The following is a 135,248-nucleotide window of genomic DNA, read 5'->3' as shown; positions in this document are numbered from 1 at the left end:
CTGCTGCTCCTTTCTTCAGAGACTGCCCTTTATTCATTCGACTAATTCCGCTTCGTTTAACAATGCCATGTCCAGCACATGAAATAGTGTAACTTTTTCGCACCATGATGTATCACATGCGTATTGAACCAGGTCTACAATTTGAATAGAAAATACAGAAAGAGTTAGTAGTTATCCTACGTCGTTTTCCCCAATATTCTAGCAATATCACGGACTCGACAAATGGGCTTGACAAATTCAAGAACCCATGTGGAATCGAACCCTGATATCTGGCGTGATAAGCGGACATTTTAATCACTAGACTACCCCCATCGCCCCAAACATATATGTTTATGACATAGACAGAATTTAATCCAGGTAATCGTGCATTTGACACTTGTATTGTGCATCATGGCTAATAAGGTACGACATTAGAACAGCTTTGTTGAAAACAAGAACAGCGGAGATAATGGTGTTCGCGACAATGGTTTCATGTATCCAATGACGGTTTTTCAATCAGGAAGCGATGTCATTTTCGTGCAGTAAATTGATAACAGAAAACAAGTTCTCATATCGACTGCCGCCGTGTCTTATTGATGTAAGACTTTGTGGCTTTTAATAAATCTCTATCAGACATACTTCAATAACTTTAACATTTTAAGAAACAAGTCTGAAGCGTCTATATATGTGTGTGTTGAAACCTATCTTTAGCTTTGATGGAGACATAACATATCAGTTACCCATTGCGCGACGACTGCATCAGTTCTAACAGGCCATGTATTTGTGATTGAGTCTGAAAGAATCTGGCGAAGATTTTGATGGCATGATAACCGCTGGCTGACCTTGAATCGGAAAAGTTCGCAACCAAATTGAGAGTAAACGATTGACAGCTTAAAAAAAGATCACCTTATGGTAACATGTAAATATCTGCCCTTGAAAATCGACTTTCACTCTCTCGTTGTCTTGAGTTTGAAATGGAGTTATTCAGAATACACATGTATTTATGCAGATATGTCCCTTCTCAAGGCAAACCTGTTGGTTTTCAGCAATAATGGCGTTTAAACGAGAAGGAAACACGATCAATAATGCGAATATTTGATCAAATGATCGGGATCATGTGAACGCACCTGATGGAATAAAAAGTCAGTGTAGCGGATGATCAGCCACATCAGAAAATAACAACACAGTCACAGATCAGAAGATTATTTACGTATTTGGATTTACGATTACAATTATGTATTGATCGACAGTACGTGAGTTCCATTTAGTTGTTTCTATCAATGGTTCTTTTTCCAGTGAAATTTCAGGCATTAAATCTACGTTCGGCAAAAGCTCAATAGAAACAACCTGATTTATTTCAAATTATATTTTGTAACGCTTTCTAAGCAGCCACGTTTAACTGTGATTACTGATGTGGAGGACCTGGTGTGAAGAAACTGACTTGTGTCAAAACAAATCTATACATTTAGGAAAATAGGTAGTGCCATGAGTATATATATGCACTAGTGAAGTAATTGGTCTATTATATAGTTCGTAATCTATCTTAGCTGACATCACACCGCGTGGGATATTGTACCGTGATTGAACTATGTCCTAATCCATAGCGTTCGTAGGTTCGATTAAAGTCTGACCAGACAAAAGAGTCTGACCAGACACCACAGTGAGCAACACCATGAGCATCGATCTACGCAATTGGGATACTATGACAGGTCAACCAAGTCAGCGAGCTCTCAACACAAGATCCCGTACATCGCCTCTACAGGACACCATAGTGATTAGCCGCCAGCACAAATTCCAGGCCAGCGTAAAGCCAGTTTGATTTTTGCGCTAGATACAGTAAGGCAATTCCTCGGCATACCAGCGCAAATTGATTTGAAAATACTTTTAAGCACACCGTATATCGTACGCGAAGTTTAAAGCGAAGTCATTGCTCTCGCTCTGTTTACTGAACAGCGTACCGGAAAGTGCAGTTCATCAGGTAAAAACATGGTTTCGAAACCGTGGTTATGAAATATTTGCTCCGGCGAAGCGTCCGTGTCGTTCCACGCAAAAATAGTCAGTTTTAAGTAATGGAATACCATCATATAATGCAAGTCTCTTTGAGCCGAAGCGAAGTTCCGGAGTCCTCGAAATGGCTGCGAATAAAGACGGAATAAATCAGTAAAACAGGTTATCCGAAAATAGATGGTCGAAATGCAGAAAGTATAACGGATCAGTTGAACTGTGGAAGATGCCAAGACCCCAAAGAGGATGCATCCGCAGCGCCTGGATCCGGTGATGAAATGGTTCAGTGATGAGGATTGGCGATCAATCCCTGCAATGGAAATGGAGAAGAAAACTGAGAACAAACGGATGAGTCGGTATATTGAACGGCCCAGCAATTTCGATATTTCGGGTTCTGGTATCGTTGCTCCTCCTGTTACCCTGAAAGTTTTGCTTCAGTCGATCGATAGCGATGTGCCTGTTTCAACAACGCATGCAAAGCATGGAATGAGTTTCAAATTATTCCGGTTCACTGGAATCGCTATAACCAGTGCCGCAGCGCAGCTGATTCACGTTGCGTAATAAAAACAGGTTAGAGTCATGGTGAAGATGCTGTCTTAAAGTTGGCGATATCATTACGACATACCTCTTTGTTAGCGGCGCAGCATACGGGGAAACCAAAATGAAATGCGCAGGTTAAATGCCTTCATTATACGCACCAAACCGTTGCCATGCGATTCAAAACAACCCAGCGTAAAATGAAGTTCCAGAATAAACGCATAATTCATTTCATGTCCAGTCGGGTAGCGAGGTCGTCACGGCGGCGCGAAGTTAGCGCGAAAAGTAATGTTCTACGCGTCGAAAAAGAATCCCGACGGTGGAGTGCCGAACGCATCTTAACACCCACCCCGTTTCCGTAGCCGCGCTGTTTCCTAAACCCAGTTTTGCATGGCTTTAGCTGAAATGGCGAAAGCATATAGCATGACTGGAAGTTCCTATCGCCAGTCCAATGCGAATTGCATAATGGTAGGTACGGTCCGTTTCCATTGAGTGACCACCGTAAAAATTTACCGAGGAAGTACGCTGGCAGCGTTATGAAATGAAGCCCGCTTCCAGCCGGATTCCAAAACGGAAGCCGCGAAAGCAAAGCAATAGCTTCCGAGCAATTTCAGTCCCGAATACCCATGAAATGTCGCATCGTCTCACGAAAATCTCGAAAGCAGTATGCATTTTGACCAAAATGAAGGAAAGCAAAGAAGGAAAGTAAAACAAAAGAGAGGATAAAGCCGTGGACTGCACCCATCAGGATCATTAATGATAACAAATATCACGCTACAAAAGTGGTACAGGTACATACATGTATTCATGAAAGCTTGCAACATAAGTGCTAACACGTTTGTAGGCAGATCCCGAAGGCACTGAGAATTGCATCTGAATGCCACCTGCTCTGTCGACCAGAGTGGTGTCCCTTACCCTTTACAAATGACACACCATGTGTATCCATGTATGCTGTCGTTAAGGCACCAGGAACAATACGTAGTCGGACAACTTGGTAATTGGGATGCAAGCGTAAGTGAAGTCCGCATATTTTCCCGAATCCTTTCAATCATTATATTTTTAAAAAGGGCAGAAAAACTAATGATAATTTCACTAGTTTTATTGAGAGAAAAAAACAAAAGAAACAAGGTCAGGTTTGGTGGCTTAGATATGCCTAAGGCTGTGTGTGGTGGATTTTTATAGTTGTTTATATTATGGAATTTCATGCATGGTTAAGTAATAAAACCAAATTACGAGGTGAACGTTGTCGATTCGTTGTCGATGATGTTGCTAATTGAGGGGTATAATCCCCTGCAGGAGGACATGTCACCAATTGATTACGCAATACGTGTTGAGATTACAAGCTGCATAAAATCACTCTTTCTTGACACGTTTTGATCGTGGACGCCGATCTCGAATATAACATGTTGGCACTAGGCAGATTGTTCAGCCAAAATTAATTCCTGGTTGTGGGACCACGAACCGAGGAGGGCTAACATTTATAGCCGATGTGTCCAGATAATCAGCCACACTGTTTTGTAGTCTGTGAGACGAGATAGGACCAGTGGTTAATTTTCTTTGAGCAAGTACACGGTAATATTAGTGGTTGCTGAGTGTTTATTTTACAACACAATTTTAACGTAATTCGTCAACACCTACTGCTAAATTACCATTTATATTAACAGGGTTGGCAGAAGTAAATGAGAGGAATCGATGCATGGTTTGCAGCAATATAGGAAGGCAAAGGGTGATAAAACGATACGTGTATTCCACATGTGGTGTTGAAACGGCAACCACTTCATCTGCGACATAATTATCCTGATTACTTACACCTCTTACATTTGGATCAATTTGGGTTCGTATTTTATATTTTCGCCGGCGATAATTAAATCATTGATGTTTACCTCATCAATTCTCGAGAACGCTTGGTGTGTATCTGTTATTTTATATATAAATGTGCTAATCATCATTATCGTCTATAAAGGCACGGACATTGGGTCAGTTTGATACTACAGCCTCGATTTGTTCAAGATTATATTTGTTTCACAGGAGTTCCCTAATAAAAATCTACAGGTCCATAGAATATCAAAAGAAATATCAAAGAACGGTTTTCACAAAAGCTTATCAAACTTCACACTATACAAACTTGAAATGAGATCAGAAATCATTGTTCCGTATGCCCCCAAAATGGAAATTGAAGTCATGATTATGATTCATATGGAATTAACAATCTACCAAGAATAGGAAATCTCTCCAAAAAGAACACCTTATGCATATCCCGATCATGTCAGTTTAGACGTTTGTGAAGGTAACGTAATTAATGTTAAAATGAATTCCTAATCATAACTTCTTTTGACATTAAGTTAGGCTACCATCAAGAAGCATATGTGACATCAGCTTCAGGGAGCTTTGGTGCTTTTAAAGTTAGCTGTACTTTCAACGTTTGAGGTATTAAGAAACCTCTTTCAAAGAGCATCAAACGCTCCATTGCTCAAAAGTTGTTTGGTCTGGGTTACTACATTCAGTATCTCACTGAAGGTTTCAAAAGCTTTTATGGTGGACATGTACGTGTGTTGAGGACATATCCAAATTCAACGCAACGTCCATATGGATCAGGGATTTTACCCGGGTTAAAATTGGTCTTCAGCAACAACTGCTTCTCGTAAGAGGCGACTAACAGGATCGGGTGTTGCGGCGTTAAAACATAAACAATCAAAATGCATCATTTGTTGCCAGCAGTTAACGGGATTACAGACAATTTGACCAAACACAACATCCTAGAACAATGTTTCACAAATGCTTGTATTATCTCAAGGTTTTGCATATAGTCTAGCAAAGTTTTGTGGCATGACAACGGATTTATGATTCCAAAGACTTCCCTTTTACTTAAACTCAAGTTAGAAGTTTCATGGAATAGTTAGACAAGCATTAAGTATTCCCATCAGTGCTATTTCTTCCCCTCCCCAAGCTGATCTGTTTCGCTTGTTATATCAAGTGGATGATCGACCACAGAAGTTAAATAAAACCTTGCCAAACTGTCCAACTTCAGACACTCAGATGACTTCATTCCTTTAAAAACTATCAAGATTAAAGGATACCATCACCTATTATACCTCCCTGAGAAACCATATTCAGTTTCCTATCTCTATCTATGCACATAAATTCACAATGATGGCTGCCTTTGTGCCAAGTTGAACGACAAGAGGGGTGATTTGGAATTTCTTATTCAGTAATTGCTTCTTCAGGTTTCGTATAATACCATCTGCTTCACCTTATGGCTCCAAAATGTCTCACTTACAGATCCATTTTACTCAAATTTCATAGACAAACACACACTTTACCTTGAAGTAAACCTTTCAACCAAGGTGTCACAATCCAAAGCCTCGTTAAGTCATTTCAGAAACTGAATATATTCAGAGAAGCTGACTTAATGTTACCGCTTGTCCACATAATGGGCATTGTTGTCCTTTGACCTTTAAATGGAGGGAGTTTTCACAACTCCTTTTCAAAGTTAACTTTTAGTGAAAAATGATGAGTGTCTGGTTCTACTAAATATGAAACGTCACTTGTCTACATGAAGTGTGATGCTATCCTGTGACCTTTAAGTTTCCGCATCTCCGTCTCCACAGCCACTTACTTTATAAGTTGAATAGTGCCGGTAACAAAAGATAGGAAAATGGAAGGACATTCTAAGTCTTTTCGCATAAGTCTGGTGTCACCCCCTTATCAGTGTTCCGTTATATTTTCCTCTACGATATATTGATTTATTCTTAAACGACCTGTGAAATCTGTTTTCGCAGATATACGAAATTAATGTTACACTCACGTTGACGTCTTGAATTCTATTGACCTTGTAGGTACAATGATATGAAAATCATTCGCCACGAGCTTTCAGAAATATTTCTTTGAATAATTTTAAAATCAGCATACGGTTATGATGAGTCGGTGATAAACTGCACATGTTGTTGACAAGTTGAAACATATACTTCACTTGAGTTTTGAATGACGTGTTTTCTGCTTAGTCTATACATAAATCGTCGTGTTTTTGTGATTATTTTGTCGTGGAAAACAATGAAACGTTATGTGTCATGAGAAATGTTATGATTGTAAGTGTATGGAACAATATGTATGTATGTATGTATGTATGTATGTATGTATGTATGTATGTATGTATGTATGTATGTATGTATGTATGTATGTATGTATGTATGTATGTATGTATGTATGTATGTATGTATGTATGTATGTATGTAAGTGTATGGAACAACATGTATGTATGTATGTATGTATGTATGTATGTATGTATGTATGTATGTATGTATGTATGCATGCATGCATGCGTGTGTGTATATGTATGTATGTGTGTGTGTGTGTACGTACGTACGTACATACGGATGGATGGATGGATGCATGTATGTATGTGGGGGAGAGAGATTTATGTGGTGATAAAAGTTCGTTAAGCCGGTTATCTTCAGACACAGCAAAAATACAAACACTTGTATTATTCATAATGTGGTATACTGCATAGCTAGGTTTTACGACCTGACAAGTGATGTATAATTGCCATGACTGCACTATTGTCCAAGGTTTAAGGGATGCAGGAGCGCGGACCTCAGAGGAAACACAGCCACAGTGACGCCATTGTCGACTGGTTTAATGACACTGCTTAGTAAATCCTTGGACGCGATTGTATAATGCTTCTATCTTCCGAAATATGACCAGTGCATTTGAAGCTTGCAACCAGTTTCGTAGCTCAAGTCTTTACTGAAATGTTATGGGCAAACTCTCCTCTTGGAGACAAAGAAATAAGTCTACTAGCTTTTTGTGTCATCATCAATGAACAATTATGATTCTCCTGTGAAATGCCGGAGAGGAACATTGTTTCTAGAACACCAGGAATCCAGATTATCACGTCATCTGTGAAGGGGTTTCTGCACTTCTGAAGGTTTTGCAAAAAGGCTGCTCCTTACAGAGGTGCCACTTATTCGTATTCGACAAACTCTGCCCTTTGTACAATGCCATGTCCAGCACATGAAATAGTGACATATCGTAACTTTTTCGCACCATGATGTTTCATGCATATTGAAATCAGGTCTACAATTTGAATTGAAAAAATACAGAAAGAGTTAGTAAGTATGATCCTACGTCGTTTTCCCCAATATTCTAGCAATATCACGGAGTCGACAAATGGGCTTGACAAATTGAACCCATGTGTGCAATCGAACCCTGATATTCGGCGTGATGGGCGGACATTTTAATCACTAGACTACTCCCATCGCCCCCAAACATTTATGTATATGACATAGACAGAATTTAACCCAGGTAATCGTGCCTTTGACACTTGTATTGTGCATCATGGCTAATAAGGTACAACATTAGAACAGCTTTGTTGAAAATAGGAACAGCGGAGATAATGGTGCTCAAGTGACAATGGTTTGGCGGATCCAATGACGGTTTTCAATCAGCGAAAAGGATGTCATTTTCGTGCAGTAAATTGATAACAGAAAATGTCTCTCACATCGTCTGCCGTGTCTTATTGATGTAAGACTTTGTGGCTTTTTGCCATATTTACATCAGACATATCAATAACTTTGTATTTTAAGAAACAAGTCTGAGGCGTCTATATATGTGTGTGTTGGAAACCTATCTTTAGCTTTGATGGAGACATAAATATATCAGTTACCCATTGTGCGACGACTGCATCGTTCTAACAGGCCATGTATCTGTGATTGAGTCTGAAAGAATCTATGAAGATTTTGATGGCATGATAACTTCTGGCTGACCTGGAATCGAAACGGTAACCAAATTGAGAGTAAACGATTGACAGCTTAAAAAAGATCACCTTATGGTAACATGTAAATATCTGCCCTTTGAAAATCGACTTTCACTCTCTCAAGCTGTCTTGAGTTTGAAATGGAGTTATTTAGAATACATGTATTTATACAGATATGTCCCTTCACAAACCTGTTGGTTTTCAGCGTATTTATGTTTAAACGAGAAGGAAACACGATCAATAATGCGAATATTTGATCAAATGATTGATCATGTGAACGCACTCTGATGGAATAAAAGTCAGTGTAGCGGATGATCAGCCACATCAGAAAAATAACAAACACAGTCACAGATCAGAAGATTATTTACGTATTTGGGATTTTCGATTACGATTATTTGTTAATCGACAGTACGTGAGTTCCATTTGGGTTGTTTACCAAAGGGTTCTTTTTCCAGTGAAATTTCAGGCATTAAATCTACGTTCGAAAGCTCAAAAAATAGAAACAAACTTGATTTATTTCTAAATTATATTTGGGAAGTCGCTTTCTAAGCAGCTACATGTTTAACTGTGATTACTGATGTGGAGGACCTGGTGTGAAGAAACTGACTTCGAGTCAAAACAAATCTATACATTTGGGAAAACGAGGTAGCGCCATGAGTATATCCACTAGTGAAGTAATTGGTCTACATATAGTTCCTGTAATCTATCTAACTACTTCACACCGGCGTGGATATTGTACCGTGATTGAACTATGTCCAAATCCACATAGCGTTCGTAGGCCTGTAATAAAGTCTGGACCAGACAATTCAGTGAGCAACACCATGAGCATCGATCTACGCAATTGGGATACTATGACATGTGTCAACCAAGTCAGCGAGCCTCAACACCAGATCCCGTTACTCGCCTCTACCGGACACCATAGTGATTATTGGCTATACAAATTCCAGATAATGAAGTGTGAAGCTAATGATTTTGACAAATAATTTTGTGATATTATATATGACTCCCGGGCGAACACATAAATGATTTTAGGTGTTGATTTTTAAGTTAACACCAGATATTCGCACGTAAAAGAATTAGGTGTGAATACTAATTTCTGTAAATTAATTACAATGACAACATGCACTAGAGTAGTAGTGCAAATTCACTGGTAGTAAAAACAAGAGAGCACTGGAAATACAATATGATATTCACCTAGAAGCAACCGTGCAACACCAACAGTGCAACACTGTTCTACAATGAATAACACTGACATATAACACAATAGTCAAATAGTTCCTAATTTGAAGTGAGAGTATTTGGAGAATTTAGGCCTCCTGAAACAAACAATAACGTTGACGTGTGAATGTAAATCTAAAAAAAGAAGCTATCCAAAATGTATATTTTATTCAAAATGCAGAAAGTATAACTGGATCGCTTTAATCCCGGGGGATGATGCCATCCTGCAAAGAGGGAGCGTTGTGATCCTAGAGTGCCTTGATCCCAGGATGAAATTGCTCAAGAGTGATTTGGTTTTGGGTAGTGACCTGATCCTGCTACAGCCGCAATGGAAACGGAGACAAAACTGAGAACAAACGATTGAGAGCTCAGTACACGATCACTTACTGGTTAAATGTGAATCTCTGACATTTGAATTCGACATTCACACTCTCAAGCTGTCTTGAGTTTTAAGTCGAATTGATCGGATACATGTAAACATTTTCAACGTTACAACACGTTAAATAATGGAGACTATTGGGCCGAATGATTCCATCACTTGAATTCACGTTTATGGAATCAAAGTCAGTGAAGCAGATGACCTACCACATTAGAACAAAACAGAACAGAGCCACAGAACAGACGTTAATTTCCTTAGTTATGGACATTACGATTACAATTTCTGGTGTACATATTGCTTGAATATACACATATTAAATATATGTTAGAAACCTTAAAATTGGTAACAAAGTAGGTTGTCGTCTTAATTTCTCGTTGAGGACACCTACTTCATGCAGCCACACATGATCAGTAAACATTAGAACCTAAGGTAAAGAATTGACGTCGAAACATAATCTATTTACGAATCAGAAAAACAGGAAGAGGTCTCATAGTGCGAGGAGTAAAGACAGTAAGTAATTGGTCTCATTACAGTTCGTGACCTGATTGGTGTGAGGTGTTTAATCATCAATACTCCACCTGTCACAGTAGCCAGTACATAGCTCTCGGTCCAGCCAGGGAGTTAGCTTGTTGTATGTTTTACAGAAAGAAAGGACATACATTGACTTGAATTGACACAGAACGCTGAAGGACATTCACATGTTGGGTTGTTATAGTCAACGGACCAGCTTCCATTTGATTCCACTGTAATACATTGGACATGTTAGGTTGTTATAGTCAGGTGTACGGACCAGCTTCCATTATGGATTCCACCAAGTACTGGCCGAGGCGAAGTACAGGATTGAGGCGAATGACCCAGAATGCGTGACACACACTCACAAAAAGTGGGAAAGGCTCATCAACTTTCATAGAACACTAGGGGTCCTTGAAGATATAAGCATATATTTAGCTGTGTGCTGGAGGATAAGTTTAATGCCTGCCAAGACATAATAGAAATGTATGAGAGAGATAAGTTGGATCAGCTTCTGACTAGGACTAATGATAACAAATATCACGCTACAAAAATGGTACAGGTACATACATGTATTCATCAAAGCTTGCAACATAAATGCCAACACGTTTGTAGGCAGATCCCGGAGGAACTGAGAATTGCAACTGAATGCCAACTGATCTGTCGACCAGAGTAGTGTCCCGTGTGTGGGCCCTTACCCTTTACAAGTGACACACCATGTGTATCCATGTATGCTGTCGTTAAGGCACCAGGAACAATAGGCAGTCGGAGAACTTGGTAATTGGGATGCAAGCGTAACATGTCGTCAGTGAAGTCCGCATGTTTTCCAGAATCCTTTCAATCACATTATTGTTAAAAAGGCAGAAAATTGTATGATAATTTCACTAGTTTTATTGAGAGAAAAAACAAAAAGAAACAAGGTCAGGTTTGGTGGCTTAGATATGCCTAAGGCTGTGTGTGGTGGATTTTTATAGTTGTTTATATTATGGAATTTCATGCATGGTTAAGTTATAAAACCAAATTACGAGGTGAACGTTGTCGATTCGTTGTCGATGATGTTGCTAATTGAGGGGTATAATCCCCTGCCGGAGGACATGTCACCAATTGATTACGCAATACGTGTTGAGATTACAAGCTGCATAAAACCACTCTTTCCTGACACGTATTGATCGAGGACGCCGATCTCGAATATAACATGTTGGCACTAGGCAGATTGTTCAGCCAAAATTAATTCCTGGTTGTGGGACCACGAACCGAGGAGGGCTAACATTTATAGCCGATGTGTCCAGATAATGTTGGCTATCAGCCACACTGTTGTGTACAGTCTGTGAGACGTGATACGACCACTGTTTAGTTTTCTTTCGAGCAAGTACACGGTAATATTAGTGGTTGCTGAGTGTTTATTTTACAACACATTTTTAACGCAATTCGTCAACACCTACTGCTAATTACCATTTATATTAACAGGGTTGGCAGAAGTAAATGAGAGGAATCGATGCATGGTTTGCAGCAATATAGGAAGGCAAAGGGCGATGAAAAAGATGCGTGTATTCCACATGTGGTGTTGAAACGGCAACCACTTCATCTGCGACATAATTATCCCGATTACTTACACCTCTTACATTTGGATCAGTTTGGGTTCGTATTTTAGATTTTCGCCGGCCATAATTAAATGATTGATGTTTACCTCATCAATTCTCAAGAACGCTGGGTGTGTATCTGTTATTTTATATATAAAGTTGCTAATCATCATTATCGTCTATAAAGGCACGGAAATGGGGTCAGTTTGATATTACAGCCTCTATTTGTTCAAGATTATATTTGTTTCACAGGAGTTCCCTAATAAAAATCATCTACAGGTCCGTAGAATATCAAAAGAAATATCAAAGAACGGTTTTCACAAAATCTGATCAAGCTTCACACAAATTTTGCACTTGGCAACGCTGAAACCAAATACCATTCATTTGAAGAAAAATGCTTATTCAATAACAAAGAGAGTTTTTTCTTTCCTTGCAACAGGCCTGCTACAAAAATATAAAACTTGAAATGAGATCAGAAATCATTGTTCCGTATGCCTCCAAAATGGAAAATGAAGTCATGAATATGATTCATATGGAATTAACAATCTACCAAGAATATGAAATCTCTTCACCAAAAAGAACACCTTATGCATATCCCGATCATGTCAGTTTAGACGTTTTTGAAGGCAATGTAATTAATGTTATAATGAATTCCTAATCATGACTTCTTTTGACATTACGTTAGGCTACCATCAAGAAGCATATGTTACATCAGCTTCAGGGAGCTTTGGTGCTTTTAAAGTTAGCTGTACTTTCAACTTTTGAGGTATTAAAAACCTCTTTCAAAGAGCATCAAACGTCTATTGCTCAAAAGTTGTTTGGTCTGGGTTACTACATTCAGTATCTCACTGAAGGTTTCAAAAGCTTTTATGGTGGACATGTACGTGTGTTGAGGACATATCCAAATTCAACGCAACATCCATATGGATCAGGGATTTTACCCGGGTTAAAATTGGTCTTCAGCAACAACTGCTTCTCGTAAGAGGCGACTAACAGGATCGGGTGTTGCGGCGTTAAAACATAAACAATCAAAATGCATCATTTGTTGGCAGCAGTTAACGGGATTACAGACAATTTGACCAAACACAACATCCTAGAACAATGTTTCACAAATGCTTGTATTATCTCAAGGTTTTGCATATAGTCTAGCAAAGTTTTGTGGCATGACAACGGATTTATGATTCCAAAGACTTCCCTTTTACTTAAACTCCAGTTAGAAGTTTCATGGAATAGTTAGACAAGCATTAAGTATTCCCATCAGTGCTATTTCTTCCCCTCCCCAAGCTGATCTGTTTCGCTTGTTATATCAATTGGATGATCGACCACAGAAGTTAAATAACACAAAGGGAACCTTGCCAAACTGTCCAACTTCAGACACTCAGATGACTTCATTCCTTTAAAAACTATCAAGATTAAAGCATACCATCACCTATTATACCTCCCTGAGAAACCATATTCAGTTTCCTATCTCTGTCTGTGCACATAAATTCACAATGATGGCTGCCTTTGTGCCAAGTTGAACGACAAGAGGGGTGATTTGGAATTTCTTATTCAGTAATTGCTTCTTCAGGTTTCGTATAATACCATCTGCTTCACCTTATGGCTCCAAAATGTCTCACTTACAGATACATTTTACTCAAATTTCATAGACAAACACACACTTTACCTTGAAGTAAACCTTTCAACCAAGGTGTCACAATCCAAAGCCTCGTTAAGTCATTTCAGAAACTGAATATATTCAGAGAAGCTGACTTAATGTTACCGCTTGTCCACATAATGGGCATTGTTGTCCTTTGACCTTTAAATGGAGGGAGTTTTCACAACTCCTTTGCAAAGTTAACTTTTAGTGAAAAATGATGAGTGTCTGGTTCTACTAAATATGAAACGTCACTTGTCTACATGAAGTGTGATGCTATCCTGTGACCTTTAAGTTTCCACATCTCCATCTCCACAGCCACTTACTTTATAAATTTAAATAGTGCCGGTAACAAAAGATAGGAAAACGGAAGGACATTTTAAGTCTTTTCGCATAAGTCTGGTGTCACCCCCTGTTTTCAGTGTTCCGTTATATATTCCTCTACGATATATTGATATATTCTTAAACGACCTGTGAAATCTGTTTTCGCAGATATACGAAATTAATGTTACACTCACGTTGACGTCTTGAATTCTATTGACCTTGTAGGTACAATGATATGAAAATCATTCGCCACGAGCTTTCAGAAATATGTCTTGGAATAATTTTAAAATCAGCATACGTTTATGATGAGTCGGTGATAAACTGCACATGTTGTTGACAAGTTGAAACATATACTTCACTTGAGTTTTGAATGACGTGTTTTCTGCTTAGTCTATACATAAATCGTCGTGTTTTTGTGAGTATTCATTTGATTATTTTGTCGTGGAAAACAATGAAACGTTACGTGTAATGATAAATGTTATGATTGTATGTGTATGGAACATGCGTGTGTGTAAGGGTGTAAGTGTGTGTTTTGGATTGTGATTGTGTGCGTAATGTGTGTTTGGATTTCTGGTCAAGAAGTGATCTTTAGAATTCCATGCTGAATCAAAAGCTGACTATATACTTCCTTCCTTGTTGAATGAACGTTGTTTCCAAACAGTATATAAAGTTTTATGTGGTGATGAAAGTTCGTTAAGCCGGTTATCTTCACTTGTATTATTCATAATGTGGCAATTTGCATAGCTAGGTTTTACGACATCACAAGGGATGTATAATTGCCATGACTTCACTATTGTCCAAGGTTTAAGGGACGACATTGATGCAGGAGCGCAGACCTCAGAGGAAACACAGCCACAGTGACGCCATTGTCGGCTGGTTTAATGACACTGCTTAGTAAATCCTTGAACGCTATTGTATAATGCTTCTATCTTCCGAAATATGACCAGTGCATTTGAAGCTTGCAACCAGTTTCGTAGCTCAAGTCTTTACTGAAAAGTTATGGGCAAACTCTCCTCTTGGAGACAAAGAAATAAGTCTACTAGCTTTTTTTGTGTCATCAATGTTATGAACAACTGGGAACTGAAATCTGCCTGGAACTGAAATCTTTGCGGGTTGATACAGAAAGCATGACGTTGCCGGAGAGGAACATTGTTTCTAGAACACCATGAATCCAGATTATCACGTCATCTGTGAAGGGGTTTCTGCACTTCTGAAGGTTTTGCAAAAAAGACTGCTCCTTACAGAGGTGCCACCTATTCGTATTCGACTAATTCCGCCGTTTGCACAATGCCATGTCCAGCACATGAAATAATGATATATATACTTTTTTGCACTTTTTCGCACCATGATGTTTCATGCATATTGAAATCAGGTCTACAATTTGAATTGAAAAAATACAGAAAGAGTTAGCAAGTATGGTCCTACGTCGTTTTCCCCAATATTCTAGCAATATCACGGAGTCGACAAATGGGCTTGACAAATTGAACCCATGTGTGCAATCGAACCCTGATATTCGGCGTGATGGGCGGACATTTTAATCACTAGACTACTCCCATCGCCCCCAAACATTTTTGTATATGACATAGACAGAATTTAACCCAGGTAATCGTGCATTTGACACTTGTATTGTGCATCATGGCTAATAAGGTACAACATTAGAACAGCTTTGTTGAAAATAGGAACAGCGGAGACAGTGGTGCTCAAGTGACAATGGTTTGGCGGATCCAATGACGGTTTTCAATCAGGGAAAAGGATGTCATTTTCGTGCAGTAAATTGATAACAGAATATGTCTCACACATCGACTGCCGTGTCTTATTGGTGTAAGACTTTGTGGCTTTTTGCCAAATTTACATCAGACATATCAATAACTTTGTATTTTTAGCTTTGATGGAGACATAAATATATCAGTTACCCATTGTGCGACGACTGCATCGTTCTAACAAGCCATGTATCTGTGATTGAGTCTGATAGAATCTATGAAGAGTTTGATGGCATGATAACAACTGGCTGACCTGGAATCGAAACGGTAACCAAATTTAGAGTAAACGATTGACAGCTTAGAAAAGATCACCTTATGGTAACATGTAAATGTCTGCCCTTTGAAAATCGATTCACTCTCTCAAGCTGTCTTGAGTTTGAAATGGAGTTATTTAGAATACATGTATTTATACAGATATGTCCCTTCACAAACCTGTTGGTTTTCAGCGTATTTATGTTTAAACGAGAAGGAAACACGATCAATAATGCGAATATTTGATCAAATGATTGGATCATGTGAACGCACTCTGATGGAATAAAAGTCAGTGTAGCGGATGATCAGCCACATCAGAAAAATAACAGAACACAGTCACAGATCAGAAGATTATTTACGTATTTGGGATTTACGATTACAATTATGTGTTAATCGACAGTACGTGAGTTCCATTTGGGTTGTTTACCAAAGGGTTCTTTTTCCAGTGAAATTCTTGATTTATTTCTAAATTATATTTGGGAAGTCGCTTTCTAAGCAGCTACATGTTTAACTGTGATTACTGATGTGGAGGACCTGGTGTGAAGAAACTGACTTTGAGTCAAAACAAATCTATACATTTGGGAAAACAGGTAGCGCCATGAGTATATACACTAGTGAAGTAATTGGTCTACATATAGTTCCTGTAATCTATCTAACTGACATCACACCGGCGTGGATATTGTACCGTGATTGAACTATGTCCTAATCCACATAGCGTTCGTAGGCCTGTAATAAAGTCTGGACCAGACAATTCAGTGATCAACACCATGAGCATCGATCTACGCAATTGGGATACGATGACATGTGTCAACCAAGTCAGCGAGCCTCAACACCAGATCCCGTTACTCGCCTCTTACGATAAGCATGGGTTACTGTACATCAATTCTAACCCGGATCTGCACGGGTCATTTAACATCAGTGAAACGAGTAGTATATGTTCATTGACGCTACATTCATACCGGAGCCAGTAGATACCTGAAACCATAACGAGGAGGGAAAGTGTTTACTAGTATATTTTCCGGAAATGAAGGAATTGAATTAAGGGGACACAGAAACACACTGAGCATTGAAATAGGTTGACAGCTGCGGCCACGTTGGGTAGCGTCGTTATAGATTCCATTGTTGGTTCCCACCAGTGATGGCCGAAGTGAAGTACAACAACCAGGCGAGCCGAATGTGTGACACACTCGTTATTAACGTGGCATTCCGGGTTCTTTGCTTTGAGATACTATTTAGTGTACATATTACTATTTTGTTTTGTATAATCGTACAAGAGAACACACGATTTGCAGAAATACATGAGGGAAGTAGCTCCACAGAATGGTGCCTGGCAACTCGACCTTTAAATATATGGTATACTCCCCATGGAACTTAGAATGACAGTTGAATCCAATGTGGCGTAGAACGTTACCCTTTACAAGTGACTCACCCACATTTATTATCATAATTTTTACAAGCAGTAATAGTAGCAGCAGAAGCAGAAGCAGTAGTAGTAGTAGTAGCAGTAGCAGTAGTAGTAGTAGTAGTAGTAGTAGCAGCAGTAGTAGTAGTAGCAGCAGCAGTAGTAGTATAATTGTTCTTACTAAATGAATCCATATTTAAGACCCTAGTATAAAAACATTGGAACTACATGCATGATTAAGTTTTAAACCAAAATTACCATCTGAACGCTGGCGATTCCTTGTCGATGATGTTGCTAACTGATGAGAATAATCTCCCTGCCCAAGGACATGTCACCAACCGATTACTCAATACATGTCGAGATTCCAAGCTGCATAGTAGCACTCTTTCCTGACATGTATTGATTGAGAATGCCGATAACGAATATAACATGCTGTTCAGCCAAACATAATGCCTGGTTGTGGGAGTACGAACCAAGGAGGGCTAACATTAATAGCCGGGATGTCCAGATAATGTTGGCTATCAGCCACACTGTTTTGTAGTCTGTGAGACCAGATAGGACCAGTGGTGAATTTGCTTTCGAGTAAGAATTTTTCTGTTGGACATGGTAACATTAGTGGTTGCTGGGTGTTTATTTTATAACACAATTTAAGGTAATTGATCAATGTCTATTGCTCAATTACCATTTATAATAAAAGGGTTAACAATGATAAATGGGAGAAATCGATGCATGATAAGAGGCAAAATAGGTTTGATTGTTACAAAGGGCAATGAAATGAATGTTTATTTCTGCTGAGGTACAGAAATGAAACCACTTCATAATTAACAATTTGCATATATAAATACGATTCAGGTACCCAATATTCATAGACAAACGAACAAGCCTCTTGAATATAAATCGAGAAGGTTTTAACTGTTTCATTCAGAATAGTCCAAGAATCCAGAGAGTGTGAAATAGTTACTGAAAGCATGGGAAAAGAGCTTGATCAGTCAACTCCTGTGTAATCTGGGTCTCGCGTTAGGAAACCGAGGGGGACAAATAGGTTCCCTAAACCTACATGGTGACTCCGAAAGGGTGGGTTATTGCTCATAAAATCAGCCTCTGGTTTGTCTGTATCCAGACTCCATTATTAAAAGAACTATGTAGTGCTGTAGTGTGGAGCTGGATGACACAACACTACTGAGTATGAATGTAATTACTTCCACTTCCACCACATGGATAGTTTTCCTTTACTTTTCACACATTTCTTACTGCAAACTGAATTGTGTGAAAGTATTTTTTTAATGATCAATTGTTTTTAGCAAGAAAATATCGCATTGCTTCGATTATTTTCTAAAATTTTCGACTTTTTTCGTCACTTAAAGTTTCTTTCACGTTTTTTAAAAAACCTAATCGAAGTAAAATGAAACCTCACGAAATTCTGAGAAACTAATCGAAGCAATGATAAAATAATCGAAAACTCAAGTATTTTAAGGAAACGTGAAGTAAGGAGAAAATACTTGAAATTTCGAGAAACTATTTGAAATAACGAGAAAATAATTGAAGCAACGAGAAAATAGTCAAAGCAATTAGAGAAATTTCGAATATTTTATGATACAAAAGTGGCAGCATTGAGCTTTTGAAGAAATGCGCTTATTGGGTAGAAGTGAATAACGTGTAAAGCATCAGTCAACAATATTCCAGCTTGATTAAGTCGTATGTATAAAATACCAGAGGCTGAAAGCACCAGCAACGATCTGCACCATTCAGTACAATGACATGCTGTAGGCCCGGTCAACCATCCCGACCACAGATGCTATTGATCAGTTTTTACCACATGGATAGCATACTTGTCTCCCATGCTGCACAGGGATTTGCATAGGCTCTTTTATATATTAAATGCACTTGTAACTTCAATACAGCCATACATGAGCCATGTATTTATTTAGAATTCCCAGTTATTCGTCCAGCTAACTAAACTATCAGAATGACATTCTTTATAAAGTCATTCGGTGGAGAATATGGTGTGTTTTTGTTACTTTTGTTACAAAGTTGATAATTACCAAAAGCTGTAAATTTAACACTGACTGACTGAGTTTGGTTTTACGCCGCTTTTAGCAATATTCCAGCAACATCACGGCGGGGGACACCAGAAATGGGCTTCACACATTGTACCCATGTGGGGATTCGAACCCGGGTTTTCGGTGTGACGAGCCAACGCTTTAACCACTAGGCTACCCCACCGTCCCTGTAAATTTAACAAGGCGTTGAAAACGTAATGACCTTATATTACTGGCTCTGTTGTTTTAATAGTTCATAGTTTCTTAAAGCATCTGAAGAAGACATCATCAACATGATCGATGCAATATCCAAAGAAATGTCAAAGACTGCTTTTCACAGAATCTGTAGATGCATCACGCAAAGTTTAGATAAAAAAAATGTACTTTGAAAAAGTTCTTATTCAATGATTTTCAAAATATATTCTTCATTGCTGTTGATCAAAACACTGGAAATTTAACATGAAAGAGATTTTTTCTTATGTTGCAACAGGCCTGCCACTAAAAATGTAGAACTTTAAATGAGATCAGAATTCAGTGTTCCGTATGCCTCCAAAATGGAAAATGGAAATACAATTTTATGTTGAATCTTGGATCAGACTGTCAAGAATGTGGAGACAAAATAAATACACCTTATGCAGGTCCTTATCATGTTAGTTTAGACATTTGTGAAACCAGCATTAATAAAGTGGTAATGAAGTGCTAATCACAACTCTTGACATTATATCATGCTGTCATCCTACAATGTCACATCATCTTCAGGGAGCATTGCTGCTGTAAAAAGTGGCAGAACATTTCCTTTCAGTCGAGCAATACTCCAGCAGTTCCAGCCTTTGATGTGTACATTTCCCAACTTTGGGGGTGTAATCAAGCATGGTCTTCCTACAAAGATTTCAAAGAGAGTCATGCTACTTTTGCTCAAAAGTTGTTTGATCTGCATTATAACATTCCTAGCTTCAGTGAAGGTTGTAAAAAAAATCTGGTCGACATGTGGAGGACATTTCCAAATTTGACAGTAATGTCGGATGCAATTCCGTTTTGATGTGTACCATGTTCTGATCAAGTGAGATTAAAACATAACACAGACATGAAATCATCATGAACCCTCACAGTAGCCAGACAACAACATATTCATACAGATCTCATCAACACCCTCACAGTAGCCAGACAACAACATTCATACAGATCTCATCAAGACCCTCACAGTAGCCAGACAACAACATTCATACAGATCTCATCAACACCCTCACAGTAGCCAGACAACATTCATACAGACCTCATCAACACCCTCACAGTAGCCAGACAACAACATTCATACAGATCTCATCAACACCCTCACAGTAGCCAGACAACAACATTCATACAGATCTCATCAACACCCTCACAGTAGCCAGACAACAACATTCATACAGATCTCATCAACACCCTCACAGTAGCCAGACAACAACATTCATACAGATCTCATCAACACCCTCACAGTAGCCAGACAACAACATTCATACAGATCTCATCAACACCCTCACAGTAGCCAGACAACAACATTCATACAGATCTCATCAACACCCTCACAGTAGTAGACCAGACAACATCAACACCTCACATAGCCATACAGATCTCATCAACACCCTCACAGTAGCCAGACACAACATTCATACAGATCTCATCAACACCCTCACAGACAACAACATTCATACAGATCTCATCAACACCCTCACAGTAGCCAGACAACAACATTCATACAGATCTCATCAACACCCTCACAGTAGCCAGACAACAACATTCATACAGATCTCATCAACACCCTCACAGTAGCCAGACAACAACATTCATACAGATCTCATCAAGACCCTCACTCACAGTAGCCAGCCAGACAACAACATTCATACAGATCAACATCAACACCCTCACAGTAGCCAGACAACAACATTCATACAGATCTCATCAACACCCTCACAGTAGCCAGACAACAACATTCATACAGATCTCATCAACACCCTCACAGTAGCCAGACAAGACAACAACATTCATACAGATCTCATCAACACCCTCACAGTAGCCAGACAATTCAACATTCAGTAGCCAGATCTCATCAACACCCTCACAGTAGCCAGACAACAACATTCATACAGATCTCATCAACACCCTCACAGTAGCCAGACAACAACATTCATACAGAGCCTCATCAACACCCTCACAGTAGCCAGACAGCAACATTCATACAGACCCTCACAGTAGCCAGACAACAACATTCATACAGATCTCATCAACACCCTCACAGTAGCCAGACAACAACATTCATACAGATCTCATCAACACCCTCACAGTAGCCAGACAACAACATTCATACAGATCTCATCATCAAACACCCTCACAGTAGTAGCCAGACAACAACATTCATACAGATCTCATCAACACCCTCACAGTAGCCAGACATGTAGCAACATCTCATACAGATCTCATCAACATCTACCTCACAGTAGGTCAGATGCCATGGGAACAACATTTAATATGTATTTAATCATTCATACAGATGCAGACTCATTCATGCTGTTTCTGTGAACAATAAATACATTGACAGCCATTACATCATTAAATATTCTCATTTTCAAAAACTCGAAAACTTACCAAACCAAATGGTTTTGATGTGACCAGGGTTAAAAAACTGTATTTAAAATAAAACACATGACAATTATCACTGTTGACAAGTCAGCTCGAAACAGGTTTCTATTTACTTCAATACTGACAAAAAATACAGGAACTGATGAAGTGATAGTGAAATGTCATTAATGAGAATGTATGTTGACATTTGCAAAATGTCAAATATCCCAAATATTAGCTTAGATTGTTTAGAAAATCTGGACACAGCTTGGGGTAGCTTTGCAGGGAGAACAGTGCACAATACCACAGACAACCATACATAAGTTAAAAAACAGTATTACATCAAAGTGGACTGAGTGAGTGAGTTTAGTTTTACGCCGCACTCAGCAATATTCCAGCTATATGGGTGCAGTCTGTAAATAATCAAGTCTGGACCAGGCAATCCAGTGATCAACAGCATGAACAGAGATCTGCGCAATTGGGAACCGATGACATGAGTCAACCAAGTCAGCGAGCCTGACCACCCGATCCTGTTTGTCGCAGCGCCCACAAGCAAGCACAGTAGGCAAGCATGGGTTGCTGAAGACCTATTCTACCCCGGATCTTCACGGGTCCCAAGCATGGTGGACACACCAGACATTGATCTTCAGAAATACATTATTTGAAATTCAAAAATTTCCAGGGCACGTTAAATAGAAATAATTCATCTTAACTTTGAAGTGGTGACTTGTAATTCAATGAGCCATTCCAGCAAAATAATAAATCCCCCCTCAGACTATCCTCACCTGTTCATGTGATTGTGGAAGTCCTAGGCGTTTCTGCTGCTCATTGAACATCATCTCACCGATCTTGGCCTGGGCTTCATCATCAAGATCAGTCATAGGACGACTGCAGTCAATGTTACGAACGTTAATCTTAGGCTCGTCCTCTAAAGCTGATTCCCACCATCTTTCTTCTCGTTTTTCTAAACTGACCTGAAAAACATCCAGAGAAAATAAATACTTAGTTAGAAAGTTAAAGAAAGCTATTGAAAGATAAAAAGACCTGCAAAAGTGTTTTTAACTGAAGTCACTTCAATTGAAAAATTGGACATCATTTGTTGGTTGCTTCGTTTGATTGTTTACTGCCGCGCAGCTTTTTGTAAATAATCAAGTCTGGACCAGACATTCCAGTGATTAACATCATGAGCTTTGCTCTATGCAATTGGGATATGATGGCGTGTCAACCAAATCAGCGGGTCTGACCATGTGACCCCGTTTGTTGCCTCTTATAACAAGCATGGGCAGCTGGAGACCAATTCTAACCCTGAGTTTCATATCGACCTGCCATCTGATATTTTTATCTTGAAAATGAACCACTATTGTGGATATTGTATACACACTGTAATTTCAGAGCACTCATCCTATGGATTTGTCCTCAGATTTTCAAACAGATGGATTGAATTAAAAGATGTACTTTAAATAGTGCACCCTCTTATCATCTGTGCAATCTGACTTACATGTACATGTTCTGCAGGGACCAAACTCCACATACATTCCTCCTTGTTGACATCCCAGGTTAGATTACCATCTACGACTGTCTGAGACACACCCTTGTCGTCACGGTAACACACTCGCAGGTGTCGTTTCTCAACGGTTACTTCAACCTGCTTTCCTTTCTTAATGTATGGCGGCACCTTTAGCAATGAAGATTGATGGTTATGAAAATAACTAGTTTACAAATAGGCAGGTACCTTACTCTAATGTACCATCATACAAAACTAGAGACACATAACTTATAGCATTTCAAAGACCTTTTCATGGTAATTATTACACTCTTAATGCTTTAATATCTTGCCCACAAATCAGCCTTTAAAAGTTTAAGTATTATTCATCAATTGATCAAGAGACTAATATTCCTCTACATGACCTCATCAGGCAATAGTAATGAAAAAACAAGTTAAGAATTGTCGCCAAATGCCAACCATTTACACTCTGCTTGTTTTGTTTGTTTGTTGTTTACAGCAGTCTGTAAATTCAAGTCTGGACCAGACAATCATGCAGTCAACAGCATGAGCATCTATCTATGCAATGGGGATACAATGACATTTTGCCGTCAACAAAGTCAGTGAGCCTGACGATACGGCCCTGTTAACCATGGTAATTGCCTCTTACAACAAGCAGGGATTGCTGAAGGCCAATTCTAACCCGCATCTGCATGGGTAGACAACCATTTACAGGCTACACCATAGGTGGAACATTGCTAAGTGTAGTTTTAGAAAAAAAAAAAACGAAATATGAGTACTGTTTCCACTTACAAAGATTCGAATGTCAACATCTGATATTGACTGTGACCAGACATACTTTTCCCTCACAGCCCCATTGTAGCTCAGCGGGTCATTCTGGAATGCCTGCTGCTGCCTGTAATTGACCATCAAGGGAACATTATGCTCAAATGTACAGGCCAATCTCTCAAGATGACGTATATAACAATACATTTGTGAAAGAAATATTATAATGTGTTTACTTGAACACACTGTGCATTCTCTCTCCCACAGAGGCTCTCTCTTCCTTTTGAAAACCTTTTGAGTATACTAGACCAACCATTTCCATCCATACTCACCTTAGGCAAGTGAGTTTGTTCAAAATTGTCTCTGTTCACCAAGCAGAAAAATGGGTACCCGGAGTGATAAGTCATGTGACTATAACCTGCTAGTGCCTAACAGGCAGCTTGGGTTATTCGGCGTAATAATGTTGTGCTGTTTGAACATGCCCCTTTATGGTGTGGAGTATTGCGTGGTATAAGTACCCTCATTATTATTATTATTATTATCAATATAGAACATCATGCGCCGTACATATATGCTGCCATAAGTCAGGCTTATCATGCTTAGATCACAAGACATTTTACTAGCCTCAGGCTCCTGACTAGTGGTCAAAGACACAAATTGTGCTTGGGTTGCACAATCCACAGGGTAGTGAAAAACGAACAAGAATGAACACTTTAGCTGATCATGTTTGTTAAACAGGGAATAAATCATGAACTTCTAGCACAGGCCTATCTAGTATGGAATTGCTAATTATTTTCATTAAAGAGTATCAACCTACTTGGATGCCCTTGTGTCTTCATCTGCATCCTTGTTCTGACTTGGTGGAGCCTTCACATCACCAGCACCACCTGTGGAGGGGACGGTGGTTGTGCTGGCAGTAGTTGCTGTTGTTGTTTGTGGTGTGGAGGTGGCAGCAGGAGTGTTAGTCTTGGATGTGGTTGTTGATGACACCTGCTGCTGTTCTGAAGTCTTCATCTCACTGATCCCTGGTGGATGTGTTGGTGCTTCTTTTGAAGAATAAAATATACACACAATTGAAGATACACAGTGAACTGGAAGTAAATACAGTTTTAGCCGGTAGCACTGACATGAAGTGACCTGAAAGTTGGCTGAAAAGTTGTGATCAACAGGTAAACCATAAAGCTTGAAGATAGATGAATATATTGCAACTGACTCTGTGGCATTTGATAGGCAAATCAATGTAACCAATCACAGTTTCATTTAATATATGTTTCCATAAACAGAAATATATATTAGCCCCCACCTACTTAAAGACTACTGTTTCCTGAGAATAAAACATGTAGGGCTTGGGTAGAATTATTGTGGTGATCAAATTGACAATGTCACAGATTTAATATTGCTGTCAACAGTTCTTTGTGTGTTGATGATTTTGCAAGCTGTCTGTGAAGTTATTGTGTTTACATATTTATCTAGATAAGAATTGGTCTCATTACTTTAATGGGACAGGTGTAAGCAACAAGTGCCTACGGTCAAAGGGAGATAACTCTAACCTCTGGAAGTGGATAATGGATATGGCCACATGAGTCTGGATCTTGAATAGACAAGATGTGTTGTATGAGCTGTATTAAACTATTGTCTTACACAGTGAGATTAAAAAAAGACCCTGGGGTTGGTGTGGGTGTGTACCACACCTCTGGATTCACCAGTGTAAATTGCATTGGATCAAAGGTGTGAGTTTAAGTGATACCACATGGTAAGTATGGGAACTGGGAAGACAGACCAAAAACCACATTAGATGTTGAACCTCCGTTAGAATCCTCAATCTGCAGATCCAGGCACATTTTGAAATGCAAAACTGCACAAGGAATTGTGACTCCTTGGACCACTGGGCAACCTAGGGCAGGGCAATAGTTACCTTTCGCCAACCCCTTATCTGCCCTTTTTCTTCTCTCTTTCCATCTCGTCCCTCTGGGCGAATGCTTCATACTTCTTGAATTCCTGACAAACATTGACATGGAACAAACAGCTGGATTAAAAGCACTTCACATGATCATGATTACTGTGAACAGAAACAAATTCATTTAAACACTAGCTTATATTAAGATGGGAAAAGGGTGTCAAATTCAATTTCAAATGAAATACATTTCTGCTTTGACAAATTTCGTCATGTTTACATTGCTTTTAAACGCTTTGTTATGTCAATTAACATTGTTATTGGTCAACTTAAACACTTTTTACAAACATGAAATACTGCTTTCCAGTTTAGTTGTGTAAAGGGGAAAAGAATGAATGAAGATTGTTATTATGATTGCAGGAGAACAACTACACCATGTACACAGGATGTTAATCATATTATCCAATATACATCCACATAGATACAGAATGCATAGAGCTGTGTTTAACACCACAATGACATTTAGGGTAACATGGCATGTCAGTGTAATTAAGTGCATTATCTGATTATATGCTGACCTTCAATAACAGTTTAGCAGCAGTTCCTGGTGGAAATCCAAGCTTGTCATTTTTGCTCTTCATGATGCGGAAAAAGTCTGTCCTGTAAGAAGAGATGATGAATGTTGTATCGTCATTAATCTGAATATTATTAATGAATGAATGCACTTTAACATACACCAATAAAAGATAATATTTATCAAGACTAAAATGTTACACTACAAAAAACAATCCCTGCCCCATTTTGTGGAAAAATGAGAGGCGAACAGATTCTATGGTTACACCTTATTTGAATAAAAAAGGTTGAGGATAGTTTGGTCTCGGTGTGCTTGAATATGAACCCGTCTGACAAACTGGCTCTGATGTACACGCTGAACAGCCTCAACATGCTCAATGCTTGCATAATCATGATAATGTCTGGCATTCAATCAACAGAAATTGACATATTTATACTGGTGAAATTGCATCAAACAGGCTTATCACATGAAACTATGTAACTATACAACATATTCTCTACAACTATAGAAGAATAAATGTCATACGTAAGTAGGTTCTGTCATCACAAATGATCACCAAACGAGCCTTGGTTAAGTCTTTGAGAGGTCTGAGTTTGACAGACTGAGACTCGTTACAGCTGATTTATGCCAGACAGTTGTACATCACGAGGTGATAAAGCAGCTAAGCAAAGTTCTAACCTTCTGTATAGGAATCCTATAACGACATCTAGGAAATTGGTAATTTCGCCTTCATTCGACAATATTCCAAGAAGCGTTGAATCGTATGTGTCGCGTACGCTTGCCATGATCGTATTTGTCCGTTTGTTTACAGCGTTCTCGTGGCGGAAGTCGTGTTGCAGTCTCGCGAGGAAACGATAACTTGCGAGAGTATTGACATGGGAATAGTGATATGAAACAGACAATTAAAGGCATTTGAATGAAAGATTACAAGCCATATATTAGTTTAGGATATATATATAGACCGGCATTTACACCGGTAAACGTGAAATTACTGGTCATAATCCGGTAACCAGGATGCACCATTCTACATGGCCGCGCCCATTGGAGTCAATCATGGCGCTTCCTATTCGGTATATCTTTGCTATCGCATCATTGGGATTGCTGTCCGCTGGCATATACGACTACCTAAAGAACTTTGAAGAAAATGGATGTGAAATGACATGGATGTTTGAATATCCTAAATATATTGTGCGTGTTTAGTATCTTTAGTTTTCTGAAATAAAAGACGAGCCAGTTCGCTCCGAAATTCAAATGATATTTAGACCCATTGCTTACTGGTCGACCCTGTGACATTATCACCTTATTCACCCCAAACATAAATGAACGAGATATAACAGAACTACCGAGTGATTATCGGATTAAGATCGAGTGCACCTTGCACTGTCAAAAGAGGTCTACCGGAAAAGATCCGGATAAGAATTAACTGATCTTCAGCGTAAGCCATGCTTGTCGTAAGAGGCGACTAACGGGATCGGATGGTCAGGCTCGCTGATATGATTGACACATGTCATCTTATCTCAACTGCATAGATCAATGCTCATGCTGTTGATCACTGAATTGTCTGGTCCAGACTCAATTATTTACGGACCAACGACATACGATATGTAGCTGGAATATTGCTGAGTGCAGCGTTAAGTGAAAAAACCCAAATCAATTAATTATTCAATCAAAATAGGCGTGACATCTCCATATGAGCAAGTTTTTTAGGGTCTATACAATAGCCTAGATATAGACGTTGTACTAAGTGCTTGGTAAACAATTATGGCAATGTCTCCTCTGATTGTAATTAGCATGCAAATAAATTGCTAGACTGACATATAAGTTTCAGTTTGCAGACCTGTAAACTTTTTAAAATGGGATTGTCATGGACTTGTTAGAAACATTCCTTAAGGATCCTTGTGGGTGGGCACCCCTTTCCAATCAAACACCTCATTTCCTCCAGGGCTGTGGTAATTTTGTAACCCAAACAAGTTTGTAACTGTCAAAGTGACATTATCCCATGTCAGCTTTTCATAGCACCAGCAAGTGCCAACAGGCTGTACATCATACTGCATGGCACTACCTGATGCAGATTTATGTTTTTAGTGTGAAATGATTTCTAAAGACTAGAAATAAAGTCTAGTTCTAGTAGATGGATACAAGTGCAACCTGTGTGTTATAATGCAACATGACTAAAAATTCCAAAATAAATGTTTCTTCAGCTTCTAGGTAGTTTGTAGAATAAATCATATAGTGAATGAATGGTTGATTTTATGAATGTGAATGGACTGATTTTGTCATGATAAAGAATAAAATATGCAATTTCAACATCATCTGTTGTGTCTTGTCATCCCTACATGCTGAATGGACTGGTCCACTCTCATCAACTTCTTGATTGGCATTTTCATAATGTTGTTACATGAACTGTTAGAAATATAGAAACAGGTTTCAAAGTTATCTATTTGGTAAGTTACAAAAATATCAGGTTTTCAAAACTTCGGGTTTATTTTGGGTTACAAAATTACATACACTACTTTCCTTATAGTTAGGTACCATGTTACAATCTGGAGGGTTAGTTGTATGTGTTAGCTGTCACCTCTTTTAATGAATTAATCAAGGATAATTTGAGGAAAGTCAGTACAATATATATTTAATGTCATGGTTACAGCACATGTGCACCAAGGTTACAATTGTGTGCTCAACTTATGGTAAATGAGAGCTGTAATTACTTGTAATGGCACCTGTTGTCCTGTGGTAAAATTAATCAGATTAAATTATTAAAAGGGAGCGGGAAGGGGTTTGGATTATAGATGTTAACCTCTGTATTATGAGGAACATGAAATTTTAGAGTATTTATCAGGTGAATAATGAAGGTGTAAGAGTATACTCTGAACCATTGTATTCCTCATAATATAGAAGTTGTCATCCATTATTTGTTCCCTCTTATGATTTTAGTTCTGAGTGCCATTCAAAGATATTAACTGGTTGTATCCCATTACCCCTACATCCCATTGCCCATTACTCATTAGAGAATACCTTAGCTTGAAGCTGGCAGCATGATTTAAATATTCTGTGCAGCCAATCTGAAATTAAAAAATCTGGTCCAGGTGGAAGGCACTATGGCACAAACAATGCTGTGATATGTAAATGGTGGACACAAAGAGTAGGACACAACATTCTCAGACTTCTCAGTATTATCAGAATGTCACCAAATTAGCTCTTCATTATGCAATGAACATCATTTCAAAATCTAAGATGGCAGTGATGAAACACCTCCAAACATGTTTTATGAGGAATATTATGAAATGTTTTCATGGTAACATTCACACAGAGTATTAATTCCGTTAAACCCGTTTTCTTAACATCATCATCATTGTTGCATAAACACCTGAAATGACAAGTCTTGGTGCTGTCTTGCCTTGTTAGCCTAGCCATCAAGTGCACATTCCAAGTGGTGCTGAATCCCAAAACAGGTTTAGTTTACTGAATACCTCGAGAATGACAACACTCAAAGTCAGCAACCACAACGTTAGTATACTCCTACACCAAAAACATATATAAATTAAAACTTTCATGGATTATCCACTTCTTTATTCAGGCGATGCACCATTTTCAGTACAGATTCTTGTATTGCTGTCAAGCAGGAGTCTATAGAAACTGTCGCATCACCTGAACAATGAAGTTCTTCCATCCATAAAGTTTGTCCCTATCTATACCCTTTTAATTCAGGTCAATGGATCAGTGGTCTAGTGATTAAAGCGTTAGCTCATCACGCCAAAGACCCAAGTTTGATTCCCCTCGTGGGTACAATGTGTGAAGCCCATTTCTTGAGTCCCCTGCCATGATATTGCTGGAATATTGCTAAAAGTGGTGTAAAATTAAACTCTCACTCACATACACTAACTGAAACTGACTAAAATATTTGTTGAATAGCAATATAAATATTACCTTTAAAACACAAAATGTTTTCATTTCAGTCAGTGCCAGAAGTGTTTGAATCTGTCAGCTGAATTTGTCCAGTGCAATCATTTCAGACGATTATGATGTTTATAACGTATGATATATCAGATGTTATTAGCAATTTGACTTGACTTTCACATCAAACTAGTCAGTATATAAATTTAATCACTGGAGATTTCAACACCTTGGCTGGTCAGGTAGATGTGATGACTCCAGAATCATGGTCACTGGTCAGAATTAGGGCTGTAACGATGAATCAAACTATCGATCCATTGCAATTGTTGAGTCTCCGATAGCAATTAATCGATGGTAGAAACGAAAAACTATCGATGCATCGATAGTATGTGTGACTATCGATAGTTTAGTAATTGACTTCCGATAATAAACGTGCAGTGCAATACAGGAAGTACCAAATTCGTTCACTTTGATTTAGAGTGCAGACTTGCAGCTTCACTGAGTTTATGTTTTAACTGTTTACCTGATCTGGGTTTCAAGTTTCTTGTCAGCTATTAAATTGACTGAAACTACTTTAACCTGTTTTTATTTCATATACACATTTGGGAAATGACTTCAAATGAGACAATTCAAGGAGAAAAACTATTGCAATAGTATTGCAATAGTTGGTCACAATAGTATGTTGCAATAGACTATCGCTATCGCAATAGTTGTTTCCCCCTCAATAGTCACCCCAAGTCAAAATTGCATAAGTGTCGGACTGTCATCAATTGTTTTACCATTTCTCTAGAAAACAAGTTATAAAAATGAAAAATATGGTTAAGAAAATCTTTGCAACTACAGTGTAAAGAATTAGACTAATGTTTTGTAACTGGGTGATTTCAATCAAACATTCACAAAAAATCCCCTTCCCCCAAACACCCTAAAAGAAAATATAAAGAATAAACTAACCAATTAAAACAAATAAATAATGCTTTGTTTCAGTTTGACATTGTGCGATAGTTTAACATTGTGCTTCCATATGAAAGTTAGATTTACCGTTAACATACTTAAATTATTTTCACAGAAAATTCATATGGACGATAGAGTAGCACGCAGATTTCCTCAGTATGGGCTTCACATATATGGAGAGGGGTAAGGCACTGAAGTTTACCTGTGCAGGATACCCAATTGTGAATGAAATAATCTGAACTCAAAACATTTAAGTGACAATTTTCACATATCTGTATAAAGTTATGTGACTCTTTGTGTTATATGTTGATCTATTAAATCGCTATACATGTAGTTTTATAGTACTGTGTAATGGAAGGTATTGCTGTGCCTTCTTTTTCTATTGAAACTTCTGTTAAGTAAAATGCAGATTTTACTGAGAGACATGCTGGAAATTATTTACTAGATCCTTTGCCATGGAAGTTATTGCAGTTGCTTGAATTTGGTTTTCTGTTAAATGAAATATGTCACTTAGCATCCACAGAAGGAAGGATGTCACAGCATATCATGAAATGGATCCTATTCAGTCTTCTTTAATTTCTTGTTGAATTATGTTTCAGAGAATATGCAAGAAAAGTTAGGTAAGTGTTAAGATTAGTGATGGCTTCCATGCTTGAGACAAAATCTAAATTGTTAATGCATTAATTTCTATAATGTTGTTTTATTGATGAACAAAATATTGTAGCATTTGAAGGATTTAAATTAACACAATGATGAAAATAACATGTTTCCTTAAACACTGTAATTAGTTGTCCTATTGCATGTATTGCAGCGTCTTGCATGAAAGAAGTCAACAACTGACTGTTGTGATCACCATTGCTTCCATTGTATTCCTTACCATTCTTCCTTTTCTCAGTTCCTTGAAGCTAACTGGCATTCCTGTTCTCTTCATTCCTGGAAATGCTGGTAGTTATCGCCAAGGTAATATCTTAAGTTCAACTTAGAACAATTTTGTTTACATTATTTCTTCAGCATATCAGCCAGATATCAGCCAAAAAGCCCAAACCATTGTTTGCGGGACATTCTGCTTGTCTTGAAAATAAAATGTGTCGTGCAACAAGGAAACTGTTCAGTTGTTCTTTGTGTGATTGTATGGTTTCAAGGAGTAACCCAAACATAACAACCCATCAATGATCCATGTCTTCTGCATGCTTCTAGTGCGATCCTTGGCGTCAGTGGCACTCAGGAAGGCCGAGTCATCTCGCACAAAGTTTGAATTCAACTACTTCTCAGTAAATCTTAATGAGGTAAGCTTAACATATGATCACCAGCTTATCAAGCTATTTATCATCCAATATCTCAGAATAATTATAGAGCAATGCTTTAGCAGCTTTATGTGTATCTAAACATTTTCAAAACCAGTTAGTTACCTTGAACAGTGTTTTGTAGTTTGTCTTGAATGTGCATGGAACACTCTACTCTGTTACAAGAATACTCTACAAGCATAACTTTATGTCTGTCTCAGTGATAGCATAGGATTTCCATAGTAAGGTTACAAAGTTATATCAGAAAATGCCTCTTTAATAGAGCATTGGTTGACAATATTTGTACAAGAAAAGGCAGATACTCTATACTAATGTGTTTTCACAGAGGATGGAACTGTCCATCTTCATTAGCCTTAGATGGAGATGGACCGCCTCCGTGGTGTAGTGGTTAGAGCGTCCGCCCAGAGAGCGGAAGGTCGCGGGTTCAATCCCCGACCGCGTCATACCAAAAAGACGTTAAAATATGGTACTTGTTGGTCCCTGCCTGGCGCTTGGCATTAATGGGTACAACAAGGACTGGTCGGCTCGGAGTCAGTATAATGTGTCTGAGTGGGGTATTCATGCTTCACTGCGGCATGGTATCTCATTCGGCTAGCACTATAAAACCAGCTTAAGTCTGGGCTAGTACAAGCAGCCGCACATACACATACACATGCATGCACGTCGTCATATGAGTGAAATATTCTCAAGCACGGCGTAAAACCCAATTTCACCTCACCTCAACTAGATGGAGATGAGAATTCCAGTTAGAATAGGTCTGATAGGCCTCATGTTTCAAGAGGCAATTATTTGCTTGAGGCATGTCATCATAAGCTGCATTCATAGTATCAATCACTTGGTTTTAAGGATCGAACTCGGTTATTTTCAGGCCAGCATTATCAAACAGGACAACAAATAGTAAAATAGTGTACTAGCCAAGTTTAGTCCAGCTGAGGTGATATTTTTTCCATGGTAACTGCATGCACTAAAATGTCCTCATTTATGTCAGAGTTGTACAGATATGTTTCATCATGATGGGTAGACTCAAAATGCACCTGTTCAGTGTAGAATACACTGTTGGATACATTGATGTGAGGCCTACTTGTCAGAAGGCATGATGATGTTGTTATTGATTCTGACCATGGTTCTATATGCTGCATGTTGTGTAATGTGTGTTACCCACAGGAGCTGGTTGGACTATTTGGGGGGCTGATTCAAGATCAAACAGGTAAAAAACCCTTCACTGCTTTCATAATATACATCTGTGGGCGATTAATTTATCGATGGCGCATTAACATGATAATTAAAGGCATATTTACCATGATAATCAGTGGCATATTTACCATGATAATCAACGGAAGATTTACCAGTGTTTGGAATATAGGTATAGTTTCAGTATGAATGAAACACTAACATTCACCTTCATTTTGGTCTGATACACAGTTTGGAACAATTAAAGCAAAGTTCATTTTGGATCAAAACAAACTGAAATCCAAATAATTAAAAGCTTTTTTGTTATTTTTTCAAGTCTGTCAACTCCATCACCCTTAAAGTGTGACTGTTGTTATTTCAACTTGTCATTGATGCATTGTTATGGGGCCATGGACAATTGTGATTCATCACTGGTTTTGTCATTACACCATTTGTCATTGTTGAATCTGTGTCATTCAGTTCTCAAATGAGACACTTAATGTTTAAAGTTTCAAGTACATGAACACTGATTGATAAGCTGGAAAACTGATCTGTTTTCAGCCACTGGTCTTCGAGACACACATCCTGCAAAAGGGTTTTGTTACACAGGATTACATTTTCAATCAATCACCATATTTTCCCCTCTCTGTTGTTAGAATGAGGGTCAGCTGCCCTGTTCTGCAGGTAACTGAATGTTCTGAGCAGGTGTTGTTATTTTCAGAGTTTGTCCATGAGTGCATCAAGCTGATCCTGAGTTTCTATGCTGGAGCACCCAAACCCCCAACGTCTGTCATCCTGGTGGGACATTCCATGGTAAGAGGAGTCATTCTTTTGCTATATTTACTTCAATGTGAATGTCAAATATATTTATGAAGCTTGAATTTAGCTTTTGGGGAAAGAAGGGTTGCATTTTCTGATAACAAGTAAATGTGTAATTTGTGAAGCAGTTGGCTTTTGGTAGTGTTAAAAAAATGGGTAAGTTATGTGTTATGTGTTAACACCTACCATATCTGATCACATGTAAAATATCCAGTGCACTCTTCTGTCCATTCATGATATTATGTAAACCATCTTTCAGTAACCAATTGCAATATTCACATCCATCACGCCATCCATCAGTCATTCCTCAGTTTTTCCCAAACATTCATCATGTCCACTGATTGAACTATCCATCCTTACCACTATCAATACACCCACTCACCCACCCATCCATCCATCCATCCACCCACACACCCACTCATCTGTCCGTCCGTCCATCCATCCATCCATCCATCCATCCATCCATCCATCCATCCATCCATCCACCAATCCTTACAACACTTTTTCAATCTATTCTGCTTTACAGGGAGGACTAGTAGCTAGAGCCTTGTTCACCCTGCCTACATTTGACCCGAGACTGGTGACCACCATCATCACACAGGCCACCCCCCACCAGGCCCCAGGTGTGTGACCCCATGTGATGGGATATGTAGGATGTCAACTGACTTGCTAGTTACAGTATATATGGGAGGTTGGTTCTTAATGACAGGAGACGTCAAAAGGGCACAGGTGGTTAAATGGTCCAAGGTACAGCATTTGCGGTCCTTTACCAGATTGGAATATCTTGTCCTTGGTTTATCAGCTGGAATATGCTATGGAAACACAACTTCCATTTTATCTCTATGTATATGAGGTGAGGTGAGGTGAAATTGGGCTTAACGTCGTGCTTGACAATATTTCGCTCACATGACGACGTGCATGCATGCGTGTGTATGTGTATGTGTGGCTGCTTGTACTAGCCCAGACTTAAGCTGGTTTTATAGTGCTAGCCCACTAAGATACCATGCTGCAGTGAAGCATGAATACCCCACTCAGAAACATTATACTGACTCCGAGTCGACCAGTCCTTGTTGTACCCAGTAATGCCGAGCGCCAGGCAGGGACCAACAAGTACCATATTTTAACGTCTTTTTGGTATGACGCGGTCGGGGATTGAACCTACGACCTTCCACTCTCCGGGCGGACGCTCTAACCACTACACCACGGAGGCAGTCTCTATGTTTATAAAGTATTCCTAGTTTGATTATTAGAAATATATGAATTGTTTACAATATTAATGGACTTTTGTCTATCAGTTCAAGAGTTGTCAATTTGTCTTGCATTTTTCTATGACTAGTACTATATTCTACAAATGTGAACATCTGACCGTAAGTTTGTGGAACATTTCTGAATTTTCAGCTATTGCCATTGATAGTCTGCTGAGCAGTTTCTATGATGAGATCAACACATACTGGCGTCTCCATGCCAACAGTACGTCTCCGTGACGTCACAGTCGTCAGTACAGGTGGCGGGTACAGAGACATCCTTGTCAGGAATGGCCTCACAACTCTCAAAGGGGTAGGATGCACATTTATTATGAACTGGAGTGTCAGCCAGAATGACTTTTAGTTTGATCACTGAATAGTTTTGTATTGCTGTGCTGAGTTGTGTCCCTTTAATATGATGAGATCTGCTGCTCATTGGTTTCAACCCAAAATGCACCCTTGTCATGAAGAACACTGGTGCAAGCAACTTTCAAGTTTTAACTTTTTCAATGCATTTATGAATTTGAACATATCCACTCACAATATACACCCACATACCAACCATCCATGCTTCAAGTAATCACACCTGTTTGTTGTTAATGTGCACTGACAGTTTCAACAGATTATAAACAAATCTATGCAAAGTGAATCTAATATGGCTGATGTCAATAATTCAAAGAAAATAAATGAAAAAAATAGTGATAAGTTTATTTTGGTGCATTAACTCTTTCAAACCCCTCTAACACTTGATTGCTTTATTTCCTGAAACTTGAATTAAATTTTTAAACATCCATCATATTGTAGTGTTGTCATATTTCCTAGTGGTCTTCCCAAGTTCTGTCCATTGGAGTTATCTTTCTCCCCTTGTCTCTCTTTAAGAATATGTAAGACTGTTCTGAACTTTTTACTTCTACCTCAAGATGGCCATGAGATCATCTTACTAGCTATCTGTGTCAGTGAATATCCAAATGGTTTAATGTTTGCATTTGCAGGTTGTGAGTCAGCACAGAGGAGTCAGTACATCAGTGAGTATATTCTGTTCCAGTTGATTCTGTTTATGTCCTCAAACCAAATTGTTTATCTACCGGTATTTTGTGTATAATCTGTAAAAACATCTGTCATGTTTGGCAAACTGTATGCAATGAGATTGCAATTGCTTGAGCTGAATAACAGCGAATTCCTATTCAATGCCCAATTCCTAACTGAAGTTCCAGTATTCTGTTGGAAGGTGAATAAGCCAACTTTCTGTAGGAAGTTGTGTCCCTTTGCTGGGAGGGTTTACAGAGAGGAGGTTTTAGCATGAAAAAGATGTACAATTATTGAGGATACTATATTTATTATCTTTTTGAATAATGGACTGGAATGCAATGCACTACACCTCCACAAAAGTTTGCTCTTGCATCTAGTAAGTTACAGATGGCACATTTAATGTAACTCAGACAGTCGGGATATATTTTCTTATGTCTGTGTCAGGATTGTATGTGATTAGGACACTGGTACATGTAAGGAGGGTACGAGGATCCTTGTCATTTAATGTCAGTCACTGAATTGTCTGGTCCAGTACTGATTGTTTATAGGCTGACATCATATAGCTCGAGTGGCATTAAACAGACATTGAAGACAACACAAGTGTCTGTCATGTGACTAGTAGGCTTGGTGGAATCCAATGATTAACAGTTTGAATGCTGTCTGGTTGGATTCTGGATCTGAATTGTCTTTGATTTAGATTCTTGAGGGATTTTGCCCTGGTTGTAAATGCCTGAGACCTCCATCAGTTGGAGCTATTCTCTCACACTGCGATGCACTGTTATATAGCATGATGCACTGTGATACACTGTAATATAGCTTCAGCCCAACTCCCTAACTGTTAATGAGTAAGGTAGTTTGCTAGTTGTATAGTGTTCCTTATGGTAATAATGCTGTTTCTTCATTTAGACAATGTCGGTGCCCAAAGCCTGGGTTTCAACAGATCATCTGTGTGCTGTATGGTAAGGATGATATTACATGGGCACCGTCCATTCGTCAAGTTTTGTTTCCTGTTCATATTAATCAAAGACGATCTCTTGATCAAAAGTTTACAAACCAAATGCTAATATTGTTTACTAATTAGGTTTGAACTTTGAATTCAGTATTATTGTCTCAGAACAAGAATCCATGAAGATCTCGGTTGGAATTGATCTTAAGCTACCGGTAACCAAGGGCAACTGATGGTATCTGGTTGTCAGGCTTTGCTGATGTGGTTGACATGTGTCGTTGTATCCCAACTGCATAAATCATTGCTCATGATACCAATCACTGGATTGTTTGTTCCAGACTCAATTATTTACAGAAAACCATCATTATAACATTGCTGAAAGTGACGTCAAACAACAAACATTAGAACAAACATTAGAACAAGTTCCAGAAAACTTTTGAGGTTAGGCTTTTGAGTCATGTACCGAGAACATACCTCTGACAAGGGATATGGATATTTGAGCTACAGTTTGACTAGAAAGGAAATATAAATGGTTCGATCCCCAACTGCTTGATACCCAAAAATACCAAAATGATGTTGCCCTGCATGACAGTTGGCACTATGGACCGGTTGACTTCATGTCAGTACATTGTGTCTGAGTGTGCTGTCGTACGCACACGCACACACACATGCACACAGACTCACATACATGCCTCTAGTTTAGTGCAATAATCTTGAACAGTCTTTAGTTTTGCATTATAGATGTGAAAAGCAGTGCAAAAGTGGATTTGTATGATCATATCTTCTTGTTGAAAAGTTTGTGATTCTTCTGCATGATGTTTTCCAGGTGTAGACAAATGGTTCTGGTGACTAAGAGAGCCATGTTTGATATCATCGATCCTAATACACACCAGGTAGGACACTGAATATGTCTTTATAATTGTCAAGCTGATAAATAACAGCAGTATTGATCATACTTTCTCCTGAAAGGCTTTAATCACACTTGCTGAGGTCACATTTGAGTAGTCTTGTCATGCTGATTGAATTAATGTCAAGCACTTCTGAGTACTGCAGGCTGCACCCATCTAGCGTACAAGAGATGGTAGCCTGTCCCGAAAAGATTTCTGTGACTAACTAAAACACCAAATTTAATCATAAAATGTTGAATTCTTTACTCATGATGGAATTTGATTATGGTTGGTTTGTTGGTTTGTATTCAAGAGTTGACCTGATTGTGACCTTTGCCTGCACCATACCTGTGCTTGTGGGTTTCACTACAGTGAGTGAGTGTGTGAGTGAGTGAGTGAGTGCATGAGTGAGTGATTTTATGCTGCTTTTAGCAATATTCCAACAATATCACAGCAGTGGAAATGGGCTACACACATTGTACCTATGTGGAGAATCAAACCCCTTTAGCATGACAAGTTGATGGTTTTTACCACTGGGATACCCTACTTTGACCATTACACTGACATACATGCTGTGCTGGAGCTAAAAAAGTGCAACAGAGGTCACTCCACCTTTACGGTAGTTTTTAGGTTACTAATTCGCGTCGCTAGATCTGCATAAATCATTGCTCATGATACCAATCACTGGATTATCTGGTCCAAACTCAATTATTTACAGACAACCGTCATATGGCTGGAACATTGCTGAGAGTGGCATCAAATAACAAACAAACATTAGAATAAGTCCCAGACAGCTTTTGAGGCTAGGCACTTGGGTCCTCATCATCTTCTGGTTGAAAAGTTTAGTGAAGTTGATCATTCTTCTGCTTGATGTTTTCCAGGTGTAGACAAATGGTTCTGGTGACTAAGAGAGCCATGTTTGATATAATCGATCCTAATACACACCAGGTATGACACTGAATATGTCTATATAATTGTCAAGCTGATAAATAACATCAGTATTGGTCATACTTTCCTCCTATAAAGGCTTTAATCACACTTGCTGAGGTCACATTTGAGTAGTCTTGTCATGGTGATTGAATTAATGTCAAGCACTTCTGAGAACTGCAGGCTGCACCAATCTAGCGTACAAGAGATGGTAGCCTGTCTCGCAAAGATTTCTGTGACTAACTAAAACACCAAATTTTATCATAAAATGTTGAATTCTTTACTCACGATGGAATTTTATTATGATTGGTTTGTTGGTTTGTATTCAAGAGTTGACCTGATTGTGACCTTTGCCTGCACCATACCTGTGCTTGTGGGTTTCACTACAGTGAGTGAGTGTGTGAGTGAGTGAGTGAGTGCATGAGAGTGATTTTATGCTGCTTTTAGCAATATTCCAACAATATCACAGCAGTGGAAATGGGCTACACACACTGTACCTATGTGGAGAATCAAACCCCTTTAGCATGACAAGTTGATGGTTTTTACCACTGGGATACCCCACTTTGACCATTACACTGACATACATGCTGTGCTGGAGCTAAAAACTGCACAGAGGTCACTCACCTTTTTATGGGTAGTTTTTAAGTTACTAATATGTTTTTCTGTTCAGTTTAAGCACTAATCAAATTGTGACTGCCTCTGTTGCAGGTGACTACAGATGCTGACAGAAGGATGAGAGTGTTCCGACACCACTTCCTGACAAACTCGGGCAGTCAGAAACACCGGGAAAACATTCCAGGGGAGCTAACTCTTGATCCAAAGATTCCTTGGGAAGTCAAACAGAACAAATTGTTCAGATTCAGTGCTGAAAAAGTGAGAATATTTTATTATGAATCGCAGTAGGGACAGTATGTTATTGTGAAATGTTTGAAGTAGTAAAACATTGTGTCTTTGTTAAGATTGGGTGCTTTCAACACGTGCAACATTTGTCTTATTCCATGGTAAAACTCAGTTAAAAGAGTGTTCTTAGGGACACAAACTACTAAAATCATGTCACTAGATAAGTTTCTAATAGCTTTTGATAAGGGCTGCAAATGCTATGAAATTTGTCAACTGAGGATAATGAGTGGAACATTTAAAGGAAACAGTGCAATCTAAGAACTTTCGAGGTGATGCTATTTTCTCAGTTTTCTAGGTATGAAGAATGAAACATTTTTGTTGATCAGATGTCATCCACCAAGTATTTCGCTGTTCCTGTGATTCGGGAGACGGAAGAATCCGCAGTGGAGATAGACTCTGTCATCATCATGAGCAACATTGTAAGTCGTGTCAGCTGATTTATTGGTTTGCTTGTTTAACGCTGTATTCAGCAATATTCCAGCTATGTGGTGGTAGTCTGTAAACAATCAAGCATACGATGATATGTGTCAACAAAGTCAGCGAGCTTGAACACCAGATCCTGTTAGTCGCAGTTGTTGCTGAAGACCGATTCTAACCCAAATCTTCATGGGTAATGATGCAGTCAACACATTATGAGACACAGTCCAGTGATAAACAGCATCAACATTGATCTACCAAAGTGGGATGACATTTGATAACCAAGTCTGCGAATCTGACCACACGATCCTGTTAGTCAACTTTTGCGATGTGTCAGCTAATTCCATAGATGGAGAAAATCCAGTTTGTTTCAAACTTTCTTTTGTCATATTCATTGGCAGACATGATGACCGCTTGAAAATGTGGCATTTCCAACAACAAATGTTTGTATTGTTATTACTAATGTTATTCGTATTGTTTACATGGTTCTAAACATAATAAAACAAGTATGTTTTCCTTCCCAGACTAGACAAGATTGGGTGTGTGCATGTACCTTGAAGGAGAAACAAGACAGATGGTATGTTTTTGAAACATTTTTGATTATTTGTTAGATTAATTGGGAGGGAAGCGGAGGGGTAGCCTAGCGGTTAAACCTTTTGTCACACAGACGGCCCGGTTTCCATTACCCACATTGGTACAATGTGTGAAGTTAATGTCTTGGTCCCTCGAGATTTGTCACACAGAAGATGGGTACAATGTGTGAAGCTAATGTCTTGTGTCCCTCAACGTGAGGGGTAGCCTAGTGGTTAAACCATTTGTCACACAGAAGATCCAGGTTCAGTTACCCACATGGGTACAATGTGTGAAGCTAATGACTTGTGTCCCTCAACGTGAGGGGTAGCCTAGCGGTTAAACCATTTGTCACACAGAAGACCCGGACCCGTGGGTACAACAATGTGAAGCTAATGTCTTGTGAGGTAGCCTAGTGGTTAAACCATTTGTCACACAGAAGACCGTGAGGGGTAGGTTTCCATTACCCACATGGGTACAATGTGTGAAGCTAATGTCTTGTGTCCCTCAACGTGAGCTATTGTTAAAATATTGCTAAAAGTGGCATAAAATCATACTCACTGATATGTCTGGGGCGATTTATTCTGGCAATATTCAACGCTTGTCCCAAGAGCATGGGTAGCTGGTGGTGGGTGGGGGTGGAGGGACTTTGAATAGTTACCTAGTTGATAGCTTCTTTTACTGTTGCAAGCCCTCCTACCACCCCCTACCCCCCGGTCTGCCATTGTGTTTTTCATGTTGAGATAATATTTGATTTTGTCAATGTTTTCATGTCATATAAATTCATTCTGATTTCAGCACGAGCTGCATCAATCTTTCAGCCAAAGCCCAGTCTCTGCCTCCCAACTACTCCAATAAAAAGGTATGCCTGGACTATATCATGAACACTATCAAACAGTTTGGTCCTCTACACCTGTATTCAAGGGCATGAAGTGGCCCAGCCTAGTGGTGTTTATGGTTTTGTTATGTTTTGTGCAGCGTTCTCTTCCCTTAGCGGAGAGTGGAAGGTCGCAGGTTCGATCCCCGACCGTGTCATACCAAAAGACGTTAAAATATGGTACTTGTTGGTCCCTGCCTGGCGTTCGGCATTAATGGGTACAACAAAGACTGGTCGGCTCGGAGTCAGTATAATGTGTCTGAATGGGGTATTCATGCTTCACTGCGGCATGGTATCTCAGTGGGCTAGCACTATAAAACCAGCTTCAGTCTGGACTAGTACAAGCAGCCGCACACACACATACACACGCATGCATGCACGTCGTCATATGAGCGAAATATTGTCAAGCACGACGTTAAGCCCAATTTCACCTCACCTCACCTCTTCCCTTAGCATGATTCTTGGTTTGTTGTCAGTATACATATGTTGTAGTGAGACTTCACATTATCACACACTTTCACTTTGTTCCTGGATGTCAATGTAATTACTGTTAGAAGAGGGGCTAATTCCACATGACTGTCTGGTTTATTCATTTCTGGTTATTTAAGGAGAGACATAATTAGATAATGTGTTTCAGATCTACAAGTAACATAGATCTAGATGGAATTGTTTATCTGCTAATTCACTATACTTTGTATTCTTTATCGAAATTTTGAAAAAGATTATGCAGATTTGATGTTGTGGCAAAACATTGTGGCACAATCTGTACAGAACTTAAGTGCCTTCATCTTTTGATGTGGTTGTCATGTTTATTTATTATTATTATTATTATATATAAAAGACTTTTTATTTGTATGTCTCTTAAGTTTGTGTCATTGCCATACTGGATATGTTGATCATTTCAGGTTATAAGAATGTACCTAAAGGAACTAGGGGAGGCAACTCATATTGTTGTCATTGCAGCTCACTCAAAGCAGAAGGTAGGTCGTTTTATGGAGAATTGAATTGTCACATTCGTTATGTTTATTTTTTTTACAAATTCATATTTGTTAGCAAATCATATTGTAAGCAGAAGATTTGTTGGAGATGCGACATTACTATCTGATGTTTAAACCTCTGAAATAGACCGAGTGAGTAATTAAGGTTTATGTCGCGTTTTACAATATTTCAGTAAAAGTATGGTGGGAGACACCCAAAATGAGCTTCACACACTGTACCCATGTGGGGCATGTAACTTGGGTCTTTGGTGTGACGAGAGAATGCTTTAACCACCAGGCCTCCCCATTGCCCCTTGAATGAGTGAGTGAGTTTAGTTTTATGCCGCACTCAGCAATAGTCCAGCTATATGGCGGTGGTCTGTAAATAATCGAGTATGGACCAGACAATCCAGTGATCAACAGCATGAGCATCGATCTGTGCAATTGGGATACGATGACATGTGTCAACCAAGTCAGCTAGTCTGACCACCTGATCACATTAGTCGCCTCTTACGACAAGCATTGCCCCTTGAAGTAGAAGCAAGATGCTTGTATATATGTATGTGTCATACTCTAAAGAACAGCACTCCCACTAGGACCATTCCATCTTAATGTCATTCCCCATGTATTCAATAGTTTTCGGTGGGCTTGAGTTGCCCAGGGGCTGCAATTCTCTGTGGGGAATTGGGATCCTAAGGCATAGCAGAAAGGAGTCTATGTGGGTTTGAATCCAAGATTTTCTCCTTGATTGTGTTTCTTGGTTTGTCTGCACTATATCCATCTCACCCATGTACTACACACTAAATTAACCTACCTTTGTGAAAATTCACCCTACCCCTGTGAAAATTCACCCTACCTCTGTGAAAATTCACCCTACCTCTGTGAAAATTCACCCTACCTTTGTGAAAATCACCTACCGTTGTGCAAATTCACCCTACCTCAAAATGAAAGATACATGGATCCCAGTGCCTGAAGTTGGTCTGACTGCATCAGCTAGTATCAGTCATGACTAAAATACTATTTCAGTTTCTATTCACTCACAAAGATCTGGGTTAGAATTGGTCTTCAGCAACCCATTCTTGTTGTAAGAGGCGACTAATGAGATCGGGTGGTCAGGCTTGCTGACACTGTCATTGTATCCCAATTGTGTAAATCGATGTTCATGCTGTTGATCACTGGATTGCCTTGTCCACACTTGATTATTAAGAGACCGCCGCCATACAGCTGGAATATAAAGCTGCAGTGTAAAGCAACAAACTAACGAAAACAGAGATATTTTTGTATTCTATTTCAAGATGTTCGATTGAAAAGTGGAGGCATTCTAATAATGAAATAAAGTAAGAATGTCTTAAGCAATCTGTTAAAAAACACAGTTGGGTCAAATCTTCTACCTTGAAAAGTGTTAAATTCCTTCAGAAGACTGACTGACTGAGTTTAGTTTTACGCCGCTTTTAGCAATATTCCAGCAATATCACGGTGGGGGACACCAGAAATGGGCTTCACACATTGTGCCCATGTGGGGAATCGAACCCGGGTCTTTGGCGTGACAAGCCAACGCTTTAACCACTAGGCTACCCCACCGCCCCACCTTGAGAAGAGCATGAACAGGCTAATTTTTCGCTGGTCGCGCTAGGCAGCCGCAATCAGTAGCTCCTTCTATTCTGTTGATACTTTTGTGGATATATACCTGCTACACTGACCAAATTTGTCAGAGATGTCCCTAACATTACCATGATCATTTGTGTGAAATTTCAGACTTCAAAACTGTCAATATGTGGAGTTATTTGATGTTTTTCACATTACTGTGTATGGGAATATTCACATTCTGGCCTTGGCTATCAATCTCTCCCCAAGCCCAAAGCACCCAGATCACAATGACTGTTAATCAACCTCACCTATATGGTGTCTACAGCAGGGAAGATCTTTTGTCTCTCAATCAACCAGCCAGCCCAGGTTGCTCACCCTGTGCCCCGGGTGGGAGTGGAGTCTTACATCATCATATCGACGCCTCACTCCTGACAACATTACGCAATGCTGGGATCTCAGTCAGCAAGAGAACCAAGAGAGGAAACAGAGCAGGAAAGGAAAATTAAAAGGAAAATTGCTGTGTGTCACAATGTTTTCCCAAATGTTTCAACAACTGTGTCCTGTCGTGGTGCTAACCACAACAATCTCATCCAAGTACACCCTCATGCTCCCCAATATGTCTTAGAATGTGCCTTTGAATGCCCAGTCATCTCGTGAATAAACCTGTAGATATCTTTGATATGATCATTGATGATGATATTGATGTGCTAATTCTCACAGAGACCTGGCTGAGGAATGTTGGTGATGAGACTACGATAGCTGAAATGACGCCAATGTCTCATTCCTTCGTGCATCATCCACGACTCGACTCTAAAGGTGGTGGTCTTGCGATTCTCTACAGGAAAACACTCACAATTGTCTTACAGATTTAAACAGTAGTCTTAAATCTTTGAAAAGATGGAGGTAATGTTGACATCTGGACAGACTACTGTGAGACTGGTCTGTATTTATCGCCCCCACCCTCCGTCCAAAACAAACTGTCAAACAAAGACTTTCATCAAGAGTTATCTGCCCTGTTTGCATCACACTCCAGAAGCTGTACAATTTACCTTGGTGATTTTAACATACATTTCAATTCTCAGGAAAACCAGAGGTAAAGAAGTTTGTCAAGCTCATGAACTCTCACTCGTTGACTCAGCATGTCATCATGCCAACTCATAAGTCCGAAATATTCTGGACTGGGTTATCACACACAGTGATCTCAAACTTGTTGGTGACGCTCAGGTCAAGGACCAGCAGATTTCGACCACTTCAGTGTCTTCTTCAACTTAAAGCTGGCAAAGCCAGAGAATGAGCGCATTGGTTTTACCTTGTCGAAACATCAGTAAAATTCCATCTGAGACTTTCAGGCTTGATTTACTGACCTCTAAATTACTGAGTGATCCTCCTTCTGACGTTGATGAACTTGTTCAACTCTTCTGTGATACTCTTACATCACTTCTGGATAAGCACGCCCTACAGTTGAGAAGAAGGTTATCCTTCGCCCTCATGCCCCATGGTATGACGAGGCTGTACGCCACCGGCGTCTACGGCGCAGAGCAGAGAGAAAATGGCGCAGTACTCGCTAGAAATACATCGGCAAATATATCGGCAGTGTTGCAAATGATACCAGACGACTGATTATTTCGCTAAAAGGAACTATTGTCTCAAGAGCATAACCGACAGCATGGGTAAGCCAGCATCCCTTTATCGGCTCATGGGCAAACTGCTTGGAAAGGGACGAGAACAAGATACTCAGTCTCCAGCAGAGGAACAGAAGGAACTGGCAAACTCGCTCAATTCCTTCTTTATCGCAAAAATTGAGAAAATTCGCCATGGTCTTGCCTGTGATGGCGATTACAGTGAACCAATGTTTGCAGGTGACCCCTGTCACATTTCAGAACATTTAGTCCCAAGGAAATAGAACAACTCATTCGCTCATCAAAACCCACTTCTTGTGACTCTGACCCCATTCCAACCAAACTTCTAATAAAGCATCTGGACCTACTGATTTCACCCATCACTAAGATTGTCAATATAAGTCTTCAGAACGGTCTGTTCCCAAACAGTTTCAAGGGGCGGTGGTCAGACCACTATTGAAAAGTCTGGCTTGATCCTCAAGATCTGAGAAACTTTCGCCTGTCTCAAACTTGTCTTTCATATCCAAAATCATTGAGAAAGCAGTTCACTCCTGTCTCAAAGAACATCTGTTAAGTCATGATCTCCTTGATTCATTCCAGTCTGCCTACCGCAGTACTACAGTACAGAGACAGCACTGCTTCATGTAACTGACAAACTTCAACGTGCCACTGACGAGGGTAAGATTTCAGCTCTGGTCATGTTGGACTTATCCGCTGCTTTCGACATCGCTGACCACCCTAAACTCCTGACTAGATTGCAGCATCATTATGGACTGAGTGACCTTGTCCTTCAGTGGGTTTCCTCTTACCTGACAGGTCGGCATCAATCGGTCCTTGTGGGCAGAGAGCGCCTCCAACCGCGGGCGGCTGTCTCCTGTGGAGTGCCCCAAGGATCGGTTCTTGGCCCGGTTCTGTTTGTGTTGTACACAGGGCATGTTGGATACATTGTCAGTGATCATGATATGTCTCACCATGTTTATGCTGATGACACCCAGCTTCTGGAATCGTTTCACCCATCAGAGTTGAATGAGTCTCTTCAACGACGCTGACTGTACACTAGACATAAAGTCATGGATGACTACAAACAAGCTCAAGCTGAATGACACGAAAACCGAAGCACTCCTTGTGGGCACAAGACAACAACTAAGCAAGGTGGATGCTGTCACCCTCAAAGTTGCAGATGCGGATATCCGGCCCATCAGATGTTGTGAGGAATCTTGGCGCTCACATTGATTCTTCTTTGACGCTCAATGCCCATGTTAACCAAGTGAGCAAAACATGCTTCTTCCATCTCAGGTCGATCAGCAACATTCGCCAGTACTTGACTTCTGCAGCAACTCAAGCCCTTGTTCGAGCTCTAGTAACATCCAGGCTCGACTATTGTAACAGTGTTCTTTCTGGCATCAACTCCAATCTGATTGATAAACTGCAGAGGATTCAAAACACCTCTGCCCGCATTATCAGTAGAACTTCTAAACGCGGTCCACATCACTCCTGTCCTTAAAGAACTCCACTGGCTTCCAGTCAAGGCAAGAATCGATTTCAAAATTCTCTCCTGACGCATAAATGTCTCCATGGCTTGCCCCCCCTTCCTACCTCTCTGACCTGCTTCACCCATATGTACCTGCCCGCAGTCTCCGCTCCAACTCTCAGAATCTTCTTGTGATACCCTCCTACAAACTGAAATCTTCGACACCGCAGCTTCTCCTACACAGCACCGCCCTCTGGAATGTTCTTCCATATGACATCAAAGACTCTGACAGTTTTGATAGTTTTAAAGCAAAACTGAAAACCCACCTTTTCTCAGTATACTTCTCATAACTTCACCCATCTTCATCTTTGTAGCTTTGAGCATACCAAAGGCGTGGAAAAGGCGATTATAAATGTGCATTATTATTATTATTATTATGCAGGTGAGGAGTTGGCTACTTGGGCATCTAATCTGAAACCCAAATCTTGTCAGATGTACTTAGTGTAATGACATCATGTACATTTCAGATGCTTAAAGGCACAATGTTGCGCTTTTTCGACAATATTTTGGTCTATGATATATATATTGGGGCATATGCACTCACTGTAGCTTCCTATTGATACAATAAAAGACTTATTATCCCTTACGACTTGCCTGAAATCGATAATTGAAACTTCAAGGCGAACAGCTTCTAAACAGATAACACTTGCCATGTAATGTAAATGATTGCTCCGTACATTGAAAACTGTTGCATGCAGTGTTGTTGGTGTATGCCGAACTGGCCTCAATCACAAGGTGGATATAGGATATTCCTAAAGAGCATTCCAAGGGACATAACTCAATGGGGTTTGCTTGAAATACAGTTCGGTCAGTAGAAGGCGTGAATGTCGATTTAATGCAATGTTGCATTAAATCATTCGAACTTTTTAATTTCATACTGTAATCATTATACGTAATTTTTTTCAGAATAAATTATATGGTCTCTTCGCTGGAGGCTGAGAGTTAGTATTAATGAGAGAAATGCAATATTGATTTTTAGATAAGTGTGACGTGATAGTGTGCCTTTAAGAACATCTGTTGTTTTCTCGCTAATGCCATGAACAACTGTAAAACATGTCACTAAGTTATACAACACAACTTACTCTGCCATTATCCGAGTTGTTACAATATCTGTGTGATGCAACACACCTCATTTTAGCTTGAGCAAACACGTACAACAGCTGAAAAAACATATAATCCTCATTCTGTGTGATTAAAATATGATTCTTACAGTTTATATTAGGCTCATTGTTTTTGTTGCTCTGGGATTGACAATGGTTATGATAAGTACAATCAATTGTTGTGTGTATTTCAGCTGAGTATGAAGGGATTGTGTACACTCTGAATGTACCCTGGAGTAATGAAAGCACATATGGATTCAGCAAGTAAGTTGTTTGTAATAAGGAGGATATCTCTTAAAGTGGTAATGTTTCCAGTCAAACCACGATCATTGGTTTTCATTGGTCATAAAATGGGTGCAAATATTCCCTTTTAGACTTGGCATGGAGTGAGTGAGTGAGATTTCAGTTTTACCCGCACTCAGCAATATTCCAGCTATATGGCGGCGGTCTGTAAATAATCGAGTCTGGACCAGATAATCCAGTGATCAACAGCATGAGCATCGATCTGCGCAATTGGGAACCGATGACAAGTCGGCGAGCCTGACCACCCGATCCCGTTAGTCGCCTCTTATGACAAGCATGGGTTACTGAGGTTCATTCTAACTGAGACCTTCACAGTTAGAGTTGGCATGGATGGTTCTGTTGGTTTTGTGCAGAAAATAAACAGGATGCTAACAGGATTTTAACAGTATTTATCGCTGCAGTACTGTCATTGAATTTCTTTACATGATGTTTGCTGAGGTCATATACTATGTAGATAGCTTCAATTATGTTTTTGAATTTATGGGGTTTTATGTTGGCTTTTTTGTGGTTGTATAGTTGTATGTGCTGAATATGTCAACAAGTGTTTAATAAATATAAATTTATAAATGCTGTTATTTCATATTTAATAAATATCAGAAAATACAAAGTGTGGCCATAGAATGAAAACAATATTTATCACCATACTTTATATGGGTCTTATATATTTTATGGGGTTATATGTCATATTAGGGATGCAGAGATACCCTCAGTCAATAATCTCTTACACACCCGCTGGTGAGAAACTTGCGAATTAAGTTAGTTGTGCTTTGGTTGAACTTGTTTATGTATTGTGGAAACTTTATGGCTTTAGATTGTAAATAAATGTCCTCATGTCTTTTCTAGTTTTCATTAATATCTTTGCCCCTACTATCCTCAGGAGTGAAGGAAAAGTTAGTGTGGAGGGCTTCCCTTGGTATGAGTAGTAAGCAGTTGGTAGGATGACATTACATTTGACTGTTTTGTTATGTATTGATGCGCCACTGTAGTGATGAAAATGGACCAAATATATACTAGGCACATAAAGAAACTGTGCATTGTCAAAATATTATCCCAGCTGATAAGTACGATAACAATGTCAAAGGTACATATAAACTTTAATGGAGGGATCATGAGACCATAACAAGTAGGGAGAATTTCAATTGAAAAGTCAATCACAATGACGTCACGAGTCCACAAGCAGGACAGGGGTCAAACGACCATGTCACAAGCTCAATAACGGGTATGTCCACCATCGGCATTGAGAACAGCAGTGCATGGACGACGCATAGAGCCTATCAAACGTGCAAGGAAGGCTTGTGGGATGTCACGCCAGATTCTCTCAAGTTCTGTTGCAAGGTCAAGGAAGTTATCTGGCGATGATGAAGAAGGCGTATGGCGACGTCGAACCATCTCGTCCCAAACATGCTCTATCGGGGAGAGATCCGTGAATTTGCAGGCCAAGGCAGTAAGTCAACGTTGTGGTGTTGCAAGAAATCCATAGCAACCCTTGCCGTATGAGAGGCCGGGCATTGTCCTGTTGGAATGTTAACCCAGGGCCATGACGCGTTGCAGAAAAGGAATTATCACAGGTCGAAGAATCTGATCCCTGTAGCCCACACCAGTTAAGTTGCCCTGAACAATCACCAAAGGAGTTCTTTGGCGTGCTGTTATTCCACCTCAAATCATCAATGAACCACCACCAAAGCAATTCCTCTCCAAGACACAGGCCTGTGCATAACGTTCTCCCACGTGCCGTCTATAGGCACGTTGGACGTCCATCACTATGGGAAATGTTAAACCTGGACTCATCTGTAAAAACAACATTTCTCCACCAAAACAAGGGTCTGCGGACATGATTTCAGCACCACATTTGGCGAGCTTGTCGATGACGTTGTGTCAGGATAGGCCGTATGGCGGGACGTCGTGGTCTGATCCCGTGATGACGTAAACGTTGTCGAACTGTGTTGGGGTGGATACGGCGAAGTCCTGGGATGGTTCGGGCAGTCATCACTGCAGTCTGAAATCTGTGGCATAGATGGGTCACCCTTATCCATCTGTCCTGTCTTGGCGTTGTTACACGTGGATGTCCAGAACGTGGCCGATCGATGACGTCATTTGTGTTCTGGTAGCGTCTCACAAGTGCAGAAATGGTGTTCCTGTGGCAGTGGAAATGTGCAGCCACTTGTCGTTGAGACATTCCCCCACGGACCATCCCGATGGCCTCATGACGTTGTGCAGACGTGAGCCTTGGCATGCTATGCGTTTCAATAGCCGTTTAATTTTTTGAACGATTGCAAGGGCAGGTGTTGAGCTTTCCAAACTGACAGTATTGTGTGGCATTCATTTGCTCTGTTTCTCTTTCCCGGAATACACGTGCAACAACATATTGCACGTCTCAAGGACGAACCCACTGACGTCACGGAACGTGGCACGTGCATGCATGTTGGATACATGTCACTAATCTCTGAGTTTAAATCCTTATGTGTCTACACAGGTTTGATAAATTTAGATTTTCAATTTTTGTATGCACAGTTTCTTTATGTGCCTAGTATATATTCAGCAAAAAATAAAGGAAACACTGAAATAGAATAATCGGAAATATCTGACAGAAAAAGGATCAACATGGGACCTACCCAGATCAACCCTTTCAGCCCAGACAGTGAGAAACCGTTTGTGTGTATTTGCGGCAGATGACCAGTGCAAGGCGTGATTCTGACTGATCAGCATCATCGGGCTGAGAGGTCAACAGTGTCAAGTTCGAATCCCCACACTGAAGTATGGCCACAATGGAGATGTGTTTGGCGTAAAACCAAACTAGTATATACGTGTCATGGGGAGTATGGCCACAATGGAGATGTGTTTCCCCCTCATTGTGTCCTTTCTCATTGTGTCCTTTCTATGGAATTTGGCTCCCATCACTTGTACAGTGACAAATCTCGTCTTTTTGCTTTTCTGTACAATTTGAAGACATATTTACTTGAAACGGCATGCAGGAAGTGGACAGGTTTGGTGGTAGGAGTGTAATGATTGTAATGATGTGGGCTGCCATCTCCCATACGGGTATAGCAGACTTGGTACCCATCCAGGGCAGTTTAATGGCTTAATGTTACACAGATGAAATTCTTCGGCCACATGTCCATCAAATTAAGGAACAAGCAAATGTCATTTTTCAACAACGCCGACCTCACACAGCAAGACTGACAACCTTTTTGAGGAACCACAACATCCAAGTATTGCATTGGCCCTCAAGGTCTCCAGATCTAAACCCCATCAAACAGTAAGAGATGAACGTCTGTGATGACGTCAGCAACAGCCACAGAACCTCCAACAGTTGTCACTGCAGGAAGAGTGGGTGAACATTCCTTGTCCTCAATTTGTAGTCTCTTTGATAGTGGTGATGCCAGGCAGCTCTGGACTCTCATGGGGCCAAACAAGATATCAAGGATAGATGACCTTCACCTTGACATTTGATTGTTTCATGTGTGCAGTGATGAACCTCAATCAATGACTTGTGCCAGATTTGAACAATTTATTATGATCTTATGTATGTATACATTAAGTATACATCTGAAAACCACTTTTGCATTTCTTTTCTTTTGCAGAGTATATGTCGATTTGATGTAGATAGGGTACAGTTTTAGGGGGGTGTTAGAAACAGATTACTGCACTTGTGCCTGGCAGATAATATTTATGTTGCAACTTGTTTTTATGAAACATATCTAACTGGTTTCCATTCATTAGATATGATTTGAAACAACTTTGTTAAGATAGATAGTATCTGACAGACAATCAGTAATCTCTGTGTATCAAGAAGGTTTAAACATGTGCTATGAGAGTGCAACTTATGATCGGTATTCAGGTTCCGAGAGACTGGACAATTCCCAGTGAAGGTGCAGAGCGGCAAGCCGAGGGATGCTGAGGATGAGGCAGTTCATCTGGAGATGTTCCTCCATCCATCCTGCTCATACCACCTGAAGCTGACCACGTCACCTGTACATGTCATGGGGCAGGTAGGTGTCACACTTGTCCCAGCTGCTCTGATGGTTGCCGTAGGGCACCTTCATACTGATTGTTGTGTCAGGGTGCCGTGATGGTTTCATCCAGATGCCATGGCACTGTGACTCTGTTGCATGATATGACTGGAACTTAGGGCTTTGAAAGCACTCATTGTCAGCTACTCTGGTGAAGGTGAGACATAGTGGGTGAAGCAGTTGTAAAATCTCACTGTTGTCTTGGTTATGGTGAGGTGAGGTGAAATTGGGTTTAACGTCTTGCTTGAGAATATTTCGCTCATATGACGACGTGCATGCGTGTGTATGTGTATGTGCAGCTGCTTGTACTAGCCCAGACTGAAGCTGGTTTTATAGTGCTAGCTCACTGAGATACCATGCCGCAGTGAAGCATGAATACCCCACTCAGACACATTATACTGACTCCGAGCCGACCAGTCCTTGATGTACCCATTAATGCCGAGAGCCAGGCAGGGACCAACAAGTACCATATTTTAACGTCTTTTTGACCTTCCGCTCTCCGGGCGGACGCTCTAACCACTACACCACGGAGGCGGTCTGTATATTGTATGTTTCTGTGCAAGGAAGTTACTGCTTAACGTCTCACTAGATTGCTCAAGAGCTGACTGTTTAGTATGTATATAGTAAGCTCATAAAACATGTCATTAAAAACATCTTATTAATTCTTGTCTTGCATTCAAAACAGTCAAACCTTGTTAATCCAGCCAGTTTCATCCCAAAGAAATCATTCATTGTCAAATTTCAGGATTTGTGAATCAGGTTTACAGACTATGATCCTGTTTGCAGCATGTAAGCTTTCCAGCCATATTATTTGATAATTCTAGGTGCCCAGATTCACAGGGTCCAGATTAACAAGGTTTCATTGTGTACATTCAATGTTGCCAGATAATGCATCAGAAATGTGGAGCTATATCGCTCACATTTTAGTGAGTGAGTAGGGTTTTTACTCTACTGGGGCGGTGGGGTAGCCTAATGGTTAAAGCGTTGGCTCGTCACGCCGAAGACCCGGGTTCGAATCCCCACATGGGCACAATGTGTGAAGCCCATTTCTGGTGTCCCGCCTTGATGTTGCTGGAATATTGCTAAAAGCGGCATAAAACCAAACTCAGTCAGTCAGTTTTACGCTACTTTTAGCAGTATCTAAGCATTATCATAGCAGGGGACACTAGAAAAGGGCTTCACATACTGTATCCAAGGAGGGAATTGGACCCTGGTGTTCGGTGACTACTTTAACCACTAGACTGTCCCACTGCTCCTGCTTTATGGTCCATGACCTTCTGACCTGGTTGACATGTTCAGTCCTCTAACTGAAGACATATGTACAAACCTGCACTTGCATCCATTGTGTGAAGTCAGTTATTAATGAACACCAACATCATATGGCAAGTGTGTAGATAAAATCAACATAAAATCTCAGTCACATTAAAATGCTACATGCAAGAACATGCAGCAATCACTACATGTACTTTAGGTTAGGCCAGTCCTCCTGGTCATCGAACCGCCTCGTGGTGTAGTGGTGGTTAGAGGTGCCTGAGAGCGGAAGTCGCCGAGTCCTACCAAAAGATGTTAAAATATGGTACTTGTTGGTCCCTGCCTGGCGCCGGGCATTAATACAACAAGGACTGGTGCTCGGAGTCAGTATAATGTGTCTGAATGGGGTATTCATGTGCGGCATGGTATCCAGTGAGCTAGCTCTGTAAAACCAAAGCATAGCCGCACATACACATACATACCCTCACATCATAGGTACGACGAAAAACACTTTACCTCCCTGGTTCCCTGTGAGATTCCTTCAGTCTGCCACTGTGAGCAGGCATCACATCAAGGCCAACAAGACATTAAGGAGTTTTGATATTAGCCAGATGTCCATAATCAAGTCTTTGTCCTTCATGTCGCTTTAAGATACAATAAAAGAGATAGAAGACTGTAAACTGAGTTTTGTGAAATTTAAAACAAATGTGATAACACATTAATGTCTTGAAATGCTTTTTTTCCAAGTTTTGATCTTAAAATACAAAATGAGAAGAGTAATTAATGAACTTTAGAAATAAAATTATAAGAGCATTTGACTTCATATACATTTTGTTATTGTTATTTTTTCAATAATCCTCACCAAAATGCCCTTTTAGATTATGAAGTGCCCTTTTCTTTGAAGTTACCCTGCCCTTTCTGAATCCTAGAGGAAACATTAACCCCCATATGAGTAGAAGCCTACTTGGTGTCCCTGTTGGCACTGGAATATTGTTATAATGTGACTTCATCAGTCTGAGGTTGATAGGATAACAAAATGTCATATAGAATTCCTTTGAAAACATTTTTGAAAGATAATGAGTTTTCCAAACAAACTTTGACAGTATGTTGTTGCCATGGCTGCACAGCATGGCTGCAGTTTTTAAACTCGATTTGGGACAGTTGGTTTTCCATTCCTGCAAAACCTAAAAATGAATTGTCCAGCCATCATTTAGCATCATTATATCATTTCTGCTGTGGGGGATTCTTTGCACCACCAATAGGAAGCCTTCTACACCAATGGGATCTATGGACTCCAGCACTCTTGGCAGAAGTGTGTGGAGATTGTAGGTGGAAATGTTGAAACAATAATTCATCAGAGCAGTTCATAGTAGTTTGGCTCTCAACTTTTCTGCCACCTCTTGAAGATGCATGATAGACCCAGTTTTGTATCTGACTCAGGAAGAGACTGGGTTCAGTTCTGCATTTTCTCAGTTTTCTCTGGCAGATCCATGACAGACCAGGATGAGACTTGAGTAAGACATTCACTCAAAAGAGAATGGAACCAGTCTAGCTTTTCTGTGGATGTTCCTACGACAGACCAGGTTAATATTTGACAGGAATGGTCACTCAGAAGAGACTGAAACCAGTCTAGCTCTTCTCTAGATGTTCCCATGACAGACCAGGTTGATATTTGGCTGAGAACCTAATTTTCTCTAATTCCAAGAGCCCAAGTTCAGTGTAGTGACTCCCAAGAGGTTAGGTCATGTGCCGTCTGCAAGTGGTCACCTGGAGACTAATCTGCACTGACCATGTTACAAGCGGACAGCATCAGCTAATGACCCACTGGAAGATGATCCTTGTAACATTATCCAGCTGAAACTCAATTGTCTTCAAATTGGACAGGATTGTTCTTGGATGGTACACGAGGTGGACACTCAGCCCTAATTGTCTAACTTGATACAGTTTCAGTTCCAATGACTGGTTGTGTGTCTGAGGAGTGATATGATTGTTCCAGCATGTCTGAAAGGAATGAAGTCTCCAGATCAACTTATCCTCATCCATCTGTGCCTTGTAACATGTTTATGTTCATGTCTGGTTTGTTTCAGTACTGTTGCTTGCATGGCACTCAAATACTTGTTTTTTTGTGTGTTGTTCAATGCTGCACTCAGCGAAAACCCAGTTGTATGGCTGCATGGTGTTAAACCTCACAGCACTCACTCACCTTCGTGTTAAACTTCAAAACATTCACTGTAGTGATAAACCTCACAACTCTCACTCACTGTAGCATTAAACCTCACAACCCTCACTAACTGTAGTGATAAACCTCACAACCCTCACTCACTGTAGCATTAAACCTCACAACCCTCACTCACCATAGTGTAAACCTCACAACCCTCACTCACTGTAGCATTAAACCTCACAACCCTCACTCACTGTAGCATTAAACCTCACAACCCTCACTCACCATAGTGTAAACCTCACAACCCTCACTCACTGTAGCATTAAACCTCACAACCCTCACTCACTGTAGCATTAAACCTCACAACCCTCACTCACCATAGTGTAAACCTCACAACCCTCACTCACTGTAGCATTAAACCTCACAACCCTCACTCACTGTAGCATTAAACCTCACAACCCTCACTCACTGTAGCATTAAACCTCACAACCCTCACTCACTGTAGCATTAAACCTCACAACCCTCATTCACTGTAGTGATGAACCTCACAACCCTCACTCACTGTAGTGATAAACCTCACAACACTCACTAACTGTAGTGATAAACCTCACAACCCTCACTCACTGTAGCATTAAACCTCACAACCCTCCCTCACTGTAACATTAAACCTCACAACACTCACTCACTGTAGCATTAAACCTCACAACCCTCACTCACTGTAGTGATGAACCTCACAACCCTCACTCACTGTAGTGATGAACCTCACAACCCTCACTCACTGTAGTGATGAACCTCACAACCCTCACTCACTGTAGTGATGAACCTTACAACCCTCACTCGCTGTAGCATTAAACCTCACAACCCTCACTCACTGTAGCATTAAACCTCACAACCCTCATTCACTGTAGTGATGAACCTCAAAACCTTCACTCACTGTAGTGATGAACCTCACAACCCTCATTCACTGTAGTGATGAACCTCCACAACCCCTCACTCACTGTAGTGATAAACCCTCACAACCTCACTCACTGTAGTGATGAACCTCACAACCCTCACTCACTATAGTGATGAACCAAGACAACCCTCACTCACTGTAGTGATGAACCTCACAACCCTCACTCACTGTAGTGATAAACCTCACAACCCTCACTCACTGTAGTGATGAACCTCACAACCCTCACTCACTGTAGCATTAAACCTCACAACCCTCACTCACTGTAGTGATGAACCTCACAACCCTCACTCACTGTAGCATTAAACCTCACAACCCTCACTCACTGTAGTGATGAACCTCACAACCCTCACTCACTGTAGTGATGAACCTCACAACCCTCACTCACTGTAGTGATGAACCTCACAACCCTCACTCACTGTAGTGATGAACCTTACAACCCTCACTCGCTGTAGCATTAAACCTCACAACCCTCACTCACTGTAGCATTAAACCTCACAACCCTCATTCACTGTAGTGATGAACCTCAAAACCTTCACTCACTGTAGTGATGAACCTCACAACCCTCACTCACTGTAGTGATGAACCTCACAACCCTCACTCACTGTAGTGATGAACCTCACAACCCTCACTCACTATAGTGATGAACCAAGACAACCCTCACTCACTGTAGTGATGAACCTCACAACCCTCACTCACTGTAGTGATAAACCTCACAACCCTCACTCACTGTAGTGATGAACCTCACAACCCTCACTCACTGTAGTGATAAACCTCACAACCCTCACTCACTGTAGTGATGAACCTCACAACCCTCACTCACTGTAGTGATGAACCTCACAACCCTCACTCACTGTAGTGATGAACCTCACAACCCTCACTCGCTGTAGCATTAAACCTCACAACCCTCATTCACTGTAGTGATGAACCTCAAAACCTTCACTCACTGTAGTGATGAACCTCACAACCCTCACTCACTGTAGTGATGAACCTCACAACCCTCACTCACTGTAGTGATGAACCTCACAACCCTCACTCACTGTAGTGATGAACCTCACAACCCTCACTCACTGTAGTGATAAACCTCACAACCTCACTCACTGTAGTGATGAACCTCACAACCCTCACTCACTATAGTGATGAACCAAGACAACCCTCACTCACTGTAGTGATGAACCTCACAACCCTCACTCACTGTAGTGATAAACCTCACAACCCTCACTCACTGTAGTGATGAACCTCACAACCCTCACTCACTGTAGTGATAAACCTCACAACCCTCACTCACTGTAGTGATAAACCTCACAACCCTCACTCACTGTAGTGATAAACCTCACAACCCTCACTCACTGTAGCATTAAACCCTACAACCATCACTCACTGTAGCATTTAACCTCACAACCCCTCACTCACTGTAGTGATGAACCTCCTCACAACACTCACTAACTGTAGTGATAAACCTCACAACCCTCCCTCACTGTAGCATTAAACCTCACAACCCTCACTCACTGTAACATTAAACCTCACAACACTCACTCACTGTAGCATTAAACCTCACAACCCTCACTCACTGTAGTGATGAACCTCACAACCCTCACTCACTGTAGTGATGAACCTCACAACCCTCACTCACTGTAGTGATGAACCTCACAACCCTCACTCACTGTAGTGATGAACCTTACAACCCTCACTCGCTGTAGCATTAAACCTCACAACCCTCACTCACTGTAGCATTAAACCTCACAACCCTCACTCACTGTAGTGATGAACCTCACAACCCTCACTCACTGTAGTGATAAACCTCACAACCTCACTCACTGTAGTGATGAACCTCACAACCCTCACTCACTATAGTGATGAACCGCACAACCCTCACTCACTGTAGTGATGAACCTCACAACCCTCACTCACTGTAGTGATGAACCTCACAACCCTCACTCACTGTAGTGATGAACCTCACAACCCTCACTCACTGTAGCATTAAACCTCACAACACTCACTCACTGTAGTGATGAACCTCACAACCCTCACTCACTGTAGCATTAAACCTCACAACCCTCACTCACTGTAGTGATGAACCTCACAACCCTCACTCACTGTAGTGATGAACCTCACAACCCTCACTCACTGTAGTGATGAACCTCACAACCCTCACTCACTGTAGTGATGAACCTTACAACCCTCACTCGGCTGTAGAATTAAACCTCACAACCCTCACTCACTGTAGCATTAAACCTCACAACCCTCATTCACTGTAGTGATGAACCTCAAAACCTTCACTCACTGTAGTGATGAACCTCACAACCCTCATTCACTGTAGTGATGAACCTCACAACCCTCACTCACTGTAGTGATGAACCTCACAACCCTCACTCACTATAGTGATGAACCCAAGACAACCCTCACTCACTGTAGTGATGAACCTCACAACCCTCACTCACTGTAGTGATAAACCTCACAACCCTCACTCACTGTAGTGATGAACCTCACAACCCTCACTCACTGTAGTGATAAACCTCACAACCCTCACTCACTGTAGTGATGAACCTCACAACCCTCACTCACTGTAGTGATGAACCTCACAACCCTCACTCACTGTAGTGATGAACCTCACAACCCTCACTCACTGTAGCATTAAACCTCACAACCCTCATTCACTGTAGTGATGAACCTCAAAACCTTCACTCACTGTAGTGATGAACCTCACAACCCTCACTCACTGTAGTGATGAACCTCACAACCCCCTCACTCACTGTAGTGATGAAACCTCACAACCCTCATTCACTGTAGTGATGAACCTCACAACCCTCACTCATCACTGTAGTGATAAACCTCACAACCTCACTCACTGTAGTGATGAACCTCACAACCCTCACTCACTGTAGTGATGAACCTCACAACCCTCACTCACTGTAGTGATGAACCTCACAACCCTCACTCACTGTAGTGATAAACCTCACAACCCTCACTCACTGTAGTGATGAACCTCACAACCCTCACTCACTGTAGTGATAAACCTCACAACCCTCACTCACTGTAGTGATAAACCTCACAACCCTCACTCACTGTAGTGATAAACCTCACAACCCTCACTCACTGTAGCATTAAACCCTACAACCATCACTCACTGTAGCATTTAACCTCACAACCCTCACTCTGTAGTGATAAACCTCACCTCCTCACTACTGTAGTAAACCTCACAACCCTCACTCACTGTAGCATTACCAATTACAACCTAGCACAAACCTCACAACACTCACTCACTGTAGCATTAAACCTCACAACCCTCACTCACTGTAGTGATCAACCTCACAACCCTCACTCACTGTAGTGATGAACCTCACAACCCTCACTCACTGTAGCATTGAACCCCTACAACCCTCACAGCCCTCACTCCTCACTCACTGTAGTGATAAACCTCACAACCCTCACTCACTGTAGTGATGAACCTCACAACCCTCACTCACTGTAGTGATGAACTCACAACCCTCACTCACAACCTCACAACCCTCACTCACTGTAGTGATGAACCTCACAACCCTCACTCACTGTAGTGATGAACCTCACAACCCTCACTCACTGTGGTGATAAACCTCCCACAACCCTCACTCACTGTAGTGATTTAACCTCACAACCCTCACTCACTGTAGTGTAAACCTCACAACCCTCACTCACTGTAGCATTAAACCTCACAACCCTCACTCACTGTAGTATGATGAACCCTCACAACCCTCACTCACTGTAGTGATGAAACCTCAAAACCTTCACTGTGATGAACCTCACAACCCCTCTCACTGTGGTGATTAAACCTCACAACCCTCACTCACTGTAGCATTAAACCTCACAACCCTCACTCACTGTAGTGATGAACCTCACAACCCTCACTCACTGTAGTGATGAACCTCACAACCCTCACAAGCCCCTCACTCACTGTAGTGATGAACCTCACAACCTCACTCACTGTAGTGATGAACCTCACAACCCTCACTCACTAGTATGTCACAACCCTCACTCACTGTAGTGATGAACCTCACAACCCTCCTCACTCACTGTAGTGATAAACCTCACAACCCTCACTGTAGTGATGAACCTCACAACCCTCACTCACTGTAGTGTGATAAACCTCACAACCCTCACTCACTCTGTGGTGATAAACCTCACAACCCTCACTCACTGTAGTGATAAACCTCACAACCCTCACTCACTGTAGCATTAAACCTCACAACCCTAATTAAACCTCACAAGCCCTCACTCACTCATACTGTGATGAACCTCACAACCCTCACTCACTGTAGTGATAAAACCTCACAACCCTCACTCACTGTAGCATTAAACCTCACAACCCCTCACTCACTGTAGCATTAAACCTCACAACCCTCACTCACTGTAGCATTAAACCTCACAACCCTCTCACTGTAGGCATTAAACCTCACAACCCTCACTCACTGTAGTGATGAACCTCACAACCCTCACTCACTGTAGTGATGAACCTCACATCCCTCACTCACTGTAGTGATGAACCTCACAACCCTCACTCACTGATAAACCTCACAACCCTCACTAGTTGATAAACCTCACAACCCTCACTCACTGTAGCATTAAACCCTACAACCCTCACTCACTGTAGCATTTAACCTCACAACCCTCACTCACCATAGTGTAAACCTCAGAATCCTCACTCACTGTAGCATTAAACCTCACAACCCTCACTCACTGTAGTATTAAACCTCACAGCCCCTCACTCACTGTAGTGATGAACCTCACAACCCTCACTCACTGTAGCATTAAACCTCACAACCCTCACTCACTGTAGCATTAAACCTCACAACCCTCACTCACTGTAGTGATGAACCTCACAACCCTCACTCACTGTAGCATTAAACCTCACAACCCTCACTCACTGTAGCATTAAACCTCACAACCCTCACTCACTGTAGTGATGAACCTCACAACCCTCACTCACTGTAGTGATGAACCTCACAACCCTCACTCACTGTAGTGATGAACCTCACAACCCTCACTCACTGTAGTGATGAACCTCACAACACTCAGCCCAAAAACACCATCTCCCTGACTGTATTCCATGATAAGGTCATGACATGTCTGATAGTCCGTGATTACCAGAAGTTGGTTAAGTACAGATCATTAGCTGTATCAGCTTGAGAGCTGAAAGGTCTTCTTATACGTATTATGTAACATCACAATAAGTAATAGCTCCAGCCCAGGGATCAGTCTCAAGATAGACCCATTGGAACCATTTCCACTGCATATAGAGATATCATTACAATCAGCACTACCGAAATACACCCAACTGTCATTCACCAAGTGTTGATACGAGAGATGATTGGGAAATAATGACTAGTTATCATTCACTGCGATATGTAATGGTATATCACCACAAACTATATTATCCTCCTTTCAGTAACTGCGGTAATCATTCAGTACAAATATCCCTGTTATGTCAGCTATGTGCTCATGAAAGCACAGTGCTTCAATCTTATTATATGAGCAATGACTGGATGAGACTTCTGTAACTGAAGAACAGAAAAGGTTTTTCAGCTTGTAAATATGCACAGCTCTTAAGTGCCGCAGTGACAAATTAAAACCTCCTTCAGATCATTGTCTGTCCACATTTGTTGATCTGACTGTCAGTGAAATCGTTGTGATGGTTAAGATAAGCGGAACAGCCATTATCAGAGGGGATCATTATGAGCTTCACTTAATGAGCCAGATCAATAAGCGGCTGGGTTTTCCAACAGAGGCAGCCACTGGATTGATCCTATCTCTTGTTAAAGCTTGTAAAATAATTAACTTGTTCAAAGGATAGCAGTTTGAGGTTATGCAACAGCGATGGCTTGATCAAATTCTATTGGTTTTCTGTTTCTTTATTTCAATGTTAAAGTCATTCTTGGGGCCAAGAATTTTTATGAGGGGCTATTTTATCTTTCTTCTGCTCAATATTTATTTGTAAAAAATGTACAGTTTCGGAGTTGATATTTTCTTACTTCTCTTTCTATCTATATAATATCTTTGAGTGGTTGCCAAATAGTTTTTACCCTTCATCTCCCTTTGAAATGTTCTCATATAATTATTTGCTAATACCAACTGCTGTGATTTGTCATTTGAAGGTTTCCAGTCACAATAACCATTTCTGAGTTAGAAACAGCAGATGCTGTCCACATCAATTCAGAAGTTATTACACACAGGAGTCTTTTCAGTCATTGTCATTACAATTTTTTAGAATAATGTTAAATACAATTATAGATTAAATATGGTAGTTATGGTTGGGACAAAATCCAAGAGATAAGAGGGCTCTGCATTGTATTTTTATCTCAGGCTGTATAAACATAAGGCCAGACCAATTTTATTTCTTGTTTTACGGATTTTTGTACTCAAAAAACCTAAAGGCAGGAGGGAAAAACAATAAAAACAAAAATAATAAATGCTAACAGTATTTTACTTTTGGCAATTTATGAAGTGTATATGGGGCAAAACACAATTTACGAAAACCCGTTTCTTGTAATTGTACATTTTTGACCAATAGAACCCCCAAAACATTATTTTTAGAGAAGGGGAAAATTAACTTTCATTTTTTTCTTATTTTTGAAAAATTATGACAGGCGGATCCAGTAAAACAAGAAATAAAATTGGTCTGGCCTAATATTAAAATGTATAGCTGTTATGTAATATATATTGTTTGAAATAGATGGTATATTATAACCATAATTTAGAAATATATTTTGCACTACATCCATGTGTTTTTTTATAAAGTGTATTTTTGTCCTTAAACTAATATACTTAGAGCATGAGGACAGTTATTATATTCTAAGATTTAAGATAAGTCTTTTGTTCTATTAGAAGCTGGTTTGACATCAGGGCCTAGATTTAGTGCCTAGGCTCTCTTAGCACTAAGATAGTCGTGAGTGCCATGCATTAATAAACTTGCGACTATCTTAGCGCTAAGAGAGCTTTGAAAATCTAGGCCCAGAACTGCAAATGGTTACATTGATATGAAAATCCTCATTCACAGTTAACAGACAGGCTGTTTCATGTTATTGCCTCCACTCGTATGTTAAGAGACAAAATATGTTTTAAACATAGTGAAACACCCTTAAAATGGAAGTTTAGGGTCAAATGAAGCACATGTTATTATCAAATTAATGTGTGATTATCTCATACATACAACATTAAGTAGTACATGTATGTAAATGTAATGTAAATTTGACAGTACCATGTGACTCAAAATATTCCACTTGTGGAACCAAATTAGCACATGTTACAGTGTTTGCCATGATGCAGAAAACCTGCGTATTTGATGCACAAATTATCTCAAATACGCAGTGAATTTAGAAGCTTGCGTCATTGTTGACGCAATGCTACTGGGCCCTTAGTTCAGATAATCTAAACTTCTAAAACTAAATGTTTGTTAGCTAACTGCTCAGTGCGGATTAAATACCTGACCTGCCTTACCTTGTTTTATGTAGTTATCAAACAATCACAGTTGATGTCTTGATGAAAGTTCCGAACTGAAGTTGACTCCCAAAACATGTCAATGACTTCCTCTCATGCTAAATTTTTATGCCTAGGGCAAGCACTGATGTAAATTTATGAATTCACATTGCCATTTATTAAGTGATTAATGTGACAAATGTTATGTTTGGGATTACACTTCCTCAGTAAAGTACAGGTTCTGGTACATTGGGGTTGAGTCCCATCCGAGATTTGAACTGACACTTTAACATAACATGTTACCACTTTCTTACTCACATTGTGTATTCTTAGCTTTTAGATGTGGGAGCACTGCTAATTTACAGAGGGGTACACAAAATGTGGGTTAGGTGACTGACTTTGTGTGCTGACGATCAGGTGCCTTACTCGGACATTGTGGGTTTGAGTCCCAGATGGGATTCAACCCCCAAAAGTAAATAGAATCTGTACTTTAATGAGAAAGTGTAATGCCAAGTATAACATATGTTGCATTTAACCACACAGCTGAAACTCGCTGCTGCTTTTTATTGTGAGTTGAGGGATTTTGTGTTGTAAAATCAACACCTTACATTTCCCTACTACTGTCTGCAAACTGCCACTACTGTAAGATAAGATAAGATAAGATAAGATAAGATAAGATAAGATAAGATAAAACCTTATTGTCCTGCAAGGGAAATTTTTCTTGCATTCAAAGTGCCAATACAAGCATATAACAACAAATAATTTACAGTATATATATACACAAATGTCAAGCTAATCACAATATAAAGATGAATCATAATCAAAGTACATAATATAATAATCATTTGTGCCATCATTGATTTCACTATTACAATTTGGGAGGAAGATTTAGAAGTTATACGCTGTATGGGACAAATGACTTTGAAGTTCTATTAGTTTTGTAATCATAATTTTGAAACGGCAACCAGAAGGCAGAAATTCATAACATTCATTTAAAAAGTGTGACGGATCCGATGAATGGCCAGAGATTTCGTTTTAACTCTTGACTCATACTGAAAAGGAAGAGGTTCGAAATTGAAGCCGCAAATGTTGCTGGATATGGATAAGCCATGAAATGGAGTGCTTTACTAGTTGGCTGCACAACCATATTCAACAATTGTAGCAGACGTGAGAAGACGAAAGACACAAGAAATGGCATCCTCATGGGATGAACATGAAAGGGGAAGACTGAGCAACAGATGTACACACATGTAGATGAAACTGTCAAGAGTTGCTCATTTCTGTGTCCAGATTCAGAGATAATTCAGGCACCTATACCCGTCTGCTATAACTTTGCGTCTGCTGTTTGATAGACAGGTTTGGGAGAACCCCCTGGGTGATGTTGGATATCATGTTACCATGTGTCTTCATGAGGAATGATATTCAGTTATCCAACAAGTCTCTTCAACTGGATACATTATTTCACTGATGGATGATTGATGCTGATGCACATCTCTTGTTTGACAGGACTGATATAACAATGTTACCAAGGTTATCAAGGGGAGATAATCTGAGCAGTATCTTGGTGTTAACCCACTAAAACTTTACTCAGAAAGTGTACTTTATGCTTGGATAAAGTTCAGTCTGTGTCTTTGATTTGATAGAGAAGCACCTGAAACCATCATTTCAACCGAACTCTTCAGCCATGCTTGGATCCATTAGTATCAGATCCAAGATTTATGAATACACGATACCTTTTTTAGGATCGCTCATTCTCCGGGGCAGATTTAGAGATAATTTATAGGGAACCAACAGCTTCTCCGACAACTTTGTTGCTTCTGTTGGTCAGATTTAATGTTTTGTATATGTTTGGGTGAACCGTGTACCATGGGGACGGTACCCTAATTATGTTTGTGGTCTGTCAGTACCCAAGCAACTCTGGCAAGGCATCCACATCCTGCATTACTTCAAACTGTCCTCCATCATTAAGCATTCATGCTGTGATGTAACTAAAAGACAAGCCCATTTCTCACCCATTCAGTTCATATTCCAAATATTAAACCAGTAGGCCATTACATGCTTTCAGACAGAATTACACAGAAGCCATCATGTCCGTAAATGGATGGATGTAAATGTCACTGACTTTACAGCTCCCAAAGGAAAATATTATTAAATCTATAAATCCAAGCTGAGTCATCAATCCTAGGTGAAAAAGATGCGACCAATACCGTTGACTCTCCTGAGAGCAAGCACAAAGTTGTTTTCATGTAAATTAAGTGTACAACAGCTTCCTTTCTTCATCAAATCAATATTTCAAGCTTGATTATTGAGTAATTGCAGAAGAACTCCTGCAAATTGCTTTAGATGTAAGAATCATCATGAGCTCTGCCAGATATTGATGGGACTGTATTGATATGTTTGTGCAAATACTGAGAGGGTGGTTGACTTTTCATGGCAGAAAAATAATGGAAGGATGACACATTGGTCATTGCTGCATGTTTTAGATGGACATGTAGCCAAGAGGAGTATTGGGGCATTGCCATAATCTGTTCATCACAGTACTTGGAATCCAATAACAGTATTCCTGTTAGTGTTGTCTCCAGGTTTGAGAGCCAAGGGAATTCCATACCTTAATAGTTCCTTAATACTCCAAGGGTGTCTCTCCCAGTGATACCAGGGCAGAAAGGGCCTTCAGTAGCCCATGCTTGTCTCACTGTTGAGTTGAGGAGAGAATCATTCCCTGTACCCAATGCTTATCTCTCTTTGGTGATTCTAGAGCAGACTGGGTCCTGATTTCCCTGTGCTTGTCTCGTTGTGGTGATTGGAGGGCAGAAAGGGCCCTCAGTAGCCCATGCTTGTCTCACTGTTGAGTTGAGGAGAGAATCATTCCCTGTACCCAATGCTTATCTCTCTTTGGTGATTCTAGAGCAGACTGGGTCCTGAGTTCCCTGTGCTTGTCTCGTTGTGGTGATTGGAGGGCAGAAAGGGCCCTCAGTAGCCCATGCTTGTCTCACTGTTGAGTTGAGGAGAGAATCATTCCCTGTACCCAATGCTTATCTCTCTTTGGTGATTCCAGAGCAGACTGTTCTCTGTGCTTGTCTCGTTGAGGTAATGTGTGGGCAGAATAGGTCTCCAGTATCACATACTTGACACTATGAATGGAAGATAGTGTGATCCTGTGGCTTGTGTGATTGTGCAATCTGCTTAACCGAATGTCACATACATAAGTAATAGATTTCTCACTAAGTTCTCCATTTTGTCAAATTGCTTTTACTTTTTATGACAGTGAATCAGGTATCTAGGTACATTCATCCTTGACAGTTTCAACCAATTTCTTATATCTCACTAGACGTACTGGTATATAAAGTACAGTGACCAATTTCACTAAGTCTGGCCTTATATGAAGCAGAACCACCTACACCAAGATGTCGTGCAAAGCATCTTTGTTTTGACATTAACTTTTTCAAAGGAATCCCAATAATTGTGTCTCCAAATTTTGAATCCATATTATAGATATGTTTCAAGTTTTCATTCAAGGATGGTCAAAGCCTTGAAATATGATTTTTCTCCTTATATATTTTAATTTGGATCAATTGTTGTGGATGTTTGTCTTATGGATGGAATATTGGATACAGCAACACAACCAAACTAAAATATATCACTTCTTAACTCTCAACCCCTTGCAGGCAGTTTCGACTGCGGAGGGCTAGCCTAGTGGTTAAAGCAATCGCTCGCTAACGCCGAAGACCCGGGTTCAATATGTGAAGCCCATTTCTGGTGTCCCCCGCCATGATATTGCTGGAATATTGCTAAAAGCAGCGTATATGCACGCACTCACTCCTTTTCATGAGTTGATTTGAAGATTTTATTGTGAAACATTGTTGTCATTGGTGGGCAAAATAACAATCATGACAACATGTTTGTTTCGTTATTTGCTCTTCAAAGTATGAATATGCTACAATGAGCATGAGAAACACTTTTTGTTAAGCTGATCTCATCAGTCTTGCTCTTTATTGATTGTATCCATAATTTGTGCTCGGCAAATAAGTTGAAATAAAAAAATAATATAAAAAGAGTACATTATAGGTGTTTTTGCTCAATGCATTTCAAGATGGTAGATCCATAAAACATTTCTTTCCTGAAGTATTTCCTGGAAATGTGTGTTATTAACATGTCCCCTTGAACATACCCGGTGAGCAATATCCTTGATAATTTATTTTTTTAAATAAAAAGCTGTTGATCATGTTGATAATTTGGTTTATTATGTGCCACATGCCTAAATCATATTAATTTTCCTAACAGTTTGGGAGAGAAAACAGTGGGATGGCAGTATGTACTTCCATATTTAGAAAGAAAAAAAATCTGCTGAGCTTGCAATTTAATCATGCTTGAAAATGATTTTGCCGATGTGCATATCCTAAAGCATGAACAACCATTATTCCAGAGAGTTTGTTTTGCATGTGGTTAACCAACAGATGTGATATTCGTTCTCATTGCTTTAATTATTAATGCTTTAATCAATATGGCACAACTGCAAACGAAGGTTCTCTGTCACACACATGAAGGGAGGGGCAGTTGCTAGAGTAAACACAACAACAATATAAACAGTGCAACATCTTGTGCTGATCAATAGCAGTTATTGTTGCATCAGACTGGCAATGCTGGGTCAAAATGGACAACAATCGAATTTCAATACAGAAATAAGATTTTGAAAGGTGATTTGATTTTGTGTTCTCAAAGCCAACAGAAAATGATGGTCAGTATTCCTTATTTGGAGATTTCCATTCTGGAACAATCAACAGGAAAATCGGTTATATTTCAGTGATACAAAAGCAACTAATTTTTAGGAAAATGAGGACTAAGAAAATATAATTTGTTTAAATATTTGCTATGGGCACTTTGTGGAAGAACCCAGAGGAATTCTTGTTGTATCATATGACTTGTCTGCAATTCTTAACAGTGTGGCAGGTTAAAGAGTTGAAATAATTTCATCTGACGGCACACAGTCAGCCAAATGACAAAGCATGACTGACAGGTAATAATTCTGCCCAGCAGTGGCCAGAGTGAGTGAGTGTGTGAGTGGGTGAGTATGTTTTTATGCTGCTTATAGCAATATTTCAGCAATATCACGACGGGGGACACCAGAAAAGGGCTTCACACATTGTACCCACATGGGGAATCAAACCCGGATCTTCAGCATGACAAGCAAACACTTAACCACTAGGCTACCTCTCCACCGCCCCAGAGTGTGAGGAAGAATGTTTACATCTGCTAATTTAAAATTAATTACAAAGCTTTGTCTTCATTTATGGAGGACTATCTCATAGCACATCTGCCCAGAGAGAGCAATGTCAGACGATCGATACAACCATGTCATTGCAAAATGTGTTGTACTTGTCAACTGGTGCTTGGCATTAAGGGGATCAACTAGGACTTTGTGAGTCAGAATTAGTATACAGTGTCTGAGTGGTTAATTCACATTAAACTATAGCAGTTTATCTTATGGGATTAACAGTGTTAATCCACATTAGTACAAGCAGCCCCATGCTATGTGAGTGTACTAATCGTGAATGAAACATTACATCCCATTTCATCTGATCATGCCACCTCATGTGAGAGAAGACTGACCACTTGTCTGAAGTGCTGTATGAGGCATTGTGTCCTGCATGTTGTGGGTGTGGGGTAGCCTAGTGGTGGAAGCATTTGCACAACATCACTGACTGACTGACTGACTGAGTTTTGTTTCCCCTGCTTCTGTAATATTCAGACCACTCCGGGAACACCAGAAATGATATTACTGATTGTGCCCATGTGGGGAATCGAATTGTATCCTCTCGCTGACGGTGAGCTCTCTCTTTAACCACTAGGGCTACCCCACTCGCCTCTAACATCACTCTGACGATTCAGTTTTGTTTCCCGGCTTCTGTACAGTGTCATGACCACTCCTGGTGTCCCCAGCTGTGATATTACTGGAATATTGCTCACTCACTTCTCTCTCTCTCTCTCTCTCTCTCTCTCTCTCTCTCTCTCTCTCTCACTCACTCACTCACTCACTCACTCACTCACTCACTCACTCACTCACTCTATAATGACACACATATGTTTAGGGTGTACATTGCTCTATCATTGCTGAACAGGGGCTAGTTTGCAAAATCATAGTTTGTGGTGACTTGTGGCAAGAACCAAACAAGATGTATTTTGGGTAGTATTCAATTTTACCAATTCCTGTTCTGGTGTCAGCCAGCAAGATATTGCTGAAATATTGTTAAAAACAATGCAGAACCTTGCTTTATTGGTAAAATACCTGTAGCTGTTTTTGGCAAATATTTAACCACCTGTTAACCCATTCTGCTGAAAAGGCAGGGCAAGTACTATGAATGAGTGATACCTGGATATTGAAGAACAGTGAAAAGCTAGATTCCATGAGTAATGATATAGTTCCAAGGGGCACTGAATGTTGTAGAATTTGAACACAACTAATCATGTGCTGGGAATCATTTGAAACGACTGCCAAATGTTATAATAAACAAGTTCAAGTGATCAATCAGATCTGAAACATTCTGAGCACCACAAAATGTATATTTGATGTAAGTTGCAGATATGGAGTTGTGTTTATTGTGTTGATGTTGCCTTGCGGAGACACACTGAGATCATGTTGTTGTGTATCAGTGTTTATTGTGTTGATGTTGCCTTGCGGAGACACACTGAGATCATGTTGTTGTGTATCAGTGTTTATTGTGTTGATGTTGCCTTGCGGAGACACACTGAGATCATGTTGTTGTGTATCAGTGTTTATTGTGTTGATGTTGATGTTGCATGGAGAGACACACTGAGATCATGTTGCTGTGTATCAGTGTTTATTGTGTTGATGTTATGTTTGTGTTGATGTTGTCTCGCGAGACACACTGAGATCATGTTGTTGTGTATCAGCGTTTATTGTGTTGATGTTGTTCATGGAGACACACTGAGATCATGTTGTTGTGTATCAGTGTTTATTGTGTTGATGTTTGCTAGCGGAGACACACACCGAGACATGAGATTGTGTTGTGCGGAGACACACTGAGATGTTGTGTATCAGTGTTTATTGTGTTGATGTTGCCTTGGCGGAGACACACTGAGATCATGTTGTTGTGTATCAGTGTTTATTTATTGTGTTGATGTATGCGTTGCGGAGACACACTGAGATCATGTTGTTGTGTATCAGTGTTTATTGTGTTGATGTTGCGTTGCGGAGACACACTGAGATCATGTTGTTGTGTATCAGTGTTTATTGTGTTGATGTTGCGTTGCGGAGACACACTGAGATCATGTTGTTGTGTATCAGTGTTTATTGTGTTGATGTTGCTGGCGGAGGAGACACACTGAGATCATGTTGTTGTGTATCAGTGTTTATTGTGTTGATGTTGCCTTGGCGGAGACACACACTGAGATCATGTTGTTGTGTATCAGTGTTTATTGTGTTGTGTTGATGTTGCGCGGAGACACACTGAGATCATGTTGTTGTGTATCAGTGTTTATTGTGTTGTTGATGTTATGCGTTGTGCATCAGTGGAGACACACTGAGATCATGTTGTTGTGTATCAGTGTTTATTGTGTTGATGTTGCCTCTTTGCGGAGACACACTGAGATCATGTTGTTGTGTATCAGTGTTTATTGTGTTGTGTTGATGTTGCCGAGATCATGTTGTTATTGGAGTTGACACACTGAGATCATGTTGTTGTGTATCAGTGTTTATTGTGTTGATGTTGTTAGCGGAGACACACTGAGATCATGTTGTTGTGTATCAGTGTTTATTGTGTTGATGTTGCCTTGGAGACACACTGAGATCATGTTGTTGTGTATCAGTGTTTATTGTGTTGATGTTGCGTTGCATGTTTGTTATTGTGTTGATGTTGTGTATCAGTGTATCAGTGTTGTGTTGATGTTGCGCATGCGGAGACACACTGAGATCATGTTGTTGTGTATCAGTGTTTATTGTGTTGATGTTGCTGCTTGCGGAGACACACTGAGATCATGTTGTTGTGTATCAGTGTTTATTGTGTTGATGTTGTCTGAGATCATGTTGTTTATCAGTGGAGACACACTGAGATCATGTTGTTGTGTATCAGTGTTTATTGTGTTGATGTTGCCTTTGCGGAGACACACTGAGATCATGTTTATTTGTTGTGTATCAGTGTTTATTGTGTTGATGTTGCGCTAGCATGGAGACACACTGAGATCATGTTGTTGTGTATCAGTGTTTATTGTGTTGATGTTGCCTTGCACTGAGACACACTGAGATCATGTTGTTGTGTATCAGTGTTTATTGTGTTGATGTTGCGTTGCGGAGACAACACTGAGATCATGTATTTGTGAGATCATGTTGTTGTGTATCAGTGTTTATTTGTTGATGTTATTCATCAGTGTTGATGTTTGCGTTGCGGAGACACACTGAATGAGATCATGTTGTTGTATCAGTGTGTTTATTGTGTTGATGTTGCGTTGCGGAGACACACTGAGATCATGTGTCATGTTGTGTATCAGTGTTTATTGTGTTGTGATGATGTTGCCTTGCGGAGACACACTGAGATCATGTTGTTGTGTATCAGTGTTTATTGTGTTGATGTTGCCTTGCGGAGACACACTGAGATCATGTTGTTGTGTATCAGTGTTTATTGTGTTGATGTTGCCTTGCGGAGACACACTGAGATCATGTTGTTGTGTATCAGTGTTTATTGTGTTGATGCGGAGACACACTGAGATCATGTTGTTGTGTATCAGTGTTTATTGTGTTGATGTTGCCTTGCGGAGACACACTGAGATCATGTTGTTGTGTATCAGTGTTTATTGTGTTGATGTTGCTTGCGGAGACACACTGAGATCATGTTGTTGTGTATCAGTGTTTATTGTGTTGATGTTGCCTGAGATCATGCGAGACACACATCATGAGAGACATCATGTTGTTGTGTATCAGTGTTTATTGTGTTGATGTTGCCTTGCGGAGACACACTGAGATCATGTTGTTGTGTATCAGTGTTTATTGTGTTGATGTTGCGTTGCGGAGACACACTGAGATCATGTTGTTGTGTATCAGTGTTTATTGTGTTGATGTTGCGTTGCGGAGACACACTGAGATCATGTTGTTGTGTATCAGTGTTTATTGTGTTGATGTTGTTAGCGGAGTGTATCGAGATCATGTTGTTGTGTATCAGTGTTTATTGTGTTGATGTTGCCTTGCGGAGACACACTGAGATCATGTTGTTGTGTATCAGTGTTTATTGTGTTGATGTTGCCTTGCGGAGACACACTGAGATCATGTTGTTGTGTATCAGTGTTTATTGTGTTGATGTTGCCTTTTGTGTGTTGGCGGAGACACACTGAGATCATGTTGTTGTGTATCAGTGTTTATTGTGTTGATGTTGCCTTGCGGAGACACACTGAGATCATGTTGTTGTGTATCAGTGTTTATTGTGTTGATGTTGCCTTGCGGAGACACACTGAGATCATGTTGTTGTGTATCAGTGTTTATTGTGTTGATGTTGCGGAGTAACTGAGATCATGTTGTTGTGTATCAGTGTTTATTGTGTTGATGTTGCCTTGCGGAGACACACTGAGATCATGTTGTTGTGTATCAGTGTTTATTGTGTTGATGTTGCCTTGCGGAGACACACTGAGATCATGTTGTTGTGTATCAGTGTTTATTGTGTTGTGTTTCGGAGACACACTGAGATCATGTTGTGTATCAGTATGTATTCCTTCTGTACAAACTTGGTACAACAAGCAGTGATATTTATCACAGAAGTAGGACAGGTCTTGAAACAAATGCCCATCAGCGACTAGACCGCCTCCGTGGTGTAGTGGTTAGAGTGTCCGCACGGAGAGCGGAAGGTCATGGTTTTGATCCCCAGCCGTGTCATACCAAAGGAGGTTAAAATATGGTACTTGTTGGTCCCAGCCTGGCGCTCGGCATTAATGGGTACAACAAGGACAGGTTTGCTCGGAGTCAGTATAATGTGTCTGAGTGGGGTATTCATGCTTCACTGCGGCATGGTATCTCAGTGAGTTAGCACTATAAAACCAGCTTAAGTCTGGGCTAGTACAAACAGCCACACATAAACACGCATGCACGTCGTCATATGAGTGAAATATTCTTAAGTCTTAAGTGCGATGTTAAACCCCATTTCACCTCACCGCACCATCAGTGACTTCAGTGCGTAAATCTGACAAGACACAAAGATAAACGTCACATTCTTTTACACACATTGTGTCTATTGTAAGTCTATCTATAAAGAGTCAGTGGTTTCCATGCTTACACTACAATGTATTGTCATAAAAAATTGCAAATGTACATTTGAAAAATGTTTGTTAACAGTTTTGTACAAGTTTTAAAAGCATTGTTTTGGGTTTTATGATGATGAATCAATCATCCACAAAAACCTCTTCCTGATGTATCACATTGTTAAAAGATTTCAAAATGTTCTGTTTAAAATCTGTTAGACCTGTCCCTATGGACTGGACTTGAATAGTTGCTGAATGGTTGTTAATTGCTTGCAGTGAAAGGGATATAGCATTAACCATACCTTGTTATTTTTTATGGACCAATATGCCTCGAGGCAGGCTGTAAAACAGAAAAAATGAAAATGCTATCGGTGTTGATTTCAGTTCAATGTCCTGAAAGTAACACTTGAAACAGATGCATCAATAAAACAAGTAAAAATATGTTGAAAAATTCTGATAACAATCAAGAGCTTTTTTGAGTGCGTGGTGGCAAAATCGTCGGTGCAAACAGGTTGTGAGTTGTCTTTTGTGAGTAATTTTTTAGATATCTTTCTGAACACAAATACATGATAAACTTTATAATCTTTATGTATCTGGTTTGGTTTTCCTTTCTTGTAATGATGTCCCGTGTCTTCTTGTTTTGTATTTTTAACATTATTTATATTCTTTGTGACATGTTTTGAGATGATCCCCTCATGAGAAGGTATTAAGTTAATACCAAATCAGTGACAATGACATTAAGCCCTTCAGATAGTTGCTGGGGATAAACCAGGGACCGTTTCAAAAAAGAAATAGGCTTTCACCAATGCTAGAAACGCTGATAAATATCTCACTGGCAAACTTTGAACCCATGCATCAAATCAATAACTGAAAATATATCGTATTTCTGTCTTAGTTTGAAGATAGCACGTGCATTGATTATATCCTGGGGAAGTCAAACCCTTACTCACCTTGATTGAGGATTTGTGGAAATATGGAAATATATCTGACCTTATGATGAACATCTTAAAACTTTGATAAATGATTACAGGTGATCTGTGACCCCTTAGTAACTTTGGCCCCATGCATTGCCTTAGTAACTGAGATTGTATCATACATCAGTCTTATAAAGGATGATGAGTGTGTGGGTTAAATCCTAGGGGTGGAATACCCTAACTCCTGATGGAGGATTTGTGGAAATGGAAGAAAAGGTCTTTTAAATTGGTGTTGATTGTGTTTGTTGTAAATGGATTTTTGTTGTAAATGTGTTTGTTGTGAATGAGTTTGTTGTAAATGTGTTTGTTGTAAATGTGTTTGTAAATGTGTTTGTTGTAAATGTTTGTTGGAAATGTGTTTGTTGGAAATGTGTTTGTTGGAAATGTTGTGATGGGACTACCAGGACATTATTGGTAGCTAGAAAATTGTGTTGTTAACATCCTCACTGTATGACTCCTCAGGGAACACTGTGGCCTCTTGTCCTTCATTGGAGGAAATGAAAGTAGTACAGTTTGTTAAGTGGAACATCTAATTGTGGTTAGTATTTGATGTTAAGGAAATGAGTATAATCAATAACTTTCTGTAAATTATGGTGATGGTAACAGTTGGCCCGGTTGTGCTAAGTTACTTGCCAGGAGCTCTAGTCATGGGTTCGAATGTTAGATTCACCATGGTTCGATTCTTTGCACCATACACATGATTGTGGGTTTCACCAAACTGGTATTTGTCGAAGAACTTCATCACTATAAGGACCCGTGGAGGGCCGGGTTAGAATTGACCCTGAGTAACCCATGCTTGTCGTAAGAGGAAACTAAAGGGATCAAGTGGTCAGGCTCACTGACTTGGTTGACACATGTCATTGTATCCCAATTGCGTAGATCGATGTTCATGCTGTTGATCCCTGGATTGTCTGGTCCAGATTCGATTATTTACAGACTGCCGCCATATGGCTGGATTTTTGCTGAAAACTAAATTCACTCACTCACTCATCACTATAAGATGTTTTACAACAAAATTCAAATTTTGATATGACTGAATGCACTCTTCCGAAACTTGGTCACACGTACATATGAACCCCGTATAAAATTCATATGGAAGAAACATTGTTAATGCTTCAGTAAATAATATTGTGAATTCATATTCAGTGTTTCCCATTGTAAATACTTAAATCAAACTTCATCATTTTTGCTTTTGATAATTTATCATTTTAGTATTTTTACTTTATTTCGGAATCGTTATGAATTTTATTCTCACAATTACATATTCCTGTGTTAAGGATGTGATTATTGAATGCAGAGTGAGTGAGTGAATATGGTTTTACACTGTTTTTAGCAATAATCCAGCAATATCAGGGACATCAGAAATGGGCTTCACACATTGTACCCTTGTGGGGAATTAAACCCGGTCCTCAGTCAGTGTGACGAGCAAATGCTTTAACCCCTAATGCAGAGACAGTATGAAATATGTAAAGATAATGATACAATAAGTAACCATGGTAACCAAACATTTTATTAAGTTATAGTTTCTGCTGTGACTTTCAGCCATCAATTCACAAGGATGTTATTCACACACAAAATTTAAACAGATGGAGACGATTCTTATTTGTATCCCTTCAGTGTGAATAGTGCAAGACAAAGTTCATCAACATTGGATCATCATTGAACAGAACAACACCATTCATTCATAAAGTACCCCAGGTTTTTATACTGTAAAAGAAACTTACCACGAAAAGTCTACCCAGTATGATATAATCCAGGTTCCCTCACTCAGAAGAACAAGAATATGGACAACACTGATCTCTATCCTCAAAGAAACTGAAAACATCCCTCCAAGAGTAACACATTTCAGTCAAATAACACAGTAAAAACTGTTCGGCATCTTCAGAGCCGAAGGGTTCTGTTGTCTTTGCAATGTCAGAGAATGCAACACATTTCAAAGATAATGGTAGGATTGTTCTTCCAATATTAAAACAATCAACACATTTCTAACAAAGGTTCAGTTCCAGCTGTTTGGTATCTTCTGAGTTGAAGGATTCTGTCATATTCGTGACCTCAGAAAACACATATCAAGCAAACGTTGTGTTACAGCTGTTCGGGGTCATGGGAGTTGAAAGGTTATCTCATCCTCGTTACCTGGGAGAACACAACACTTTTCAAACAAAGGTTCTGTGACAGCTTTTCGGCATTATCAGACTCGAATGATTCTTTCATCCTCTTTGACCTTCAGAATGAAACACATGTCAAAGGTTGTGTTACAGCTGTTTGGCATTATCAGACTCGAATGATTCTTTCATCCTCTTTGACCTCAAGAATGAAACACATGTCAAAGGTTTTGTTACAGCTGTTCGGCATTATCAGACTCGAATGATTCTTTCATCCTCTTTGACCTCAAGAACGAAACACATGTCAAAGGTTTTGTTACAGCTGTTCGGCATCATCGGAGTCTAAGGATTCTGTCATCCCCGTGACCTTGGAGATCCTTGTGACCTCAACCTCGACTCATTTCACACAAGTTCGGTTACAGCTGCTTAGCATCATCAGAGACAAGAGATTCTGTGGCTGTTGACCTTTTACTGAACTTAAGGCTGTCTGTTCCATTGTATTGCACACGAGCGCTTATTGAGTCCTTTCGCCTTAAGCCATCACACCGTGCCTTCACCACATTGTTCATTTTGTTCTTAAGTGTTGAGTTTAGTCTTTGATAAATGTGCTTACCATTGGCGGGGTACCCCATGTCCTTGCTGCCAGCAAAGAAACGAACCTCCTTTGGGTGCAGTGGGGCTGATAGCATGGAGTTTTCTTGTAGGATAGTGTCAAAGGCTCGAGCCAAGATGGCCGACTGAGGTCGTTCTGGAGCCACATTGTTGCCATTTATCACCAAGTGCTTGTGTTTTATTCTCTGAGCAGAAAGTAATGAGTTAATTCTTGTTTGGGAGACTGGTGTCATTCCTGATCCAGTCCCTTGGCTAATTCGTAAGGGATGAGCATTCCCATTTTCATCTATGTTACTGTCACCGTTTGTTGAATCATCACATCTCTCCAACTCATGAGAGCTAATCACTCGTTGTGGTCGGTATCTGAGACCCATTTTACAGTCATCGATAGACATGACATTCAGGAGGTTGTTTGATTGAGAGCGATCACAGACAATAGCTTTTCGGCCCTCTGGGGCCTCGTCGGCTGTTTCTGTGCATACACCTGACTCATTGTTGGTTGTAACTTCACAGTCACGGACAGGATTGGGGATGGAAACATGGGTGCCTCCTCTTTGACTTGTCCCTTCATCTGACCCTTGACCTCGGATTGCTCGGAGAAACTGCGGTAGGTGAAGCTCTTGCTTTCTACCCTTAACCAGCAAGTCTTCGGCTGAGAACCCTGGTGTGTAAACACCCCTTCGTTCACGGTTGTAATGGATGGACATTTCAGCCAAGTGAGATGGCAAAGCATTGATGTCAACTGCTCCTGTTTTGTTCCGGTTGGAGAAGAATCTGGCCGATTTGACCCGACGTGGGTCGGAGTTATTGTAATATTTAGTAGCCGAGGTCGGAGCTCATATGACATCTCCAGAATTCAGATTTCTTCTCGATTTTCTTCGGTTTTACGAAGATTTTATTGACCTCCTTTCTCCACAGGTCAATTTCAACAGCCTTTTGCGGAGTGAGATGAGCTCCATCTTCTGGGAGCTTGAGACTGGCCATGTCTCCGCTACGGTTGAGTCTGTGGAGCTCATACCACTGGTGAAGCTTAGTGTGATAGGCAAGCGTGTTCTCATCCATCTTGATGCCTGTCACCCGTTATCAACCCCTCTGTTCTGGATATGGAGTACTGTTATCACCAGTGCTGGGTGAGTTCCTTCCAACCAGGGTGCAATCTACCCCTGGCAGCCTTCATGACTGGGGACACTTGGCTGGGTTATCTGCAACACACAACAACAGGACTAGTATTAATCTAGTGGCGGTAGAGACGCAGGGTTTAAGTCTGATTCATTGTTACAAAACAGGCTTTGAGTAATGAGATTTTCAGGTGTGTAAGCAAGTAATTGACCCACCTCCAGGTGCAAACAGCCACACGCCTGGAAGGAGGTAGATTAGAGGTGCAGGGACGTGAATAGCAAATAATGACAGCCAATTTCATTAACACTGGATGGGAATTTTTATTGGGTGGTAATTGGTAGTTCTGAAGTATTGGACTTGCTAATGAAAATACCCTATTGATATGTTTGTGACATGGTGTTAGAGATCAAGCTCCGAATAACATACAGTCATTGTCCTTCTGAAATATTTGCTGAAGACAAAGCGGCGGGGGAGGGGGCATTTGTGTCATCAGTGTTGTTATTTCTAACTCTTACTGAGTTCGTTGACAGGTGATAATGTGATACATAAACTACTCAAAACATGTTAAGGAACTCCTGATTCTTTTGTATTGCTATGATTTATCTGTCATGCCATAATGCCTAGATATGATTAAGTACTGTCTGATTCTTTCACCTTGCTATAGTTAATCTGTCATGCAATATTGATAATCCAAAGGTTTTGACCTTAATTGATTTGTTATCACATAATGCATACAAACCTATAGCAGAGAAAGCATTTTTCACACTTATTGAGTGTCGTAATTCACAAAAATACTTTTTTCAATATTATTTTTAATGGTCTTGATTGATCAGGTTGACATTTGACGACCTTTGATCAAATTATTGACTTCTAATAGGATTGCCGATTTAAGAGATTTGGGAGATTCCCAGTACGAAACAAATATATTTTCAAAAAGAATATTTGAAAATACCAAAATGATGTTGTAATCTCATATTGTCAACTTTAACAACTGAATTAAGATTTTTTCATTACCTGAATATTATTGTAAGAGCCAATGCAATTTCACAAGGAGTCACATTGATAATTCAATAAAACTTAGACCACAAAGAAAAGAATTCTCAAATGCTTGTGTATGAAGGTATGTGTTAATTAATTAACAGAGAAGTGGAATGACCTCACCTGGTGGGTCCTGTACCAGTTGCTGATTAATACAGACAGGTGCCCCAGGTGTAAACAGGTAGGGGGTGGGGTGTGAAGGACTGGGGGCAAGGGATGACAGTAGGGGGTACACAGCTTGTTGATTGCCAGGCTGCCATGCGGTGAGCACTTCATGGCTGTTCGGATACTATTGAGTGGCGTTTATTCTTGTCACAGAAATATTTACTTTAGCTCTGTCAATGTAGTATATATGGATTAATCATTGTCTTAAAGGACAGTTTAAAAAGGGGGTTATCTGCTTTGAGATTAAGTTGTGTAAGAACCATGTTGTGTTAATTTGTTGTAGAAACACAATCATTATAATCTTGTTTCTGTGCAGACAGTGGAAGAGGCCTTGTCTACTTCAATAGCCTGTTATATACCTGTAGTATGCACAACAATGTCCAGAAAAGAATACTTGACACATTTACAGAGATGCCGACCTCTACGATTTTATCGTAGTCGCTACGAATTTTATCCTCAAACTATGTCAATACGATTGCACTAGAAATTCTACGAAATTTAAAGAAAATTCATTAACATTCGGATATATAGACAAAAACATATTTTCGTGGATTAAATACATTTTCGCCAAAAAGAGATGACAATAAGAAATGTAATGCTGATAATTTGGAAATCTGCTGTTGGTTGGAGGTATGTGAAATCAAAGCTTCACTCTTGATTAGTGTCATAGAGTCCATAATGATTTTTAGTATTTAGTTGACCACTAATTTTATGGTCAAACTACTAATATTGATCCTTGAAACTACCATTTGCAACACCTTGGGGTTGGCATCTCTGCTTTTATCTAAGTTTCAGCAATATTTTTTGTAAAAACTAGTCTTTGCTTTTTACTAATCAAAATCTGATATGATAAGTACTTTTGATTGTTCTATGTGTATTAAGAGTGAGTTAGTGAGAAGTTAAATACTGGTCCGGCTGAGATTTGAATTTTGGTGAAGTCAAAATATTTAATTAGATTATGCCTAGTGTAGTGTTGCCCTCTGGGATTCTAGGTTATGATGGTTCCCCAGCAACTTATGTTGGTTGTAAGGGAAGATTAAATGGATTCGGTGGTCAATCTGAGACGGTTGATCGAGTATAGTTGTATGTCGTTCTCACTCTTTTACGGCATGAAGATAGGTTGGATTCGTATTCATTTTCTCATTGACAATAAATGAACTTTATCATTAAACTGGTTCACAATAGTTGGCTTGAGATTGCTGTGTCATTATGAACATTTTATGCTGGACCTCCTTGCACTGATTCGAAGAGTAAATTGAAAATATTCTGAAAATTAACAGAACAGAATCTTGTTTGACATGATAATGGGATCAGTAAGTCTGACAAGGACACAAAAGCAGTATGTTGGCTCGGACAGTTGTCGATTGCAGTTAAAGTGATCCATTGTCCATGGTGAAATGGACAAGGAATGGTGGGAAGGATGTAGTTAGAAGATGATTTACGGACTAAATGGGAATATTATTGCACGTTTATTGCATCGCAGTGATGTGGAGTGCAGAAAATTCAATAATAGCATTATTGAATCTCGGAACCAGCTCTCTAATGTTTGTTATTGTTTTCATAACTGTGCTTAATGTTAAATCTATGAAAAATGCAATAATAAATGAGTTTTGTGATATGTAGAAATTGGATGTTGCACCATAGGAATTTGCAGAGAAGCGTTGTTCAGATTCGAGATGAGGAAGGATCCCTAATACGTTCCATTTGTCATCCGGGCTGCAGAAAGGCCCCCAGATGCATGACTCTTTTGGGGTTAAGGGAAGAAAATAGGTTCCTGTTCAGGTGAAAGGGCCCCTGTGACCCATGCTGGGAAGAGAATAGTTCCCTGTTCAGGAGATGATGAAAAGGTCCCCATTAACCCTTGTATGTTACCTTTTGAGTTTGGGGAAGAGAATAGTTTCCTGTTCAGGAGATGATGAAAAGGTCCCCATTAACCCTTGTATGTTACCTTTTGAGTTTGGGGAAGAGAATAGTTTCCTGATCAGGAGATGAGGAAAAGGTCCCCATTAACCCTTGTATGTTACCTTTTGAGTTTGGGGAAGAGAATAGTTTCCTGATCAGGAGATGAGGAAAAGGCCCCCATTAACCCTTGTATGTTCCCTGTTGAGTTTGGGGAAGAGAATAGTTTCCTGATCAGGAGATGAGGAAAAGGCCCCCATTAACCCTTGTATGTTCCCTGTTTAGTTTGGGGAAGAGAACAGTTTCCTGATCAGGAGATGAGGAAAAGGCCCCCATTAACCCTTGTATGTTCCCTGTTTAGTTTGGGGAAGAGAATAGTTTCCTGTTCAGGAGGTACAGAAAATTATGGATAGAATGGCCACTTGGAGTAGATAGTTCTGTCACTAGACCTGTTTGAGTGTTTAGTTTTTGTATTGAGACTGACACTAAAAACCTCAGAGAGTTTTGCCAGACTTCAGTTGCAGAATGATATAAATTTCTTCTTTGAGTGGCATTTTAGAAGTTGGGAAGTGCAATATAGAACAAACTTTATGGATAACAACTTCTTTTTATTCGTGAGTGCGACGTTTCGATACAGATTCTTGTACCGTTGTCAAGCATAATGGGACATGAAGAGGGGGGAAGTGTATATATACTGGATGTGACAATGTGACAAAGAAAACAACATAATTAACATAATTGGGCTAGGCAGAAGGCTGATGAAGCCAGAGAGTAGACAAAGGACAGGCGTAGAAGCCAATGATGTACAAATGATAATGACATGTTTATACAGCAGTGAGTTTATACAGTGGATTGGGCTTGGTGGATGAGTGCATCATAAAGCGGATGGAATGAAGTATCCTTGGTCTCGGTTGATGGTGGGCTTTTGGCGTTTGATGTGGATGGCCGGTGAGCTTGCGTTTAGTGAAGTCTGTTTGTTTGTTAGAGAGAATGGTGATGTCAGACCACTCTATTTGATGATTGGGGCTTGCTTTGATGTGGTCGGAAATGGCTGATTTGCTGTCGGAATTGGTAACAGAGGTCTGATGTTCTTTCACTCGAGTGTTGATGGGTCGGGAAGTTTCGCCTATGTAGCTCTGCCCACAATCACAGTTTATTTTGTAGGTGACACATTTTGGGTTGTTCTTTATTGTGGTGGGTTTTCTTCCATTGGCATGGAGAATGTTGTTAAGGTTGGAGGACGCAGAGAAGGTGGTATCTATGCCAGCTTGATCTTTCAGGAGGCGGCTGATTAATGTGACGGTTTGCCAATATAGGGGATGGATATCTTGATGGGGCTAAATCTTGTTTGGGTCTTTTGGTAGGGGTGACAGGGTGGCAGCGATGGTTCTGTTGACTATTTGGGATGGAAAGTGGTTATGCTTCTACTGAAGACTTTCTTGAGGTGTTCGATTTCATCTTGTAGTTTAGTTGAGCAGATGTTCTTGGCCCTTCTGGTTAGTGTGGAGATGATGCGGTCTTAACTTTAGGTGGATGATTGGAGTTGTAGTGGATATACTGATCCATTATGGGTGGGTTTTCTGTATACAGTGGTCTGGAGTTGGTTGCTGGAGGTGCGGGACACAAGGGCGTCAAGGAAAGGTAGTTGCTGGTTCTGCTCGGTTTCCATGGTGAACTTGATGTAGGGGATGTTGGTTGTTGAGATGGGTGAGAAGCTGAGTGGGATCTTGCTGAGGTTGGAGGATGACGAAGGTGTCATCCACTTTGCGATACCAACATGTGGGTTTGAAGGGTGCAGTATCCAGTGCTTTATCTTCCAGGTCCGTCATGTAAATTTCGGTTAGGATGGGGGATAAGGGGGAGCCCATGGGAAGTCCATGAATTTGTTCATAGATCTCGTCCCCCCAGGTGAAGTAAGTGGAGTTGATGCAGGTTGAGGTGAGACTGATGATGGAGTCGGTTGAGAGGCTGGTGTTGAGGGGTTGTTGAAGTTTATCAATTCTGTGGCGTAAGGCTTAGAGCGCTTCTTCTCTTGGTACATTAGTACATTTGTACATCATTGGCTTCTACGCCTGTCCTTTGTCTACTCTCTGGCTTCATCAGCCTTCTGCCTAACCAATTATGTTAATTATGTTGTTTTCTTTGTCACATTGTCACATCCAGTATATATACACTTCCCCCCTCTTCATGTCCCATTATGCTTGACAACGGTACAAGAATCTGTATCGAAACGTCGCACTCACGAATAAAAAGAAGTTGTTATCCATAAAGTTTGTTCTATATTGATATAAATTTCATAAATAAGAAATAACATAAAATAAGTATTATTTCTTTCAATTCTTAAGTCATCATTGGCATTGCATTTTATTCATGACTTTCATATTGCAAACTACGCTTTATTCAGACAGTAACTCTGTGATAGGATCAGACTATGTCACCGTACATTGGACATTTAATGATGAAAGGATATCTGGAATCTTTCTCGAGTTTCATTCCAAACATTTGTGTTCTTGACATGAACAGCATCCAAACCTAATGTCTGAATACTGAGCAGAATGATGGACCCTGATGACACGAGATAGCAGCTCTTTAGGGAATTGTCTCAGTTGGAATAAAGTCGATTCAACTTATGGAATGGTAAGCCAGGGTTGCGAGGGAGCAGACGGACTCGGAGAGTATTTGGTGCGGGGGATGTGTGTAAGATAGCCATCTTGGCAACAACCTTCGTGATGGAGTAATGAGAGGGGCTGAAGTTTTATGTCTGCATCTATTGGGGGTTCAGAAGGGGAGAGACATGTGAGTGGTAATCTTTCAGATTTCTTGGTTGAGCACGAGGAGGCTAGCTTATTACTGATAGGCCTTTCGTGATTGCCTTCTGCTAGGTCTCCAAAGGGTAGGTCAGTTATTGTTTTTATCTGTCTTGATGGAAGCATGGTGAGTCAGTTGGTGAATTGATTGAGGGAATGAGCTACCATTTTGAAGTGGCAAGTATTTCATGATAGTCTTGTTGAGTACAAGGGATGGCAGATTAATTCTGGATATTTTTATTGGTAAGGTCAGGTTGAATAACTATCAATAATTCCTGAAACCAATGTTTTAACATTGTTCCGGAATTGTTTCAACGATATGCAATATCTGTCAGTGTTTAAAAGAGCTTAGGTTGTAGGGGTGTAATGTTACAGTGAATTACCTCCAGTAACAATGAGCATCAATATACCTGAGTACCTTGCTAACAAAAGGTTGCTTCAAACCAGAGATTGGTTAGTTTGTTTTGTTTTAAAGGTATTAACTTGCCCGGTTTAGTCCTGTATGTTGTGATAGGAAGTATTGTAGCTGACTTGAGCAGTTATTGTTATTGTTGTTGCATTTGTTGAGATTTCATTAATATATTTATTTTTTTTCAAAATTGATGCAAAATTGGAATAAGAGTTCATAGATCAGTGGGTATTGTATATATTCACATTTATGAATACATCTGTGAATTGTGACAGTTATTGATTTTGCATTCATATTATTTTTTTGAAATGAATACAAAATTAGAATATTGATTGAAAGATCAATGTGCATTGCATAGGTCAGTGTGCATTACATATTAACATGTATGAATACATCAGTGAATTCTGGCACAGTTAATGCTTTCGCATTTGTTGACAGATTTCATAAATATATTTTTTTTAATACAGAATTGGAATATGAATAGGTAGATGAGTACAGTGTGTGTTGTAGATGAACATGAATCAATACATCAGCGAATTCTGATCCGGCCATACATAGATGAATTAATACGATGTCAAATTTATATGCAATATGATTACCCCAGTCTTGTGCCAGTTGGTGCCAACTGTTAAATGGTAGAGGCTGAAAAGGGACAATGTTTCAATAGCTACCTTACAGGCTTTCAACAGAGAGAGATTGCGATTACGACACATTGACTATAACAAAGCTGGAATAGGAGGACCAGGAGCCTTGGAAGCCTTACGAAACCTCACCATAAACATAATGATAAGTGTCCATTTATATTGGGACTAGTTATGTTCAAGCAATTGCTCCTGGTGTCGCATTGTTATTACCCTGAAAATTAATCAGGTTGCACTCAATTTTCATTCTCAGCTCCTTGGGGAGAATACAGCCCAAGCTGCCTGTGAGGCATAAGGGAGTATCAGTCACGTTACCATGATCTCTACCAGGAACCCATTCAGCACAAATGTGAACATTGAATCTGGTGTGTTAGTTGAGAGTAATCTCATACAGAACGGCCCCTTGCATACAAACTGTGTAGTACAGTGTGTTACAAGGGGCGGTGGGGTAGTCTAGTGGTTAAAGCGTTTGCTTGTCATGCAGGAGACCCGGGTTCGATTGCCCACATGGGTAAAATGTGTGAAGCCCATTTCTGGTGTCCCCCGCCGTGATATTGCTGGAATATTGCTAAAAGTGGCGTAAAACCATACTCACTCACTCAGTGTGTTACAGGGTATGGGTGGCTCACTTGTCAAAATTGCTGCATTTTTCTGCTCAAAAATGTGTCCTTTTTGTAAGTCTGTAAGCTATGATTGTAGGTTTTGAATCCCAGTTCTTTCTGATTGTGATTTTAAATTTGTTAGCAATATATCCATGCACTTGAGGTTTGCTGAAGTGGAATAGAATTCAAAAGAACATTCATATGTAAAATGAACGATACAATCCTTCATTCACTGGTATGAAAATGTACATTCGAGTGAACTATCCCCATATTGTGTGTTTAGCTTCATCATGATGCATGGCCTCGGTTGGTTGGGAAACATCAAACATGAGCTGTAATGCATCTAAGTTCATCATAATGTTCTTGGAGGTTCAAAAGAAGACTGATCAGAAAAGTTACACAACACTATGATCAATGATAATGGAAAACAAGCTTGTTAAAGAGAACAAGTGACACCTTACAGTCATATGAGGCTGGAGTGCACCGTTATGTAAGTGATGATGTCTTGTCCTGTACTCAGGAACATACCAACCACATCAATCGTACATTGTCTACTGATAAGCTGGGATAGACAAACATGCTGCTATGATTATCATCAATGGAACTGGATGCCATTGTACTTTTGTACAAAGCAACCTTTGCACTACACCAGTCGTTAAGGTATGGGAGTTAAGATCACCTTAGCGTTAAGATCACCCGGTCTCACAGTGCATTTTCTGTAAAGCAGTTTAGTTATCCCTTCAAGGGACACTTTTGCTTTATTCATTTTCTCCTTTGTAAGTTATTCTGTTACAACTGTCATTGTATGAAAAACTTCCACTGCTGGCATGAAAACATATATATGTTTAAAAATACAATAACCAAAATTGGACACAATGCTAAAATAATTTCCTTGCCCAATATAAATACGGAAACGTCTCATTTTCAATATGAAGAGCAAGTAGTCACATTATCCTGCAAAATACTTTGTGACAATATCCTGTTTCTGAATGAGTATATTTTCCTTCTGAAATTACTGACGGCCTAAAAAGAGAATAAACAGATTTATTCCCGTAAGTTTCGACCTTCTCAACCAATATTTCAGAGTGAAAAACAGACACCAGATCACGCCTGCAATTGAAAAGCTGTATCTTATCTCTGATTCAGAGAAAGATCATAATTTGTTCATGTTGACAAGCCTTATTTGTCCCAACAAAAGAGTCCTGTATGTTTTTTGCATGGAGTGACATTTGTTCGTTCTGTCTCCATGTACTGTGTGAACATGTCAGTGTGTTCCAATAAATCTCGTGACAGCTCCACAAGAAACTCCCGATGTCCAAACACAACAACAAAACATGCTCATGTAAATCTTCTCTTGCCTTGTCTCCCTGATCTATGTCCACCTTACTCCTGGCAATGTTTGACAACCTGCTTCTTTGTTGTCAGGAGATGATATTATAGTGAAATAATACACATTCTCTGAAGACACTCTCACCAACACCTAAGCCTCTTGCTGAGGCATAAGCCGTAATAATCGCACATGATTTCTATTCATGAGATATGGGGAGATTAGTCAAATACCGTCAGGTGGGTCTGGATCGTGCTGTTGGTGTTAGATATGTGGATAGAACACATTCTGATTCTATCCCAAAGTCGCACCCTGCTTTTGACTGTAAGAAGTCGCCTAGACTCATCCTTAATCTCTGAATACATATAACGTTGATAGAAGTGAGAAATTCTATTTAAATTGAAAAGGAGGCCCAGTGAGATGGGAGTTTCAGAACCTGAGGAAAAACTAGACTTGCTTCATTTAGGTCTTTTGCATTGCCAAACATGCTGGGCGGGAGGGAAAATTATGTGGTTTGTGGACTAGGAACAGACTAGAGGTTGACCTGAGACTAGGGGTTGCTGCTCTACATGGCAGTGATTTGGTGATGGATGTCTGGGGGGATTGGCGTAATGCTAATCCTCAAATGCCATGTGTCATGTGATGCAGTTTATTTCTGGGATTGGATGAGCATGTGGATGGGAGATGGATTTATTAAAGGTGAAAATATTTTGTTGACCATTAATATATATGCATAAATCATAAACTCCATCAAGTAAAGAATGGGTTATAGTTGGTCTTCAGGAACCCATGCTTGTCATAAGAGGGCACTAACTGGATCAGGTGGTCATGCTGACTGACTTGGTTGACACATGTCATTGTATCCCAATTGATTGATGCTCATGATGTCAGTCACTAGATTGTCTGGTCATATGAAACACAATCTATACATGATACATGATATGATTTACATTATGATACAAAAACACTTAGTGTCCTGATAACCAGATAGAAAAAGAAGGAGAGATATCCCATCAAACCAACAGACTACTGTACATATGAGGATTTTTCATTGTAATGTATCATGTGATCTTTTCCACCTTTTCCCCTCTCAGTCACATTCCTATATCAGAATCTGGTCAAATATTCTTAAATATGTAAAGAAATTGAAAGCATGGACAGTTTTAGGGGCAATTCGAGTAGCATTCCGTCAGTAAGACTTGATAAGTCCTGTATGAGGAACACAGCATATGTTCTGACCACGTCACCTGATGAATATACTCTGAAACATTATACGGAAGTTGACATCCATGAATATCCCTCCTCTATGTGTGTCACTTCTAACCGTCATTCAAAGATTTAATACAAGTCTCTAATTGTCTCCAAAAGGATGGAAATCTCTCAAAAATAATGGTAGCTGTGTACACAGAGTTATATTGCAGCTGATTTATTTTATGATTATGTCTCTGCTAGGCGCCTCAGCGATACCACTCTGACACTAAATGACCCAAAAACCTTGTGGAACTTTGAACAGTATAGTTTGACATGCCAGGAATCAAGCCTCCTGATCAGATTATTCACAAACAGATTACTTTTACTTGTTTATCCTGAAACTCCACATATGGAGACATCTTGGAGCTGGTTACTTGACTAGTCACACATTGTCTCCAAGACAGCTCTTCCTGAAGAGACCCATGCATATCTGGGTTAGAATTGGTCTTCAGTAATCCATGCTTGACGTAAGAGGCGACTAATCGGATCGGGTGGTCAGGCTCTCTGACTTGGTTGACACATGTCATCGTATCCCAATTGAGTAGATTGATGCTCATGCTGTTGATCACTGGATTGTCTGGGCTAGACTTGATTATTTACAGACTGCTGCCATATAGCAGGAATATTGCTGAGTGGGGCATAAAACTAAAATCTTCCTGAAAAGGGGCGATGACCCGGGTTTGATTCCCCCCATAGGTACAATGTGTGAAGCCCATTTCTGGTGTCCCACGCCAAGATATTGCTGGAATATTTCTTGAAATGGTGTAAAAAGACTCACTCACTCCCTCACTTCCTGAAGGTAGCCTGTGGGAGGATGTTACTGTAAGAAATCTCAAAAACACACAAACCTACTAGGCTGTTATATGTGTAGGGCCGTACACTTTGAATGTGTGATATATTAGAAAATAATTATGGATTCCAATGTTACAAATCAATGCTAGCCTGCGCGACCAAGGCTCATGGCATTTTCAAGGGACTAGAGGAACTGAGATTGCCACTAACTCTACTGGTGAAAGGAAATTTTTGATGTGAGAGTAATAAGAGAAATTGAAATGTGAGTTCAAAAATGGAGCTATGGTGAATGGGTCAAGGAAACCTATTATAATGGAGGAGAATGGTTGTGATGATGGAATCATGTACCGTTAAAATCAAAGAGACATATGCATGGTTAAACTTATTCTCAGCACAAATACCAGCTTGTGAGGTTAAATAAACAAATTGCTGATGCAGCCACAGTGCATAGTCATTATGATTCCCCTGATATCTGGTCTACAAACTAACAGTAGAATCTCCCTATAGTGGCTCTACTTACTGCATTTGGGGCTTGTTGCATTATTGATATGACAGCCTCATGAGTACTACTTTTTCTTGTCCCAGGTTTGATTGTTGTCATTCTGTGTGACCTGTCATTGTCTGTCTTTTCATTCTCTGTCCTGTCTCACTTTGTGTCCTGCTATTTTTGTAAATATTCATTAATGATAAAGTAACTGTCACTGAAATGTCCATAAATCTTACCCTGGTCCCATCTGTATGGAACAGCTTCTGCTGTGTTGGGAGAACACCAAGCGGGACACCTGCTCTGTCAGATGCTACACAAGCAATGACGAGCTGTGTCATTACCCGCCTTACAGCTCACCTCATCAATAATTAACACAGCAGCGGAAATGCTCGGCCGTATATGTGTGAAGTGTCAATTTGATCCTGTCACCATCTTAAGGGCTTATCAGGAAGTGGGTGAAGTGTGGGCTGTAGCAAGGATCAGGAAGTGGGTGAAGTGTGGGCTGTAGCAAGGATCAGGAAGTGGGTGAAGTGTGGGCTGTAGCAAGGATCAGGAAGTGGGTGGAGGTGTGGGCTGTAACAGGGATCAGGAAGTGGTGGAGGTATGGGCTGCAACAAGGGTCACTCAGGAAGTGGGTGGAGGTGTGATCTGTAACAAGGGTCAGTCAGGAAGTGGTGGAGGTATGGGCTGCAACAAGGGTCACTCAGGAAGTGGGTGGAGGTGTGATCTGTAACAAGGGTCAGTCAGGAAGTGGGTGAGGTTTGGGCTGATCAGGAAGTGGGTGAAGTGGGCTCAGGATCAGGAAGTGGGTGGAGGTGTGGGCTGCAACAAGGGTGGAGGACTGTCCTGTAGCAGGATCAGGAAGTGGGTGGAGGTTTGGGCAAGGGTCAGCAGGCTGCCAGGGAAGTGGTGGAACAAGGGTCAGTCAGGAAGTGGGTGGAGGTTTGGGCTGAGGAGGCTGTAACAGGGTCAGTCAGGAAAGTTTGGGCTGCAACAAGGGTCAGTCAGGAAGTGGGTGGAGGTTTGGGCTGCAAAGTCAGGAAGTGGGTGGAGGTCAGGAAGTGGGTGGGCTGCAACAAGGGTCAAGGAAGTGGGTGGAGGTTTGGGCTGCAAACAAGGGTCAGTCAGGAAGTGGGTGGAGGTAGGCTGTCTGTAAGGGTCAGTCAGGAAGTGGGCGGAGGTTTGGGCTGCAACAAGGGTCAGTCAGGAAGTGGGTGGAGGTTTGGGCTGCAACAAGGGTCAGTCAGGAAGTGGGTGGAGGTTTGGGCTGCAACAAGGGTCAGTCAGGAAGTGGGTGGAGGTTTGGGCTGCAACAAGGGTCAGTCAGGAAGTGGGTGGAGGTATGTTCTGTAAGGGTCAGTCAGGAAGTGGTGGAGGTTTGGAGGTCAGGAAGTGGTGGGCTGTAACAAGGGTCAGTCAGGAAGTGGGTGGAGGTTTGGGCTGTAACAAGGGTCAGTCAGGAAGTGGGTGGAGGTTTGGGCTGCAACAAGGGTCAGTCAGGAAGTGGCCCTAGGTGGAGGTATGTTCTGTAAGGGTCAGTCAGGAAGTGGGTGGAGGTGAGAGCTATAGCAAGGGGCAGTTAGAATCCAATAATTGTAATACTCATTGTTCTCAAAGGCAGAATATTTTTTCAAGGCTCATGCATGTAACTCTAGAGTGGAGTGGCTAAAACATAATTAACACCAAGAACAGACTATTTTTAGAACATACAGTATGTTGGATGAATAATGTAATAATTTCAGTAATTTCAGGAACAGAAAATTTATAAATAGTAACAGGACCCCAGAGTATCAAATGGTTAGCCCTATTGTTGACTTGCTGATTGGCCTCTGGTCTTCTTGTAGATGAAGTGATCAAGTATTGCCACTTGTCTGTTTTCAGTCTATTCCAATTTTGGGGAAGATAGGTATTTTTAAAATCTTGATGCTTTAATTTAACTTTGCAATTGAAAGAGGAATTTAAAAAGTGTGCATGAATAATGGAAGAGCATTTGTCTGTCAATGATCATGAGGACACAATAATGAGTGCTGAGGGCTACAGTCCCAAGATGGCCACTCATCCATGGACTGTTAACACTGCAGGCATTGTGGCCACTCGATCCTCATTTGGGGTAATTTTGTATGGAGATGTTAAAACATGAATCTTTTGGGAACACTATTTTTGAATATATAGATACAAGGAGTATAATATTAAGCATTCAGACTCACTCTGCAAAGTTGTTTCCCTTTTCTGTGTCAGGATCTGCTAGATGCGAGATTCAATTCCAGTTTCACATTGATTATGAAACTTGTTTTTCAGTGTTTCATGTTTGTGTGGGTGGGTTCAACAAAAAGGTGAACTCCTACAACTTGTCTCTTTAATCTGTCACACAATGATATGGGTAAAGTACTGCTGAAAATATTATTAAACCAGATTGTTTCTCATGCATTGATGACTAATTTGGGAGAATATACCAGCTGTATGGATGTTAAATTTAAAAAGAATTGTTAACATTAGTTTGGATTCACAAAATGACAGTGTTCTCTTGTCAACTTACGTGATGTCAAACCTCTTGTGTCAATGTAAGTCATCTTTGTTCCAATATTGGTTCTTAACAACTGTTTTGATTCATAAAATCACAGCACACTTTTGTCAAATTTTGTTATGATGAACTTCTCTGTCAATATCAAGTTCTTGATTCCACAACTGTTTTGATTCACAAAATCACAGCACACTTTTGTCAAATTTCGTAATGATAAACCTCTCTGTCCAAATCATCTATCTTGATTCCACAACTGTTTTGGTTCACAAAATCACAGCACACTTTTGTTCAAATTTCGTAATGATGAACCTCTCTGTCCAAATCATCTATCTTGATCCCACAACTGTTTTGATTCACAAAATCACAGGGAACAATATTCAACCAGACATAGTCAGACCTCTCCGATGTCAGTCTGATAGGACTGCTTCTAAAACCAACGAAGGCTTCGTTTATAGCGTTACATTTGCACATGACATATGAACTATAGGAAGCTAGGTAGTGAAATCAAGCGAGCAGCTCCAATCACCCCAGGGAAACCCAAGCCGAACTCCCAATCCAACATCAAAGCCAATCTCAACACCAATAACAAAGCCATCAGCGAACCCGTTTGTATTTCTACCATGTATTTGTATACAATTACACGTTGCCTTTACATCTTTATATCAACACTTATTCTCCATAAATACCACAATACCCTCTCAATAGGTCATTTCCCTATCAGATTGTAATAATATTGAAGGTGTTGGAGAGTCTTGTGACTCAATGGCAATATAGGCCAGGTTCATTTGTTGATGGCTGAATAAAGCCAAGTTAAATGGCCACGACTTCGGTGATGGTATCGAAGGGTTCTACTGATCTTTAATCAGACTGCTACATGCATGGGTAATTCCTTTTGCGTGTTGGTTAGAACCCAGCCTAGAGGTCACAAGACCTTCCCTAGACACTACCATTGCCTGACCCTTTAAGTCAAGATGTTTGGAGTTGGCCTTGAGGAAGGTTAGGTTAATTATTGCTGTTGAGTCAGGAGATTCTTGGTGTAATTGTTTGACAAGGAAAATCAAATGTTATATCAATAATATGAATTTTCTGGAATATGTTTTGAAGGAGTGTGTATAATTAAAAATTGATATGAAAAATGCATAAGAATTAATGGCAGATTTTTTCTAGATTGATCTTTGAGTTTCCAAGAATATGTCTGGAGAGTTGGGTTTGGAAGCCATGGCTTATACTTTGAAATGGATGTTAGTATTTTGGTCTAAAATATTTAGTAAGATATTGAAGAAAACAAAACGTTTCTCATTGACTTGGTTTGGATCAACCTGTGGCATTTTGAAAATCGGCTGCTTTTGGAAAGAAAGTGGTTGAATACTTGAAACAGTATTGACATTGTTGATGTTTATGACTTTTCTCCCAACTCTTTATCAGTCTAAATTAATTTTTCTGTTACTGTGTTACCACCAAAGCACCTCACACTACATGCCAAACTTTAGCCTGTCTCAGTCTCTGAACCACATTATTTTCCCCACTGCCTTGCCCTCCCAGCAATGCTTAAGCTCTAAATGAAGCAAGTCTAGATTTTCCGTGAATCCCCCAACTCACTGGGGCTCCTTTTCAATTTAAATGAGTTTATTTGTTTCTATCAACATTATATACATTCAGGGACAAAGCGTTAGTGTAACCAAACTCCAACATAATTCCAACCTGATCAAATACCCACAATAACCAAAGCTATTGAATACTATCAGGGAACTTACTGTCTTTTATTTCAGCTTAATTATTTATGTCTCCATTTAAACCACTTAAAAGACATTTACTCAGTAACATACTCATTTTGAGAAAAATGTCACAAAGCTGTTTTACTTACAGTGAAAAGAATGATCTTTTGAAAGCTTTTGATAAGCTAATATTCGTTTGTCCCCAGACAGACACAAACATGTAGACCAACTACTGAAACCTATGCATAGCATAAGTGGATAGGATAACTACTAATAACTTCTTAATGTCGACATATGTTAATGTCCTGTTGCAAGCTAAAGGGAAGATGTAGATGATGTTCGTTTTCTTATCAATTAATTGGAGATAATCAGTTTGACTCCCTTGATAATAACAACAATTATATAGAATCCACCAAACTTATAGGGGAAATGAATATCAGGCATAGTGCTGTGTTTCAACAAGTTCATTTCTTAGTGATAATGATGTTGCAATGATAAGTCAGGTTTAATTGACACTGGAAAGTTTGTTTTCAACTGATTTCAGAGTCTTGATCCTGACGGTATTGATTAGAAATAAAATTAAGAGACATTGACTGGAAAACATATTCAAATTTAAGCCATAACTCACCTAACAAATGAGTTTATACATCTTTAACCATTGTATTCTACTTGGCTTTGTGTGTAGAAGACTCTGTCCAAGAGTCAAGTTTATAAAGTGGAACATTGGCAGTTTGAAATTGGCTCCCTAACATTCTACATGAAAAGAGGGAATTAGTTGTTACCCCCGTCGGGTTCTTGATGGAAATTGAAATAAAACCATCAAGTTCAACAGTGAACATGTGATATAGGAAAATGAGAATGAAATGGGGATGATGTGGCTTAAAGAAACTCACTGCGTTGCCATTTTTCTTTGTAATTACTCTCCTACACCAATTGTGGTGGTAAACAGCTCACCATTGTGTAGGTTGTGTTTGCAGAATCTTTGTGGATGGATGCCATCATGTCATTATATCCTGAAATCCAGGGGCGGTGGCTTGGCCTAGTGGTTAAAATGTTCGCTCATCATGCTGAAGACCTGGGTTTGATTCCCCACATGGGTACAATGTGTGAAGCCCATTTCTGGCACTATGTGTCAAGATGTGATTTTGCTTGACTATTGCTAAAAGCAGCTTAAAATTAAACTCATTCACTCTCTCCTGGTGCGGTGGGGTAGCCTAATAGTTAAGGTGTTGATTCTTCATGCCAAAGACCCGTGTTCGATTCCCCACATGGTTACAATGTTTGAAGCTCATTTCTGGTGTCCCCCGCCATGATATTACTGGCATGTTGCTAATAACACCGTTAAAACCATACTCACTCTCTCTTGAAATCTAATAGGATCAAAAACCCTTCAGCCTTCCATTTTCACTGGGTGGTCAAAGTTTACTTAGGGTTCTCCTGGTCTTTCTGTTCAATTGATGAATTACAATGGGCTCTAATTTCACTTTAATCCGACATTCAATGATAGTTGGAAAGATTTCAAAGCATGATTAAACTCGCGTTCTCTGTTCCGAGTTTGTTCATTACATGCCACCATGATAAAGCTGTAATAGTGCTTGTTATGGCATTAAACACCATTCACCAAATCCTGGTCAATGTTTTTGCGGTTGGATGATGAAAACCCCAAAATGCTTCTGTTACAATCATCATCCATCAATGACAATATGTGTAATCATTTGCTAATCAGATCTTTTTTCCGCAAAGATGGATGTAGTAATGTTATATTCATGTACATATTTTTTTAATGCCGATTTGTGAAATAGCATCCTTTCTAGAGATGTGGAAGCTGAAGCTGTAATGAAAGAATAAATATGTGATTATGTGTGATGTTATCAAGGTCATTATCAGTTCGTCCATTATTTGCTGCCGATAAACTGATCAAGGTTGTCCAAATTGATTCCACTGTGTTTTAGTTTTGACAGACACATTGTGTAACATATGTCATATTACAGAAACTTTCATTACGCACCCCATTACTCATCGATCATGTAATCTTTTTCATCTCGTTAATACAATGAAATGATAAACTACCAAATCGGAGATCGCACATGCACTAATGATTTCACCATTGCCCAATTGTGATTTTGTTATCTAGTTTATGATGAATAATTCATCCCAATATGTCTTTCTGTTGCTGCCTGTGTCCCCAATGACGTGTGAACTGATGAATGTTGTGGTCCGAGACTGGATGCTATTAATCAAAGAGTTTATTGCATAATTTACACTGCTGATGAACACTCATAGTACAGCATTGAACATAATTTGGCACAGGATGTATTATAGCCGATCAATATCGCTCACATAGAACAAGACAAAAGGTCCAATCCCACAGTAGGGCAATTGTGTGGGTTGAGTTGATGATGGAATACAATAGTTTGCCCTTGTATATAGATTTAGGTATAGAATAAAGCAGGATAGTTGAGTTATTTTCGAATTGGGGTTTCCAGTTTCTAATTTGTTGTACTTGTCCGACGGAATAAAACATATCAATAAATCATGATTATTTCTCTTTAAAAAGAAGGTTTCACTGTTTAAATTGAAGTCTACATTGTAAGGTTACAGGTGTCTATTTAGTTATTATATCATAAATACTGGTAGTTGGATGTTTTTGTATTTTTGAAAAAAAGGCATTGATTTTTCTTTTTTTTCAGTAATTTTATTTTTGAAAGATCTCCCCTCCCAGAAAACTGTTTGCTGCCTGCAGTCTGGTAACGGTGGTTAGCTTTTGAAACATGTCATGGTTATTGTTAAGTTTCTCTTGCTTCTGTAAAGCTGTAAAGCTGAGAAATACTGTTGATATCATTGGTTATAAAGTGATATAATTGTATAATGTCATGAAATATTTGGATAGCACAATCCAACATTTGATAATGTTTTCAAATATACATACAACATTGGTTAAAGTTCTTGAAAGGCATTTAGAAATTAGACAAACATGAATACATGACACTTTTTATGGGTAACTTCTTTTTATGCTTTATACATTGTCTCAGAGCTAATTCTTGCTCCTTCATCAGGAATCAACAAGAATTAGCCCTGAAACATTGTATAAAGATTAAAAGATTAAAAAGAAGTCATCCATTAAAAGTGTCATGTATTAACATTGGGTAATTTATCAGTCTGAATAGTTTTATCCAACATTGGATAATGTCATTAGTCTGAATAGTTTTATCCAACATTGGATAATGTCATTAGTCTGAATAGTTTTATCCAACATTAGATAATGTCATCAGTCTGAATAGTTTTATCCAACATTGGATAATGTCATTAGTCTGAATAGTTTTATCCAACATTGGATAATGTCATTAGTCTGAATAGTTTTATCCAACATTGGATAATGTCATTAGTCTGAATAGTTTTATCCAACATTGGATAATGTCATCAGTCTGAATAGTTTTATCCAACATTGGATAATGTCATCAGTCTAAATAGTTTTATCCAACATTGGATAATGTCATCAGTCTGAATAGTTTTATCCAACATTGGATAATGTCATCAGTCTAAATAGTTTTATCCAACATTGGATAATGTCATTAGTCTAAATAGTTTTATCCAACATTGGATAATGTCATTAGTCTGAATAGTTTTATCCAACATTGGATAATGTCATCTAAATAGTCTAAATAGTCTTTTATCCAACATTGGATAATGTCATTAGTCTAAATAGTTTTATCCAACATTGGATAATGTCATTAGTCTGAATAGTTTTATCCAACATTGGATAATGTCATTAGTCTAATAGTTTTATCCAACATTGGATAGTCTGAATAGTTTTATCCAACATTGGATAATGTCATCAGTCTAAATAGTTTATCCAACATTGGATTGATAAGTCTAGTCTAAATAGTTTTATCCAACATTGATAATGTAATCAACATTGGATAATGAATAGTTTTATCCAACATTGGATAATGTCATTAGTCTAAATAGTTTTATCCAACATTGGATAATGTCATCAGTCTAAATAGTTTTATCCAACATTGGATAATGTCATTAGTCTGAATAGTTTTATCCAACATTGGATAATGTCATCAGTCTAAATAGTTTTATCCAACATTGGATAATGTCATTAGTCTGAATAATCAACTGTTTGGATAGATTCATCCAGCAATGGGTCATTTAGAAATCAGCCAAAATATTTAGGTTTCCTGTTGAACGTTCATGCTGCTGTGGTGATTCTCTCTCATATTTTACTACTGGTTCAAATACAACTGACATCTCTTTTAAGGAAATCTGATTGTGCCACCAACATCTGTTGCTGTGTAAACTCCAGAACCTAATATACATTTGTGTTGTTCATAGTCACTGAACATTATGCAAATGAGAAGACTTATAGTAAGTTTCATCATTGAAACCACTATATATTAACCTGTTTGATAATGTTGATATATATATAGGAAGAGAGAGGGAGAGCAATCACAGCAGCTTATGGCAGTTTTCAAATGGTTAATTTCAGCGGTACCAAAATCAATAAGCTGTAATTCCGAACAAAATGGTAATGATAACGGTGCTCGCAGACCGGGAACAACGTGATGGTAATACCAGTAGAATCGGTGCCATTGACTTCCTCAGCATCTGAGAGTACAGGCATGAGTCATCTTCAAGAGCGCCAATGGTGGATCAGAAACTAATGCCAGACTAACCTTTACTACATAACGCTGGTCGTGTTGGTCACTCGTTTTACACAGTCCTAGCACATCAGCCGTATTTCTGACCATTAAGATTGGTAAAGATCTAGTGAGATGTGGATGGACCTGCATGCAAACTATGCCATTATACTGATTGGCCCTGAAATAGGTGCAGCTCCACAAAGGGTTGATCCTCAGAGACTGAGTCATGTTAATTGTTGCTGCCAGGGCTGGTAAAATGGCAGCACTCCTACCAAAAAGAGTTATGGCAGTATTTTCTTTAGCTTATCAAGGATGCTGCGAGGAATGATTAGATTCTATGTTTTAGATGCTAGTGAGCAAGTGAGGTGTTATACCATTTTGTTTTTCAGCTGAGTCATGTGACAGGGTTTAAATACTTTATGTTGGTATTTAGGCTAATGTTCTTTGATAATACTGGGTTATGTTTAATTATCTTTTCTGTATTAATGGGCACATTGTGACAAGATTTGACAAGCTAAGATACTTCCTGCAATATTGCAAGTACTATTCTTTGAAGAATAGATTGTCCAAATCCAGTCCTCTAAATGATAAACATTTTTAAGATCTATTCTTTATATGATAGGGCGGTGCGGTAGCCTAATGGTTAAAGCATTGGCTCGTCACGCCGAAGACCCGGGTTCGAATCCCCACATGGGTACAATGTGTGAAGCCCATTTCTGGTGTCCCCGCCATGATGTTGCTGGAATATTGCTAAAAGCTGCGTAAAACCAAACTCAGTCAGTCAGTCAGTCTTTATATGATAAGGAATGTTTGGGTAACCTTATGCTGAAAAGGTTCACTCATCACTTGGGTTCAGTGAAGTCCATTTCTGGTGTTTCCTGCCTTGCTATTGCTAGAATAGGGCTAAAAGCACCATAAAAATATATTTGCTCACTATTTAAGTGATAAGTGGTGCTACATTTTAGGAAAAATGTATATTCCAAGTTCTATGTTAAAAAAATAAATAGATATTCCATGTGTTACCAAGAAATATTCTACCAGTTATAAAATATGAAGAATGAGAACTATTTTTATGGATATACAACTTCTTTATTGATATTCCATGAAGGTATAAATATATCATGAGTTACCCTCACAGTGGTGCCACTTACCAGACATGGTATTCCTTACACTGACTATGGTCTACCATGGTTGTTACTTCTTAGCATGGTAGACCATGGTCTCATTTATCAAGTAGACCTGGGGTGGTGGGGTAGCCCAGTGGTTAAAGCATTCGCTCATCATGCCTAAGACCCGGGTTCGATTCGACGTGAGAACAATGTGTGAAGCCCATTTATGGTGTCCCCCGCCATAATATTGCTGGAATATTGCTAAAAACAGCGTAAAATTAAACTCACTCACTTCCTCAGTCTTAAACCATGGTAATTTCATGCTCATTTCAGCAAGGTAAATTACAAGGTAGGTTTTGTTTGTGCTATCCATAGAAGCATGATTTTTTGGGGCTAACGGTAAAACGATACATATTCCAAGCACTGTCGTATCATGAAAAAAACATAACATAACATAGAAAACTTGACCCATGCACAAGTAACCCATTTAAATGGCCTTACAACAGAGGATCTACGTAGTGTTGAATGGTTGATTAACTCCCAGTCTGTTTATCATATGGTAATCTCCATTATCAGGGATTTTAGCCGGATAGATTCCCAATCAGCTGAACATGCCCATGATTGTTTCACACGATTAATATACCTTTCCGTGTGGCTGGGTATATCAAAGCTATGTCAGTGACGTGAACATAAACATACGGTGGGTTGGAGAGGGGAAGGGATTACTTGATAATGCCTGGGACATGGTCTAGTTTAATCTCATCATTCGGTTCCTGCAGATTTGAGATTTACAAGGTATTAGCCGCATTCCCTTTGTTTGTAAGTCATGCGAGGCATATTGTGTGGTAGCAGTGGCTAAGATATTGTGATTGAGATATAACCTTTGTGGTTAAGATATATGGACTGAGATCGATGTGTTTGTTTCTGGCATTAATTGTCAAGATGTTTTGGTGATTGCTTACTGTGAATCATTTGGTAAATGTGAAAATTTACCAGTTAGACATCTATGAGATAGATAATTAACACTTTCATGAAGTGTCTGCACAACTATAGTCTTCCCCAAAAGTACGGGAACTTCATTTTTAATTTACAATTAAAAAATTGGGAGATATATCAGAGTCTATCAATGCTGATATGATAATAATGAATGTTTTGAGAGTGCATCATATAAAAAACATATTTTGAAAAAATATATTTTGTCAATACAGGCAATATGTAACATCTGCTAACATCACCAAACTTTTACTTCAAGACAAATGCAAGCTGGACAAAGCAGTGTTTGACTTTTTATTATTTGGATAATATCACCCTGTACAATATGAAAATCAAATACCAGATTACTATACACTTTATTATTGATCATGAGAAATGTCTTTAACAATTGTTTTCTGTCTGTATTTACCTGGACACTAGGTTACCAGGACATTACATACAGGTATTTACAGGTACCTGACTGCCAGGTAATTTCACTTGTTTGGAGGTGGAACAATCAATATGGCCGTGAGTCTAAATAATGGATCAGAGGGCTTGGTTCTCAGGCACTGCTGATGCTTTATTCTCATCATGTGCTGAGATTGACTGACATTTTGGTCGACAAACAACTGATATGTGTCAAGTATATGGACACCATTAGCTGACCGACACTTTGGAACTTATTATTTTAATTTTTAGGGGGGGGAGTTATGCTTTGAGTTACTTTAGGGGCATGCTTTGAGTTACATTAGGGTGCATGTTTTTAGTTACTTTAGGGGGCATGCTTTGAATATTTTAATTTAAACAAAGAATGAAAGATGTATTCATATCAGATTGGTATAATTCAATAAATAGTACATCTAATCTACATAGCTACAAATTGTTTAAGTATAGATTTGAAACTGAAGAGTATATCAATTCAATACAAATAAATAAATTTAGGAGTATTTTGGCAAACTTTCGTTGCGGCACACTCCCACTAGAAATAGAAATTGGTAGGATGAACGGTATCGAGTGAAAAAACAGACTGTGTAAATTATGTAAATCGGGAGATATAGAGGATGAATACCATTTTCTTTTGGGTTGCCGATCACTTTCACACATTAGAAAACAATATATCGTAGAAAACAATATATTGATGTGAGGACGATTTTTATAGATCAGTTTGTTTACCTAATGTCAAATAAAAATTAAAGCATGATTAGAAATGTTTCAATGTATTTACATCATGCAATGAATTTGAGAACTTCTATACTATTACCACACACATGAATCATTGTACCAATATATTACCACACACATGAATCATTGTACCAATATATTACCACACACATGAATCATTGTACCAATATATTACCACACACATGAATCATTGTACCAATATATTACCACACACATGAATCATTGTACCAATATATTACTACACACATGAATCATTGTACCAATATATTACTACACATATGAATCATTGTACCAATATATTACCACACACATGAATCATTGTACCAATATATTACTACACACATGAATCATTGTACCAATATATTACACACACATGAATCATTGTACCAATATATTACTACACACATGAATCATTGTACCAATATATTACTACACACATGAATCATTGTACCAATATATTACTACACATATGAATCATTGTACCAATATATTACTACACATATGAATATGCACATTTTACGCATGCGCACTATGCTATTATATTGTATATGCAATTTCTATGTCGTAATAGGCCGATGGCCTGAATATCAACTGAAATAAAGCAATTCAATTCAATGAATACTTTAAGGGGCATGCTTTGAGGTACGTGAATGACTATGCTTTGACTTACTTGAGAGGCCAAATTTTAGTTTGCTTGGTTCTTAGGTACCGTTATTTGAGAGACCATGTTTTGAGGTACTGGAGAGCCTGCATAATGCCCCATTAGCCCATGCTTGTTGTAATAACAGTTAATTAAATGAGGATTGGATGGCCACAATGGTGTATCCGACAGGTTGTCCTCGCTTTGTAATATTCAAGACAGCAGTGGTACGTGTGATTTGGGTTAATGTCACAAGAACGAGACCCTACCACTCACCCCAGTGCCTCACTTCCAGAAATACATCAAATTATCCAAGGGAATCTTTGATTACATAAACGATCCACTCTGTGTGCCTGAACTACTAGAACTAGTCAGACGAAATCATTCTCAATCAACTAAACTCTTTGAAGCCGCAGCTTAGATCTCCCTTCAAACAAATTTGATAGTTCGTGGCTGGTGATCCAAACAAATAACCTTGTTTGAAATAAACCTGGGATATTATTCAGAACCAAGTGTCGACAACTTAAAACATTGATCGAGGCATAATAGTCAAATTTATGGCTTTCATTGTCATCTTCTTCAGCATCAGTTCTGTCACGAAAGATCTGATCATTCGACAGGCTCAGCGAATAGTCCTCATTTGATCGGTTTTACCTTGCGATTCTTAGTAAATGTTAGTTTCTCGATTATGTAAATTAGTAGATGTGCGTGTGTTGACTGTTTGATGATGTACAGCATTGATCGATCTCCCATCCTGGCGTTACACATTGATTTATCCTCTTTTATTGCTGGAGACATTGATTTATGATTGAAAAACAGTCAAGTGTCACCTTTGATCTTAATGCTTTATATGCATTAATTTTGTACTCACTGTAAATGTGATTTAGTTGAAGCTAATAACTTTGTACTCTCTCTGTTTAAAATTTCATCATCTCGATGCTGTAACTTTTCACATTTAATTGAATTTTTAGTTGCAAGGAAGACGTGATTGCTGGGTGTTAGTGAGAATATTTTTCATCCTTATAATTAAAACATGATGGAGGTTATTTAACTTGCAACAATTTGATTTTTTAAACAAAAGTTTTCTAATCAATGGCTTCAAATATCGATTTTTGACATTTTTTAGGTTCGTGATGGGGCTGAATATGCAAATTTCTGTAGCATGTCCCATTATAATAACAATGTACCCATCACCTGTTTAGCAATTATGCTACTCAACATTTGGCAGGGATAGAGTGTGTTTTAATGTACTTGTCATGTAAGAGATACAAAATTAGGGAGTCTGTTATTTCAGGAGGCCATAGGCGGCAGTGGGTTAGCTTAGTGGTTAAAGCGTTCACTCATCACAAAGACCCGGGTTTGATTCCCCACATGGGTACAATGTGTGAAACCCATTTCTGGTGTCCCCAAGCCATAATATTGCTAAAAGTGGCGTAAAACTAAACTCACTCACTCACTCTGGTGCCATAGGATTAGATGCAAATATGCCACCAGCACCATACCTTTTGGATACTTCATTACGTTAACATTTTGGTTAACATATAATGAATGCCTTTGTCAATAGCTGAATAGGATTGTATTTCCTTGCTGTTATTGCCAGTCAGAATACTTTCATATCTATAAAAGATACTTTCATCTACATGTACATATATGTAAGTAATTAGTATGAAAGTATCATCTATGTAGATGTAAGTTTAATCTAAGGAGATGAAAATATCATCTACGTAGATGAAAGTATCATCAACATAGATGTAAATATCATCTACGTAGATGTAAGTATATTCTACAGTGATGCAAATATCTTTTACGTAGATGAAAGTATTATCTACATGGATGAAATATGTAGATGAAAGTTGGATCTACATAGATGAAAGTATTATCTAAATAGATGAAAGTATTATCTATGTGGATGTAAATATCTTCTACGTAGATGAAAGTATTATCTATGTGGATGTAAGTATCTGCTGTGCAGATGAAAGTATGATCTACGTAGATGAAAGTATTATCTACATAGATGAAAGTATCTTCTATGTAGATGTAAGTATCTTCTATGGAGATACTGGGCTATAGAAAGTTTACCCCAAATAGAGGATGAAAGTAGAAAGATTTGGAGTCCATGTCTCTTTAACTGATGACTTAGCAGATTCCGAACCTTTGTTCTAAACATCTAATAAATGTCTTCTTTACATTTTATATCCGAACTGGCAGAGGTGATAAAGACTCCGTATTACAATGTTCAAGTTGCTTAAAAAACTTAATACAAATGGTTTTGAGTGTGTGAGTGAGTGAGTTGAGTTTTACGCCGCAACTGGCAATATTCCAGCTATATGGCGGCAGTCTGTAAATAATCGAGTCTGGACCAGACAATCCAGCGATCAAGTGAGTGAGTGAGTTGGGTTTAGCACCACTTTTTACAATATTCCAGTTGTGCTCAGTGTGGGATCATAGCTTGAAGTGATGCAGGTCCCAGATATTTCCCACTGGTGAACCTGAGGAACATGGCTGCTGACAAACCTAAAGACATTATCGGGGCAAACAGGGATTTGAACCGACAATTATAGGTTCCTGGCAATCCCAAGGGATGCAACTCTGTAGTGATAGTGACACCCTTTTCTATTCAGAAATGGTTCTATTCTGCCACAAAAATCATGATAATTTGTTTTGCAGAAAAGATAAAGGGCATGTTACAACTTTCCACAGTCTTGTGAATGTCAAAATAATGTTCAAACTCCATGTAGCATCAGAGCAATATATTTGTCTGGATCGGAAATGATATACGACAGTTATGGTTTTAATGTTAAACTGATGACAAACAACACTCGCAAAGCCAGCAGACTGAAAGATACTAGATTCCTCATCAAAACTTGACCAACCCGAAAGCATCGAGCACGAAAAGTGAGCTGAAATAAACCCTTGACAGAGCCAGTACTACCTCGGCTATTCCTGGAGTTTTATATGGCAAACTTGACAATGAGTATCACTCTTATTTTCATTAGTAGTCTAGACCGAACTTAAACCGGGGATTATGTAGTCAATTTGATGGATATTGTCCACCATCATGGCGGACCTCATGCCTCTGGGCTCAACACAGGGCGGTGGTGATGTCATCTGTGTTTTTAATGTCATCATAAACTGATTATTTCTGCCGACCCTCAGTGTCTGGTTATGGCTCTGTGTTTTGTTTCAGTATAACATTGTCTGGGCAATAAGGGCGGGAGATCCTGTACGATTGTCTGACATCTTCGCCTTTATAGTCGGCTGCATTGCATTTGGTGTTGATATTGATGGCCTGGTTTTGTTGGAGGAAACTCCTTTGGCAGACGTGATGGAACTAGTTTGTCCACAGATCTCATTCCCAGGTGGACGTAATTTCTGGTGAAACTATGCTCTTGCCTACTTGGAGATATGTTCTGTGGATTATTTTTGTGGAATCAGAACTGACCAGATTGGCATTGATTTACAAGGTGCTTTATAACTTTTTTAGTTTTGATGGCCTCAAACATGTTCTTTTTACCCAGTGAAGGATGACAGCCATTGGGGTCAGCTTCTCTTATGGTTCGTTGGTTGGTTTGTTACTTAACGCCGCACTCAGCAATATTCCAAGCTATATGGTGGCAGTCTGTAAATAATCAAGTCTGGACCAGACAATCCAGTGATCAACAGCATGAGCATCGATCTACACAATTGGTATCTGATGACATGTGTCAACCAAGTCAGCGAGCCTGACCACCCGATCCTGTTAGTCGCCTCCTACGACAAACATGGGTTACTGAAGATCAATTCTAACCCACTCTTCTCTTATTGGTAGGACAAAGCATTCTATACTTCTCATATAGGTGGGTTATTGGATCTGTTGGTCAGTCTCTGTGATTAGGTTCATTGTACGTGCCATAGTACCCTGATGGCATGGATTGGTGCTCATAATATCAATCACAAGTTGGTCTTTTCCAGACAAAATTTTAAAAAGCTTAGTTCTTTGGGTTTTTTTGTCACTGCATTTCTTGGTCAACATTTTCTGAAGGAAACTGAATTGTAAGAATTCAGGAAACATTTTTTGTGTCTTCCATCCTAGCAAAATGAAAATCTGTAAAATGAACTGGATGACCCTATGACTCCTAAAAAATATCTGCTTAATTTGTGAAAACCATACAACAAAGACCAAAAGATGTAAGTGTGGCAAATGATTGATTACTGATTAAATCATGCATGCATTGTAACAGACTGAATATCAGATACTGTTCTGACTTATACGTAAACAGCATTCTTGTGTTATGAACTGAGCATTATATGTGCAAACTAGTCCATTTATATTAAAATATTCAAACAGCATCAGCCAAAAGCGCGCTGTCCTGTGGCTTAGAGTAAGATCAAACAGCACCCAGCAGTGTGTCACCAGCAAGCCTCTATGTATGCACCGTCAAGCAAAATTGATTTCTTGTCAGATTGCTAAGGTGAACTTTATACCTAATTCAACTACTTGGAAATGATGGTGCAATGGTGTGGCTATTCAGCTTAATACTGTAAGGGAATCACGTTCAATATATTGTATTGTAATGTGTTGTAGTCGTATTACGAACTTCCATTATCACTATGATGCTGTTAGTTTGAAGTTGAAAATATGTGTGTGATAAGTCATTTACTGGTGTCCGAACAGTTTGGAGTTGTAAAGTGATTTGTTATGAAATCACTGACTTGTGAGAAATACATCTTGCTGGCTTGCCAGAAATCTGTGATCATGTTATTAATAGTTTTTAAATTCTTAAAAAAAACCTGAATGCATGATCTACTGCAGTTCATTCCAATGAAGCTCATGAATTTGGTCATTACAGGAAGTAACAACATATGAGGCAAAAGAACATGGTAACATATGATTGACGTCATGAGCATCAATCCATGCAGTAGGGTGAGTGAGTTCTCTTTTAGGAATATTCCAGCAATATCATGGCAGGGGACACCAGAAATGGGCTTCACGCTTTGTTACCCATGCAGGGAATCGAACCTGCGTCTTCGGCGTGACTAGTGAACGCTTTAACTTCCGGGCCTAGATTTTTGAGCCTCTCTTAGCGCTAAGATAGTCGTATGTGCCATTCATTAACATTAACTTACGACTATCTTAGCGCTAAGAGAGCTTCGAAAATCTAGGCTCTGGGCTACCCTACCACATACAATTATCCAAGTCACTGACTCTGGCCACCAAATTCATTCGGTTGCCTAGAATGTCTAGTATGGATTGCTGGGTACTCATTAAACAGAATCCTTAAGGAGAATCGTCACGCTGAAGACCCGGGTTCCGAATCCCCACATGGGTGCAATGTGTGAAGCCCATTTCTGGCGTGATGTTGCTGGAATATTGCTAAAAGTGGCGTAAAACCAAACTCAGTCAGTCAGTCCTTAAGGAGAATACTAAACATGTAAGATAATATAAACTAAATTTTAGATATATTTTTGTGTGCATGGTACAATGTACAACCATTGCCTGATTCAGTTGCTCCGCTTGTTGAAGACTGACAAGCATAGGTATCTAGGAAACAATTCTTTACCTGAATCGGATCAGGTGGCATAACAGGAATTGCTTTAATCCACAGTCAGTCTCAAAGACATGAAATCTGGAGGAATATGATTCCATCTTACCTTGTGTTACCTTACCCTGTTTGGTTGGGTAGAAGATTTGACTTTTCTTTTAAGTATATAATTACACAGTAAGACCTTGACATTATTGAGACAAATATTACCTGACAAAAAACATGATATCAGCTACTGCTACTTAAGCAAACCCATTCTCACTTACAGTATTTTGTTTTTGCTTTTTAATCACAAGAAAACCTTTTGCCCCTAATAAAAACTAGATGCCATTTTCCAACGTTTACTCAAAACCACATTGTCCTTGAAGCTAATGCTTTGTTAATAGCGCTCCCAATGGACTATCTCAGTGTTTAACAGTTGAAACATTTACCTATACATTTCCTAAGGTCTAGCACAGCTCTTTACAACCTACTTCTCACTCAGAAAATTATTTTTACTGTTTTAATAACAAGTATTACAGTTAAAATTCCTTGAACAATGCATAGTGTATGTTTCTTTTTGTGTAGAGTATATAGATGGGCTAGATAAGTCGACAAATAGCCATAAAAACAGTCGACGGCTACAGTGGAGTATGCTGACATTGAAGCAGTCGCAGTATGATGACAGCTGTTCCATGTGAAATACATAAAAATACAATAGTCTCTCTGTGAGACGGACAGCTTTGATGTTGTTTTGTCATTACTTGTTTCTGATGTGTCGCAATGGATGACTACATAGATACACATGTTCTAGTGGTTGATGCTCATATATATGATAATTGTGTACAAGCTGATTTACTCAGTGAAAACCTTTTTGCTTGTATTGTTGTATTTTGTTTGTGTCCTCATAATCGCGTTGTACAGCATTCCAATTCTTCATGTGATTTACATTTATGGCATGTGGGTACTGAGTAAGTAGATTTGTATCAGGATCTCCGTCCTTATTGATGGTGATAGAAATTGGTTTCATGTATTCATATGGGAACTGAACTCGCCTGTGGATAAAGAAGACGGTCACTTCACACTCCCCACAATGATTATGACAGTATATGTTACCATGGTTACAGATGAATATCAGTAGCTGTTCTAGTAGATAATGTGTTTTTGTTACAGATCTGGTTATAAAAACTATATACAGTTAAACGATTCTTGATCTAATATCACAGTATCTTACCATGGTATGACTGTTGAAGTTAAATGTGTCTTAAATGTTTTATTAAGAACACAAGTAGAAATATTTGAAAGTTTGTAATCTTTGGAATATGATTTGTATCCAGGTGAATACTATATTTGGAAATATAATTAGGTTAGATCTTTCAGTATGACAGCTGGCTTAATGTCGGAACGATTTAATTTTCAAGTCAGGGGATTCTGTGATCGGTTCTAAATTCCTGAAGTATTATCCATTCTGTTGCTGACATTGTTGATGCGATTATCCAGTTGAGCTGCTATTTCTTTGGTTGTCAAGTACATGTTAGATTGAGTTAAAAGATTTAACTTCACTGGAGGGCAAATCGGAGGAAGGACTTCGTACTGACTCCTTCAAGTAATTTGGCAGAGATTTGAGATAAGATTGAACATGTAAAAGCACTCACCTTCATTCTCAAGTAAGCATACGTTTAATAGATGTCGTCCATTTAAAGTGCTGCCCCTATCCCTAGCACTGTCCGCCCTTCTGTCAGCCGACTCTCCCGATTCTGTCAACTACTCCGGGACCATTACTTCCAACAACAGCAATCCTCAGCAGCGGTTGGCGATCGGCACGGCTCGTGTTGCGTTTCAAGCCTGTGATGGAATGGACGGATCAATAGGTCTATATGTCGTTGCCAGGAGCACCCAGCCCCTTCTGTGTGACATGTGAAGGACATTGACTCTGGCGATCAAGGCAGAGGCAGCAAGGTGTTCTCTCCACCACTGTGTCACCGATCTCTGACACCACCTGTAGCAGTGACTGTTGAATTGAATGGGAGATCTGTCACTTGGCTAATATCATATTCAACAATGTCATGCAGGCTTTCTCACTGGCTTCGTGTCTGATTTGTCACCACTAACTTGCTATGCTGGGAGTTTGGCCAGATTACCATCAGAATGGCTGTTTAAATGGAACACACTTTCCTAATCCCTCGTATAAAATGTGCGAGCTGGCAACCAACTGATTGAAGCCCGACTCCAATCTGGGCTTTGAGTGTCTCTGTCTTAAATGAAGGTGCTGGTATTTATAGATTATTAATGTGATTTATCACATGGGTGGTTTACAGTTTTCTTCTACAAAAACGTGCATGGAATAACTCTTTGGGTGATCAGTGCTGCACCAATATAAAATCTGCAGAGATATGAATGACTGGTTCATGTTTTTGCATATCTTGTGGGTAATGTAGTTTCTCTTGAACAAGAATTTAGAAAATCAGCAGATTGTTTTTCGGCGGAATCAGTTATGGATGTTGTGGAAAAGTGTGGAGTTTGTGACTCTGATTATATCAGTTTATTTCACTTTCTTTAAAACCATGTTTTTCCAAGTGGCAGTTTGTAACCATTGCATAAAATATTTGTTGTAAGGTTTCGTTAGCTAATTTTGAGTTTGAATTTGGATCAGGATCTGTGATTTAGGAGATAATGTAGGAAATAATAATGTGAGTGAGTGAATGAGCGAGTGGCTGGGTGGACGGGTTCGTGTGTGCGTGGGTGGCTGAGTGAATGAGTGAGTGAGTGAGTAGATGGGTGGGTAGATGGGTGAATGAGTCAGTGAACAGGTGAGTGGGTGAGGGGAAGGGTGTGAGTGAGTGGGTTAAAGGGGTGAGGGGTGAGTGAATAAGTCAGTGGGTGAATGAGTCAGTGAATGGGTAGCTGGGTGAGTGAGACTTGGTTGACACATGTCATCGGTTCCCAATTGTGCAAATCGATGCTCATGCTGTTGATCACTGGACTTTCTGGTCCAGACTCGATTATTTACAGATCACCGCCATATAGCTGGAATATTGCTGAGTGCGGCGTAAAACTGAACTCACTCACTCACTCATAAATAATGCATCAAGTTTACCTTCAACTGATAAATCTGTCTGTCTGAGAGAGAGCAAGAGATCAAGAGAACTGATGTGCTGGTCATGTCATCACGCATCATGGGTTTAATTCTCCATGGGGAACAATGTGTGAAGGAAGTTCTTGGTTACCACTGTCTCAGTATGTCCTGAATATTGCTTAAACTGGAGTAAAACCCTTGTCAGTGATTCACTCACTCTTTCATGATACCAAACATACATCCTTTAATCAATCCCCCTATTTCCCTGGGGAAGCCAACATACACAGCCTGGATAATAAGGATACTTGTTCTACAGGGTACATTTAATGCAGGTTAAATAGGGTACTTCTGATTAGAGATAATGCCATTAACGGGTTAATAATCAGGTCTGGACTAGACAATCCAGTGAATGACATCACAAGCACCGATTTACGCAATTAGGAAACAATGACATGCATCAACCAAGTCAACTAGCCTAACTAACCAATTTTGTGAGTCACGTCTTACAACAAGCATGGGTAGCTGAAGGCCAGATCTAACTCAGATCTTAGGTATGACAAGCAGAGCTTGCTGGGTCCAATTCTAACCCAGATCTTCACGGGGTATACAATAGTGGTGGTCCGATTAATTGAAATAATCGAAGATTGGTCGCAGTGACTAAACGACCGAGCAATCGAACATATTTTCTCATAATCGAACACGACCAATCTTGGAATACTTGTTTAATATTTTTCACAAGGCTGGTTTTGTCTGTGTCATTAAATTTACATTTCATAAGCACTACATGTACAAGCTCGTTCCAAGTCATGATTGAATTTATCTTAAAGAATCCAGGAAATATGTGTTCCTAACATACTAATCATCATTTAAATATGCAAAATTTGCAAATGGACTTTATGCAATTTGCAAAAAAACCCAAATTACTACATGTTTTTTCTTTATTTTTGTGTGCATTAACAAAAGTAACAGGAACATTTGATAAATGACGCTAACCAATTATTTTCGATGATTGATTGGTTGTAATGGACCAATCATCAATTATTAGATTTTAACCAATTCCCAACACTTAAGTATACAAGCATCATGTTGCATTATGATGCTTATTCTAACCAGTATCTTCTGGGATAAAATTGTTTCTGATGTGGCCTGTGTATCTCATACCTGGGCCTAGATTTTCGAAGCTGTCTTAGCACTAAGATAGTCGTAAGTTAATGTTAATGTATGGCACTTACGACTATCTTAGAGCTAAGACAGCTTCGAAAATCTAGGCCCAGGGCTTGGAGCGATGGGGTAGCCTAGTGGTTAAAGCGTTCGCTCGTCAAGCCAAACACACCAGGTTTGATTCCCCACATGGGTACAATGTGTGAAGCCCATTTCTGGTGTCCACTGCCTTGATACTGCTGGAATATTGCTAAAAGCGGCGTAAAACTAAATTCACTCACTCAGTAGTAAACCATGACGATTTCATGCTCATTTCATGGACATTTCAACTCACTCACTCATACCTTGGTTCAGGGCTGTGCCCAAGGGGGTAAAGTGTCTGCTTATGCCGAAGACACAGGTTTGATTCCACCCACTGGTACAATGTGTGAAGCCAATTTCTGGTGCCCTGAATGATACTACTTGAATATTGCTAAAGGTGGTGTAAAAACCTTACTCACTCACTCACTCACTCACTCACTCACTTACTCACTCATAATAATCATTCGTTTCAAACTCTTGTGACAATACATAATAATTGCTGCTCCAACATCAAACATTGAAATAAAGAATGACGTCCCTTTCAACAAGAATTCATAAAAATTGTTGTCTGCAGAAATATCCCCAAGCCCTGCTTTCCTTCATCATATGACTAAAACCACGCTCTTTGCAATACGCTAAACACAAGGTAGCTTCCTCAGAGGCCATCTTTTATTGATGGGGTAAAGTGTAAAGGGTGCCCATGTGCAAAATTTCTAATTTTCCATCTCTTTGTCGTGTCTTGGTTCTGAGGGCCAGCAAACATAGCCTTGTTCTCTGTAATTGGTTTATCTCGTAATCTGGCGTTGTCAAAAGAATAGGAAGAGGATGGATGTATTTTATGTTTTTGTCACTCTTTGAAGCCAGGAAGGTCGTCCATTTTATGTGCCAGTTAAGTCAGAAATAGTTAAAGCTGGTTCTGAGATTTCCACTTTTTGAGTCATCATTGATAGAAAGGAGAATTCTCTTTGGAAATAAGAGCTTTTTCACGAAATCTATGCATGATTTTATGGCTGCTAGATTGGTTGATCTTATGCGTAAGAACAGAAAAACACATGATTGTTAGAATTATACTCTGATCTGTTTTCTGGAAGCCATGATGACTCTTCTAATCTTTGTTTGTCACACAGAAGTAATGGTGATGAGAACTTAAAAGTCTAATGTTTTTGTAGGGCTTGAAATATTATTGTTTCGCTGTTTAGATGATCACAGCATTAAGCTTTATTTGATGTTTTTATGAGTCATTTCATTGCTTTTCAGGGGATTAGGTCCCCAATGCATCATATCTGTCTTTGATTTTACACTGGGGATTGGATGATCACAATGGCTATTACTATTATGGTGGATATGAGACTGATGATCATAACAAATGCATGTTTAACTCCCATGATAGCACTTGGGTTGACGACTAGGAAGAAGGACCACACGTAACCATGGTATTTTAATTTTTTTATTCAAGTTAAACCTATGGATCAGAAACAAGATCCAGGCCATAAGTCAATCATATGTTAAGGTAAAATTATTATCATTGTTGATAATACTCCAATCATATTGCACTGTATCCATCCCCTAATGCTCGGACCCGTGAAGGTCCGGGTTACAATTGGTCTTCAGTAACCCAGGCTTGTTGTAAGAGGCGACTATCGGGATCGGGTGGTCAGGCTCGCTGACTTGGTTGACACATGTGATTGTATCCCAATTGTGTAGTACGATGTTCATGCTGTTGATCACTGGATTGTCTGGTCCAGATTTGATTATTTACAGACCGCCGCCATATAGCTGGACTGTTGCTGAGAGCAGCGTTAAACAACAATCAATCAATCAAAAAACCCTAATGCTTGATCATTGCATTATATTACCCTAACTTGATGGATCAGAGTGCTCTCAAGTGACAATCTCATCTCCCTGAGAATTATACAACCCAAACTGTTATTTAGAAGCTGGAGCATTCACGTTAACATCCAAATGGGTAATAGTTGTCTTGAACTAAGTCTGTTGCCAAAGACCTGTCATATGTTTCCTTTCAGTAAAGTGCTGGCTATAAGCAAAGAAGCTCTTTATTGTGTTGTGAACTTTGCTATCCATACACCTAGACTATAGTCAAGTGAGCTTGGCACAATGATATTGACCTTGATGATTTTGAAGCCCTTTGCTTTTGATTTTGTAATTATAAAATGAATAAGCATGCCTTTTGACTTGTTTGGTTGGTTGGTTGGTTGTTTAACTCCGCACTCAGCAATAATCCAGCTATAAAGCAGCAGTTTGTAAATAATCGAGTTTGGACCAGGCAATCCAGTGATTAACAGCATGAGCATCAATCTATGCAATTGGGAACCGATGACACGTGTCAACCAAGCCAGTGAGCCTAACCACCCAATCCCTGTTAGTCACCTCTTACGACAAGCATGGGTTACTGAAGATCAATTCTAACCCAAATCTTCGCGGGTTTGACTTGATCTGAATGCAATTGGATAACACATGTTTTGTTTTTTTCAGTTTGTGAGATTTTACGGAGTCCTGTATCCATGCTTCTTTGTGTGTGTGCTGCTCCTGGCGCTCAGAGGTCACTTCCTGAAACTGGCATCAGGTGAGCCCCAGATTATACACTTACCACTTCATGATTGTTTCTCTACCAGAAAGTCAACCTTGAACTACAGTATATATACAAGAACCTATCTATATATAATGTATATCTATCTATGTATTAGTATGTAGTGATTATCAGAAAATGGTTCTGAATTTGTGACCAAGATTCATTCAAGACTGTCAAACTTTCTGTATTGCATTTTTCATTTGTCTCAGGTTATATATTGAACATATTTATGAAACTCTGAAACAGGGAGATGTTTAAAAGTTTCATGTTGAAAATCCTAATTCTTGAAGTTGTGAAATCCAGGATCACAGTTGATACAATCCTGACAGCAATGTGTAAATTGTTGAAAAATGAGAATTAATTGACTTTTTGACTCTCTATATATGACTCTTATGCCATATCTTAGAAGGTTGGACATTTAACCTATGATTCTCAACAGCTCAGCCTCATGTTGACGTTATTACTGATGTAAATAGATATCATATGACGGCTGCTGCTACATGACAGTTTGACAGTTGACACTACCGGCTGACATTGTGAAGTTGTCTTGCTGTCGTACTGTCACTGAGTAGTGACACAGTGTCTGTGTATGTCCACAGGTGACATATGCTGCCCAGGAGCTGAGGCTGTGTTTCTGTACAGTAAGCCGTTCGCTGTGCTGCCCTTTGTGGTCACCTTCCGATATGTTGCCAGGTAAATGAATAACTTACCAATTTGAAGCCATTCTTATTCTTTTTAGTACCGCCAAGTGCTTGCCTCTAGAATGAGGTCCTTGTTGGTAAACTTGTTCCCCAAAGACCTTGATGGTAGACTTGTTCCCCAAAGACCTTGATGGTAGACATGTTCCCCAAAGACCTTGATGGTAGACATGTTCCCCAAAGACCTTGCTGGTAGACATGTTCCCCAAAGACCTTGATGGTAGACATGTTCCCCAAAGACCTTGATGGTAGACATGTTCCCCAAAGACCTTGATGGTAGACATGTTCCCCAAAGACCTTGATGGTAGACATGTTCCCCAAAGACCTTGCTGGTAGACATATTCCTCAAAGACTTTGATGGTAGACTTGTTCCCCAAAGACCTTGCTGGTAGACATTTTCTTCAAAGACTTTGATGGTAGACTTGTTCCCCAAAGACCTTGCTGGTAGACATATTCCTCAAAGACTTTGATGGTAGACTTGTTCCCCAAAGACCTTGCTGGTAGACATATTCCTCAAAGACTTTGATGGTAGACTTGTTCCCCAAAGACCTTGCTGGTAGACATATTCCCCAAAGACCTTGGTGGTAGACTTGTTCCCCAAGACCTTGTTGGTAGACATGTTCCCCAAGACCTTGTTGGTAGACTTGTTTCCCAAATAGCTAGCTGGTAGAAATGTTCTCCAAGACCTTGTTGGTAGACTTGTTCCCTAAGACCTTGTTGGTAGACTTGTTACCCAAATACCTTGCTGGTAGACTTGTTCCCCAAGGCTCCTTGCTGGTAGACTTGTTCCCCAAGGCTCCTTGCTGGTAGACTTGTTCCCCTGGTAGACTTGTTCCCCAAGGCTCCTTGCTGGTAGACTTGTTCCCCAAGGCTCCTTGCTGGTAGACTTGTTCCCCAAGGCTCCTTGCTGGTAGACTTGTTCCCAAGGCTCCTTGCTGGTAGACTTGTTCCCCAAGGCTCCTTGCTGGTAGACTTGTTCCCCAAGGCTCCTTGCTGGTAGACTTGTTCCCCAAGGCTCCTTGCTGGTAGACTTGTTCCCCAAGGCTCCTTGCTGGTAGACTTGTTCCCAAGGCTCCTTGCTGGTAGACTTGTTACCCAAATACCTTGCTGGTAGACTTGTTCCCCAAGGCTCCTTGCTGGTAGACTTGTTCCCCAAGGCTCCTTGCTGGTAGACTTGTTCCCCAAGGCTTCTTGCTGGTAGACTTGTTCCCCAAGGCTCCTTGCTGGTAGACTTGTTCCCCAAGGCTCCTTGCTGGTAGACTTGTTCCCCAAGGCTCCTTGCTGGTAGACTTGTTCCCCAAGGCTCCTTGCTGGTAGACTTGTTCCCTAAGGCTTCTTGCTGGTAGACTTGTTCCCCAAGGCTCCTTGCTGGTAGACTTGTTCCCCAAGGCTTCTTGCTGGTAGACTTGTTCCCCAAGGCTCCTTGCTGGTAGACTTGTTCCCTAAGGCTTCTTGCTGGTAGACTTGTTCCCCAAGGCTTCTTGCTGGTAGACTTGTTCCCCAAGGCTGCCCCTTGCTGGTAGACTTGTTCCCCAAGGCTCCTTGCTGGTAGACTTGTTCCCCAAGGCTCCTTGCTGGTAGACTTGTTCCCCAAGGTTCCCCTCCTTGCTGGTAGACTTGTTCCCCAAGGCTCCTTGCTGGTAGACTTGTTTCCCAAGGCTCCTTGCTGGTAGACTTGTTCCCCAAGGCTCCTTGCTGGTAGACTTGTTCCCCAAGGCTCCTTGCTGGTAGACTTGTTCCCTAAGGCTTCTTGCTGGTAGACTTGTTCCCCAAGGCTCCTTGCTGGTAGACTTGTTTCCCAAGGCTCCTTGCTGGTAGACTTGTTCCCCAAGGCTCCTTGCTGGTAGACTTGTTCCCCAAGGCTCCTTGCTGGTAGACTTGTTTCCCAAGGCTCCTTGCTGGTAGACTTGTTCCCCAAGGCTCCTTGCTGGTAGACTTGTTCCCCAAGGCTCCTTGCTGGTAGACTTGTTACCCAAATACCTTGCTGGTAGACTTGTTCCCCAAGGCTCCTTGCTGGTAGACTTGTTCCCCAAGGCTCCTTGCTGGTAGACTTGTTCCCCAAGGCTCCTTGCTCTAAGAATCGGTTGTTCAAAGACCTTGCTGAGATCCTTGTTCCCCAAAGACCTTGCTGGTAGATTTCTCCTCCACAGTCCTTACTGTTAGACTTGCTCCCCTAAGTCCTTGCTGGGAGAATCAGTCGTCAAAAACCCAGGCTTGTAGATTTACCCCAAAACAACTTGCTAGTAAAACTGTACCCCAAGAATCTTGAAATCCCTCTTCCCTGAAACCACAAAGTCCTTACTGGTACTATTTGTCCCTCAAAATCAAAGCTGATAGAACCAACGCCTTAAAGTCTTAACTGGTATGATGTGTCCCTCCAGAGTCTTGCAGGTATATTTGTTGAACAAAGTCCATGGTAGCAATCAAAGTTTGTTGAATATTTAAAGTTTGGGACAAATAATCCTGTAATAGATATTGTGAGCATCCATCCACACAATCAGGTGGAAGCGATGTGCAGTCGATCAGTTCTCCTAGCCTGATCACTAGTAATGTTCCGATGATCGAAAATAATCGAAAATCGATCGAAAGAAGGATTAAAATTGATTATCGATTGTAAAAAACATATTTTCGATTAATCGGAATTTTGTTGTTTTTGTATAACACCCTTGAATGAAGTAAACTAGCCATCAAATTTGATGAATATTCATGAACTAACATGCACTCAACAGCGTAAAGCTATGCTCATTGTAAAACTTTAACCACTTTTATTGTTTAATTACAATTCCAGTGTCTTTCTTGCATGTGTGCATTTCATTGCATGACAGTATTAGTTATAAAAAGAAACATTAATTGGAAAAAAAACTGGGGAAACGCCCTTAAAATTGGTGATTACATTAAAAATCCTCCGATAGTCGATAGTGGATTTGGTTTCCGATTCCCAACACTACTGATCACCTGATCCATTTAATGTGATACATATTTTGTTATATTTTAAAAAAGGTAGAATAGGCAAATCTTTGTCTTAAGCACATGCTGTTAGTGACCTATTCTTCCTCCAAATTCCGAAAAGGAAGTAAAATTGTTTCATGTAAAAAAAGTGAAATATTTATGATAATATTGTTTGCATATACCTTTCATTAACTGTTTTACAGAATCATAATGACTGGATGACTTGCAAGTTTAAGGCTCTATTTGCCCTTCATCCCTTTAAATTGTTTTCATTTCAAACTTTCATGGCATGGAAACCACCTTTTTGCATTAATGAATACTCAATTACCGATTAGTTGAATGTTTCACAGATAAGTCCTTGTCCTGCTAACAAGCCATAAAGAGTTGCTTCCCTTAGATTGTAAGGTGTCTTGTGTTTACTTACTTTTGACCTTGAGACTCAATTTAGTCATGTAAAACTTCAAACACTCATCCACCTGACTCCTTATGCCTTTTTCCAGACATCCAAAGCAATATTTTGGGAGATAATATTATTTCAGAAATATTTAAGACAGTATTTATTACCCTTAGTTTGTTTCAAATCATGTAAATCAAGTAAAGTGATATATTCTAAATACTAAAGCAGACTATTTCAGATCAGAAGCTAAAGGGATGGGAACTGTTTTTGGTTTTTATTGGATAAATATTGTGTTGTATTCAAACCATTGTGAAAATGAACTTTTACATGTACATCTGGGTAGAGTTATTTTATTATTCTTATATATCAGTCAATCAATCAAAAACCCTAATGCTCGCTCATTGCATTATATTATATTACCTTAACCTGATGGATCAGTGTGCTCTCAAGTGACAATCTCAGCTCCCTGAGAAGTATACAACCCAAACTATTATTTAGAAGCTGGAGCATTCACGTTAACATCCAAATGGGTAAAGGGGCGGTGGGGTAGCCTGATGGTTAAAGTGTCCGCTTGTCACGCTGAAGACCCGGGTTCAATTCCCCACATGGGAAACAATGTGTGAAGCCTATTTCTGCTGTCCCCCACCTTGTTATTGCTGGAATATTGGTAAAAGGGGCATAAAACCATACTAAACACAAACTGAAAATGCACTGTACTTAGTTGAAATCAGATACAATGGTGGTCATACGTACCCTAAAACATATATATCCAAGAAAACCCGTGCAATTGTAGAACATGTGGGTCCCTGCCTAGCGTTCGGCATTAACGGGTACAACAAGGACTGGTTGGAGTCAGTATAATGTGTCTTGAGTGGGGTATTCATGCATGGAAATGTTCTTAAGTACGACGTTAAACCCCAATTCACCTCACCTAGAACATGTAACATATGTTATATTTGGGATTACACTTTCTTAGTAAAGTACATATTCTAGTCTTTTTAAGTTGAGCCCCATCCGGGATCCATATGTAATCCCAAAGTGTAATCCCAAATATAACATATGTTACATATGACCACTTTCTAAATGGCATTGTGTAATCATAGCTTTCGGCCGTGGGAGCCGTGCCAATTAACACTTATCAGAGGGGTACACAAAGCCCTGGGACTCCAAGCTTGTCATAATAGCTGACTTGAACTGTGATTTGGCGGATTACTTGACCTTCTGTGATGAAGCTCATGCTATCAACCACTGGTTTGCCTGTCCGAGATTTGATTGTTTGCAGCTGCCATGAAGTGGAATATTTCGCTGTAAAACAACACACAGCTGAATGATATGTATATGCTCTGTTTTCCATATCCTTACTTTCAGCTACAAGAATGTCGAGAAACTGCTCACAAACCTTGGCCTCCCGAAAGATGATAAAGAGGCTCTGGAGTCACGTGACCTGTGGTTCCAGGCCCTGTCATTCCTACTTTTCATCTCAGCATTCCTGATCTCGCTGATTCATGTACGGTTCACGCAGAGCATCATTGCTGTTGTCAGCAGGGTGCTTGGGCTAGTCTTCAGATGGTAAGGAGATGTCAAGCACGTGTTCATTTAACTTTTGGGGGCGGTGGGGTAGCTTAGTGGTTAAAGCGTTCGCTCGTCACGCCAAAGATCCGGGTTCGATTCCCCACATGGGTACATTGTGTGAAGCCCATTTCTGGTGTCCCCCGCCATGATATTACTGGAATATTGCTAAAAGCGGCGTAAAACTCAACTCACTCACTCATCTTTGGGGGCATGGTTGGCCCAGTAAACATTGGCACATGAATACACTGAACAGAGATGTGTCCATCCATTAGATATGCCAGAAACCTAGGATTGCAGGTTCAAGACTAAGATTTCTTGGTATTTTGGTACCAAATTCTCTGCTCATAGGTTTCAAAGTTGTTCACATCTAAGAAATGCATCACTTGAGGCTATGACTGACATTAAGCTGACAAACTGATATGACCAATTTCTTGAAAAAGCAGCACTAACACTCACTTAAGGTCTAATTGCATAGATTTTTCAATTAATTACATGCTTGTGGTAAGAAATAAACCATTTTTTGCAGGGTTCCTGAGTTTGTCCTGAATCTCAGTGTGTACGTGGAGGGGTGTGTGTGCGTCCTGGCACTGGTGTCGGCCATGACAGTGTGTGGATCTGTTTCAATCCTTCTCTGCTACTTCCTCATGGTGACAAAGGTCAGTATCTTGTACTATTCATACAATCCTTGTCAACATTGTATACTTATGCACAAAACGTTCAATTCATTTTCTCTTATTTTGAAACCTAGAACAGAACTGGAGCGATGCTTCTTTAGAAATGATATAATAGTGCAATGGATGGTCGTATAAGATAGATATAGCATTACATTGATTGGTGACAGTGTCAGTATGACAGTATCAGCTCATGCAGGGCTAATGGTAAGATGTAGCCAGGTGATGAGAGGTACAAAAGCTCATGGTACAGTGCATCATACTATATACCCCACCCGTGAAGACCCGGGTTAGAAGTGGCCTTTCAGCAACCCATGCTTGTCGTAATAGGTGACTAAAAGGATTAGATGGTCAGGCTCACTGTCTGGGTTGACACAATGTCGTCGTATCCCATTGTGGATTGATGCTCGTGCTATTGATCACTGGAATGTATGATCCAGGGTTGATTATTTACAGACCGCCGCCATATAGCTGGAATATTGCTGAGTGTGATGTTAAACAACAAAGCAAATTATATACACCAAGGACCTGATTGACAGCACGTTTATTTCAATGTCATAGCTTTCACACGTGTCTAATCATCTAGCGTGTCATCACTAGCAGACAATATATTTCCATTCAGGTTTAACACCTCTCATTGCAATTAGATATCCACTATCATGTTGCCAAGCTGCATTTTGAGATGATATATTCATATCAGTGGAGCACAGTGGTGTAGTGGTTAGCATGCTGGCCTCTCACGCCAAAGGCCCGGGTTTGAATCCCAGTGGAGACACCAAAATTTGTGACCTGGGTCTCATACTGTGTTGTGTCCCTGGGCAAGGCACTTCGTCCACATTGCACTCAGTCCACCCAGCTGTTGAAAATGGGTACCTGAGAAGCGGATGTACGGACCTATACGGTAGCAGCTTTGAAAGTACAATTCTGTCAGGGTAATAATGTAACGCCAGAGAACAGCATCGTGTTGGATTCTAGGTGCAAAAATTAGCCTTATTATTATCATTATCAGTGCAGATGCAATGGTAAGAAGAGTGATGAAATTGTTACATCATCTCTCAGCAGGGTAGGGGCGGTGGGGTAGCCTAGTGGTTAAAGCGTTTGCTCGACACTCTGAAGACCCGGGTTTGATTCCCCACATGGGTACAATGTGTGAAGCTTATTTCTGGTGTCCCTCGTCATGATATTGCTGGAATATTGCTAAAAGAGGCGTTAAATCGTGTTTATTTCTTTAATAGGCCAGCGGCCAACATGCCTCCCCTCCCCTCCCCCACCCAACCCAACCCACTTGCAAAGACCTTTTCGTGACAGAAGATAGCACTAAGAAGGAAATAAACATTCATGGATAATTCAGATTGTAGTTTTGCTTTACCTGAAATATATGATAAACAAATTTGGCTAAGTTGAAGGTTAATACTTCAACTTTAGTTTGTAGAAGACTTATAAACTTCATCATGTTTGGAGACTTGTATACGTCCAGAGGTAGGTAGCGATGTCTAAATGTCAAGTACTTAGGACAAACCATGATAACATGATATTCATCCTCTATGTCATTTTTGCAAAAAGGCATAATCGGTTTTCTAAAGCTAGTTTTGGTCGAGCCCATCTTCCTTTCTCAATCATAAGTGAATGAGAAGATAATCGTAGTCGTGTCAAGGCTACCCTATAGTTTATAATATCAATATGAGATAAATACTTTTCCATTGTAAGTGATGATTTGATAAGCAAATATATTCTTGTTTCACTAAGTGAGCTTAGATTATATTTCCACATTTGAGAATGTATATCAATAACCCTTTGTCTAAAAGCACTGATAAATGCTGTACAATTTAGAGTCAATTTCTGTTGTAACTGGATAAAACCATATCCATAATGAAACAACAAATCTCTAATGAGAGTAACCCATGTCATATATGTTGGATTCTGCCTAGCATTGTCGACTAGAGCCCTATATATAATGCTTATATATCGGTTTCCGTCACGGGATAATCTTAATCCAATATTTCACAATGCGTACCAATCTAATAGTAATCAATGGCAGTACGCCCATTTCACCATAGACAAAAGCTGATGGTGTTGATCTTTTAACATGCAGAACCTGCTTAATAAACTTTAAGTGGACTCTTTTCGATAGCTGGCTTCCATAAATCCCCAAACTTCAGAGCCATAGCATAAAATTGGCAGTACTAAGCTTTTAAATAATTGATACTGCTGCGCAAGAGGAGACATATATGGATTGGACAACAATATTAGATTATAACGAAAATAAGGATTTCATAGCCTGCTCGATAGAGTCTTTAGTGCCTGGGAAAAACTACCTGTTGCCGAGAAGACAATACCCAAATATTTGAAACTATTAACATTTTCTAGTACCTGATCACCATAATACCAGAGTTCTCTCTTTGACAATCTACCCCTTTTCTGAAAATAACAACCTTAGTTTTATCTGTATTAACAGTGATGGCCCACTTGTCGCAATATCTCTGTAAGAAACCAAGACCACGCTGCAAGCCCTCGACGGATTCACTGAACAAGACCATATCATCAGCAAATAATAACATAAATAGCTTGATGTAAAACACTGTCTTGCCAATATCATTGCAAGCAGAGAGATCAGACACAATATCATTTATAAACAATGAAAATAATATAGGCGATAAATTTTCCCCTTGCCTTACACCTATATTTGATGAAAAGAACTCTGAATACCTATTTCGGGAAGTTTAACACAGGAGGACACATCTAGGTATATATTTTTAATTAATGATAGAAATTTGGAACTAATACCCAAAGAATAGAGTTTAAACCAAAGGGCTTGCCTATCAACATAGTCAAATGCTTTTCGAAAATCCACAAAAGCACAATATAATTTCACCCCTTTACTCAAGGCTAAATTTATCAGTCTGTGGAGAATAAACATACAATCAGCCGTGCTATAACTCTTTCTAAGACCAAACTGTTCTTCTACCAAGAGGGAGTAATTATCACACCACTGTTTAACTCTGTTATTTAGAACACTCGTAAACAACTTGCTGACACAAGAGAGAAGTGTAATCCCTCGATAATTATCTGCAACTAATTTACTTCCTTTTTTATGAATGGGGACAATAACGCCCTTTCTCCATTCAGAGGGGTATTTACCAGATTTCAAAATAGCATTAAATAACATAGTAATTACTGGAGATAAGGTATCTTCTCCGGCCTTAAGGAATTCATTAATAATGCCATCGTAACCTGCTGCTTTATTACACTTCAACTTACTAATTGCCACATGTACTTCAACCGCAGTAATGTCACGGTCTAACTCGTCAACCCAGTGCTGGACCATACCGTTGTCAGATTTCCTAGTTACCTCGACCACATAACCATCAGTTAACTTTGGAACAATATCAGGATTCAACAACTTTTCAAAATACTCAGCAAAATTACACACACCGTGTGTACTATCAATCGACTTCGGCCTAACACTTTTCCGGAATTGCGTAGGGTTTTCCTTACACAATGTAGATAATAACCTAGCGGAATCTTTGGCAGAATTTCTACTTTTAATTTTACATGTTTTTACATGTTAAACCAAAGTCACTCACTCACTCTCAGCAGCTACATGAGGCAAAGTTTTCCACTTAGGACCCAATGAGAAACAAGTAATGCAGTGTAAGATGACATGTTTACCACCAGGTCCTGTGGCTGTGCAACAGGTGGGCCTCCACCAGGGTGAGGGAGGATGAATCCAAGTTCAACTTCTTCTTTATACTGCTGATGATATATCTCTGGCTGCTAGTTCTAAATTCACCGTCACTAGTTGTATGGGCCAAGAATTTCAGGTGAGATACAACAAATGTTTTTGGTACAATGTTAAATGTTGGATACTTTTATGCCTTATGTATGGTTTTTGTTATGGAGTAGCCAAGTGGCTATGTGGCTGCTTTCAGATCTTTCAAAATTTCCTGACATTATTGTTTCTTCACAAATAAGATCAATGTGAGTATTCATAATGCATCAACTTCGCACCAAAAACAATGCTTAAAATGAAACATTATTACCCAGGTCAGTGGATCAGTGTAAATTAGATTGTTATTCTAAACTCCCTGACCCGTGAAGATCCGGGTTAGAATTGGTCTTCAGTAACCCATGCTTGTTGTAAGAGGCGACTAACGGGATCGGGTGATCAGGCTCGCTGACTTGGTTGACACGTCATCGGTTCCCAATTGTGCAGATCGATGCTCATGCAGTTGATCACTGGATTGCCTGGTCCAGACTCGATTATTTAAAGACCGCTGCCATTTTGCTGGAATATTGCTGAGTGCCAGTGTTAAACAACAAACCAACCTCGGCTTCATTCTCTTCCCACAGAGGTTACTCCTGTCATATCTTCCTACGTAACCTCTGTTCTAATACGGCCCTTTCATGGTGTGAGCGTTCAAGACTCGTGTTGGAGGCAATCAGATTTAGTTGTGCAATCAGCGACGTTGTTTCAAGAGTGATCATTCGCAAGGCCTCGGTAATTTCCGGATTCTTCGAGAAAACTAAACCTCTTCCCCTGCGCGATGCGTAAACGTTTCTTCTAGACAGAACTCAGTCATGTTATGGCGGATCAGTGGCGTCTCCATCGCCCTCGTTGACAAAGGACAAGCTAGCCATTAAACGTCTTGTGTGTAATATCAACACAAGTCCCCGGCAGATGGGGGATATTTGTGGCCCCACATTTGCTTGTGTTAGTCAAGTTGAATCTAAGTCGATGTAACACGTGTTCTGATTGGATAGAAAGAAGGGAGATAATTTGTGTTGCGACCTTTTGCCCGCTAGGGGATTTTACGAGAACCGGGAAATATGGCCGTATTAGAACAGAGGTTCGTAGGAAGATATGACAAGTAACCTCTGTGGGAAGAGAATGCCTCGGCTTGTGAAACTTTGTTATCCTGCTTCATCCTCCACCTTTCTTAGAGCTGCTGGCGTGATGGAAACACTATATCTGATATTCAGCTTATTAAAAACAACCTTTGCTATTCTACTAATGATCATTATATTGTTTCGTTTGCAGGTATAATATGGCTCTGTCAACTGACCCTAGCAGGATAGTTGGGGTCATCACCAGTGTTGTATCTCTGCTGTATTTCATCAATGATAAAGTAGAATTCAACAAGTGAGTATCCTCATAGATTCTTTTTACTGTCAGGAACCCATTCAAATTTCATATTGCTAAAAAAAATGTATTGGGTTATACTGTTACTTGCTCACCCTGTCCCTGTCCAAAAGACATGCCTTGTGGATATTCAAGAAAAAAATTGACCTAACATTTGTGGATCTCAGCCCCCCCCCCCCTGAAAATGACTTAAGACCACATTGAAGATTTTCTTTTTGCGTTGATGGAGCCAATGGGGGGTCAAATTCTATCTTGAATATCCCCTGAACACCCCCCCCCACTCCCCCTTCAAAATTCCTGGATCCGCCCATGCCTAAGTTGATCGTAATAGATGATTTGGATCGAGTAGTGAGGCTCAGTAACTTGGCTGATTCCACGAGAATGTACCACAGTCATATAGATTATTGCAAGGATAGATAATTGTTAACAGGCAGCCAAACACTGTATTAAACAGCAAACATGCACACTCGTGCATCAACAGATGTAAAGAGGTGCATGTCACTAGGTCCTGTTTCATCTGTGAAGCTCTCCGCTGTCTAAGGTCTATCAGTTCACTGCAGATTTATGTACCTTACTCATGCCAGGATCTGCTTATCATGGGTTGGAAGTACAGATTTGGCCTGATTATGATCCCAGGTAGCTTGGCTCACTACAAGTGCTTGTGGTTTTATTTGGGGTATCTGTTATCTGCACCAACTTGGGTTTCCCCAACACCGACTGTGGTGCAATTGGAAGACCATTCCAAGCGACTTTCAACCAAACTCATTCTCTTTTCCTTTTTACAAACTGTTGATGTCTCTGAAGAACTTCCATATGATACATATCTGTATGTGAGAGTAAGTGAAGTGAGTTTGAAGTTGATCAGATTTTTTTAAATGCAGTTTCTTTTGTTTTAATGATGTGACAAAACCACTCATGATTATTGTGCATGTTTCCAGATCCAGCTGTACCATGGTGTCGTGGCTGTTGTACATGATGGTGTTTGCGTCGCTGCTGTATGCCATGGACTCCATCTACCGACTCTCGTACGTCATCGCCGCCGTGCTCTGCATCATTGCTATTCCCAAACTACAGGCTGTGGCCAGTGCTGCCATGTTTCCACCGAAGACAAAAGATGAATAGTCAGCATGCTGCCCTAGATGCCGCCGTCATGTCTATAATCTCATGTACTTTCACAGGTGTAGGTGTGTTTAGGGTGACTTGAATGACTGTTGATCAAAGAATGTTTGTTACTCAAGATTTTATGTCATCAAATAAGTGCTATCATATGTGACTTATTCATATGGATATGTTACGCAGTTAAGACTTACTTTAAGTGTAGACAGTTTGTGCATTCTTACAAGCTTCTCGAAGCTGCACTGAAATGATTTCTAGTTTTTAGCAGAGAATCAAGAAGACAAAATGATTGATCCATTAATCCAGTGAGAATCAAAATAAGGCTATTCAAGAATTTGAAACAGGATTGCTTTCATATTCTGCCTGTCATGGGACCCTTTGGTGTGTCTAAAACCTTTGATCACCCATTTTGACAATCCTACCAAATTAGTTCACTTGCCATTCTAAAATGACATTAAGCTAAAGATCAGGAAATACTGCAAAAGTGTTGTTCTTTTGTCCAAATTGGTCACAGTTAAGGTGAAAGGAGGCTTAAATGTAAGCATTGAATGTGACAGACTGGGCATTCCCCTGCAACAAACATTCCATTACTGATACATATTTTTATGCCCCCCCATATATGGCAGGGGGCATATAGGGTTACCCTCCGTGTCCGTCCGTCCGTACGAAACAGGGAATGTACTCTATCCACTTCTCCGCAAGAAATTCTAAGTGGAATTCAATGAACTTATACATTGGCTTTCTTGGGACTCTAATGGTGTGCATCTCATATTTTGTTTTTGTATTTCATTGTTTTTTTTGTAAGTTTAGAGACATTTGAACTTAGGTACATTTTGCTGAATTTCTCTATGATGATAGTGTAATAGGGGATGAAGTCTATCCACTTCTACACAAAAACTGCTCAACAGAATTGAAAGAACTTCTACATGTCTTTCGTAGGGACTCTAAAGGTGTGCATTTCATAATTTTTTATGCAATTTCTTAATTTTGTCACTTTTACAGATGTTTGAACTTAGTTGAATTTTGTTCTATTCAGCCTGTTCGTTCAATCCAACAGGGGGTGTTACGTTATCCACTTCTCCTCAAAAACTACTCTATGGAAGTCGTTTAGATTACACATGTGCTTTATAGGGACTCTAAAGGCATGCATCTCATATTTTGATTTTGTATTTTATTTATTTTTCCAATTTTAATGAAGTTTGAACTTACATAAATTTTGTTGAATTTCTCTCTGAATATAGTGTTATAGGGGATGAAGTCTATCCACTTCTCCACAAAAGCTGCTCATCACAATTGATTGAGCTTCTACGTGTGTTTCATTGGGACTCTAAAGGTGTGCATCTCATACCTTGTTCATCCAATTTCTTAATTTTGTCACTTCTACAGATGTTTGAACTTAGTTGAATTTGGTTCTATTCATCCTGTTCGTCCCATACAACAGGGGGTGTACTTTATCCACTTCTCCTCAAAAACCACTGCACAAAACTCATTTAGCTTACATATGTCTTTTATAGAGACTCTAAAGGTGTGCATCTCATATTTTGTTTTTGTATTTTATAGTTTTTTGTATGTTTAGAGACATTTGAACTTAGATAAATTTTGTTGAATTTCTCTCTGATGATAGTGAAATAGGGGATTAAGTCTATCCACTTCTCCACAAAAACTGCTCAACAGAATTGATTAAGCCTATACATGTGTTTCATTGAGACTCGAAAGGTGTGCATGTCATAGTTGCACAGATGTTTATTGAACTTGTTCGTGAATTTTGTTTAATTATTGATCTTTATATGTCTTATGAATGTCAGCGGGGGCATCCGTGTCCCTGGACACAATTTTTCTTGTTTATATATTCTTCTTGTTGTACAACAGATCTTTTCATGGTATTAAATGCTTTTGTATATTCAGCTTTGTGAAAGAATGATTGACAAGACCCTATTAAACATTCTATAGTTAAACAATACTTGCACACATCCATTCATTCACTAGAAATGATGGAATATTTAGTGATAAATATTTCATTAATCAGTCACAACCTATTTTTATACATTTACATACATTTAGTTTACTCAAAGAGACAATGCAAACATACTGTATTATTTCAAAACAATACAATATATACTGAAAGGCAAAAGAAACTTCGTAATATTAGAAATGACATTTGAGTATCAATGGAGTATTTGAACCTATTTTTTTAAATATACACCAGAAGTCAAGTTTGAGGAAACATGAATCGTGGTCGTATAGCCTGCATTGCCCAATAAAGTATTGTTTGAGATTGAAGTTAGAAATGTTTTTGTTTTTTGGAGAGGGAAAAGTTCCCACAAACACAACATTGAAATCGAGATGCACGTGCATCATAAAATGCATTCAGGCATAAATTGCCGGCTTGAATGGCAATCGTTCACTTGTTTTCTGAACACAGCAGCTATGACTAGGTTTAACGAGATCAACCACAACAAGCTATTGGACGCCTGCACGCTGGTCAACATGCTCGAAGTCATTGCTAATGACTTCAGTTACAGCGTCACGAACGATAGAGCGTCTTAGAGTGCGATACAAGCGCCACCAGCAGCACTGATGACCGTCCACGTAGTGGTCAACCCGATGTAACAACACGTCGCCAGGACCGTCATATCGTCCATCAACACGTGCAAGACCTATTCGCAAGGGCCAGAGAAACAGCTTGGGTGACCATAGGAAACTAACAGCGACCAGTCAGTGACCTACCATTCGGCGACGTCTCCAAGCCAGGAACCTGTTTTGTCGATGTCCTGCCAGGAGACCCATATTCACCCAACGTCACCGCCGGGAAAGTATCCAAGTGGACACAACAGCGGCAGAACTGTCGTGGGGGACAATGGAGAAAGGTTATCTTCTCTGATGAAAGTCGGAACTGCATTTCAGTGGCGTATTATTTTTAAAAAATAGGTTCAAATGTTCCATTGATACTTAAATGTCATTTCCAATATTACGACATTTCTTTTGCCTTTCAGTATATATGATGGATATTTAACTTTCTTTATTTTTTTCCCAACTTGTCCCTTTGCTGATCTGAGCAGTTCTGTCATGTGTTAATAGGTTTTTAGGGTGGACAAAACATGCACTGGTAATCTGTCAGTGTGTTTTGCTGCTGCAGTGCACCCCAACAACGATCTTTTCTTGAGTATGGCTACTTTCTCCCTTGGCTCAAAGTCGCTATGAGTGTATCTGCACCACACTGGATGTGGAATACGAGATATGATCAACCTCCTCGCTTCCATAGGAGTACCACATAACATCACAGATTTTCAGTTTCTCGCCTCTCTGGTCTTTAAAACCTGTTGTGACAATGGCGTCAGCTTTGCTTTGTGGTCAAAGAAATCTTCTTTGACCATAACTTCCAACAAGAAATGGGTTGATAGATCTTGCCTTTTCAATTAAGTCTTTGTTATCCTCTGGAAGCATTGGGACTTCTCCACGTTTTGCTTGATCCTCACGAGAAAGAAATGGTCGATAAACTGATAATGTCCAGCTTCAATCAAGGAACTCGGAAAAGCAATGATTGCTTTATTCTTATTTTGTCCCCCACGACTGTCAATGAACAGTACAAACTTTGTAGCTGTTGTTTTTCTTTTCTAAAGGGTCTTCTGCAAACAGGAACTTAGCTCTGATGAAGCTCGTTTTCCTGTGGTCACATCAGGAAATGTTGGGTGGATACTTTTAGATGAAACCACTTCATGCAATCACTGAAACAACAGCGAACTTTATACTGTCCTGAGAGCAAACAGAGAAGAAAAGCTTCGGTTTCATCAATCAGTCCTTGTAGAAAACAAGAGCTTCAATAGATGGGACATAACCGCAAATGTGGCATTTGTATTCTTGACAAAATGTGTCGGCTGTATTTTCTGTGTCACTTTCACCTGATAAATGTTCTTCTTAATCCTAAATAGTAACAAAATATGCATGAGTAATTTCATGAAAACACAGAATAACTCTCTTTATTGAAAATCATAGTAGGAAAACACCTAAAAGACTAGAACCTCCTAATTATCCTAACCCCTTCAATTGACGTGAATCATTGGGCTGGCGAATCTTGACTCTGAGCTGCAACAACTCAATGAGCTGGTGAAACTGAGGTCATTTGGTGATCAACACAACATTGTCTAACTTCTTAGAAAATATTATGCCATCTCTGACCCAGGTTCCGGCTGGTTGTTTCTTCGAGACGAGTGTGAGGGCTGATTGCTCCTTTGTGAAATCATCATTAATGAATGAGTTTAAGAACACTTTTCATTAACTTACACTTTATCCTGTTGGACATGAATTTCACTATAATCGGACGACTTCTGTTTCCCATGTACTTGTAATCACACTTTATGTGGTTAACTGTACCTGAAGGGTCTTCTTTAGTTGTGAGTATTGGTCTGCCATTGGCTTGGAGAATCTTCTGTATAGTTTTGCCTCTCTCATCAGTGTTGGCTTGGTGTTTTAGGAGTCGGCTGATTTGGTGGCTGGTTGGAGCTATGTAGGGCAGGCATTGATTGGACAATCCTTCCAGATATGACCTGTTTTCCCTCACGTGAAGCATTCCCCCAATTCAGTTGGTGATGATGAGAGGCTTCTAAATCGCTGACTCATGATAGCTGTCAACTTTCATATATCTTCTGTCATTTCTTCAAGCCGAGCTTCCAGGTGTGTCAAATGTTCCACCACATGAGTCCTTAAAGATTGTGATGGAGTTTGCCACTGACCCTTTGATGGGGTATAATTTGACTGAGAAGTAAGTTGGACACCATGGAACTCTTAACAGCCTGAGGAAATATCGTGTGATTATCTTTGAGCATTTCAAACATCTGGCCAAAATATTCCCACTTACTTCTTGAATTTCCACTTTTGCTGATATGCACAACTATCTTTCTGAAATGACTTTTCAGATCCCTAAATTTACACTCGGCATCATGCATTTCACTCGCAATGATTTGCCAAACAGAGACAGTGTACTCTGTCAATACCGGCATCAGTCGGGACCAAATAAAAATGCCGGTTTTGACAGAGTGCCGGTTTAGCTAGGTTCGCTTATGACGCCTATGCGCACACGGAAGTTCGCTGTCGTACTGTCACTTTAGCATTAACAAGATATTTGAATAAGAAACAAGGCAGTGTCTGAATGCACATTCATGTTGTTTAAATCAAATAAAAATGTCTGTAATCTCTTATTAAATTTCAACTGATCATATATTATCGGCAGAATTAAAATTATAAACTATTTTTCGCAATGTTATTGAAAACAACGATTCTTGTTTATGATTCGGCAGCGGGTCTACAATAGCATTGTCAAAGAGCAAAGTAACGATGTTTCAAACATCGAGGAAATCATTAAATAAATTGAAATCAACAATAACATTCATAAAAGTTGTCAAACGTACATATGTACTTTCTTTGCTGGTTTGTTTAACTTGTCCTTGTGTTCACGGTACTTCTTCAACAGC

The 135,248-nt window shown here is 39.7% G+C and overlaps 3 protein-coding genes across 5 annotated transcripts; 1 reads left to right on the top strand and 2 right to left on the bottom strand.

Annotated features, from left to right (window-relative positions):
- Positions 1-21,907: 21,907 nt before the first annotated feature.
- Positions 21,908-27,568, bottom strand: LOC124269315 (nudC domain-containing protein 3-like). The gene is made up of 8 exons (XM_046704328.1): positions 27,383-27,568; positions 26,709-26,790; positions 26,174-26,234; positions 25,054-25,486; positions 24,264-24,366; positions 23,466-23,642; positions 22,753-22,941; positions 21,908-21,922 (listed from the first exon to the last, which is right to left on the bottom strand). Exons 1-8 carry the CDS (start codon positions 27,487-27,489, stop codon positions 21,908-21,910), a joined length of 1,167 nt encoding a protein of 388 aa, XP_046560284.1. The 5' UTR covers positions 27,490-27,568.
- A 159-nt stretch (positions 27,569-27,727) lies between these two features.
- On the top strand, positions 27,728-129,984 carry LOC124269314 (GPI inositol-deacylase-like). Its single transcript, XM_046704327.1, is given in 31 exon segments — positions 27,728-27,892; positions 31,665-31,732; positions 32,149-32,169; positions 32,445-32,509; positions 32,747-32,835; positions 34,018-34,060; positions 34,745-34,836; positions 35,369-35,465; positions 36,241-36,299; positions 36,301-36,399; positions 37,079-37,111; positions 38,022-38,074; positions 38,888-38,954; positions 40,584-40,748; positions 41,102-41,194; positions 41,717-41,769; positions 42,561-42,624; positions 43,545-43,619; positions 46,653-46,760; positions 46,855-47,062; positions 47,423-47,500; positions 47,883-48,029; positions 49,648-49,717; positions 53,595-53,745; positions 117,141-117,231; positions 117,837-117,930; positions 122,650-122,850; positions 123,380-123,509; positions 127,200-127,345; positions 128,563-128,664; positions 129,603-129,984. Coding segments are annotated over 31 exon segments (3,081 nt in total). The 5' UTR covers positions 27,728-27,757; the 3' UTR covers positions 129,787-129,984.
- Positions 75,708-112,569, bottom strand: LOC124269346. 3 transcript variants are annotated; one of them, XR_006896493.1, is made up of 3 exons: positions 92,277-92,378; positions 78,514-80,705; positions 75,708-76,155 (listed from the first exon to the last, which is right to left on the bottom strand). XR_006896493.1 is itself a non-coding variant. In XM_046704365.1 (2 exons), exon 2 carries the CDS (start codon positions 80,208-80,210, stop codon positions 79,308-79,310), a length of 903 nt encoding a protein of 300 aa, XP_046560321.1. In that variant the 5' UTR covers positions 80,211-80,705; positions 111,985-112,569; the 3' UTR covers positions 78,278-79,307. The 3 variants fall into 3 exon arrangements, 2 of the variants coding, with proteins under 2 accessions (XP_046560321.1, XP_046560320.1); XM_046704365.1 differs by lacking the exons at positions 75,708-76,155; positions 92,277-92,378 and adding an exon at positions 111,985-112,569 and having other exon boundaries at positions 78,278-80,705; XM_046704364.1 differs by lacking the exon at positions 75,708-76,155 and having other exon boundaries at positions 78,278-80,705.
- Positions 129,985-135,248: the final 5,264 nt, after the last annotated feature.

This window comes from Haliotis rubra, unplaced genomic scaffold (assembly GCF_003918875.1).
Source record: "Haliotis rubra isolate DU_JTF1 unplaced genomic scaffold, ASM391887v1 Scf144, whole genome shotgun sequence".
Classification (NCBI taxonomy): domain Eukaryota; kingdom Metazoa; phylum Mollusca; class Gastropoda; order Lepetellida; family Haliotidae; genus Haliotis; species Haliotis rubra.
This window is presented reverse-complemented; position numbering and strand designations above follow the sequence as displayed.

What these genes read in the sequence shown, in the direction of transcription:
- LOC124269346 (XM_046704365.1), bottom strand. Translation starts at nt 80,210, where the DNA reads ATGTCCATCCATTACAACCGTGAACGAAGGGGTGTTTACACACCAGGG.
- LOC124269315 (XM_046704328.1), bottom strand. Translation starts at nt 27,489, where the DNA reads ATGGCAAGCGTACGCGACACATACGATTCAACGCTTCTTGGAATATTG. An exon ending in CTGCTAAACTGTTATTGAAG is followed by an intron (nt 26,235 to 26,708) that starts GTCAGCATATAA and finishes AATGTTTGTCAG; the next exon opens with GAATTCAAGAAGTATGAAGC. An exon ending in TCCCTGCAGAACATGTACAT is followed by an intron (nt 22,942 to 23,465) that starts GTAAGTCAGATT and finishes GATGTTTTTCAG; the next exon opens with GTCAGTTTAGAAAAACGAGA.